This window comes from Felis catus, chromosome B3 (assembly GCF_018350175.1).
Source record: "Felis catus isolate Fca126 chromosome B3, F.catus_Fca126_mat1.0, whole genome shotgun sequence".
In the NCBI taxonomy this organism is placed as follows: domain Eukaryota; kingdom Metazoa; phylum Chordata; class Mammalia; order Carnivora; family Felidae; genus Felis; species Felis catus.
In genome coordinates this window covers 144,931,110-145,075,288 of record NC_058373.1, presented here as the reverse complement: position 1 = coordinate 145,075,288, position 144,179 = coordinate 144,931,110, and the positions used below count along the sequence as shown (strand labels likewise).

Genomic DNA, 144,179 nt, shown 5'->3' with positions numbered 1-144,179 from the left:
TGAGCAGCAGGCCTCTGCCTAGACCCCACTAACCCTCTGACCCACAGCCCGGGTTCTGCACCTGACTCTTCCCGTTTCAAAGTATCTGGCTGGCCAACACGGAGAAAGAGGCCTGAGAGGGACAAGATGGCCTCAAGTCCTCAGACCTGGAAGCAATGGTTCTGGGAACTCTTTGTGACCTTGGAGCCCAGCTGCACAGCCCATGAGGCACATGCTGGAAATATAGGTGCATCGGGCCTGGGCTGTTCCTGACCAGGCTGTATGCTTCAGTCTCCACCCCAGGTGGCCCCAGCACGTGTGTGTGTGTGTGTGTGTGTGTGTGTGTGTGTGTGGGTAAGGGCCAGAGTGACCTCAGGCCCTGGGCTCAGTGACAGCAGTGCTGGCCAATGATGAGCTTGAGATAGAGACTCCCCACCTACAATGAGTACCTCAGAGCAGCCCTGGTCTCCCTCCAGGAAGGGGAAACTCTCGGCCCTGGGGCTGGGTGGTCGGGGACTGCTGGGCCAGCCACTCTCTGCCCTCCTGTCAGCACAGGGGTAGCGACTGGCAGTCAGCACCTAGGCCAGAGCCAAGTGGCACTCTGGCCCTGCCTCGCCAAGGCAGGCAGGACTCTCACTGAACACCAGCTCCTCTGGGGGAAATCCCTGGTCCAGTGCCATCAACTCTCATTTAGATAACAGCACCTGCCTCCTAACTGGTGCTCCTGCTTCTGCCCTCACTCCCTGCAGTCAGCCCCCCCAAAACATTGGTAAAATAGAAGCTGAGCAACCACGCCTGGCTTCAGGAAGGGCAGGATGGAGGCTGTCTGGATGCTGGGTCAGACTTTCATCTTCAAGTCAATTTTTCAGAATCAGGATTGAGGTAGCCCAAAGAACTCACCGGATTCACAGACCACAGAGCCAGGCCGAAGCTCCAGCATCATAGTGAGCAGAGCAATGTCAGTGGAGTAGAGGATCTGGGTGCGGTGTGGCAGGTTCAGTGTCCAGAGCTCAGGCGTGGGGTGGAGCACATACACCCAGCCACCTCGACCACAGGTCACCTTGGAGCCGAAGGGGCGGCCGATGAGGTCTACTGAGTGCCGCAGGACGCCATGCCGGGTCTGGGTCTGTGCCCCCCGCTGCACACGCACTGCCACCATTGCACCATGGCCCAGTGACAGGATGGCCGTGTCACCCTCTTTGATCAGCTCCTCATACGCCACGAAGCTCATGGTGTTGCTATCTGGCAGGTGCCTGAGACCTGGGAGAATGTGTGTGGGCATGAGCATGCAAAGGTGCCAAGAGGGTGCACCTGGGATCTGGGTGGAGGGCTGTGAGGCCCAAGTCCCAAGCGGTGAGGGTGGGGAGGCTGGCTCCGTCCCTGGCTCTGTCCAACAGGACGACCAACAGGCTGCACCCTGCACTGACGTGTTAAGCCCTTCTTGGTCTAGGTCATGAATTAGAAGTCATCAGCCCAAATCACAGATGGAGAAACTCAAGCGGGGCAATGGCAAAGGACGAGCCCACGATTTCCTACTAAGGATCAGACCCTCTCATCACCCTTCTCCGGGACACCGGCTCCCATTCTCCAGGTGTGAGAGGAGAGACCGGCCACCAGCGGGGCAGCAGTCAGTGGTCTGTGCTATCACCTGCAGGCCAGGCTTCATTCCACGGAACCCCCCTCACCCCAGTCTCCCCCAAAGCGGGCTTCCAGGCGGACGGGCGGCAAGGGGGGAGGAGAGGTAAGGGCCCCCCAGCAGAGGTTGGGGACGCGGCAGGCCGGGCCGGCACGGGGCGAGGGGGGGGCCGCACCGAGTCTCACCCGCCAGGCTCGGCGGGCTCCCGCTGCCGGACGCTCCGCACGTGGCCGCGCGACGCAGCCTCCGCACTTCCGGCTCCGGCGCGGCGCCCGCGGATGGCGTCACGGCGCCCCGCCCCTCGCGCGCGGGGTGCCGGGACCCGTGGGCAGCCCCTCCCGGCTGCGGAGCGCGCCTCCTGGGCGGCCTCTGCTCGCTACGACTTCGCTGTTTATACAAGCTCGTGCAAAGGACAAACGAGAAGTTCCAGCGTCCCCTAGGTCGGGCTGCTGTGGGCGGGGACCGGGGCAGGGCCTCGTAACGCACTCTTTTTGGCAGCCCTGAAGTCCCCGGAAAGGCTGGCCCTTTGCTAGCTGCCCACGCCCTACGAGGACACTTTGCCTTGGCCGTGTTGTCCCAGCAAACCACTCTGGGAACACCTCACACTGGGCCCCAGGATGAATTCCAGAAAATGGAATTGCAGATCAGAGGGTCGTCCCAGAAGGCTCTGGCCCGAAGGGTCTGCAGAAGTGGCCTTAGGCCAAGCCTTGCCTCCCCTGCAGGGGCACATTCTCCACTTCGGGGAGGCGGCGGGCGGTCCCCTCCCGGACCCGGGGCACAATGAGAGCTGCATGAACCGGGCTCACATTGGGGGTGCTGAGGACCAGGTGAGCAGCCTGAGCAGGCACACTGGGGGAAGGGCAGCGGGAACACAGGGGCAAAAAAAAAGGGAAGCGGCAGCCCTGTTCTGTCTCAGCAGGGCTGATTCAGAGCCAGTTCCTCTGTAGAGAGGGCGTGGGGCGGAGGGGTGGACAGCAGGCGATATGGAATGCCTTCCTCTAGCACTCAGCTCCCAGCACCCTGGGCTCGTTCTGATAAAGCCCCTCAAGCCCACCTTGGGCTTAGTCTGGGCCCTACTAAATCGAGTGACTGTAGGCCCTACTACAGCAGTGACTGTAGGCCACACCCCAGCCTGACAAAATGGGAGTGGCCAGGCCCCTGCAGGGCCAGCCTGTCCGTGGGGCACTCTGAATTCTCCTTTTTCTGGGGCCAGGACTGCCAGGGTGCCTGTGGCCCTTGCCATGGGCCCCTCAGAGAGTCCAGGGTAGAAACCAGGTGCCTAACCTCAGCTCCCCCCACCATGCCTCTGCCCTGGCTGGGTCTGGGTCTGGGAACCTCTCAGGGGTAAGAAGGTAAGGGGACTTAGGTGGCCACCTAAGTGGGTTATTGTTCCTTTTCGGCCAGCACTCTGGCCACCAGCTGCCCACGTGGCTCATTATGGCCTTGCTGCTTCTTCCCCTTAACATGGAGACAAGCCAGCCCCATCTACAGCTTGACAACCTCTGTTCCAGGTCACTCTGCTTCACTCTCTTGGTGATGCACCTGCCTGAATCACCCCCTAATTGCTCCACTGGGAGATTTCAACTTTCCACTTCTGGGGGTTCCTCTTCCCCAGCCTCTCAGCTGTGATATGGAGCTGAGGTTGGGTACCTACTAAGAGCCTAAATTGGGACTTAGTGACTCGGCAGTGGTTTCCTGTGGTCCCAACTTCCCACTTGCCTCTCTGTCTGTGACTGGTTGGCTAGCTTCTCCAGTGCCCCCTCCTCTAGGTAGCCTACCCAGAGTTGCCCATCTGCTCCATCTGAGGCTGCCCCAGCCCTGAGCGGCATCCTTAGCACTGCTCCCCCAAGCCCCAGCTGATTACTCAGGTCAGGTGGACACTTTGCCCAGGGCAGAGTTTGTATATTGGGACTCCCCTACCAAGAACTGGTTCTAAAGAATCCCAGGTAAGTATCATTATATTAAACCTTCTCCACAATCCTGTCAGGGTGGGGACCACTTTATGGAAACTCAGGCTAGGTAATTGCCTGAGGTCACAGCCACTGGGGGATTGGGATTTAAAGCCAGTAAACCTAACTTGAGAGAACCAATGGCAGATTTGAAGAAAGGTGGGAACGGGCAGGAAAAAGACCCTGGAGACAAGGGTCACAGGCACCCTGTCAGGAAGAGAGAAGCTGAAGATGTCCACCGGGGGGGAGGGGGAGAGGGGGAAGGCTGCACCTGGACCAGGTGCCCTGACATACCCCTTTCTCTTTAAATTCTTTTTTTTTTTTTCAACGTTTATTTATTTTTGGGACAGAGAGAGACAGAGCATGAACGGGGGAGGGGCAGAGAGAGAGGGGGACACAGAATCGGAAACAGGCTCCAGGCTCTGAGCCATCAGCCCAGAGCCCGACGCGGGGCTCGAACTCCCGGACCGCGAGATCGTGACCTGGCTGAAGTCGGACGCTTAACCGACTGCGCCACCCAGGCGCCCCCCCCCCCTTTCTCTGAGTAGCCCAGGCTCTTACCCCATGGTGCTCAGTGACCCCAAAGCAGCCCCTACCCTTCTCCTGACTGCAACCAACTTCCCCTTTGGGTTCTTCAGGGCTCAGGGACGGGGCACCAGGAGCAAGCAATGCCCATCCTGTCTTTTAAGCACAGGCTCTGAGAATGACCTCTGGCTCCTTGCCTGTCTCTCCCACTTGGCCTACCCCCCCTGCATGCCCGGCGCTGCACTCCACTGGGCAGGCTGAGTTTGTGGATGAAAAGCTGGGGACTCCATTGAAGCTCCCCTCCCCCTCTAGGGCTGGCTGGTTAATGTGCAACCAGGTGTGATTTCTGAGGAACCTGGACCATAAACTCGTTGGGTGATGTCACCCAGCTTCTTGCCCAGACGCTGCCAAACCGGCTCCTTGGGCCCTGGGGAAAATGGAGGGTCCACAGACAAGAGCCAGGTCACTGGGGCAATGTTATTCTTGGTGAGGTGGAGGCTGGCACCGTCCAGGCCTCCCCACCCCTTGCTCCTCTGCTCTGGGACCACACAGGCTCCCAAGCAGCCCCTGGTAGGGAGCCATCCCCTGACATTTGGGTCTAAAGGCCTTGAAGGCCCCCTGCCCTTCCCCCATCGCAGCTGTTGACCACCCATGCTGTCAATCTAGTGCAGCCTGGGCTTGGCCAGCCCTGGGCAGGCGGGGGGGGGGGTGGTCCCCAAGATGGGTCCCAGGATAAGTTAGCTCAGGGCCAGGCACTCCAGGACCAGAGAGGGGTTGCTGGACCTCTGACCTGTCTCTTCTGTCACCCATCTTCCGATCTGCCTTTGCTTATCTGCGAAAGGTTAAAACACCCCTCTCAGAGGCTGAGGATTTCTGGAGCCTCAAGCAGCAGTATCACAGGGCCTGACCTTGAGCAAGGCAACCCCAAACCTCTGGACCTCACCTCTCAGGCTTGGACCTTGCTTTTGGGGGGAGAGGGGATAGGACCCTTCCCTCCTCCCACCCAGCAGGTCAGGCCCTTGGTGGCCTGAGGGTGGCGTGGGGGACGGGTTGAGAAGCTGCAGAGGCTGAAGACAAAGAGGAAGCCCTGAGTGCCCCTCACCCCATGTCTGAAAGCCAAGTCTGCCTTCAGGTTTCCAGAAACAGAAACTTGAGCCCATCAGGCTTTTGGGGGTGGGGAGGTGGAAAAGGCAACTGCAGATTATTTCTAAAATGGGAGGAAGGGGCTTCAAGGGGCACAGGGGGCAGGGATTCCAGGCTTAAGGGACACCTGCTGTCTGGGCAGTCCTGCCCATTTGCCTCTTTACCTTGGTTTGTTTTATGTGTCTAAGAAAATGTTGACTGGGAACAGGTCAGAGCACGCCAAGGTGAGCTAGGGAAGAGACAGAAGTCCCGTGCGTGGTAACCGCAGGGGCAGCCTAGCGACACTCCACACCCTCTGGTGCGCACACAGGCGGAGGTGAAGGGGCTTGCTCGTCCTGGGCCTCTTTGCTCCGGTGCCGGTTCCTCAGAGGTACCAGATCCCCTGGAGCTCCTTGCTCCGCCTCTGCCCTGCCCCCAGCCCCCGCAGCCCCCGTCTCCTCCCGGATGGCGACGTGATTTCATTCGCGTGGCTGGTCACTCATGGCCAGCCTTCCAGCAGCAGCGTGATGTTCACCTTGCCGTCCCCCAGAGCTCACTGTGTGGTCCTGGAGGCGTTTTGTTACATACACACAGAGAAGGGTGTCCCCTCCTTTCTTGCCTTATTCACAAGACGATGCATGGCGTGCATTAACACACAAGCTCCGACTGACTCTTCTTTTTCTCTTTTCATTTTATTGCGTGAAGGAATTGCACGACTACAAGTTAAAAACAGACCCCAAATGGTTACATTATACAAGCTGTGGGGTTTTTAAACTTGTGGCAAGGGACAGAAGGGAAATTCTACTCGTTGCAAGGAAATCCTCACTTAAGCTTAATCAAAAGCACTTAAAACCCATGAAACTGGGGCGCCTGGCTGGCTCAGTCAGTGGAGCACGCGGCTCTTGATCTCAGGATCGTGAGTTCAAGCCTCAAGTTGGGGGAAGAGATTACTTAAAAAAAAAAAAAAAGGAGATGATAATAATAAAAAGAAAACCAAGTGGGTAACTTCAACTAGGGCTCCTTCGCCACTCCAGTCTCCACGAGGAATTGGCGTATGTTCTTGCACTGGTCACCCTGCAGCTGAATTACTTCTCCATATTCTGGGTGCTCAATTACATCACCATTGCAGGGGGATTTCTTAAACACCTTATTAGTTCCTTTTTGTTGCAATCATCAATGACCCCTTGGATAGTAGTAAGGGTCTCCCAGCCATTTCTCTCTTGGCTTCATATGTGGACAAGACCTTCAGTGTCCGCAGGATGATCGTCACTCTTACTCACGTCGGCAAAGGGTTTGGAAGAGGGGATGTTCTAGATAGTGGACGTGGGATAGGATCTCTTTTCCGCTGTGAAGGTGGCCTGCAGAAGGCTCTCACGGGACAAGGCAGATGGATCTTCAAGAGGTGAGGGGGCCGAGGGGGAGGCTGCTGAGTCCTTGCTGGTGGCTCAGTGACTAAGGGTCTACCTCACTTTTATTTATTTATTTTTTTAAAAGTTTTTTAAGTTTATTTATTTTTAACAGGGACAGAGAGCGAGCATGAGCTGGGGAGGGGCAGAGAGAGAGAGGGAGACACAGACTCCGAAGCAGGCTCCAGGCTCCAAGCTATCTGCACAGAGCCCGATGCGGGGCCCGAACTCACAACCGTGAGTGAGATCATGACCTGGGCCGAAGTCGGATGCCCAACCAACTGAGCCACCCAGGCGCCCCCTAACTCACTTTTAAAAATAGCTGTGTTAATACTCTACACTGGGGATGTGCCTTCCTACCCCTGGCCAGTCCCCAAGTGATGGGCATCAAGTTCATTTGTGTGTTTTCCCCACTGCACATCTCTACCTGCAGGGATGAGACCGTCCTTTCTAAAGGCTGGATTCCTAGAAGTGGGATTGCTGGGTCATGGAGTACAAACGTTTTTAATTTTAATAGATACTGCCAAATTACTTTTCAGAAAGGATGTAGCAGTTCACAGTTGCAGGCCGCGTGTGACCGTCTGTCTCTCCACATTCCAACCCATGGCCGACACTGGCTGGTGTGTCTTTCACATTTTTGCCATCTGGGTGTTTTGAGGGCAGTGGAAGTCCTTGTTTTAATTCGCACGATCCTCATTTCTAGCGACTCGTTGTTGTTTTTTAAATCTCACATATGCTTATTGTTTGTGTTTCCTCCCATCTTTGCTGAGAGTCTCTGGGGGACTACCTTTGGGGGTGGGGTGGGGAGATGAACTTGTCCCCTGTGGAAAGGGCCCAGGGCTGGGGTCTGGAGGCTCTGAGACCGCGCACTCCCCAGCGGCCTCCCAGGGCCACATTGTTCTCTCACCTACCAGGAAAGGCTGGCCCCGGGGGTCTCTGGCTTGGGTCCCCTGGCGCCGGGGGACTTGCCCAAGGTCAAGGCACCACGGGTGCCACCCCACTGGGCCGCAGCCAGATTGCACCTCCCTCGAGCTTAGCTCTGCACCAAGATCGCCCGGGAGATGCCTGCGGGCACCTTGAGGAAGGTCGGCAGCTCCGGGCCAGCTCGGATGGGGCGGGGGTGGGGTGGGTGGGTGGAAGGGTTAGTACCTGCTGCGGGAGCCTGGGCCGGTCACACCTGGACCCTCGTCGAGATCCAGGGACTGGCGGGGCTAGGGAGGGCAGGAGCAGGGCTGCAGATGAGCCCGAGCGTCTTCAAGTGCCCAGTGACTCTTCTGCCTCAGTTTCCCGCCCGGAGGCAGCGCGGGGAGAACTACAGAATATCCAAGGGCCTGAGGCTTCAGCCGCGGGGTCTTGGGCAGGCGCCGGGTCGGATAGGCGGGCTGCGCGGGGTCCCAGCAAAGGGATAACAGGGGTGGGCGGCCGGGTGGGGGGGTTGTCGGGGGCTGCGGGTGGCGGACAAAGCGACGGCACCACCCCGCAGCGCGGACCAATGGAATGAATGGGCTATAAATAGCGGCCAATGGGCGGCCCGCGTCGCGCCCCTTAAGAGCCGCGGGAGCGCGGAGCCACCGCTGTTCGCCTGCGCCGCGCCCAGAGCTGCCGACCGACCGAGCGCCCCTGCCCCGCCCGGCTGCCCGGTGAGTGGGCCCGAGGGCTGGGGGGAGGGGGGGGCGGCCGCCTGGGCGCCGGGGTGGGGGCGCTGCGCACGGAAGGAGCTCGTGGGCAGCAAAGTCGTGCACGCCGGGGTCCGCCGCCCGGAGCGCGCGCGCCGGCTGGGCCTGGGGTCCTGGCGGTGCGGGAGTCTCCCCCGCGCGCGCGCTGCGGACCCCTCTGACCTTGGCCGCGCGCCCCAGGGTGACCAGGAGCAGGGGCAACGAGGCCCTGAATGGTCCGCAGGTCCCTGGGGGGCCGGTGCGCCGGGTCCCCGCTGACCCTCGAGTCTCCCCGCAGCCTTCCGCTCGCCGCCGCCATGCCCTTCTCCAATAGCCACAACGCGCTGAAGCTGCGCTTCCCGGCCGAGGACGAGTTCCCCGACCTCAGCGGCCACAACAACCACATGGCCAAGGTGCTGACCCCCGAGCTGTACGCGGAGCTGCGCGCCAAGTGCACGCCGAGCGGCTTCACACTGGACGACGTCATCCAGACCGGCGTGGATAACCCGGGTACGCGCACCTCGGTCCCGGGGTCAGGGTACCGGGTCGCCTTATCTGCAAGACACTCCCCTGGGGCTCGGGCCCAGCGCCTCCCCTAGAACCCCTCCCAGGCTAGGGTTCCCGCGGCGCCCCCTTCCCGCGAATAACCTCAGGGTCCTGAGGGGCTCGGTCAGGCCTGGCAGTGACGCCACTGTCCCCATTCCGCGCTCCCCCCAGGTCACCCCTATATCATGACCGTGGGCTGCGTGGCAGGCGATGAGGAATCCTATGACGTGTTCAAGGAGCTCTTTGACCCCATCATCGAGGACCGGCACGGAGGCTACAAACCCAGCGACGAGCACAAGACCGACCTCAATCCCGACAACCTGCAGGTACGAGGTGGCCCCGGGTGGCGGGGCGGGCTGGGGAGCGGTCCCCCAGCGCTCACCGCCGCTCTGCCCCCAGGGCGGCGACGACCTGGATCCTAACTACGTGCTGAGCTCGCGGGTGCGCACGGGTCGCAGCATCCGCGGCTTCTGCCTCCCCCCGCACTGCAGCCGCGGGGAGCGCCGAGCCATCGAGAAGCTCGCTGTGGAAGGTAGGGGTCGCACCTCTGTCCCCGTGCGGCTTGTTAACCAGTCACCCCAGTCACCTGAGCCGCCGCTGCCGCGCTCTTATCTGCGCGCCGGGTCCGGTTTCCCGGGGGGACGGCGGCCTGGGGCCCTGCGAGGGCCGGCCCGGCCGGGGCTCCCACAAAGCTGGGCGGGCGTGAGCACAGGGGCTCCCGTGTGTCCTTCTGAGCGCGCCCCTCCGCAGCTCTGGCGAGCCTGGACGGCGACCTGGCCGGCAGGTACTACGCGCTCAAGACCATGACCGAGGCAGAGCAGCAGCAGCTCATCGACGACCACTTCCTCTTCGACAAGCCCGTGTCGCCCCTGCTGCTGGCCTCCGGCATGGCCCGCGACTGGCCCGATGCCCGTGGCATCTGGTGCGTGCCCAACTCCTCTCGCGGGTCCCCCCCCCCCTTCCCCTCCTCCCCTTGGCCCTCCCCATACCAAGGCCAGGCTGAGGAGGAAGGAAGAGGGAGGAGCCGTGCTCCTAGGACAGGTTTGGTGCTTCCCAGGCCTCCTCGCAGGTGACCTTGACCACACACACAGGTGCATCAAGGGACGCCAGCTGGTAGAGGCTGAGGCCTCCTGGGATCTTGGAGGTGGGCATTGGGTCGCTTTGACCGCTCTCCTCCACCCTCCCCTCGGGAGCCGGAGCTTCTGGTTTTCTCACCCCTTTCCCCGCAGGGACTCTGCCAGGTGCTGGGTGACGCAGACACTTCCTAGTGGGAGTGGGAGTGGGGGTGGGGGTGGGGGTGAGGGTGGGGAAGGCTTACAGCTCCTGCCTCCACTGTGTGCGTAGGGAGGCTTCTGCGCCCAGATACAGCGGTCCTCTTGCCCCTTACCTCCTAGGTGGGGCCCTCGTCCCTCCCCCACACCCAGGCCACGCGGCACATGACTGGCTAGAGGCTAGGGCACAGCTCCGGGCTTTCTGGACTCTCTCTGAGGTGTCCTGGCTTCCCTGCCTACCTTCAGAGTGTGGTCCTGGCAGAAGCCCAAGCTTCTGGGTACAGCCGGATGGAACACCTCAGGGACTTGGAAAGTTTCTGGGGTCTGGGGACCCCCTAGGGCTTTTTTTTGGATGTGCTCTGAGACCTCCAAGGAGGAGGCTTGACCGTGCCCCTCCCCCAGGCACAATGACAATAAGACCTTCCTGGTGTGGATCAACGAGGAAGACCACCTTCGGGTCATCTCCATGCAGAAGGGGGGCAACATGAAGGAGGTGTTCACTCGCTTCTGCAATGGCCTCACCCAGGTCAGGCCTGACCACCCCCAAACTGGGCTGGCACGAGTGGGGTCTGGGGCCAGGGAGGGCGCAGGGCCAAGCCCCAGAGCTCAGGCCAGGATGTGGGCGTCCCATCAGTCCCCCTGGGAGCCCTGGTCTCCGTTACCTCAGGGTCCTGCCAGGGGACTCCTGGGTCTGAGGACGTCCCCCACCTGGTGCCTTGGAGAGGTGCCCCTCAGCCAGGCCAACCCTGTCTCACCTTCTCCACCTCCAGATTGAAACGCTCTTCAAGTCTAAGAACTACGAATTCATGTGGAACCCTCACCTGGGCTACATCCTGACCTGCCCGTCCAATCTGGGCACAGGGCTGCGGGCAGGTGTGCACATCAAGCTGCCCCACCTGGGCAAGCACGAGAAGTTCCCGGAGGTGCTCAAGCGGCTGCGGCTTCAGAAACGAGGCACAGGTGAATGGGGCGGGTGGTCTTCTCCCCCTGGGGCAGCCCCCCGCCGCAGTCCTGCTGACCTGGCTGTCTCCCCAGGTGGTGTGGACACAGCTGCCGTGGGTGGGGTCTTCGACGTCTCCAACGCAGACCGCCTGGGCTTCTCGGAGGTGGAGCTGGTACAGATGGTGGTGGACGGCGTGAAGCTGCTCATCGAGATGGAGCAGCGGCTGGAGCAGGGCCAGGCCATCGATGACCTCGTGCCTGCCCAGAAGTGAAACCCTGGCCTGCACCTGCCGCCACCACCACCAGCCCCGCTGCTTCCTAACTTATTGCCCGGGCAGTGCCCACCACGCACCCTGATGTCCGCCGCCTGGCGGCTGAGCCCTTAGCCTCGCTGTAGAGACTTCCGTCGCCCTTGGTAGAGTTTATTTTTGTGATGGCTAAGATGTTGCTGATGCTGGAATAAACTAGGGTTTCGGCCTGCCACGAGTCTCCGAGTAGTGGCTCCCCTTTCCCGAGGCTGTTCTGGGACCCAGGAGCCAGGATCTGAGGGCCTCAATCCTGGATCTACCCTTTCTGCTTCACTTTGCTTAAGAAGGGACAAAGTCAGGAGGCAGTCACTGTGCCATCCTGTCTACTTGGCTCCCCTGCAGCCCTGGGATGGGCTGGCGGGGGGAGGGGCCAGGAGGGGGAGGAGCTCTAGGGTGACAGAGCCCCAGCCGGAGCATCTAAGGGCATTTGGGCCCTGGGAGGTGGAGCCTGGCACTTTTGCTCAACCCCATCCCGCAGTGTGGGAGGAGGTGTGGATGCCGTGAGGGGAGGGTGGGTCTTCCCCCCCTAATCTAGTTCCTTTTCCAGTCAGGGTCTCTGCCACCTCTCCTCCCCACCTACAAGAGCCCCTAAATAATCCCTCTCCTCAGCTTCCCTTCCTCACAGCCTCAGGCAGGGCAGACAGTACCCCCTTCTTGCTGCCCCCAGGCCCAGCCCTTCAGTCCCTTTCAGAAAGCCCCGGGGCTCCTTTGGAGCCCCCTCCTCCTTGCAGCCCCCTCTCCAGGACCCTCAGGTGCTCCACCCCTTAGCCTCCCATGGCGGGTCCTCAACATAAGGTCCCTGGGCGGGAGGGTGGGTTGGGGTCTCGCTTTCCCAGCCACTCTACAGCTGCCACAGTTCCCGATTGATCTCACACCATGGTGGGCTGGGGCCGTAGAGGTGGAACCTGTGAGCCAGCCAAGGGCAGGGCTTGTCCCCCAGCTCCACAGCTCTGTGGACAGCCTCTGCTGCCACCTGCCGGCCAGGGCCACCTCTGTCCTGGTCTCCCACCCCCACCCCCATCAGAATCTGGGGTACCCCAACTCCTCACGCTTTGGGTCAGCAGGCCCTAATCCCCACCAAGGTTACCCTGCAACTAGGAAGAGAACAGGGCACGGCCTTTGTGCCCATTGTGTCCTGGGCTGGGCAGTCTTTCCTGCCCCAGGGGCAGGGGCAGCTGGCCAACCCAGACCCTGGGGCCCAGGACAAGCAGGCTGGGTGGACAGCAGTGGAGAAGCAGCAGCTCCATCTGCCTTAGTGGCCAGGCTTGAGCTGAGGGGCCCACCCAGGCCATGTGCTGGCAGGGGAGGGTTTCCAGGAGCCTGTGCTGGGGGAAGAGGCACAGGCACGGAAGCCAGGTGAGTGAAAGCTGGGGTGGGATGGGCAGAGTAGGGGGCAGGCCTCCTGGGGCACAAGGTTGGCAGGGAGAGGATCTCTGAACCCACCCTTTATTTAGGTCAGGGGCTGGCACTTGGTCCCCTCCTCGGCTGACCGGTGTGGGGCACACATCAGGTAGGGCTCACCTGTTTTCACCTTCAGTGTCCTCCTCTGGTCAGTGGGCACTGGGCTGGGGCAGACAGTACACTGTAGACTGTGGAGTCTGGTAATCTGGGAGAAAGGGCTGTGAGGAGCACAGGAAGAACGTCCTCTGGAAAGGCCTCAGGCTGCGTGTGCCCATGCTGGGGGGCCCTTGTCCAGAAGGCCCTCCTGCTTGCACAGGCTCAGGGATGGGCCACTGTCCCCACTCCACCCTGAGGTGCGTACAGGCACCTGGGGGCCTAGTCAGGCAGGCACATGGCTTCCTGATCGTCTCCACACTGTCTGGACCGTTAAGAGTGGGGCAGTCCCTTAACTATCAGTGGTTCCATAAGACAAGCTGCAACCTCCAATCACCTCTCAACAGGACACCCAGGGAGGCCCCAGACTTCTTCCAGGCAGTAAAAGCTGCTCCGGGAGCCCCAAGGGCCCCTACCGTTCTCCTCAGTGCTGCGGCACACAGTGCTGGGCCCTCTCAGGGGGCTGGGCAAGCAGGCGAGCCGCTCCCCACGGCCCCCTGGGAGGAGCCTCGCCACGGGCCCAGAGCTACACGTGCTTCTATGGGCCACTTGTTTTTCTACCTGTAATATTCTCGTTGCTCACTTTTATTCTCATTTATTTTATCCTGCTCTATTGAACACACTTTTTAGCTGAGTCCATTCTTTTTGGGACAAGGCAGGGCTTACTATGCTCTCCCCTCAGTGGGGGTACCTCTGCTTCCCAGTCCATGGGCCAGACTCCCTACAACCTCCTCCCTTTCCTCTGCATTCATAAGACTCTTACACAGGGTGAATTTAACTTTCCTCGAAGTCACAGTCAACATGGGGAGTCTAAGAAACACCCTACCACACAACACAGATGAACGCACTTTTATTCATTCACTGTCTTGGATGGACCACACCCATCAGCAGCACTAGAAGCATCCGTTCCTGCACCTTGGCCATGGCCCAGCTAGGACATGACCCCATGGCAGGGTTTCTCAATGGCACCCACTCACGTCAGGCAGGATGACTCCGGGCAGGGGCTTCCCCTGAGCACTGCAGCTCAGCCTCCAACCTCTAGATGCCAGCAGTTGTTATCCACCCACCCTGTAACAACAGAAATTATCGGCAGACGTGGCCAAAAGTCCCCTGAGGGCCAAAATCCATGCCTGTCTCTTTGAATAGGGTTTACACTTTTTTTTCCCCCTTTTTTTAAAGTAAGCTCGGGGCTTCTGGGTGGCTCAGTCGGTCAAGCGTCCGACTTCAGCTCAGGTCACGATCTCATGGTCCGTGGGTTCGAGCCCCACGTCGGGCTCTGGGCTGATGGCTCAGAGCCTGGAGCCTGCTTCGGATTCTGTGTCTCCCTCTCTCTGTCCCTCCCCCATTCATGCTCTGTCTCTGTCTCAAAAATAAATAAACGTTAAAAAAAAATTAAAATGGGGCGCCTGGGTGGCTCAGTTGGTTAAGCGTCCGACTTCGGCTCAGGTCATGATCTCATGGTCCATGAGTTAGAGCCCCGCGTCGGGCTCTGTGCTGACAGCTCGGAGCCTGGAGCCTGCTTCGGATTCTGTGTCTCCCTCTCTCTCTGACCCTCCCCCGTTCATGCTCTGTCTCTCTCTGTCTCAAAAATAAACATTAAAAAATAAAAATAAAAAAAGATAAAGTAAGCTCTATGCCCAACGTGAGGCTCAAACTCACAACCCCAAGAACAAGAGTCACATGCTCTACAGACTGAGCCAGCCAGGTGCCCCATGTTCCAACTGCCTCTCTGAGAACCACTGCCCTACAGAAATAATGAAAAAGTACAATCACTCCAGAACAGGGAGGAACTGATGGGTCAGGACTGCCAACAAGAAAGGCTGGTTAAAAATCCAGGCCACCTCCCTCAATGAGGCACCATGCAGGCATCCCAACAGCATGAAGAACTCAGTGAGATGGCAGCATGCTTAAAAAAATGGAAGTAAAAGCAAGTTATAAAACAGCTTGTACTGTGAATCCCGGAGCATGTATGGAAAAATCCCAAAGAACAGTAGTTAACTGTGGGTGGTGGGGTAACAGGTGATTTCCTTCTTTATACTTTGTTTTCCAAATTTTCTACAGTGAACATGTATTACTTATATAAGCTGAAACAAATTCTTTTTTTAAGTGGTGTTTAAAAAGATGCTCTAATGTGTCACAGTTCGTGGGAGCCCACTGAGGCAGGACTTCATTGTCACCACCCCTCATTTAGTCTGTGTGAACGGATCACTGCCCCTCCGCCCGCAGCGTGGGGCAGGGAGGGAACTGGATGCTAGGAGAGGAGGGAAGACTGGCTCAGGGTCACCAGTTTGAGACCACCCGGTTTGAAGTGCTGGGCTCTTTTCACTGCTCTTTAACTTTTCAGAACATCCAGACCTCCAGCATGCAGCCCCTGCTGCTCTTAGCAGTCGCTGCATAGGCGGCTGTTGCCTGGAAGGTGCCTCATCCTGCATTTCTATTTGGAGCTGCCTGATGCCTACAGTAAGGCCTCCCGAAGCACCCTTGGGGCTGCACCCTGCACGCACACAGAGTCTGAACTAATTTCCTTTTCTATAGGTGACAAAAGGAAGCAATTTTTGATTGGCAAGAGTTGTCTTTCTGGCTGAGAGGTTTCCATGGAGCAGGGGTGGGGCGGGGGGAGCAATTCAGTTTGGAGCTGTGAATTTTACATGTGGACTGGATGACAAAAACCTTGGTTCCCAAGTCTGGCTAGAGCCTTTTTTTTTTTTTTTTTTTTTAATATTTATTTTTGAGAGAGAGAGACAGAGTGAGAGCAGGGAAGGGGCAGACAGAGAGGGAGACAGAATCAGAAGCAGGCTCCAGGCTCTGAGCTGTCAGCCCAGAGCCCGACGTGGGGCTCGAACTCACAAACCGCGAGATCGTGACCTGAGCCGAAGTCTGACGCTTAACCAACTGAGGGCGCCCCAAGGCTAGAGACTTTCTGTAGGGATCCGTGCACAGTGTTTGGACTCTTCCCCGCTCTCCCCCCCCCCCCCCCCCCATCAAACCTGTCTTTGTGGAGCTCGTTCTGCTTTACTGAAGACACAGAGAAGCAAAGACCATGTTCCCGGTTTTAGAAGTCCTGACTTTCATATCCTTCTCCGAGTTGGGGCTTGTAAAATCTAATGCTCAACTTAATTAAACAACGACCCTTAAGACCCAGAAGAGCTAGAAGTATTTGTAGCTCTTCCCACTGCTGACGAATCTGTGTGGAATTTGCCGCTTGTCTCCTAGCAGCCATTTTTCCCTTCCGCTTTGGTAACAAAACCCTGGTTTTGAGGCTGGCATGCGGCCGTCGGGCTAGAGAAGCACATTCTCAAGATGCCCCGGAGGCAGCTGTAACCAAGGGCATGAAATGCTCCAGCAGCCATCCTGGGATGGGAGACAAGCGCCACCTGAGCCCAGCAAACGGAACGCCCGCATGCGCGTGACCCGGTGTACACACGTGAGGCGGCCAGCACCGCTCCTCAGGGGGCAGTGGGGGCTGGGGCTGGGACGCTGCTCTGCCGCTCACGAACCCTACTGCGAGGTGGGGCCTGGCTTGGTGCTTGCTGCCGCGGCAGGGCTTACGGGTCAATTTGTCCAAAACTGTCATTGGAACTAGATCCAGTGAGTCCAGAAACACAGGCTGGCTTTGCCCGCATCCACCCCCCACCTGATGTGCATGCAGACTGCAGATGGCACATGTGAGACCAGGGACACACAGCAGAGGTGCCAACCCCTCCAGACCTGGTCTAGCCTGGAGCCCCCTGCTGCACGCCTGTTTCCTGGTTTTGGTCCCACCTCCCCGCCTGCCCTAGCCCTCCTTTCCAGAACGACCTCAGTCCCCTCTATCATTCTCCTCGGCTTCACCCTTTAGGCATGCCCCCTGGCCCCGTCACATACTTGCTTCACTGAGAGTGTCCTCTCTGAGAACACGGACTGTGGGGTCAGGCTTTGGGTCTCCCCCCACCCACCCCACCCCCACCCCCACCCCAAACGGACTGCTCCCATTACTGGTGAAGGTGGTCTGTGTTAACATGCTTGGGCTACTCTGGAAAAATGCAACCTAGCAACAAAAGACAACTTCCGTTAAATTTTCACTGAAGTGAAAAGTCTAGTTTTGTCTATACTTTTGACCCATCAACTGACCAACATGTCACTACTTGCAAGAACTGATAAAGATGACGCGTCATCACCCGCACTTGACACTGGCGGCTCTGCTCGACGGGACCCACGTGTGCTGGCGCCCGCTGCAGCCGAAGCCACAGCAGTGGTGCCAGGCTGGGAAAGGAGAGGCTCTGGGCACAGGGAGGCCACAGGCCAGGCCTCCTCCTCCTCCCCAGAGACCAGAAAGGAGGGTCAAGGTGTTTATTGCTTTCCTCTGTTCCAGGACTTTCCTCTTCTGGCCTGGCTCCGGTGTTTTGGTCCAACTTATTAATGATATGATACTAGGAAATGGAGCCCAACAAAACGTGCCCTATGTGTTTATGACGTCAGGACAAAGAGGCATACGGCACTGCCTTTCTGGGTGACAGGACTCCCATTACACATGGGCTGAGCTGGTACCTGATGAGACAACAGGATTCTCCAGAGTTCAGAGAATGCGGGGAGAGGGCCCCAGGGCACCGGGGCTGAGAGGGCGGGAACTGCAAAGATTGGAGGCAGCAGGTAGCCGGGTGCTGCAGGGCAAGTAGAAGCTGGTCACAGGACACAAACAGAGGAGGGACCGGCCTGAGCAGTGCCCCAGGGTGCACAGAGCAGCTCCTGGTGTCAGATCAGGAAGCAGCTCTCAGGGGCCCGTCTACCAGTCTACCAAAGGATTTCGGGTTCCTTATTAATGAACACGACTGCATAGGCTCCTACTTCCCAGCTTATTTCCATGCAAAACATGTCTGATTTGAGAATGTATTCACACCTACCCACGCCTGCTGGCAGCTCCCTTTCGAGAGTGAGGGAGAGGCAAGTCCATGCAGACCTCACTCCGGAAGGAGCTGGCATACCAGGTGCCCCATACTGGCCGGGATGCTTCCTCTCTGGTCCCTAGAACCTGGCTTCCTAGTGCCGTGAGGTCTATTTTTGGTGACAGAACTCTACCCAAAGCCTGCCACACCACTTCCTAAGAAAGTACTGGACTGAAGTCCTCTAAACAGAACAGAGGTGCATTGTTGGAGACATATTTTATCGGGATGGTGACAAGACAGAGCCTGTCCAGCAGCTCACCGGCCCTGTCACTGCCCCCACACACGCCCCAAGTCTGAAGCAGGAGGAGACTTTCCATGCCTTCCTTTGCAAACACCACAGCTTCCTCTTCCGCTGAGCAGAACAGGGGTGCTTCGGGCTGCACCTGTAACCTCTGCTGCCTCCCACTCAGACTGGGCTTCCTGCCTGGGTTTCCACCATGCAGCCCTGGCCATCCCAGACTTCCAGACTGTGTCTGTGCCCCTCTCCCTGGAGACTTTAGAGGACTTCGGTTTTACCCTGGTTATTTTTGGATCCACAGAGCTCAGCACAGGGCCCTCTAGAGTAGCTGCCTCACTCTAAACCCTCCAAAAAATGCATGTCGATGAACCAACATAGGAACAAACGACCACGAAAAACCTTCACTCTTCTTGTCCCGAAACACCCGAAAAGAACTGGGGCAGTTTAACTGAGAGAAGCAAAATTTGAGAAGGAAACACAACTTCTATCTTCAAATACTTGAACCCTGACCAGTTAAAGTTCCCAAGAGTAGGAAGCCACCAGGTGGTGCAAGAAGCTGATGAGTACCAGGAAAATGCAGAACCAGACAGAACTCTTCCCCCCAGTTCCCTGGAGAGAGAGAGAGAGAGAGAGAGAGAGAGAGAGAGAGAGAGAGAGAGAGAGGAAGGGAGAGGGAGGGAGAGAGAGGAAGGGAGAGGGAGGGAGAGAGAGGAAGGGAGAGGGAGGGAGAGAGAGGAAGGGAGAGGGAGAGAGAGAGAGGGAGGGAGAGGGAGGGAGAGAGAGGGAGGGAGAGGGAGGGAGAGAGAGGGAGGGACGGAGGGGGAGGGAGAGGGAGAGGGAGAGGGAGAGGGTGCGTGTGTGCGTGCACGCATGCGCGTGCCCTGGCACTGAAGGTGCCCCAGCAGAAGCTGGAGAGGGAGAGGGAGAGGGAGAGAGAGTGTGTGTGTGTGTGTGTGTGTGCGCACGCGCATGCACGCGCGTGCCCTGGCACTGAAGGTCCCCCAGCAGAAGCTGGAGAAGTTCCTGATGAGCAATTGCAGATCTCCCTCCTGCTTGAGGGAGGAGTTCTAGAATTCTGGCTTAAAATAACACTTAGAGGTGGGTTAAGTGGGTGGGAGGTAGAGAGCAGGAAATTGCAAAAGGAACAGGCTGGGGGAAGGGCTGCAAGATGAGCAGTTGTCCCCTTTCTCAGTGACGCCCCCCAGGAAGGCACCTTATTTGTCAACCCACATGGTAAGAAGATACTTCACCACAGCTGCAAACCATAGGCGTGAATATCTAGGGAACTGGAAAAAGATGTGAGACCCTCAGAATCTGTAACCAATCAGCCCCACCACAGAAACAAGACAAACCAAGCAATCAAACCAAAGCCAAAAGCAGCAAAAGTGCTTCCTGTGGCCCCAGGCTCTCCAGGCTTCCCTGAGAGATCTGGGTCATCTGAGCAAGCTGCGCTCTAGCCTCGCCCCAAGGTGACCCCCAAGGACCAGCCTCCCTGTCTTGGGCACGAGGTGTGCAAGCTCTGCGAGCCAGGACTTGTGCTCAGCAGGTCTCACCTTCGGCCTGGTGCCTGCAAGCAAGCACTCAGGGTGGAGAGCTGCTGTCAATACCCCAAAGCCTCCGTGACCTCCAGCTCACACACTGCGGCCAAGTCTCAGGTGGCTGTTCTCTTGAGGGACTGAAATCCAAGCACTACACTGCATGACTCTGGTGGGGGACACAGATTAAGGCTCGAAACCAAGCGTTTTAACCCCCGGTTTCATATCTGAAGGCAAATGTCATGTGATTCAGGACTTCCCCTGGACACCCACAGCAATCGCATGCTCTTGTCCCAGACTGGACTGAATGACACAACAGGGCATCAGCTATACAGGCAGCTCAGTGAGAAGTACATTTCCAGCCCACCTCTGAGCCTTGTCTGTAAAACAGGAAGGGCTCAGCTCAGAGCGCTGCTGGAGACCGAGGAAAATGGACCACAAATCCAAACAGCTTCCTATGGCTGTGCCTGCCTCATCCTTGGGCCTTGGGCTACAGGGGAACCTCAGTAAGAGTTTTGACTGAAGCCATTAAAGCAGCCTGTGCCTTCCAGATAGTTCTTGCCCATACTACTACTACTTACTCCTCCATCATCATCATCATCATTTTTTAAAAAATTTCTTAACGTTTATTTTATTATTGACAGAGAGACAGAGAGAGAGAGAGAGAGACAGAGAGAGAGAGAGAGAGAGACAGAGCATGAGCAGAGGAGGGACAGAGAGAGGGGAAGACACAGAATCCAAAGCAGGCTCTGGGCCCCGAGCTGTGAACACAGAGCCCAACATGGGGCTCAAACCCACAAAACAGGAGATCATGACCTGAGCTGAAGTCAGATGCTTCACCGACTGAGCCATCCAGGCGCCCCATCGTCATCATCATTTTAAATGAATACTTACTTTGTAAGTAAGTACCCGGCACTATTCTAGGTACCTAAGATAGAGAAGAAAAAGCCCTTCCCCGTGCGGCTTTCGTTCTAAGTATGGGTGGGGAGGGTAGATACAGAGACAAATACATTTGTCCATGATGCTGACTCTTAGCATGACAGGAAGCAGCAGAGAGTGGGAGGGCAGAGCTGGGCAAGCAGTCCAGGAGAGAGGGTGTCATTTTATTTTTTATTTGTTTAAAAAAAGAAGGCTCCATGCCCAACGTGAGGCTTGAACTCATGACCCGGGGATTAAGAGTCCCATGCTCTGACGACTCTGGGCCCCTAAGCCAATGAGATCTTAAATGTAATGGCAACGGTAGGCCTGTTGGAAGAGAGGTGACCAGCAATCCGAGGAGGGGAGGGTACCATCGGCCACCCCCGCCTTCCACCAGACTCTCCCACTTCCTGTCCCCTGGGAACACAGGCCAAAACTTGGGGCGAAGAAGGTGGCAGTGCAGGCTGGTCAGCTTCCCAGACACCGCAAGCTCAGAGATCAGCACTCTACACTTTAGAAACTGGGCGAATTTTCTTATCAAGTCTCTGCTGGGAGGGCAGAGAGCATGCTGTTCATGGACTTCGGTGTCTTGGCTAAGCTGGGCGGAAGGGCACCCAAGAAAACCCGCGTCTCCCTCGCCTGTGCCAGGCACCCTGCACTTGTCACCTGGTAGACTCTGCCAAGAATGCAGAGTGAGGCACTATCACCACCGTGCTGCCTTTACAGAGGAGGCGACCTGAGGTCACGAGCCTGGAAACCAGGCTGTGGTGATCAGGACGCATCCCTCCCCCACTAAACCACACTGCCTCCAGCGGTCTTCACCATCTAGGCCCTGCTGCAGAAACCAGTGTGTGGACCTCAGCATCCCACACAGCCAGCGGCTCCCCTCCTGGTGGAGTGCTGTTCCTGTGATTCACACGGTCTTCCCTCCAATGTCCACCCTGCTGCCTTAGTGGGCTGGGTTCCTCCTTGAGTCTCAGACCCCCCACCCCCGCCTCAATCTCCACGCGCCCGAACGTCTCCTTCCCCGGGGGAGGGGCCGGGCCCAGACGTCCCGCTTTGACGCTGATCGCGCCCAGTGGCCACCCTCGGGTGCCACACCGATGGCGAGCACTACCTCTGAGGGAGTGTCACCCCTGCCTAGGTTCTGTCTCTCAAAGTGGTAAACCAAAGACCCATTTGCAAAGCTGTTAAACTCTGTCCTCCCTGCTGACCGGAGAAGATGCCCAGGTTCTACTCTCGGGGACGGTCACATTTAGACTCCTGCGTGCAGTGTCGGGACACCTGCGAGGCACACCACCCTTCGCTCACCATCGCTCCCTTCGAGAGCCACCACGCTCCCCGATGCAAAGTGCTTGCTGAGCTCTCTGAAGGGTCTCGTGGCAAATTGGCAAAAACAACCCCAAACCCCAAGCCCCCCAAAGAACAAAAAACTCCCACAAAAGGCAAAGTTTTGAGCAGACACACCTCCCTGCCCCAGGGCCTCGCCTGCTCCGTGGACACGGAGGTCACCGTGCGCCACTCACAGAGCAGGAACTGCCAGGAAAGGGTATTCTAGGGACGGTCTCCACAGCGACAGTGACGTGTTCACAATGCACACACAGGGAGATCTTTCTTTTAAATATCATCCTTCTCTGGGCTTTTGGAGAAACACATGCTGTGAAAACGATCACGGTTGTGCTTCTCAAAGTTAGTCATGTTTCCTGCCAGCTTTCTTCACTCTCAGAGATGGACGGATGGCCCAAGAGCCAGGCATGTCATTAAGGAATGCTGTCCTGGTCCCTCGGATTCGCCTGATCTGGACGAGAGCTGGCGATACTGGAGTACTAGGGGAGGACAGCACTCTGGTCGTCAGGTAAATAGGAACAGCACCGCCCCCACAAGTTACCTTACCTCACCTCTGAAGGACTCCAGAGGAGCGGATGAGGAAAAAATATGGCCTTGTCATTGCGTCTGAAGTGATTATGAAGTACTCTAGAATATTCCTTTTCAAAATTCACTGTATGCAGAATAAAAACATCGTATTATAAAAAAAGTACTCTCTAAAGGAAGGGCATGGGCCCCTTAATAATCGACTTGAATTCATGTTCCAACTGCAGTAAAGGTAACACTACCTATGTTGCCATTAAAATCAAACCGATGTCAATCAGTGATAGTGGCTTTTCAATATGAACAGCTCAGGTGAATTCTGCGGGTGAACACCCGTCTCTCCTCGGACCAGTAACGTACTAATGCAGACACCACTTACGACAAATCAACAACTGAAAACAATATGAGCATCTACCTGTGTCTGCATATAGAGTGGCCATTTCATCAGACGTGGGGGAAGCTACCTGCTCTCAAAGGAGCCCAATTTCCAGTATTCAATTTGTCCTTGAGAACAAAACTATGGAAAACTATTAGAACGTGTCCTAGGCGTAAAGGTCAGAAGGAACCACGCCGCAGCCACACCTTGGCTTGGCAGGGCTCTGCTTCATCTCTGCCAGCTTCCACAGGGTGGCTGCGCAGAGGAGACCTCGCACCCTGATGCAGAAGAGAGCTGGTTCCAGAGAAGGAACAAAAATGCCTCAGGTGATAAGAGGAGGGAGAGGGGACTTGCTGGGTTGAATAAGGGAGGCTCGAAAGTTCTAGTAAGGTAAGTGTGAGCTCCACGGTCAGGTCAACCGCCACCCTGGCTGCCGGGTCCCTCGCAACTCACTGCTTCCCTGCCGGCTCCGCCTCTTCTCCCAGGCCTCGCCCTTGTCTGGGAGCTTCTCTGCCAGCTCTGCCAGCTCAGAATAGGATCCACCCACCCACAGGCTGAGGGCTCCCAGGGCCTCTCCCGGGGTCTGTCCCGGGTGCCCATACGGTGTCTTGAAGGCACCTCAAACTCCGGGCATTCAAAACTGCTCTCCTGTTCTCCCTCCCGGCCACAGCAGTGGTGATTAACCACAGAATGGTTAATTCCAATGGACAGCAAACCCATCCTTCCTGTTCAGGCCAGAACTCATCCACGTCCAATCAAGAGCAGATGGGCTGCCTCTGTTTTCAGGACATAATCCAGAACTGACCACCGTCTCCCTAGGCCAGTTACCTCTTGCCTAATCATTGCCGACAGCCTCTGAACAGCTTTCCTGGCTTCTTCTTGCTCCCAGAGAGGCCAAGCCACACCCCCCAACCATCACCCCATGTAACGTGGCACCAACCAAACCTCAGGTCCCTAGCAATGCCTCAACCCGCCCTGCATTTTTTTTCCTGGCATTGACCACTTTGTTCCTACTTTACTTGCTAATGCTCGTTGACTGCCGTCCTATTAGGACATATGCTTCAAGAGGCTCTAGGGATCTTTGTTTTCTTCCCCGATGTGTCACAAACACCTAAAACAGTGCTCTGCCTGTGGTAGTAAATATCTGTGACCGAGTGACTGTCTAGACTTTCATACTTTGACCAACAAGAAGAAAACCCAGAACCCAAAACAGCACACCAATCGATGTGGCAGTTTCCCCAGGAGATTCAAATGTCACACTAACTGATGAATTCATTACTCCCTCTGTATAACCATGCAGGGTGCTGGGAAAAAGCTGTAGGATTGATTCATGTACCGAATCAAAAAACAAGAGAGGAGAATTACATACGTCGTGGAGAACCAACCCAGAACCGTCAAGACCTGGCGTCTCTCCACATGGGCTCGCGAGGCTCCTGATTCCCTTCCTCCTCAGGTCACCAGGAGGGCCGACTTCTCCCTTTATTTCCTTTGGAGAAAAAAGATGCTAGTAATCACAAAATGCTGGGATCCACGCTAAGGACAAAGTGGCCCCAGGCCTTCATACACTTTCCATTTGCTTTTGTTCAAGTTGGTGGCGGAGGCAAAAACATTTAGTCACTGCCTTAATTTGAGTCTTAAATACAGCATTAGGAGACAATGGAAGACTTTACTGAGAAAAAGTGAATTTTTAATTATCTTGTGAATCTACTTAGAAAAACACAAGCAATGTTCACAACTATAAATTTAAACCTTTTGCACTAAAAAAAAAAACACAAAACAACAAACACAAAACCACAGGCATGAACTGTAAACCTGTATTAATTATCAACTAGTCTTAAGGTTAAGGTTAATTCTTAGTAGTAATTCAGTATTTTCCTCCTTGGCAATTTTAATGTTTTAGCACCAAATGATCTCCCACAGAGGTACTCGTAACAACTCTGGCTGCCAGTGTAAGGAGATGCTTCCGTATGCACTACTTCACACGCACAGTCCACGCTCACACCACACAGACAGGAGGCCCGTGGCGATGATGTCACACGCTGACTTTCAGGGCAATGGAAATAAGACAGAGGGCACGCGTGTCACACATCTTTAATGTAGTGCATTCGTAGAAAAAAGGCCAGCTTCCGCTCCCAGGCGTGCTCTCGTCCTTATATTTTAATATCATGATTTAGAAGATGCAGACGTTATTACCTAAATATTACTCTATACATTTCCATCAGTGTTCAGGAAAACACTTTAAATTGCTACTTAATTTACACCGTAATTACTGGGTTACAGCTTTAGCTCGTTGGCAATTTTGGAAGCAATATTTTTGAAAGCTATGGATGTCCCTGATATCCGCTTAAACCGGACCCCGTTCAGAGACAGTCTTGGCAGCTTGCACACCTCCATCTCCCACTGCACGAGGTTCTCCGCGTGCCCATCACCGTGGACACAGAAGAGTAGGAAGCGTTCTCTCTGCTCATAGTCGCAGTTATTGGCATCCAGCACTTTGCGGATCTCCCGCATCATGTCACTGGGGTCCATGGAACTAGTGGTTTTCATGCTCCAGGTAAAGCGCAGGGAGCGAGGTTTTGCTTCTTTGTTTTCCTCCTTTTGCTCAGCAGATACGTTGCGACTGAAATGCACAGTAGCAGGTTTATTTTTAATTGCACAGAAAAACCAACCTTTTCTGTTACAGCTAGCTCATAATCAACATCTTCGATGTAGCACGACTGACCTCCACATTTTTCTTGCACAGGCTCACATCTGATTATCTGTTCCTTTACGGAGAAGTATTCATCTACCACCCACCCCCGGACTCCCTTCCAAATCATAACCCATACAGGCAAAATTCTACCTGGCTGGAAAATCTTCATCAGCCGTCTATATTTAATAAAATTAAGAAGATAATTTGTGAAACAGAATCCTTGGAGATCAGCAAATTACACGGCGGAGCGCCTCTCCAAAAGCCCAGCTCTCCCCTCTAGGCTGACTGCGGGCGGCAAGGAGCCGAAAGGGCCCCCCAGAGGCCCAGCTCAGGGAGTACGGGTTGGCAGGCCAGTAGTACCACTTTTCTTTTAATTCAGCTCATCACGACCTTTCGCTGGAGATGGTACTCAGGATAGCCAGTGACTCCACATGGTTCAAAATCACTTTCCTTGCAAATGGCCCCCCCATGCTGAGTACACAGCTGGGTGTGGGGTGGGCTGTTCTCAGTTCCCTCCGCCCACCTGAATATTTTTCCATTTTGTTAAAATTCTGATGTCACAGTTAAAAATAATTCTTAGATGACATTATCTTACTACTGAAACAGGAAAATGAAACGTTAAAGCTTATCTGCTGCTGAGCACTGAAACCACCGGTGTGAATGCAAGCTGTATCGATGCACAGAGTGTAAGCTGTGGTCCCAACATCTAAGAGGTGATGTCATAGCAGGGTCCCAGGCACAATTCTCTTGGGAACCCCAAGACCAGGTGTCTACTATCCTGCCATTCCCCAGCATTTAATCATTGCCACAAACCCGTTATTTACACTCTCACGTGTACATCTGAATGTTTCAATCAGGAAGGTGAACACCTAACACTCTTGTGTATTAAAAACACCCTGCACGTGCATGATAAATACACTTAATCCAATGGCAAAATCGGCAAATTCATCAAAGCTGAGGGTTTGGGGCTATAGGTTTTACTTTAGATAGAGCTGCCAGGCTGCTGGTAAAATATTCAATTTGGTTCACACCCACTAAAGTTCATCAGGAGCTTCCTGTGTATAAAATGCTGTTTTAGGTACTAAATAGGTTACAAAAATGAGCAAAAGCTCTCAAGCTGCGTTGGGGTTGAGGGAGGGAAGACTGCAACTTAAGAAAATAGCACTAGCACAGGAAAGGTATGAGCACACCATGAGGGGGCGGGGGCAGAAAAGACAGGTAGGGCCCTCTAAAGGGAGGAGGGCGGGGAAATGAGGAAATGGGTTCCAGGAGGGAGGGGCATCTGGGAAGAGCTACCAAGAGCCCATAGAATTCCAATACAACGGGGGTGGGGAAGGAGAGATCGTGTGCTGAGCAGAGGGAGTATCATAAGCAAAGGCAAGGAGGTGTGGAAAGCACAGAATGTGTTTAGGGTATAATCAAGTGTGCAGATGGACTGGAACTGGGGGCACAGCATCACCCCCACAACAGCCGCTGAGTACTTGCGGGAAGCAAATAGGACAGCTGGAGCCTGCTTGAGGCTGGGATGGGCAGGCCTGGGGTGGGAGTGCTGCCAGGCCGTCATCCGGGCACTCTGCCTCAACCTCGGTGGGGAGGGTGGGGGACGCCAGGGCTGCTGAGGCCACCCAGGGTGGGTCAGGTAATGGGGCCCCTGCAACTTTTCATTCAGAAAAGTCACATGATCAGAGCTGGGCTTCAGAAAGAGCAGAAAGAGAGCAAATGGGTTAACGGGGACCCAAAACAGCATGGTGGCGACTGGGATGGAATGAGCCCGAGTAGAAAAGACCCAGAACCATGGCAGCCTACCTGGGCCTATCTGGCGAACTCCCCCACCCCCGGATTGTGTAATGAAATACAAAATGATCTACAAAATGTAAAAGCAAAACACCTGACTACATAATTGTTCTTCAAAAAAACCATCTAATTTAAAATATGAAAATTCAACTCCATATTCTGCTTTCATTCCTTGAGAGCAGGATGGTGCAGGAGTCATGGACACAGCAAGAGTGCTCCTACTGACTCCCAGAGCTCACTTCAGGCCATCAGCCCCCAGGCAGGAGGGCGGCATATTTTAGCACCCAAATGCCCAGTGGAAGCCCAGTGGAAAGGCTGGACCTGGAAGGCTTTCACCAGTGGGCAGCCATGGCGCTCTGGCGCCCTCCAGTGGCCACTAAGAGGTGGCAGCAGCGACAGGCTCCTGCTTCACAAACCACACAACGGGACTCTGCCAAGCAATCCCTACATTGAGAGCAGGGATCTGATGTGGGATAGTCAGAAAAGAGCATGGTCTCTGCCACAGACACGAGGTAAATACCTATAAAATAGTTTAAGTAAAAATCATTCCCCTCACCTTGAGCCCTCATATCTCCCGTTCCTCTCATATTCAGTTGGAAGCCTCAACGGACAGAATGCAGAAGCACAGAGAAATGGGAAAGAGAAAAGAAATCTTACAGACCGATACACGACCACCCACATACAAACACAGACGTCATAATATGAACAAATCCAAAGCACTTGGGGTCACCAGCCAACTCTTGTTCAGCTCGTAGTCTCCCAGGGGTGACCGGCCCAGGCCGCTGTTCTCTGTGCGAGCTGGCAGGCAGGCTGGGAGGCCGACCGCGCACCGGGCATCTCTGCCTGGCTCTGGAATTGGAGGTCTGCTGACTTTTTAATACCTCCCCCAAAGTGTAATCGTTTTTAACTAAAAGGAAATGAATTCTATCAGTTAAATCCTACATTCAACTATAAAATTTTCTGCCCGAGGAAAAATTTGCTGGGAAGATTAAAATCATGGAGTGGAATTTCCCATAGGAGGAAAGCACTCTTCCCAGTTTTTGATAAAGAGCTCACGTTCACACAGCCTTTCAGTGACCCACTGATTTCATCAACATAGAAAAAATTCCATAGCCTGGCTTTCTGGACACATGGAGGCCAAATGGCAGATTTTCTACCTCATTATGTGTGTGTTGTTAGTCTCCTGATTCGTTATCATCAAAACATATTCACCTGGTAGGAATATGATTTCTTACAGTGCTTAAGTAAAAGTAATGAGACACACTTTCTTCAGTGGTTGGTGGAAAGTGGCTTTTAGAATACTACTCTTCAACTCTCTGAAAATATTAAAGCATTTCTGCTCTACAGCTGCCCACATCTTAGTTTCTAAAAACCTCAAACTAAATGAGGCTGTAGGTCTGAATTTTATGCTTGTTTCCCCCATAAAAATATTAGCTAATTTCCCGGTCATTTTAAAGCCTTCTGCAGATTCAATCCTTCATGAAATAAAAAATGGCAACAGTTACCACTTACCTTCTGCATGCCTGAGGCCAACCATTAATTGTACATTAATATTACTGAACATTGCATTCTTCAAACAGAAGCATGCTAAGTGTTATTAGTATGAAGACAGAATTATTTGGATGCTAAATAATTCTACCAAAGAAAGACAATGCACAGAGCATGCACAGGCCTGTTGTTATGTGGGCGCCTGACAGAGTCAATCTACTTCTTTCCGAGGCTCCTTACAAAGAAGTAAGTATGTAGTTCTCAGCAGAAAGTTTAGTTTTTAAGAAACAAAACAAAACAAAACAAAACAAAACAAAACAAAAACAAGGCTAGAAAGCCAAACCTGATGTTAATTGCAGGAGCCATTTTGGGGTAAGGATTGAAAAATAATGTGTATATATAAATCCTACCTTTTGATAAACCTGAATGACATGTTTCTAAAAGAAATTAAGCCAAAAACAAAATTAACAAAAATGACTTGCACAAATGAAATAGAAAATCTAGTCAATTATAGAAAGAAAAACAACAAAACAGGGCTCCTCTTCTGTCCAATGAACGATGAAACAGTGACATTTGTTGAAAAAGTAAAATTACAGGTAATCGAGTACATGATCTTTTAATTTTCTAGAAATATAAAAAAATCTGTCCTTGTAAGAAAAAATTTAGCAGTAAATATTGACATTGGCTGTAATTAAATTTAAAGGTTCTTCAGATGGATAGACTTTAAGCTAATAAAATCCAACATTCCATGTTAAAGAAATGACTTAAGTCATGTGCAATATACTATAGTAATAAAGTAACATTTCTTGATTCTCTTCAGAATATTCTATGAACAAAAATCTCACCTTCTATACAACATTAAAAAGTTCATTTTAAAATGTTCAACCATTAAGAGAACCATTACTTATTTCAGGAAGACGATTTAAACATTAACAGAATGTCTGTTACAGTGGTATCACATAAATCACTTCTTAATAAAACAGTAAGTTACTGCGGTTTAAAATGAAGTGGACTTTTCAGAGTTTTAGACAGCAAAATGAATGGAAACAAAATGGTAACAACGGGGGTTTCATGTTTATGTTCTGTGTAATAAAATGGAATAACTGTATTTAGAAGTAACTTTGCTCATTAAAACTTAAGGAGATACTGAGGTTGTACTGAACAGAATCTGACAAAAGAAATTCCAAACTACCCATCAGGCTTGTACGATCATGTGGTCAGCATTCCTGGGCGAGCGCAGGCTGGCCTTGTCAAACCATTTCTGAAACTTCCCAGTTCTGTGACCGAACACAGAATTCAGTCTGAGTGAATGAAGTAACGAATTCCGTGGGTCGGTTTTTCTAATACTGGTAACTTTGACATTGCTTCAGATGCTGCCCAATTAAAAAACAGCTAACGACTGTAGGTAACAGCCAACCACTTCATAATCAGATCAGAAGTGGTCCACAGAGGGGTTATATGCAGCAGAGAAGATCATGCATGTGACAGGATTTTGTAAATAATTAAGCACTACATAATAAGGCAGGATTATTCAAAAGATTATTTTAGTTGAAAATTGATTAAAAGGCCTTTCGGTACTTTCACTTCCCAATTTTCTGCCTGAGAAAGGTCAGGGTTATTGGTCAAGCACCCAACTGCTTTTCCCCGCTTTTTCAGCCATGAATCCCTGAGGTATAAAGAGGAGGAGCTGCGGGACTGAGGCTCTCTACTCCTGCCAGGCCCCGCGGACCAGCGCAAGGCACACAGAGGCACCTACATCACGCCCGGGCTGTTCTGCCTATAGGGTAGGAGTGACCCTGAGAACCCTAAGCAGGCCAGGCCTGGCCCCAGGAGAGGGAAGCCTTGCTCCTTCTGACTACAAATGGCTTCCGAGGTTGGAGAGCACACAGCTCTCCAAAGCCACACGTACCCAGGGCAGGGTCAGAGCCAAGAGCAGAACACAGGCTTCCTGGCGGCGGATCTCCCCCCACCAGATCTGAGCAGGCCTCTGACGCAGCACCTGAGTGAGAACACCTGAGCCTCTTTTGGGCACCAGGACTCTGATCTTAGCATTTATTGTCAGGCAGGATAAGCAGCCAACGCTGACAGCAGCAGCAAGAAGAAACGGACCACCGCTAAAGTGCAGTAACCAGGGAAGACTACAGACCTCAGTTTGCAAACTTTAACAAACAGAAGACTACCTTTCTGTAAATCTTTAGGGGTGGAAATTGCCTGAAAATGTAAAGTAAGATGACCCCTGAGACTTTTTTTTTTAATTAAACCAAGAAATCTGTCTCCAATTTTAATTGAAATGCATGAAATACACTAAATTAGAGAATGAGGGACAAGGATTCCAGCCTACACTATCCTTGACCGTTCTGCTCTGCAGGGCAGCACACGCAGTGTGCCCTGGAGGGCCTCTTCTGGAGGCACCTTTCTGGCTCAGCATTTTTTGGCTGTAGAATCTTCAACATGTGCCTCAAACTCTCTGAATCTCATTTCCAGCTTGTTCTACACAACAGTAAGAGTATCTACTACACAAGGTGGACGGTGGAGATTATGTGAGTATGTGAGAATGTGTTTGTACGTATGTGACACGTGCATGTTTATCAATGAGAAACAAGTATAGCTCTGTACATCTAAGGACGCTTATCTACCTTAACTTAGCACACAGGAAAAATACAGCACAGAGGCAACAATCAGGGGTGCCCAGCTGGCTCAGTAGGAAGAGCATGTGACTGCTGATCTTGGGATTGTTGAGTTTGAGCCCACATTGGCGGTAGAGATTACTTAAAAATAAAATCTTTTTTTTTTTAATGTTTATTTTTGAAGGAGAGAGAGAGAGAGAGAGAGAGAGAGAGAGATAGAGAGAGAGAGAGAGAGAGAGACAGACAGACAGACAGACAGACAGTGTCAGCAGGGAGGGGCAGAGAGAGAGAGGGAGACACAAAATCTGAAGCAGGCTCCAGGCTCCGAGCTGTCAGTACAGAGACTGATGTGGGGCTTGAACCCAAGAACTGTGAGATCATGACCTGAGCCAAAGTCAGACACTTAACTGACTGAGCCACTCAGGTGCCCCAAGATATTTTTTTTAAGTTTATTTATGTATTTATTTTGAGAGAGAGAGAGAGAGCGAGCGAGCGAGCATGAGAGGGGAGGGGCCGAGAGAGAGGGGGACAGAGAATACCAAGCAGGCTCCATGCTGTCAGCACAGAGCCTGATGCGGGGCTCGAACTCACAAACCATGAGATCGTGACCTGAGGTGAGATCAAGAGTTGGATGCTTAACTGACTGAGCCACCCAGGTGCCCCACCATCCCCCAGATTTTATTTCTAAGTAATTCCTTCACCTAACATGGGGCTTGAACTCACATCCCCAAGATCAAGAGTCTCGTGCTCTACTGGAGTGCCTGGGTGGCTCAGTCGGTTAAGTGTCCGACTTCAACTCAGGTCACGATCTCACAGTCTGTGAATTCGAGCCCTGCGTCGGGCTCTGGGCTGACGGCTCAGAGCCTGGAGCCTGCTTCAGATTCTGTGTCTCCCTCTCTCTCTACTCCTCCCCTGTTCATGCTCTGTCTCTGTCTCAAAAATAAATAAACGTTAAAAAAAAATTAGAGTCTCGTGCTCTACTGACTGAGCCAGCCAGGAGCCCCTGACATATGACGTTTTACCTAAAGAGCCCATCGTAGACCAAAGTGTAAAGACACAGAACTAGCTGACCTGTAACTAGATCTCAGACAGACCTGACTGATGCATATCCCCTCTACACTCAGGGCTCTTACAGGGCAAAATACCCGTCGACATGAAGCTCAGTTGGGAAGGCAAACAGCCAGGTGAATGATACCAGGCTCTGTCTCCTACCACCCAAGTTTTGGAAACAGATTCCATTTCAGCCTAGTCCATAATGAAGCAACTAGGGGACAGGGAGGCCTGGGACAGGCCATGGGATGATCCTAAAAACAAGGAATGAATTATTCTGGGGTCAGCAGACTCTTCCTGGATTGAGCTCCCTGATTCTTTTACTGGTCACGAGTGGGTGCCCCAAACTTGGCAAAGTCCTTTAGACCACTCTGCCCAGTTTGGAAAAGGGGGTCTCAGCAAAGGAGCCGAGAAGAGAACAAGAGGCCGCTGTAACTTCTGGCACCTATCTGGCCTCCAGCCGATGATAAGAGACAGCAGAAGTCCTCCTAACTTGGTAGCCATGTCCTGACAATAAGCAGAGTACCCGGAGAAAGACTAAAAATACTAAAAGAACATAAAAATACTGGACGAATTAAGGAGACTGAAAATGCAGTATTTGGCTTACAGGTTAAATTCCAAAAATGGAAGGAACCACAGCAGGCAGCTGGTGAGCCACAGGGGGCGCCAGCTAGTTCAGGCTTGGAGAAGACCCCACTGTTGTTCTGAGTAAAATACAGATGAAAAGAGGGTCTGCAGCGGGCAAAGCGGCAGGATGCCTTGGACGTACTAATCCTCGGTGAAGCTCAGTGTCTAAGAAATCTCTCCTGGGAGTCCTGAAAGTGCAGGGGCCCTCAGTCTCCTGAGTGTGGGCCCAGCTGGCGGTGCCTCGGCCTATGTGTTTATGGTGCAAAGGGGCACTTCCTCCTCTCATAGCCATCAGTGATTCTAGGCCTTTGCAGCCTCCAGATGAGGTTATGGAAATAAAGTTCAAAATACCTCAAGGGAAAAAGTATCACATGAAGGATTTTATACACAAGCAGATTTACTATATCTTGGTGAGAATAAATCAGGAATTTTATCCGCCAAACTGTACCGTTTAAGCAAGTTACTTTGTTCTTACTATAGCTTACTGAGACCAAGAGAGAACAGTTTTTAAGATTTAGACCCTAAGAAACTTAGTGCTCCTCAGAGATGCTGGCACGACATGAGAGAAGAGAGGTCTCTCTCCTCTGCGTCCAGGCTGGCCGCACCGCACGCTGTCTTCCTCGGGGACGGCTTCCGAAGTGCCAGCTTGCACTAAGCTGCAGTAACCATGCATGTGGGCAGATGTGTGATCAAAAGAACAGTAATTAAAGAGAACGACAACCTCCCAAGTGCTAGAGGGGCTTCTGATGTCGGGAAGACTCTGAGCTCTGTAATTCCTATTCTAAAAGGTTTTAAAGTATAAAGTTCTATATATAAACCAGAAAAACACGAGCTAAAGACCAAGTGGAAAGTATCTGGGCAGCCGCGTCACACGACAGAGAAGACGTTTCTCCTTTTGCTCTTACATTGGCTGCAAACAACCAGCACCACCTGGCACTTACCTCCTTGTGAGTTTTGAAGTTAATTTACTAAAAAGATTAGTGGAGCCTCGGCTTCGAGTCTGCGACAGTGGTGTGGCTTCGTGGGACAGGCTGGGCGAGGCAGGTGGGCCGTTATACGTGGCGGTCCGCCGCTCCCGGGGCTGCCCGTGGAAAGTGCTGCGGCTGGCGGTGCCCCGCGGGAAGCGGAGCCGGTCTGGGGTGGCCGCGCTGCTGACACTGTGCGTTGAAGCAACGGGAGTCCTCGGATCAGGAATAGTGCTAGTAGGGCAGAACAGAACAGACTCACTCTCACTGTCACGTGGTTGGCAAAAGCCCAGCTGTGTGGCAAACATGGCGCACGACAATCCACGATCCCAAAAGACACCTTTTATCCTCAGTGGACAAAGTCAGTTCTAATAGATCTAGACCCAAGGCAGTATTTTATAGAACTCAGGACCAAAAGGCAAGTTAAATAGGAAAGGGTATCAAATAGATGGTATACAATGAGACAGAGCCTCGTGGGGTTTAAGGGAATAGGTCGTACATATTTTCAAGGACAAGATTAATGCAGGGAAATTCTAGGACACAGAATGGCTAACTCAAGCTTTTTCCCTTTGCTTCCCTCCTCAAAGTGCTTATGTGCGAGAACCCTGCCCCTGTGAAAGAAAGAAACGTGAAATGAACAGGCAACTAAAAAGTTTTAGAGACATACAAATGGCATGTTTCCTGTGAAATTCCACATGCTAAGAGCACTGTGAAGAGGAGGGGGATTTCTTACGCCTTCTGTAGTATGCAAAGGCACAGACGACCAAGGACACCGTGAGACAGGATGTGCTTAACTAAAACCACACACAGGAAGAACACCTGTGGACCACAGATAGTAACACATCGCGGACTATAAAATCCACAGCACAGAATGAAGCAGCGGTGGGTACACATTAGTTTCACAAGGAATGTGCACTTTTCTTACACAGCCTCACATTTCCCTCCTTCACTGTCTATTGGAGGTACCATCATCGGAGGGGTGCCCATAGGTTGGCATGGACATCGACCTGATGTCTCACCCACTGAGGCAGGGCTAGCTGCAGAAGCGAACACTTCTGTCAGGCTGGGAGGGGGGTTGGGATCAGGCAGAGGCAGAAACAACAATATGATGGCACAGTGACAGAAAAAGTTATCTGCTATTTAAAGCACACACCTTCCTCTTAACCTTGTTTTGGGGATTCTGTAGCAATTACTGACCTGTAGCTGCCTTTCCCCACCCCACCCCACCTCCCCGCAAATAAAGTAAAAGATTTCTTAGCCTTTTAAAAAAGTGTTTATTTATTTTTGAGAGAGAGAGAGAGAGAGAGAGAGGCAGAGAGAAGGAGACACAGAATCCGAAGCAGGCTCCAGGCTCTGAGCTATCAGCACACAGCCCGATGTGGGGCTCAAACTCACAAATTGTGAGATCATGACCTGAGCTGAAGTCTGACACTTAACTGACTGAGCCACACATGCGCCCCAAGCTATATTAGCTTTAAGGTGGGGGGGGGGGAATGACATCTTACTTGTTTGAATATTTAGGTGAGGGGGCAACGTTTTCTGAGCTGTGTACAAAATAAAGCCTTTCCTAAAAGAGATGTCTCCATTCAAACTGAACTGGTTGAGTGAATCTATAATATGAGCACACCTTGCTTTCGGTCTGTTCTCCAAACACACAGACATATTTTAAATGGACTAGTAAAATGACACATATAATAATTAGTTGCTATTTATCAAAGTGTCCTATGCTGTTTTAAGATAGATGAGAATCTTCCTACGCAAAGGACATTCACTTCTTTATAAACAACAGTCAAAATTCTTAAGGGGTCAACAGAACCCCTTTTTTCAAGGCAGGAAAACTATTAAGAGTAAATTAACTGTTTGCAGACAGAGAAAAAGAATGATGGACATGGCTGGATGCCTGCAGCTTCCCCCGGCACAGAGAGAGACGAGCCGCGCCCTGGCCACTCTGCTTTAATTCCAACTCAAGTCATCTTGCCCTTGGAGCTCCGAAGAGGCAGTTTCTCTCCTTGGAGGAGAGCCGGGGACTCAGGACTCAGACCCCGTGTGTCAGTCTGCATATACGCCCCCACCTCTACCCCAGGGTCTCTGCACCTCTCCCCTTCTCTCCCACACGGACCTATACCTCAGTGCCTGTCTTGGCTACACACTTCCCAACCTGTCCAACATATAGCCATGAACGTCCCAAGATGCAAACCTGACCTTGTCACTCATCAACTTACAGCCTTTCAAAAGCATGCTGCATCTTCAGGACAGACTTCAAATTCCTCACCCTGGCATCCCGGTCACACCCTCAGGTACCCACAGCCCAGCGGTGCCAAGCTGTATCTCCAGGTTCTACCTTCTACTGTCACCTCTGGGACTTGACTTTCTGGAGCTCCTAATGATGTGCAATCCCTTGGTCATGCATCAGGTCAAATAACTTTCACAGGAACTATTCTCTGTGCCTGGAGTGCAGGCACCTATTTTCATCAAAATTCAACCCAGAGGTCACCCTCTCCATGAAGTCATCTCCATGAAGTCATCCTCTCCCATCAGGAGTTTATCATTCCCATTTTGTACTGAGTATGTGCCCCTGCCACCCTGTGCTACCCCAGTGACCTTTCCCTGATAGAGTGTCCTGGAAGCATGGTGCTCAATGAATGCTCTCCCGAGAAGTTAATGAACTGGAGTTCTTACAGTCCTGACATTGGGGGGAGGATGGGCACTTTATAATAAATTGCTCAAGATTTGTGTGTCCCTGCATTTCTGTTTGAGAATTCTGTCTTCTGACTTGGGAGAATGGCTCTAATATAGTCCAAGAACTGAAAATGAGTACCTTATAAAGATAAAAAGAGATTCAGTTTTGTGTTTTTGCCACTCAGCACCTACTCTTTATCCTGTGGCAACGACACTTGAATTCTGCTATTAGGGAAGCAAGTTCCTAGGCTCTGGATGTCAATGACTCCACCCCAGGGTTTCCCAGCCACCCTGGTCAGTGACAGACTTAGAGACAGGCACATGGCCAAAGCCAGACCAACACAGACCCAGAGACAGCTGCAGGGCTTCTGTCTGAGCAGAGCTGAGTGTGGGAAGATGCCAAGTCTGATGCTGTGAGCCCAACAGGGGAACCACCACAGAGGAAGCAGAAGTAGGAGATGGACCCTGACTCTATTCCTAGACATTTTTAGTTCTAGGAAATCAAATATGCCCTTTTGAATTTAAGCTTGTTTGGACTGGGTTCCTGTGATGCAGCACAGAGTCCTAAATGATTCAACTTTTTTTTTTTTTTTTAAATATTTATTTTTTGGAGAGTACAAGTGGGGGAGGGGGCAGAAAGGAGACAGAAGAATATGAAGCGGGCTCTGCACTGATGGGCTGACAGCAACGAGCCCCATGTGGGGCTTGAACTCACAAACTGCGAGACCATGATCTGAGCTGAAGTCGGACGCTCAACCGACTGAGCCACCCAGCTGTCCCTTCAACTCTGTTTAAAAACTAGTCAAGTGCAGTAGTGAGAAGTAAGGAGAAAGAGTAGAACAAGGAATGATTCAACTATCTGAAGAAAGGCTTGCTAGTTTCTTATACATAGACATACATACATATATGCAAATACATACTTTATTTTTTAAGAAGTTACATTACAGCTAATACGACTGTCTTTTGTGCTCTATTACCTGCTTAGGGCAGGTCAAGGGTCAATATGCTTGATGCCTCTGACCAGCTGCTGACATTCTCTTGCCCACATTAGAAGCTGGGATCAACGGGTGCATTAAAAGCAAGGGAAGAAGGGAAGACAGGGTTATCTGTTTCCTTCCCTGGAGAATACAAAAGATCCCAAAGACTCAGAAGAAGGCAAGGGCTTTTCGTCAGCATATAGAGCAGAAGACGCTTGATCTACTCCTCCTGAGACACGCTGCTTGTAGGCTGCCCAGCACAGGCAAGATCCACAGGGCACAGAAGCATAGCAAGACCGGACACACACTTCACAGCAAAGAAACTGACCCTTCTCAGAGACCTTCCTAAAAAGGAAGTGTAAATTGATATTTTCATTATAAATTATTAAGTTTTTTGACACAATAATCCTAAATGCAATTAAATGAATTATTTTAGAAACTTCATCCTAACTGCTTTGTACTTATGTCTATCTTTTTTCTAAAATTCTAATCCACTTACAGTGACTAAAGGACAGGTATTTTCTACTTTTTCAAATGTTTATTTATTTTGAGAGAGAGGGAAAACACACACATACAAGCAGGGGAAAGACAAGAGAGAGAGAATCCCAAGCAGGCTCTGTGCTGTCAGCGTGGAGCCCAACATGGGGCTCGACCCCACGAATTTTGAGATCATGACTTGAGCCGAGACCAAGAGCTGGATGCTTAACCAACTGAGCCACCCAGGCTCCCCAAGGACAGGTATTTTCAATTTGACAGGACATCTCTCCCACAGCAGAACATTCTGACATGAAATGTTCTGGGGTGCTGATTCAAACTATACTCAGTGACTGGGAAAAAGCAAAATTAAAAGTAAAGATACATGTGTGAACTGTGATCACACTTTCTCTGCTCAATCCCTGTGCCTTGATGCATGACAAATGGATAAAATAATAGAGCCATTTTACACTTATAAAATCTTATCTAGAATATCAAATGCCTAAAATTTATTTGAAAAGATTCTGTTGGGGCGCCTGGGTAGCTCAGTGAATTGAGTGTCTGATTTCAGCCCAGGTCATGATCTCATGGTTTATGAGTTTGAGCCGCAACGTCGGGTTCTGTGCTGTGCTGGTAGGGTGGAGTCTGCTTGGGATTCTCTCTTTCTCTCTGCCCCTCCCCAACTTGCATGCTCTCTAAAAATAAATAAACTTAAAAAAAGATTCTGTTCTGTTGTGCTTTATTATAACCATATCACACTCCTTCTTCGGGGGTATTCAAATGAATACATTTGCAACAGTCTTTTTTTTAAACAGTCTTCTGTAACTATCTAGAAGCATATGAAAAAGCAGGGCAGAGTCCATGTTATTTGTGTCGGTTAGCAAAATTATTAAGTCAAAAAGTGAGTGTAAACTCAGAAAATTTTTACATTCCCATCAGAATGGTTTATTACCAGTACTTCGATAACCTAGTTTTTTGTTAAGCATTATGTGTCAGTGCCTGTGCTCAGTGGTTTAAGACTCATTATAAAAACCTACGTGATTCTGACAGAATCTTACAACTGAAGATGTAATTACACTTTCTCATGCCTACTTTGTACTGACTGTTAGTCAATTTGAAATTGGGCCATCTTCAGAGTCTGCCATCAAAAGAAGGTAGAATAATTATACCAGAACATGTAGCAGAAAATAAGCTGGACTTCAGCATGCGTGGTGTCAAAACAACAGTCTTCCTTAGAAAACTACTCACATGTGCTCAAGCCAAAGCAACAGTTTGCCAAACTTGTAACTTCTGTCCCTTAAACAACACTGATTAGCATTATTTTTCATACAGTGAGGCTGATAAACAGCACTAGTAAGAATCAACGCATAAAATTAATTTTAAAATGAAAAAAATGATCACATGGCTGGTGGCGAGGCTTGAAAACCTCATCTCGTGCTCACTGCTCACAGCAGGATTCTGAAGACAGCTGAAAACCAGCTTGTTTGGGGCACGTACAGCCTTTGGTTGTAAACATGCATAGTTTTCACTAGCATGATCATGCTCATACTGGAATTCTGTATAAACATACACACACACATACACACACATACATGAAAAAAAATCCCATATATTTATGGTTAAACATGAAACGAATGTCCTTTCAGAAGTTAACATGGACCCCGGCATCTGCCGCTCACCAGTATTTAAAGAGTAAGAGATCCATATGAGAGAGAAGAAAGCAGTAACTTCCCTAAGAAGTCATCTGTGCACAGAGAAGGTCCAGTGCATCGAATTTATCTTTCAGCATCTATTTCACAGGTGAAAAAGTCACATTTCGTGCTCTGAGAGTAAAAAATATGACTACTTTGGCATTCACGCCCTCCAATAATTTTCCACAGTTTTTCCATTAACTTGTATGATAGAAAAAGAAAATCTAGAGATTATAAAAATTAAGGGCCCAATCTTGTGTGGTTTGGCACCGAGGCTCTGTTTGGCTAAAGATAGAAACAACTTTTTCAAAAGCAAAGCGTTTAAGTGACTGAAGCTAATGAAAGCAGTGAGGCCTAGGTTGGGATAAGGAGGAGTCAGCTCAATAGGGCAGGGAGGACACAAGGGTAATGACTCCAAAAAAATCAGAGAATTCTTCAAACTCTTTCCAAAGAGTGAATTGGATAACTGCAGGAAGGAAGGGTTAGAAGAGCATGTGCACACACACAAACACAAGCCGGGTAGCAGAGAGTAGATCTTCATCCTTAACGGCCTTTTTAAAAAGTTTGACCCTGAGGGGCACCTGGGGGCTCAGTCAGTTAAGCGACAGACTTCAGCTCAGGTCATGATCTCACGGTTTGTGGGTTCGAGCCCCATGTCAGGCTCTGTGCTGCCAGCTCAGAGACTGCAGCCTGCTCCAGATTCTGTGTCTCCCTCTCTCTCTGTCCCTTCCTTGTTTGCACTCTGTCTCTCTTTCTCTCTCTCAAAAATAAACATTAAAAAAAAAAAAAAAGTCTGACCCTGAACTTCAGAGAATTGTACTTTCAAAAAAAAATTTTTTTTAACCTTTATTCATTTTTGAGAGACAGAGAGAGAGGAAGTGTGAGCAGGAGAGGGGCAGAGACAGAGGGAGACACAGAATCCGGAGCAGGCTCCAGGCTCTGAGCTGTCAGCACAGAGCCCAATGCAGGGCTCGAACCCATGAGCTGTGAGATCATGACCTGAGCCAAAGTCAGACCCTAAACCAACTGAGCCACCCAGGCGCCCTGAGAATTGTACTTTCAAAGTTCAAAAGGCATCTGACAGAAGAGCTGAACAACTTAGAAGAATTTCCAAAAGAAAGAAGAATCATGAAGCAACATTTATATTAGAAACTCCTAATTAAGTCTCCTACTGATATCCTCTTGAACTAGATGAAATTTGGTAGACTTGAGAATGTAACTAATAAAAGAAACTTTACTAGAGAATAAACTATACTATTAGAAAATAAATATACCAATCATATTTGTAAGCTATCTAGCACAGCTACTATAATATACTCAAGTTATTAATAGATTTTAATCATAAAGAAAAGGTGTTAAAACAAGCACACAAATAGGAATCAGACAAGAGAGCACTAGAATGTAAATATTTCTAAAAATGCTCTGAAAAATCAACATAATCTTCCACAATAAGCTTTTACCTTCATGTCAAATTCAGAGTTCAGTGGTGTATGGAAGAGAGAAGTTATAAACAGTCTGGTTTTAAGGATGAAAAAGGAAAGAAGAATTTTTGTTCAGTCTGTCACAGAAGTTAGTGATCAAACATTTGACTAGTGAGATCTAAACGGAACAGAAACCATACAATGCAGTATCAGAGAGTAAATGTCAGAAAAAAAGAAACCATTTTGATGCCACACATGGGACAAGTGACGAGACCAGACAATGTTCAAGTTAGGGGGCCAAGGGACAATTAAAGATGGCAGGAATTACTTTATGGATTTCTACCACAGAACTTTAACTGGTTGCTGTAGCTTTATCTCACCCTTTGAATTTAATTTATACACTATTCTTACCAAAAGGAAGAAGGAAAATCCATGCCTGCCTGAGAAATTTGTCCATACAGAATACATTTACTCCACCAATCTCAACTTCTCTTTTTTCTCTCCGCACAAACTATGGTCTTCGGACCTACTTAATCCCACTCAGCTTTTTTCTTTTTAAAACTTTTATTATTTTTTTAGCAAACATTTTTTTTTTTACACATATATATTTATTTTGAGAGAGAGAGTAAGAGAGAGAGTGCACGCCTGCATGCGGGAGAGGGGCAGAAAGGGAGGGAGAGAGAATTCCAAGCAGGCTCCACATTGTCAGCGTAGAGCTCATAAACAGTCAGATCATGACCTGAGCCAGAATCAAGAGCCAGACGCTTAACTGACTGAGTCACCCAGGTGCCCCAAGACTTTTTTATTATTTTTAGGTAATCTCTATGCCCAACATGGGGCTTGAATTTACAACCTTGAGATCAAGAGTCACATGCTCCACTAAATGGCCAGCCAGGTGCCCCTACCCCCCCACCTTATTTCTTATTTGGTAACCCTAACAAAGTTGTTTGCATGATATAATTCTCTCCTTATTGACATATTACTTTATTTGTATTTTAAACTGTACTTACCCTATGTGTGCCTGCTTCCCTGCCAGATTAAAATGAAAATCATCCAGAAGACTACTCTCTGTATCTTCCTGGGGTTCTCAAGTGTGTCCAAGGTGGAGACTGTGTTACTGCTTGTCCCCTTGGCTCCTCTGGCAGACTGCTGGCCTGTTACTGAGGCTCACTCACCCTACCTCCCACTGTCCTCTAGAGGCACGGCCCCATGCACCTCAGGTCCTTATCCCTCCCCGCTCTACCCTTTGTTCAAGTTATTACTGTACACAGCATAATACACATTTCCCTATTTGCTATTCTGGAATGACACCACCGCTTCAGATCTGTGTCCTGTGGGAAAGCTCTCTGGTTTAACCCAACCCTTTCAACCATCACACGCAGCCTGCCAGGAGGACAGGCTCTGGACAGTAAGAGGAATTTGGAAGTCTAGTGTCTCACTTAAAAATCTGCACTTAAATTTAACTTACCATGAAGAACACTTCACGATTATCATCTGAATTTTGATTCTAAAAACTAAGAAGTAACTTCCATTTCTTTTGCGAAAAACAAATTTTCTTGCAAACAGGTAAAATTTCGTACCTTTCTTTCCCATTCTGAATTACTGAATGTCTGTCGGCTGTAGTTCTTTCACTGCAGACGTAAGTATTGCGCCGTGTCATTCCACCAGCTGCTGTATTACTCTATAAAAAAGGGGGGCCCATTTTTGTCTTAAACCATTTAGAAATAAGTATAGTACAATGAGAAAAAAATTCTTACCTAAATACACACAATTTAATCCTTATTTTTAAATTTATTTGTAATGCTTATTTATTTTTGAGAAAGAGCACATGTGTGCACATGAATGGGGGAGGGGCAGGGAGAGAGGGAAACAGAATCCGGAGCAGGCTCCAGGCTCCGAGCTGTCAGCACAGAGCCCGACATGGGGCTTGAACCCAGGGACCATGAGATCATGACCTGAGCCGAAGTTTGGACACTTAACTGACAGAGCCACCTAGGTGCCACTGGAGACTGAATTTAAATTGTAGGGCTATGACATGACAAACCAATTTTATGGAATTAGAAAGCCAATAAAAAACCTTTTACAGGATGCCTGGGCAGCTCAGTTAAGGAACCGACTCTGGATTTCGGCTCAGGTCATGATCTCACAGTTCGTGAGTTCTGGCCCCACAGTGGGTTCCGCACTGACAGTGACTGTGGAGTCTGTTTGAGATTCTCTTTCTCCCTCTCTCTGCTCCTCCCCTGCTCACAGGCTCGCGCGTGCTCTCTTGCTCTCTCTCAAAATAAACATTATTAAAAAACAAACAAAAACAAAAACAAAAAACCCTTTCACACAGGGTTTACTCTGATAGAACGCAAGGTCAGAGGATGGAGCAGACAAAACCCTTTGACCTCTGTCATGAGCTCCTATCCCCAGAACAGCACATACAAAAGCCTCCTAAAAGCAGCAGCAGAGCTTCCATGTGGGTCCCTCACTCTGGGGTTGTTTTTTTTTTTTGAGGTAGAGGGAGGGCTGTGTCATTGTTAACTTTGCAGGAAAAAAAAATGTGGTCACAGAATATCCCTCAGACTGTATATTCTCTGCAAATTCTTTCTAGAATTACTTCAGGAGTGCTAAGAATAAGAATTACTATATTAGGTCAGATAGAACACATTTCAATTCACAGAAAAGTTCCTGAAACCGAACAGACTTTAACAAATACTACCTATTTAAAGGGGATTTTGTTAAGGATACGGATTAAGAGATGGACTCAGATCAACAATATAATTTTAGGCAAAGACTAATTTTTCTTCATTTTTTTCCACCTTAAAATTTAGCTAGTACATGCAAAAGCATTTGGCACAGTCCTTGGCACAAGGTAAGGACTTGGTCAAATGTTCTTTATTGTCAGAGCCCTTTGAAGATGCACACCACATCCTTGGCCCCCACATCCCTGGCCCTCAGGCAATCAGATCTCCCAGAGTCCTGCACAGAACCCGTTAGGCATCTTCTGTCTGCGGTTTCTTGTCTGCACTGTCATCATTTGGTTTTATTTCCTCAGACTATGAGGCATTTCTATTTCTCAGGACCTGATACAACCTAAAGCTCAGATGTTTGTGGAATAACCAGAAACAGCCCTTGACACAAAAGATCGGGTCACTAATCTAGTGGGATGGGGTGCAGCAAGAAACCCCTTCAACACAGGTATTGAAAGTGATCTCTACAGGGGGGAGACTGAGCATGGTGGCCCGGTGGGGACAGCACTGCAGGTAGTTGAGAACACAGGAGTAAAATGTCTAGACCACCCTAACCCTACAATCTTAGGAACGCTCTACAGTTTAACAATACTTACACTAGGGACAGTAGAGCTTTTCTTGCGTTCAGGAATGTCAGCCTTATTGGGATTACTTGCATTCCCAAGCATGGGGCTGGCTGGAGCAGTTCCCTTTCCTCCGACAGCACTGCCGCTTGTTTTCCGGGAAGGAATTCCGTCTTCTTTGAGGTCACTATCTGCAGTGCTGGTCTGACTCCTTTTTGGATACGCCACAACTGAAGGAATAGCTGGTCCAGCTAAAATAAAACAGTTTACTTTTTAAAAGCCAGAATATAGTTTTATATTTTAGTCTGTGAAAACCAATGTATCTAATAAGATGACCCAAGACTGCTATCATCTAAGAAAATACAAGACAGTAAAATCCTGTAAGAGATTTCCCACCATGTATATATAATGTCCTTCCTTATACAATGAATTCAATTTTGAAATTTCACTTTTGTCCCTTTCTATTGAAAAATTAAAAAAAAAATTATTAGTAAGTTCGTATAGTATTTGTGCTTCAGAAATACCTTCAGGGAGAGTTGTCCACTGAAACAATCTCTAGAGTGTTACTGTACAAATAACAAACAAACTAAGCAGGTGCATGTGTATCATGGCAGCGTGAACTACTTCACCTGGTACATCTGAGGGAACCTTAGTTATCCTTTTTTGTACACGAGATGCGTTCACCTTTTGGAACAGAACAGTACAGACTTATGGGTCATTACTTCTGAAGTGTTATCCTGGATCTTTTGTAAAGCATTCGGAATCTTCTAGATAAACAGGAATTTGAGTAGACAGGGAAAGGTGACACAGGCAGAGGAAAGCATGTTCCTCATGCAAGCGACAGGGAGGAAAGGCGGCAGAGGTTCCCAATCACACCCCACCCCAGGAGGAGTGTGCCTAGGTACATCCTGGATGGGCAATTAACCGATATCCTACAAAATAGCATCAGGAGAGTCTGATGGCAGCACAGGAAATTTGGAGTTCAAAGCATTTTGGAAATGAACAAACTCATATATAACTCATATATTCATTATGTATACTGTCCAGTGGTCATCTTCAAGAATGGCACCAAATGCTCATCATTTATAGTAGAAGAGACTTTATATGTTAGGTGTACTAAAAAGGGGTTGGGGTGGGGTAGAAGAAAACTACTTTTTGGACAAAATCTAAATGGTAAATCTATTTGGAACTGAATTAAAAGTAAACAAAAGTTTGTTTTTATTTATGGGAGGAAAAAAACTAAGCTTCCAGTTTGGGAAATTTACCACATCAGACAAAGAATTAACCAAGCAAGCGTGATACTACCCTTAACACTTATCTTTCTTTGCAAAATCATGAGGCAGCTAAGGACATCCTGCACTTTCAGGGTTACTGCTGATCTGCTCTGAAACTTGGCTCAGACCGCGTGGTCTCACCAGAGCCACTTGCGTCCGGGGCAAGCTGAGCTCCAACGCACATTTACCACCTGGTTGGTAAATCCGGGCCAACACCAGTCACGCCAGAGCAGTCCTGTCCCGAGGACTGTGTGGACTGCCTTTGCCAGCACAGCCACCTCCTCCACCGTGGCCTCCAGCTCCCTAAACCCTGGTAATCACTGGTCTGGTCTCCATCCCTCATTCTCTCCTTTCCAGAATGTTACATGAATGGAATCAATTTCATAATACCTTTTGAGATTTTTTTCCATTCCGTGTAGTTCCTTTGAGATCTATGCAAATGGTTGCACCTATCAATACTTTGTTCCTTTTTATTGCTGAGTAGTGTTCCGTGATGTGGCTGTCTCACAGAGAAATGTGATTTTTATGTAGTCAAACTTGGTAAACATGTCTTTTCTTTCATAACTATTAGTGTTGGGGTTTCGGTCAGAATGACCGTCACTAGTCCAAGTTACAACGCGAAAAGCAAATTATCTCGTGTTTTCTTTCACTATTTCCATGTTTTTCACATTTCCATCTTCATTCCAAGTGGAACCCACCCTTGTGTAAGATGTGAGAAATGGATACAGATTTATTTTTTTCTGATCACTACCAAACTGCTCCAGTGCCCCAGAGTAATAAGCCAGTGATTCTTTACTTTTTTTCCCCCTAAGACAAAGAACGCTTTGAAAATCAAACGAATATCACCTTTCCTAGAAAAATATGTGCACACATCCCAGGCGTTCACACCTGGGACCCAAATTAAGAACCACAGATAAAAGTTAAGTTATACTTTCATAGAACCAGGCCTATATAAACAGCTGGCATCTGGAAGGAGGAAACAAGGGGAGAAGGAAGAGGAAGGACAAGCTGAAAGCGGGGTTAGCTGTAGGCTTGTCTGCCTTTACTCAGTACCAAGTGAGTGTGCTTTACTAGATGTTGCATTTGGAATTTACCTCATTCTTAGCCCTTAAAACTACACAGCCAGAGGTATAACAAAATCTTTCCTTTGCTGACCACCATCTTCATCCCCATAAAGAACAAAAAACAACAACACAGAATTGGGTGACTTTCTATATATACTTGGATTTCTGGAAATATTCTTTTTATGAAAATTTTTTGGTACTATTTTTTTTTTTTTTTTTTTAAGTAGGCTCCGTGCCCAACATGGGGCTCGAACTCACAATTCTGAGATCAAGAGCTGCGGGCTCCACTAATGGAGCCAACGAGGTGGCTTTCATGAACTTTTTGCTATTAGAGGCTCCAAGAAGGAAGGATCGTTATCATCACACAAAGAGCACTCCCTGAGGCAATCAGTGGGTCAGTGGGCAGAGCCACGGGACCTGGCCCCTGAAGTCCGGGCATGCTGCCACAGGTACTCCCACATCCTTGTAACCCTGGGAGATGTGGTGGGCCCTCTTGATAAAATTGGAGGTTTGGTGAGTGTCTGACACCATGTCTAATGCTCTTCTTAGCTCTAAAATTTTCTGAACTGGGCGAGAAAGGCATTACCAATCCAAACGGAATATATATGCTTACAGAAGAATGAACTCATTAAGATCGTCACTAGAGACAGGAGAAAACTCTATTACCAGGTTTTTCCCCTCCAAGACTTTAGGAATAATTCCCTTTAAACTGGATGGTCCAGAGCAATCTGGATGCATTTTGCTAAATGCCTTGTTGTCTAGAGGTGCTGAAAATCCCTCCTTAACAACTAATCTGAACATGGACAGAAACAGAGACCCAGATCAACACTTGGTTTACAAATGCGATGTGCACAATACCTAGTGTCAGAATGGGTCCTCGGCTCTCAGTTACGTCCTAGAATAGCAGACACGCTCACAGTTTACCGGCAGCTTCAGTACATGGTGCTGCACCAGCCCAGATCACACAGACAGGCGGCACATCAACAGGAAGAGAAACGGACACTGAGCAAAGTGTCATCGCTCCTGGTACAAAGCCAAAGCTATCCACATGGGAATGTTCTGTGCCACCGTCAAGCGCCAAAACTCAAGGTGAAAGAATGAAAGCGGACAAAGTCCAGAGAAGGGAAATGAACTGAACAAAAAATAAATGGGTGTTCCGTGAGAGGATGTATTTTTATAATTTTTTTTAATAATTTTTTTTTAACATTTATTTATTATTGAGAGACAGAGAGACACAGAGCGTGAGCAGGGGAGGGGTAGAGAGAGGGGGAGACACAGAATCCGAAACAGGCTCCGGGTTCTGAGCTGTCAGCACAAAGCCCAATGTGGGGCTCGAACTCACAAACTGTGAGATTATGACCTGAGGCGAAGTCAGTCACTTAACCAACTGAGCCACTCAGGCGTCCCGAGAGGATGTATTTTTATTTTTTTTTAATTTTATTTAAAAAAAAAAAAAATTTAACGTTTATTTATTTTTGACACAGGGAGAGACACAGCATGAACAGGGGAGGGTCAGAGAGAGGGAGACACAGAATCTGAAGCAGGCTCCAGGCTCTGAGCTGTCAGCACAGAGCCCGACGCGGGGCTAGAACTCACGGACCGTGAGATCATGACTTGAGCCGAAGTCGGCCGCTTAACCGACTGAGCCACCCAGGCGCCCCAAGGATGTATTTTTAAAAGTTAGGATCAGGCCAACTGGTCTAGGTTCCTGGATCTTAAAATGCTGGAATTAAAGAAATACCTGCAACATTAACATTCACAGGTTACAGGCGAATAAACACACATCCATGCTAGAGTGTCTGGATTCCAACACAGGGTTGCCTTGAAGGTAGAATAACTGTTAAATTTGGTATCCAACATCTCTTAGGGTCCCGAGTCTCACGAAAAATTCACTTCCATGGTGAATATGTTAAGAGTGAGGGTGTTCAGACACACCAATGGCCATAGTGCACCTGACAATGACCCAGGTCAAAAATTTAAACCAAGTAAGGCAAAATTGGGGTACTATGCATTCTCTATGGCTGGCCACGTGTAGCTACATAAATTTAACTTAAACAAAACTGAAAACCATTTCCCTGGTTCAAGTGCCCAACAGCCAAGTGTAGCTACTGGCTACTCTGTTGGACACCATCGATCCAGAACATTTTCATCACGGCAGAAAGTGCTGGACAATAATGCTCGGGAAAGTAAGTCTGATGCAGAGATGGGGAGGGGAGTGAACAGAGAACCAGAGACTGAAGCGAGAGTCCCAGAGGACTGAATGTACCAAGGAGATCAGAGCCTGGAGATGATCAGGCCAACACTGGCAGGACTGGTAGGAAATAAAAGTCCTGAAGGGAAATCAAGTCACTTTCCCACCCTGACAGGCCTTAAGCAAAAGGATGCTTCCCAATGTTAGGAGGCCTCTTGTGTAAGGGGAGACTCAAGGAAAACACAGTGGAACAGTCTCAAACTTACCATGGTCACTGTATCGCCTCTGCTTCTGGCTGGAAGAAACACTTCTCTGCACCTTGTGGTGAGGAGACTGGCCAGTGCTGTTGTTGAGGTCACTGCTTGGCCTAACCTTAGCAAGTGAGAGATTGCTGCTAGAACTGGAGTCACTAGCATCCAGCTGAGAGAAAATGAGAAGAACAGAGCAAACCACAACACGGACCCAAATGGTACGTTAGGAAACTAAACTTCTCGTAACACATAAACCTCTCACAAACAGTTCATTCACAGATGAAGAAGCACCATGTACAAAAACGACAACCTTACATTTGGGCAGACGTGTTTTTCTGACTGCTGAAAAGCTCATGAAAGGACGGGTATTTATGACCTTTTTAGGCTTTTTCAAATAACGTAAAACACTCTCTATTTACTTCACCTGATACTTTATATCACTTCCAAACCATTAATGGCCACAGGCTAACTTATGATGTTCATGTCTGTGACAACATCCAATGTTACAGTTACCATCTCAAAGTTGAAACAGGCGCTCCTAAAGGTGATAGCAGTTAGGTTCATCCTTTGCAGGCCAATTTCAAAATTACATACCCAATGTTATACATGTTAACAAAATAAACACTAAGAAAAGAGCTTTTGAAACTGATCATTTACATAAAAGTTGTATTAGCTTTTTCCAATTACTCTTACCTCTGAAGATTTTCTTCCCAACAACAAATATGTAGCTGTGATTTCATCATATTTCATTTTACTAAGAGATTCTTGAATTTCTTCTTGTGAATATCCCATTCCCACCATAATATCTAAAAGAAGGGCATAATACAGTTGATGTGTTTTGTCTGGATACGAAATCACTGTGTTAGATATTAAAATAATTTCCTTTACTCGACTCTAAACATCATAGATTTTCTAATTTAAATGGGCGGTTGGTTTACTTCTGAGTAACTAAGGGATAACACAGGAAACTACAGGTGAGTTCCTAATGTGACAAAACAGATAAGCTGACTCATATAACTTATGTTTCGCTTCCCACCGTTCACATCTGAGGTGTATCCATATGAGTCAAAACAGAAGTATGTCACTTGCACACACACAAGCATGGAGGCACAGAGTAATTACCTATTCTCTTCTGGTCTGAGATGTCCAGTTCTGGTTCAACAAATGGTTTAAGTTCATCTTCTTCGTGCCCTGCGTTGATCCACCTGTCCTTCATGATTTGCTGAAAGGTGAACTGTTCATTAGCAGCATAAAATAAAACATGCTAATAACCACAATATTTAGAAAAAATTATTTTCAACATTTCATGGATTACAGCTCAAAAGGTAACTTTAAAAAAATGTTTCTGGGTGCCTGAGTGGCTCAGCCAGTGAACGTCCGACTCTTGTTTTCAGCTCAGTTCATGATATCACAGTCTTGTGAGATCAAGGCTCACAACGGGCTCTGTGCTGACAGCATGGAGCCTGCTTGGGATTCTCTGCCCACCCCCCCCCCCCCGCCCCCGCCAATCCCCTGCATGCTCACGTGTGTGTGGTCCCTCTCTCACTCTCAAAATAAATAAATAAACATTAAAAAAATGTTTTGGGGAACCTGGGTGACTCAGTCCAGTTGGGCGTCCAACTTCAGCTCAGATCTGATTCCACTGTTTGTGAGTTCGAGCCCCATGTTGGGGCTCTGTGCTGACAGCTCAGAGCCTGGAGCCTGCTTCCGATTCTGTGTCTCCCTCTCTCTCTGCCCCTCTCCCACTCTGTCTCTTTCTCTCAAAAATAAATAAACGTTAAAAAAAGCTAAAAAAAAAAAAAAAAAAAAAAAGTTTTAATGCCTCAATTCCTGCTTTAAAAGCCCCAGGGCAGTATTCTCATACAAACCAAGCAAAGTTCTACAAATACCTTAAAGACCCTCCAAAGTTGTTACTTACTTTGCACTTATGCAATTACCTCTAGAGTGCCTCGTTTTATTGGATTTAGCACCAGGAAACGTTTGAGAAGGTTTTCACAGTCTGTGGACATGTAGAAAGGGATTCTGTATTTCCCTCTTAATACTCTTTCTCTCAGTTCCTTTGGGGATGGAGGGAGGAAAGAAAACTAGTGAGTCAACTTTTAGGTTAAAAAAGAACCAGTGAGACCCCATGATACTGACAGATTCTTATAATATCAACCCTCATCATTTTATAAAATCTTTTGCATTCTGAAGAACGTGGATGCAACTGGTTCTAATACCTTTAGGTTCTGTCCGTCAAAGGGGAGCGACCCGCTGACAAGAGTGTAGAGGATGACGCCCAGGCTCCACACGTCCACTTCTGGCCCGTCGTATTTCTTGCCCTGGAAGAGCTCTGGGGCTGCATATGGAGGACTGCCACAAAACGTATCCAGTTTACTGCCAACAGTAAATTCATTGCTAAAACCAAAGTCAGCTATTTTAATGTTCATATCAGCATCTAACAATAGATTTTCGGCCTAGAGGGAAAACATCAAGACAAAAATGAAATTTAACCAAAATATAATTAGAACTGTGATAGAATTAGGCATTTCATAAAAGCTTTCTGTAATGATATCAAGTTAATATATCCTAATGAATAAAATGAGAAAACATTCTTTCTAGAGGAAAAAAAAAAAAACAGCCCTGAAGACAATTAGAATTTCTAATTCTTTTTTTTTTTTTTTAAGTAATTGCCACGCCCAATGTGGGCTCAAACTCACAACCCTGGGACCAAGAGTCAGATGCTCTACTGATTAAGCCAGCCAGGCGCCCAGAATTTCTAGTTTTTTTGAACATTAACAACCAGTAACAGATATGAGGTATAGATTAATTGGCAATAATTTAAACAACCAATGCCCATGATAAAAAACAAAAAAAACAAACAACAACAACCCTTGAAATAGCTTTTCAATTAATAATGATAAACAGCTTTTAAAAAATGAAAACTTGTTTTAAGTGGACAACCATGTTTCATAAAAACTGCCAAAGAGCTGTGCAATGGCTATTACTGGCGAGGGAGAACCTAGGCCTCATAGAAGATACAGAGCCAGCCACTTTCATTTATTTCAACAAACATTTACCACGTGCCAATCACATACCAGGAACAGACATGGTGTCTGGACGTACAATGATGAATAAGATAGATGGGGTCTTGCCCTCAAAGAGCTCATAGGTTGGGGGGGGAAAGGCAGAAAGTCAAGTAGCCACACTCTGACCTGAGTGCCAAGACAGGAGGTGTGGGGAGTTGTGGGCCTAGCACTGAAGGAGCAGAAAGGTCTCCTAGAGGGGCGAAATCAAAGCCACTGCCTGGAGGCTTGGTCAATAGTAGTGGGTGTGTTGGCCCGCAGAATACAGTCTGAAAACCCAGGAGGAAAGATAGGCCATGTTTTACTCAAGAAACTGAAAGACAGTATATGGAAAAGAGGTGCAGGGGATATGGCGATGGCTGAATCACAAAGGGCCAGTTGAGTGACTGGTAGGAAGTTTGAGTTTTCAACCTAATGGCAATGGAAAGCCATTAAAGAGTCACTCAAACAGGAAAGCGACAATGTTATTTGTGTTCTTAAAAGACCACTGTGGTTGTAATGTGTAAAACAGACAGGACAGGGAGAAGCAAGATTGGAAGCAGGGAAGACCAAGCAAGAAGCTAGTGTACAAGATGCTGGTGGTCTAGATGAGAACAGTAGTAACAGGGACAGAGAAGAGTGTGCTCAAGACAGGTTTAGCAAAAGGGCCTGGGGGCTGAGAGGGCAGCAGAGCAAAGGAGACTGAGGCACCGGGGGACACAAGCACCAGAACGAGAGGTGAACATTCTGGGGCACAGATGAAGAAGGCAGGCTGTGGACCTGAGCAGGGGCACAGGTGGTGTGGTCAGACAGCTGGGCACCAGACTGCAGAAGACAGCTCTGGCTGCGGGCATGGATCCAGGACTCGCCAGCATGCAGGTGGCCACTGCAGCTACCAGCGCAGGTGCGAAAGCAGCACGGGTGGGTATGGGAAACAGGGAGGAATGTGGACAATGTTTGGGGAGATATGTGGCAAAGGCAGAGAGAGAAAACGGAGGGTATCTGGAAGGGGACGTGGGGTGAAGAGGTGTTTTGGTGGAAGGTAGTACAGACTTGAGCATGTTTTTGTAAAGGCTGCTGGTGAGGAGCCAGCAGGTAGAGAGGGTGGATGAAGAAACAGGAGTCAGGACCCAGGACCCAGAGGCAGGGCCTGCACGGCCAACCTACTGACCGTAACAACAGGAAGGGGGCATGTGGTACAGCTTACTCTGGGAAACCAAAGGAGTTCCTGCCTGGTGGAAACTAGAAAACCTTATCCTATGCCAAGAGCGAGGGCAGAGGCGAAGGAAGGATGGTGCAGCAGGTCTCCAACGGCACTGCTGTTAACAGAAGACAATGCTGACCAGAGAAACAGAGGGGGCCAGGTGGCGCGGAGGGCATTGTGCACGTGACAGCACACGTCTCGGAGGCCCCCAGCTGTTTGGCAGCATGGTGGTTTTTCTCCAGAGACCAGCTATGAGCTACGTTAACTGAAATGTAAAATATTTTTAATAAACTTCCCACTTCTTTCTTTTTAATACCAAAACCTGATTAAAAGGATCAATTATTATAGGATCTATTTTTTTCTGATTTAATAACACAGTCTAATCTGTGACCACTAGGAAAACCAAGTGCACGCAGATAGAGCACACGCTCACAGCCTAAGGGCCCCGCAACTCACCTTGAGGTCTCTGTGAACAATCCGCTTTTGGTGGCAGTACTGGACTGCAGACACTATCTGCACAGGAGAGACACAAGGTTATTAATCATCATTAAGAAGAAAAGACTCCGTTGATGTTCACACATGCCGAGTACTTAGCGATCACCTGAATGTGTGGATCTCTGAAAATAATTTTCTTGTGCTTTGAGCTTTCCAATTCGGAGAAATTCAGGGGTGAGGGTGAGAAGAGAAGGGTGAGGATGTTTTCGCTGCTCTCTAGTTTTAACTGTAAAGTCTCCTTTGGGACCTACCCCTTGACATTCCAGTTCTTTGGGAATGGTGCCAGGGTCCAACAAATCACCAGGATCTTGAGGACCCTCTTTGTCCCCAGACCCAGGATCGGACGGCTCGGGTGCAAGCTTCCCACACTCATGTAATTAACTCAAAACCAAACTGGCAGTTACAGACTATCAATGGTCAGGCGTCCATCCAGGTCGGGTCTCCTCTGTTAATCATTTCTCTTCCCAGTCAGACTGCTCCTTATAACACTCTCTTCCTTTTAGCTGATGCGGGTGCAAAGACAGCAAAACTTACTTCACCTCTCTGAGGATCAGTTTCCTCTTCCTCAAAGTGGAAGAGTAAATGTTGTAACATATGAACTACAAACTATGGAATGGTTGTGTGCTCCATCGGTCAGGGTCCCTTCCACACTCAGCAAATGGTATGCTTTTATTTAGTCCACTTTGGATTATTCCTGTGATTAGTACTGCTGATTAAACAACTATTTTGCTGAAATTTCACACTTCCGCCTAACTTTTTAAGAAGTCTCCTTTTCTAAATATGAAAGTTTTAGATGCTCATTATAGGAATTTTAGGAAATACAGAAAGGTATATATAAGTACATGACTCATAACATCTCTTGTTGTTTTACTGTATCTGCTTCTAGTCTTTTCGTTGGTATTATGCCTGTGTAACTATGTATGACCACATATACACAAAACTGGGGTTCTAAAGCTTTCTCCAGATCATCATCAGCTTTTAGTTGTAAGCCCCACACACCCACCTACACTGGACATAAACATTCAGAGAGGCTGTTTTTTTTTTTTTTTTTTAAATTTTTTTTCAATGTTTATTTATTTTTGGGACAGAGAGAGACAGAACATGAACGGGGGGGGGGGCAGAGAGAGAAGGAGACACAGAATCGGAAACAGGCTCCAGGCTCCGAGCCATCAGCCCAGAGCCTGACGCGGGGCTCGAGCCCACAGACCGCGAGATCGTGACCTGGCTGAAGTCGGACGCTTAACCGACTGCGCCACCCAGGCGCCCCAGAGAGGCTGTTTTTTAAGGAGGCTCCGCACCCAGTGTGTGGTATGAGCTCACTGAAGAGTCGCATGCTCTACTGATTGAGCCGGCCGGGCACCCCAGGCTGTTTTATCAATTTGCATTTTGGTTCAAAACAAGCATCAAGGAGAAGCTGGACTGGGGTTAGGGTGAGGTGATGCCAAAATCAGGGCTTCACTAAGCAGCTTCATACTTCATAAAGTGAATAGTCACAAGATCAGATCAGATCCACTTATAACCAACAAAGAATAGAAAATTTCTAATGGTAAAATACGGTTTAGAACACTTGTTACCTTGGATTAGCATTTACACTTGTTCTAGTCTGTCTGCATGAAAACTGAGAAAATGACATTGCTTTGTTTTCCCAAGACAAACACGTTTATTGCCTGAAACACAGGTAGAGTTTACTTTCCTTCTGCCTGATCGGATTTTCCCTCTCCCGCCATACTGAGATTCCCCTACAGGTTATTTCCAAACTCTGTTTTTGAACCAGATTTGACCAGATCTCCCATCCTTCCTCAAAGAGATCACAGAACTTCTCCTACCTTAGAACAAGTGAACCTAAAGCCACAACCGCCTGAAAATGGTCAACTTTAAATCACTGCGGTATTTTTTACATTCTTTTAAGCTAGAAACAATTCTTTCTTTAAAAAAAACAAAAACAAAAACTGAGGATCTGTGTGTTTTCCAGATTGAAATATGAACACAAGCCTAATTTGCCTCTAGCCAGACAGGAGACAACAGAGGCAGCAACGTTACCAACCCCCTAAGAAGAAGGTGAGGAAGGAAGATGGAGCCGGGAATCTAGTCTTTCTCTCTGAAAACAACAGAGCTCTTGTTCAAAAGCTTAAAACCACTCAAGCAGTCACTAGGAGGAGAATGGCGAAGGAGACATCACCTGCTAACGGATGTGAAAAGAAAGGCCTATTTCTGACACAAAACATGATCCTACCGAGTGTACTTTTTGTACGGCATACCTTCTTCTTTGCCACAAACAGGAAAACGTATTCAAGTAAGGATGGCTTATAACCTTTTGGAAAGCATGGCTATTCGAATCAGAGCAAAGAGGAAACACCAGTATCTCACTTGATCCTTCCAGGCTTAAGTGAGGGGTCTTAAGGAAATACTAAGGCAAGAAGAAAGAATTACATTAAATTGTAAGCAGTGTAAATCAAGTCATTCGTAGGAAAGGCACATACACTATCTTTCCTGGACAAACTAATAGGTTCCTCAAATAAAGAACTCAGAATTTCTGCAGAAAATTTAAAATAACTGAGCAAGTGCCTCAAGCTTTGGGGTAGTCGATGTCCAAGCCCCTCTGACAAGTGAGACCCCGCCAGGGGGCTGGGTAGAGACGGAAGAAGTGAGGGGCAGTTACAGGGTTAAGCACCGAGCTGCTTCCTTGGAGAAGGTCAGGCTCAAACCTGTTGTTGCTGGCTGGCGCTAAGCAGCCCGCTCCTCACAGTCAACAGACCACATTCACATAAATGTGTGCAAGTTAGACAGATTCATCTGAGTGGGAAGGAACTGAAGTTTTAGGAGGAAAGAAAAAAAAAAATCTTGGCTTTTAAGGGGCCAATTTACAAAAATTAAGAGTACAGTTATGGGAAGGGCCAAACAGGCTTGTCTTGTAATAAAGAGAACCTTGAGCTTCCCTCCACAGACCACAGAATAAAATGATAGGAGAACTGGAAAGTACTTCAAAGTTTATCATCAAGTACAAATTCCAATTTTTGAGCTAGAAAAACTGAGGATATGAGAAGTTAAATAATAGCCAAAAGTTAGTTTCAAATTTTGATATTTAATAGGTTTTAATTCAAAGTATCATTAGTATTTAAGCTTTTAAATTAAATTTAAGGAACAGAAGTTAATCTGAGTAGCAAGTTCTTAACTGTAAATACCAGACTAAGCAAAAGAGGCAACTGTTAAAAGAAATCTGGAAAATCAACTAAAATTGTCTTTCCAAATATTATGAAATCTTTAAAGACTACTGTCTATACCTCTACTGTGGCAACCTTGTGGATAAATAAAACAAAAAAATTAAAGGTTCTGAAACGAGGTTATACTGGCGTCTAAATACAGAACTGATTGATGTCTAGCGAAGTACAGAGTTAATTTAATGTTTTTATTTGTTTTGACAGAGAGAGTGCACGTACATGTGAGTGGGGGAGGGGCAGAGAGAGCAGGAGGGAGGGAGAGAGGGTGAGAGAGAGGGAGAGAGAGGGAGACAGAGAGAGACAGAGAGAGAGAACCCCAAGCAGGATAGAGCCTCATGCGCTCGATCCTAGGAACAGTCAGATCATGACCTGAGCCAAAATCAAGAGTCAGACGCTTAATCGCCTGAGCTCCCCAGGTGCCCCAGTACAGAGTTAGTTTAAAAGCAGTAAAGGGGGTGCCTGGGTGGCGCAGTCAGTTAAACGTCCAACTTCAGCTCAGGTCATGATCTCACAGTTTGTGGATTCAAGCCCCACGTCGAGCTCTGTGCTAACAGCTCAGAACCTGGAGCCTGCTTCTGTTTCTGTGTCTCCCTCTCTCAAAAATAAGAAACATTTAATTAAATGAAGGAAGGAAGGAAGGAAGGAAGGAAGGAAGGAAGGAAGGAAGGAAGGAAGGAAGGAAGGAAGGAAGGAAGGAAGGAAAAAATGCGGTAAAGTATCCTGCTCCTTTTCTGTGTCTATATCAAGGATGGGCAAATCATGGCCTTCAGGCTAAATCTGATCCATCACTTGTAAATAAAGTTTTGCCGGAACACATTCGTTGGAGCATATTCTTTTACAAACTGTCTACATCTGTTTTTGTGCTACAACAGTCAAGTTAAATGGCTGTGACACAGGCTGTGTGGCCCACAAAGCCTGAAATATTTACTCTCTGGCGCTTTACAGAAAGAGTTGCCTGATTTGTAATCTAAAAAAATAGGAGAATATAACGATTAAGAATTTGAGTTTTTGAGTCAGAGGACCTGGGTCTGAATCACTGGCAGGTCTGCTACTTGCCAGATGTCATATTTTGGGCAAATTATTTAATCTTCCTGTGCCCCAGTTTCCTTATCTTTAGCAAATGAGCACAAGACCCCTTAATTCACAAAGGATGCAGCAAGATTCACATTAATGTATATAAAGCACTTATCCCAATATCCAGTAGGTAATGATCCATCAGTAAGTAGTAATTATGATTAATAAAAACAGGGAAGTTAGGTCACCTTTATATTTAAAACCTGCTTATTAAAATGAGCGTGTCTTTGGGGCACCTGGGTGGCTCAGTCAGTTAAGCATCCGACTTCGGCTCAGGTCATGATCTCACGGTCCGTGGGTTCGAGCCCCGCGTCGGGCTCTGTGCTGCCAACACAGATCCTAGGGCCTAGAGCCTGCTTCGGCTCCTCTGTCCCTCTCTCTCTTTGCCCCTTCCCAGCTCGTTCTCTCCCTCTCCCTCTCCCTCTCTCAAAATAAATAAATAAACTTTTAAAATAAAATGAATGTGTCTTTGAAGAGCAGGGTGAAGACAAAACTAATAATGAACTGTGGGACTGTGATACTCCTCTTGCTAAAAACCGGGAGATGGTTTTAATTAATGCAATCATAAGTGTTTTGAAAGACTAGATTTTTGAGGCTCAACTGTCAAAAGTAAGGTTAAGCATGAGACTAAAATTCTGATAAAGGTAGAAATAGAACCCACAGTCATTTCTAGCACAGTGCCTTAGGCATGAAAGGCACTTAATGAATTTTTGTTGACCCGAATGGCCAACCCCCTGCTCCATCCAATGGGACTTATAAGCATTTATTGAGGCAAACACTCTTTGCTTCAGGGTTTAAGCAAGATAACTTTATTAAATTAATAAACTGGAGGTGCATCAATTCATACCTGTCTAAATTTAGCTCTTGCTTCTTTTTCCTTCATTCTTCCATGTGCAACCAAATAGTCAAACACTTCACCTAAAATTGAGAAAAATGAAAGTAAGCAGAAGTCCTACTTTGGAGCACTAATTTTCCTATAAATTGATATTTCACTTTTAGGAATGCTCTAATTTTTATTTTTAAATCCAGGTTTGAAGATAAACAGAAACGTGGATTTTGAACTAAGTTAGCCTTAAGTTTAACTATAGGCAAAAGGTTCATTGATAAAATCTTTAAGCTAGAGAAAACTCTTACAATTAAAATCTCTTACGTTTATACAACTTTTATTTTAAGCATTATGCTTTCAATGTGCTTTAACAAAAACTGAAAACTAACACGGGAAAGTGATTTGTGTTAAAAGAGGATGACACCTTCATTGTGGGATTATGATAAAAGCAGTTCCTTTCTTCCTTCTTTCCAGAAGTATTTATTGAGCGCCTACTAGTTGCCAGGCACTGCTCTAGGCTCTGGGGAAAGACGGCAGTGAGAGACAATCAGTAAACAGGCGAAGAGCATCTTGGCTGACGAGGACGGTGGAGCAGACGCGGGGAAGTACGCAGAAAGTGTGTGTGCATGTGCAAGTGCTTTGCTGACTACCGTCAGGGGGTGGACAACGTCCCTGTCTGGGAGAAAGAGTCCGGGCAAAGAACAAGGAAGCCATGTGGCCGAAGAACCATGAACAAGGGAAGGGCACAGAGATGGGAAGAAGGGGTGAGGTCGTAAGAGTCCCGCAGGCTTTGCTCTGAGTAAGAGGAGAAGCAAAGGAGAGTGTGAAATGACTGACCCCTTAAAAGGGTCACTGTGGCTGGGGGGAGGGTTGGGGAAGGTTGGGGAGAGAACGGAAGGACAAGTGGGCGTAGCGCAGTAATCAGGAAAAGAATGAGGGAGGCTGGGCCTCAGTGGGAAGTGGTGGTAGTCAGGATGCGGCGGGAAGTTCGAGCCAACAGAACGTGCTGGTGGATGTCTGGCTGGTAGTTTACACAGTATTGGTTCCTCAGCAAAAAGGTGACACTACAGAAAATGTATCAGAATTGCCAATTGCTTATCAATTTGGAATAAAGAAACAATACCTCAAATCAACAGAAAAGGGTATTAATTTAGCAAATTAGACATAAAATGTGTTTGGGAAAGCATCCCATCTACTTCATACAAATAAAGAATATTTCCATCAGCTTAGTGACAACTTTCAACTAAAAGATTTTTATACTTAAAAAATGCTTAGTTTCAGAACATAACAAATACTTCTGGGGAAAAAGTTGCTCTGAATTGCACATTAATATCTCCAACTTCTAAGCTTCTAGCTCTGACTGAAACATTTTTAAATAATGGATGGGCATAAATACTGTATTTTCAAGTTCTCATTTGACTGCATAATGATCTTTTCAAAGGCATTACATAATGTTAATTTACACTACACGATTCGTGTTAACTATGATGAATTATGAAGTTAAATGTCAGCTAAGTAAAATGTCAGCATTTTCTAAGCGAATGACCTTTCTATTTGCAGAACAGTATACAATGTCAAAACAAGTGGTTAAAAAGTGAAAACCACTAAAGATATGTGCATATTCTATGAAAAACGGTTTTGACTTAAAAAAATTAATGGATTAATTAAACCCACTAGTTGTTGTAGAGTAACATGGAGAAAGGTCTGTCAATATAATTTTAAAATAGTATTTTTATAAATTCAAAATTTATAAATTATAAACCTCTTAAGAGATTTGGAACCATGAAGTCACACTCACAATTACTAAGTTACAAATCAGGAATTCAACTTATAAATCAGGAATTCAACCCATATCTCTTTATTTTCCTCATTAAAAGCGTATTAGCACTCAGATTAAGTAGTGCTCAAAAGGCAATTTATTAGGAAAAAGAGAGCAAATAGTGGCTCTCCCCACCCAGGTCAGGGACCATGCAGTTTGACAGGAAGCCCTTCGTCCTAGCTCAGGTCCTGCCACTACCTAGCAGTGGCGCTGCTGGCATAGAACAACCTATCAGAGCTTTACTTTAAAAATTACTTAAAATTTTTTTTGTGGGAGCGCCTGGGTGGCTCAGTCAGTTAAGCGTCCAACTTCGGCTCAGGTCATGATCTCACAGTTCGTGAGTTTGAGCCCCTCGTCAGGTTCTGTGCTGACGGCTCGGAGCCTGGAGCCTGCTTTGGATTCTGCGTCTCTCTCTGCTCCTCCCCCCGCCCCATGCTCTGTCTCTGTCTCTCAAAAACGAACAAACATTAAAAAACAAAAAATGTGGGGCTCAAACCCACAGATTGTGAGATCACGACCTGAGCTGAAGTCGGACACTTAACTGACTGAGCCACCCAGGCGCCCCCCCCAAATTGCTTTAAATTAAGTAAATTAATTTACTTTAAAAATTAAGCAGTTACCTTGGATGACTTGTAAGATTCCTTCCAATTCTAAAATTCTATGATTCTACCAAACTGAAAAATACCAGGCTAGGGAGGAGTAGGTAGTCAATTTATGCAACTCTGGGTTGTTCCAAATGGCAAATGTATCAACAATAAAACAGATGTCCTGGAGACAGTGCTTTGTTGAGCTGATTAAAACAGCCCAAGCCAGAAAACCACATCACCAACGAACAGTGCCCGTTACAGCGCTGAGCCTCGCACTGGGCCCTCAAAGGAGGGCTGTGTTAGCATGTCCACTAAGAGGCTCAGAGACATGTTAATTTATCAGGTCACACTGTCAATGAGAGGCACTGGCTGGACTGACCCCACGTCTGTGTTCTTAAAAGCCCACCTTCTTTCTACTAAAAGTGGATGTTTCTAAGATGTTTTTGCCTTGCCCCTACAGAAGAGCAATCTCTATGACCCCTAAAATACATGGGAACAGAAAGCCACGACCAACTGACCACTCAGGAGAGGCTATCGACTGTCAGAAGGCTCGGGCTCCAGGCCTGACAGCGTGACCACAATGACTTCCCAGCCTCCATTTCTTCAAGGGTAAAAAGCCCATCCTTCACTGCCTGGCCACATCAAGGAGTCATTGTGAAGGTCAAAGGAGATCAGGTAAGAGAAAGCACTTGTGCGCTGCAGAAGCTACACCAATGAAAAGGTTATGAACATAATTCTGTAACACAAGTAGAAAGCATTAGAATTCCATATAGATTTTTGGTTCTGCAATTAAGTTTCAGTTCTTCCTACTACTCCTTAATTGTGGAAAATCCCAAATAATTCTCAAATCAAACATTTAAACTCTAAATCAGACAACTAATACTAAATTAGGGGTACGAAAAAGTAGTGTCAAAGGTTTGCCTATTGTAAACTCATTCTTGCCCACAACAGGTTGACAATCTTTTCATTGCAAAGAGGCTGTGACTCAATTTTCTGACTGATCAAAGTGCTAACAATAAAATAAAACTCTACTGTAATCAGAACAGTCAAAGCTATACTGCAGAGTTAAGCAGAATATGTCCCCAGTAATTTGTAATTTCATAAATGCAGCTCAGTTCTTATTTGCTGAGTATCTGCTATGTGCCGGGCACCATGTAGAGGTAGGAGCATGCAAGGACCAGTAAGAAAGCTTCCGCCGTCAAAAGACAAGGAGACTCACATGTGGTCCAAAAACTACAAGCCTAACCCAACCTCAACCCCAAAATGACAATCTTTGTAAAAGACAATAGTTATATACATGCATTTCAGAAAAATGGCTATATGTATACAACCCTGTAGGCAAAAAATGACTAATCCTTAATCTTTAAGGAAAATCTAAATGTATGCACTGCAACCACCATTTCTGGCCTTGGGAAAGAGGAACACCAATGACATTATTATCTGATAAAGAAAACCATCCAATATACAGTACACATTTATTTCAAACAGGCTAAGGTACTGATATATTTAAAAATTCAAGTTCTTAAAATAAACAAAATGTGGTGTATGTATATACATAATGGAACATTATTCAACCTTAAAAAGGAAGGAAATTCTGACACATGCTACAACATGGATAAACCTTGAGGACATTATGCTGAGTGGAACAGACGAATCACAGAAGTATTTTATGATTCCACTCCTATGAGGTCCCTAAGAGGAGTCAAATTCATAGAGACAGAGAGAAGAATGGGGGGTGCCAGGGGCTGGGGAGGAGGAGAGGGAGGTTAGTGTTTAATGGGGACAGAGTTTCAGTTTGGGAAAATGAAAAGTTCTGGGGATGGATGGTGGTCACGGTTGCACAACAATGTCAATGTACTGAATGCCACAGAAATGTACACTTAAAATGCTGAATTTTATGTTATGTACATCTTGCAACAATAAAAAAATCCAAGTTTTGGATATCATCACTTATTAATGCTAATAGTGAAGTACTTAATAGCAACCCACAGAAGAGCCAAGACAGCTTTCCTTCCTGATCCCCTGCTGCTGTATTACAACTCTGGACGGTAAACGAAACCCGAACAATCATCCATATGGGCAGTGTGGTTGCGCATTCTTCTAAAAGGGAGAAAGGAAGAAAAACCTTTTAAAATTCTTACCTCCGCTTGCATACTCCATGATTAGGTACAGTGTTTTGTCAGTTTCAATGACTTCGAACAACTTCACTGGGGGAGGGGAAAGAATACAGGAAAAAAAGAAACAAATGTCTTTATGCATATACAATGTACATATAAACTGTAACTATGAACGGTAACTTTTTCCCGGTTAAAGATTTTTATAACTGGCCTTCTTCAGAGAATATTCTTTGGGAATTTTATCACACACAACAACTGACTTTTAAAAGCATGGAATTCCCTAAGAACAATTTCTGGGTGCTCAAGTGATGTGACTCTGGCATGCACTCAGCAGCCTAGGTAGTGCACCTGTGCATATCTCCTCCATCCTCGTCCTGTGCTGTGTCTACACTGGCTAGCTGCCTTCCCAGCAGCTCCGCCTTTCCCCTCAGGAAGAGTTCTTATTTCACATCTAACCTGCAGGAGCTGCTTAGATCTACTCTACTCCTCCAAGTTTAAGTCTGTTCACTTGTCATTATGGCTTGAAGGGTATACAGAACAATTCCACGTGAGATTTCTGTTCACTTGTTCTCAGAGAAGAAGGTTCTTTTGTTACTATTCTGAAGCCAGAGATGGAAAATATTAGAAGGGATTATGTTATCATTAATTGAAAAGAACTTTTTAAAGAATTATTTACAATGGGTCAATGTGACTGCGCTATAGCAGTCTCTTGTTACAGATAAAAATAATACTTCTATTACTAATTTACCAAACCAAATCAAATCAATCAGAAATATACACATTTAAAAATCAAACTGAAGTACATGTCTAAAACTACTGAATCACTTTTTCCATATCTACTTTATTTTGGTAATGCATACTTGAAAGTTCAACTTACCAAAAAAAGGGGGAGGGTGTGCTAGTCTCTTTTACTGCAGACTATTTTCTGATACTTTAATATAGAGCATCAGACCAAATAAAGTGTCTAACATAGTATGCAATGTTTGTTGAGCTGATGAATAAAACTATTGTATCATTTCTTTTTTTTTTTTTTTTTTTTTTATTTTCAAGTTAGTTAACATATAGTGTAGTCTTGGCTTTAGGAGTTGTATCATTTCTAAAATGTTATATTCAGGTTGTCAGGAAAAAGAATTTAAAGAAATTTAAGGCATATATGCTGGTAAACCATCAACATTATCAATGCAAATACTGGCTCTTCTGCAAAAGCTCTCTGAACCCAATACAAATTTAAAATTTTAGAAATTCATACCTATTATCAAAGATATGTTATTTAGGAGTAAGTAGAGATAAGTCTAATCAGGGCACAATTTAACTAAATAAAACACAAAATATGTTTAAGTTAGCAAGTTCTAGGCTGCTATGATTGGTTATTTGGTGCAAAGCTGGAATCTGAAATCGAGAGTTAGCTAACCACAAAGGGCTGAAATGAAAAGTAAGGAAATGTTTTCTTCCCACTATTATATTCCTTGTTCTACTTCTCCTAACATATATTTATTGATTCTAAGATTTTCACATTTTAACTAATATCACTAATAATAAGATGATGGCTTGGTAGCATTTTTTTTTCCTTAGCAGTATGTGAAACTAATAATGCCTTTTAAATAATGTGGCTTAGACCTGATGAAACAGGGTGTAAGCTTTTCCCTCCTGTGGCTCCATTTTATTTTCTATTCTTATGCCTTAAGAATTCTTGATAGGGTCGCAACAACATGGGCAGAACTAGAGGGTATTATACTAAGTGAAATTAAAGACAAATATCACTCCCACTCATATGTGGGATTTAAGATACAAAACAGATGAACAGAAGGGAAGGGAAGCAAAAGTAATGTGAAAACAGGGAAGGGGACGATACATAAGAGACTCTTAAATATAAAGAACAAACTGAGGGTTGCTGGAGGGGTCCTGGGTGGGGGGACAGGCTAGATGGGCAAGGGGCATTAAAGGAGGACATTTGTTGCGATGAGCACTGGGTGTTATACGTAAGGGATGAATCGCTATATTCTACTTCTAAAATCATTATTGCACTATATGCTAACTAACTTGGATGTAAATAAAAAAAAAAAAAAGAATTCTTGAAAGGGTATCCTTAGCATCAAATATCATCCCTTCTACTTCCTAGAACTGATTTTGATATTAAGTTGGCTGTCAAGTGGCTGTCTTAACAGCTATTTCACTCTTGAAATAATATTTTTAGATTGTGGGAGATAGCATTGTGCAAAAAAAAGTATTATTTTAAAAGAGCTCTATTATGTCATATGTGGGATCAAGCTTTCATTGAGATGTATATATAAAATACTAAGTAATTTGCATACGTTTGCCTTGTTCCAACAATTATGATGAGAGCAGGACCACAGCCCTTCCTCATCCTTACTCACTCACTTATTTTTAAGTAAGCTCTACACCCAACATGGGGCCTGAACCCATGACTCCAAGATCAAGAGCTGTGTGCTCTACTGACTGAACCAGCCAGGCACCCCTCTACCTTTTTCACTCCCACCTCATCCCACCTAGCACAAAGCTATGCACACAAAGGGCACATAACACAAATATGTACTGAACAGAACAATTCCTATCAAAATTCCATTAAATAGCAGGTATCCTGTATTTTTAAAAATACAACTCAATATACAAATAATTTCTTAAGAACAATGCCATGGCAAGAACTGTTATACCTTTGAAACCTTAACTCTGACTTATAATTCCCTTCTCTATGAAATAAAATTATGTTATGTTCTAATATGCATTAAAAATTAGAAAATTATAATCTGATTACAGATGTTTCTACTGCATTAAGTTTTAAATTCAAGTGTTTAATACCTAAGCTTTTGACTGTCTTCAGCAATTTCAAAAACTTAATACAAATGATCAAAAATTTGTATAAACACAGATTTTACGAAAAGTGTACCTGGGCTGGGAGGAAGGAAGGAATCTCCCACCACTGCTGGGATGTATGTTTAGACACAAAATGGAATGCATTTAGACCCAAAAGTATTTAAGAAAGCAGAAAGTACCTATGTTTGGATGATTTAAAATCTTCATTATTCTTACTTCTCTGAAGAGCTAAAAAACAAACACATAATCCCCCAACACAGGTTATTAAACATTCTATTCCACTGTTGTAATACAAATTTAAATCTCTTAGATAACTGATCCATTGCTAACGTTCAACAGTCCACATCTAACACTAGTATGAGAGTCCAGGGTAGCTATAAATGCTTCAGTTTTATCTCCTGAAAAAGCAGAAGTCCCAGAGGAGGATGATATAACAATCTGCATTATATTTTGCTATCCTGAACATATGAGACCATTTAGGCAAGAACAGTCTGTGATGAAACTTAGTCTGATTCAGTATCTACCCAGGGGCAGATATTGCAAATCCATACATGTGCAGTCCTAAAGAACTACATCACAAGTGTATTCGACTGATAATCCCAAGTAATTCTACAAGAAGACTTTGAACAAAAGCACTTTGGGAAATCCTTGTTGGAGAAGGCAGGTAATTTAGCATGGAAGTTGTGGCAGACTGTGACACTAATGATCCTACTGAGCCCTGTCTCGCATGTTCACGCTTTTGTATGGGCTGTGTGACCTGCTCTGGCTCTGGCCTGTGGGACAGTGCCAAATTTGAAGAAAAGGCTGGATAAGCGGTTGAGTATCAATCAGGGCTTGCTCTCTTGGAATGATGTTGGCATGAAATGAAGAGGCCAGTCCAGCCTCTTTAAGGATGAAAGGCTGTACGTAGGAAAAGAGCCACTGTTCCAACAGAGGACAGCCCCATCAACTTGTCAACCGAATGCTGCCATACAAGTGAACCCAGCAGATGCCATAACAAAAACCACCCAGGCAAGCCGAGAGCTGTCCAGCCATCACAAAGAATAAGGAGAAATATTAACCTGTCGTATACACATGTGCTGTAAATTCAGAAGAGGGGCCCAGTGCACGGCCTCGGCTAGTGTCAGAAGATCTCAGAAAGTAACAATTCTAGAGACCGTCTTATTCCACCCTCTTGCAAACAGGTGGAAACCAGGAAAGGGGAGGAAAAGATCTCCGAAGGTCCTGCTCTCTTTCTGTAGGGAACTGGGCTACTAGAACCAGATCTCCCAACAGCCAGTATCCATAACCTATGAGAGGCATGGGCTGAGCAGAACTTGGGAAGGAGGAGCAGCTGACTATGTGGAAAGGAATCTGGGGAGAAATCACAGGGGTCTTACCGCACTTGCCCTGCCCACCACATCTAATCTAGAATTGAATCGGCACCTAACAGCTAAGAGCATGGAGATGGGCATGGACGTATCTGACCTATAAACCGAGCTCAGAGCCTAAAAACATGGGGTCAGAAGAGTAAGATTCCTTTCCTGAAGGCTGGGTCATCTCTAAAGGCACTTTTCTCTCCAACACAAATCTCTCCTGTTGCTGCTGTGGTCATTCTCACATTTTATGTTCTGAGATGAGAAGTAACTACCCTGACTACCACTCAGGCTTGAGTTTGTAGTTTCCTTCTGTCAAGCCAACATAGAAATCCTGTTTTCCAATCCATTATAGTTGAATTTGTAGCATATAATCTGAAACTCCCACTTATTTCCACAACTGCTAAATTAGAAGAGCTCCAAGTTAGATACAAAGCCAAAACAAGTTAGGACACTGCATTTCGAATGAAACCCAGGCTTGCTCCTCCCACCTCAGCTTCAGCCACCCCAACTCCTGTGACTCCTCTCAGGTAGGAGAGCATACAAAGCTCCTTCCTTCCTTAGAGTCTCTTCTTTCTGTCCTTGAAGTCTCAGGCAGATCCTCTGTAAACCTCACCTGAGAAGATCTTTGTTTTACATCATAGCGGTCTGTTTGCTTCCTCATTACAATGTCTTTCAAGTGTAAGGACACACTTTTGGTGGACCTGTGGGGAGGGGGCACATCAGTGTCCTTTCACTACTGTACTTGAGACCAAGCCTGGCACACAGCACTCCTCTGGCACACGTACTGACCACCAAGCAGTGTGGTTTCATAGTTCTGCTGGCAGGAGGGCAGGTCAAATGAAGGTGATCAGTTTTAAATCCCTACTGGCAGTGCAGCACTGAAACAAAGTACTCAGGGCCAAGGAGCAGGAAAAGATGATGCAGTATTCCAGGAGCCCAAGGGAGGCAAGAGCTCACTTTAGTAACCAGACTTGGGCAGGACTTAACAAGAGGTCTACAGCAGAAAATGAGCTCAGTGTGCTTTGGACACATGAGGAAAGATATGGCGTGACCAATTAAGACTATTTAAGGGGGTGCCTGGGTGGCTTAGTGGGTTGAGCGTCTGACTTCAGCTCGGGTCACGATCTGATGGTCTGTGAGTTTGAGCCCCGTTATCGGGCTCTGTGCTGACAGCTCGGAGCCTGGAGCCTGCTTTGGATTCTGTGTCTCCCTCTCTCTCTGCCTCTCCCCAACTCATGCTCTCTCTCAAAAATAAATAAAACTTGAAAAAAAAATTAAAAAAAAAAAAAAAAGACTATTTAAGGAAGACCAAGGGATCCATCTGGCAGAACAGTGCATTTCCGAGCATGGTTTTCAGGTCACCTGCATCAGAATCATAAGGATATGCAAACTGCAGGTCCCTGGGCCCTACCTCTCGCTAGATCAGAAATGGGACTGAGAATCGTACTTAAACAAACAAACATTTTTTTTTACGTTATTTTTGAGACAGAGAAAGTGTGAGTGAGCAGGGGAGGGACAGACAGAGAGAGAGGAAGAGAGTGAATCCCAACCAAGCAGGCTCAGAGCCTCAAACTCACTGGGATCATGATCTGAGCCAAAACCAAGAGTTGGACACTCAACCCTGAGCCACCCAGGTGCCCCCCACCCTTTTTGAGAGAGAGAGAGAGAGAGAGAGAGAGAGAGAGAGAGAGAGAGAGAGAGAGAGAGAATATGAATGAATCTTGAGTGGGCATGGAGTCTGATGTGGGGCTCGATCCCAGGATCCTGGGATCATGGCCTGAGCTGAAACCAAGAGTTGGATGCTCAACCGACTGAGCTACCCAGGCACCCCGAGAATCTTTCTTTCAATAAGCATCCCAGGCATGGTGGTTTTAAAATTCTTTTTTTAAAGATTTATTTTTTAATTCTAAAATTTGTGGTGTCCACAAATTCTTTGATAATCCTCCCTGCAAAAGATAAAACATAATATCCTTGCCTTTGAGTGAGGGGTATACTTAGTGACCTGCTTTGAGTGAACTGAGTAAGGCAGAAGTGATGGTGGGGGGCATTCAGAGATTGACCAGGTCCTGAAAGGCACATGGCACCCTCCAGGTCTCACAGATCACTTGCTTGTGTGTCACGAGGACGTTAAACCCTCTGATGGACAGACCCAGATGGCAAGGTGCTGAGGCCTCATGCCCATGGCCTGTGAGGAAATGCAGCCCCTAGACAAAGCCAGGTGAGAGGGCTCCCCTGGAAGCAGAGCTGCGAGCCCCAGTCAAGTCTGCAGATGCCTGTAGCTGTGGCTCCTACCAAAACTCCCCGGGAGCCCCTGGGACAGAACTACCCCCTTAAGTCACTCCCTAACACAAGACTCGCAGAAACTGTGAGATAACAAATGGCTTCATTTAAGTTGCTAAGTGTTGGAGTGATTTGTTAGAGAGCAGTAGGCGACTAATCTACTACAGACAACCCATGACTTACAGCAGAGGGTATGCCGAGGGAAGCGCTGTGAAACCCACAGGAAAGGTGAATGGGGCCCGATGGAGGGATGGGTAGTACAGCATTCTTTTAAAAGTTTTGTTATTATACTGAAATCTTGCCATTTGCAACTATGTGGATGGAACTAGAGGGCATTATGCTAAGCGAAATTAGTCAGAAAAAAGACAAATATCATATGACTTCACTCATATGAGGACTTTAAGATACAAAACAGATGAACATAAGGGAAGGGAAGCAAAAATAATATAAAAACAAGGGGGGGGGGTGCCTGGGTGGCTCAGTTTGTTAAGCCTCCAACTTCAGCTCAGGTCACGATCTCGCGATCTCGCAATCTCGCGGTCCGTGAGTTCGAGCCCCGCGTCGGGCTCTGGGCTGACGGCTCAGAGCCTGGAGCCTGCTTCCGATTCTGTGCCTCCCTCTCTCTCTGCTCCTCCCCCGTTCATGCTCTCTCTCTCTGTCTCAAAAATAAACAAACGTTAAAAAAAAAAATTAAACAAAAACAAAAACAAAAACAAAAACAAGGAGGGGGACAAAACAGAAGAGACTCCTAAACACAGAGTTTAACAAACAGAGGGTTGCTGGAAGGGTGGGGGGATGGGCTAAATGGGTAAAGGGCATTGAGGAAGACATTCGTTGGGATGAGCACTAGGAGTTATACGTAGGGGATGAATCACTGAAATCTACTCCTGAAATCATTATTGCACCATGTGCTAACTAACTTGGATGCAAATTATAAAAAATAAATAGATTATAGAAAGAAAAAAAAGTTTTATTATAAAAGGACACTTGAAGAGAAATCACCTATTTCTACCATATTAATTTACCGTATTTCTCTATATTCCTTTTCAATCTTATGCAGAGGCTAGTTGTAAAAAAAACATAATGAAAAAACCACTGAAATGGATAAAGTGACCAATCTGCATCCTCCTAACATCTCCATGTCCTCTAGGAACTGGTCACCCAGGAGGAGAACAAACATGTTCGAAGGCAAAGATTCAGGATCCTGGTGATCAGAATACCAAGGACACCAAATATACAGTACCAGAGAGTAAAGAAATGTCCCAACAGCCAGGACTTGGGACGTCCGGAAATGATCTTTGGAAAAAGACAATTTACCAAGTAATGTAAAATGAAGTGAGAACATAAAAAAAGAGCATGAAGGGTGGGGAGGAAGCGGTCATATAAAACTGGGGTCAAGGCTCGCCTCTCCAGATGCACAGGTACAAGACAGGAGGAACAGGCTGTAATGTGGACGGCCTGTGCTTTTCATGGCAGCTGAGTGACAGGCTGAACGACAACTTAGGTGGTAGAAATCATGAAGCAAACATAATGACCACCTTCTTCTTTAACAGAAAACAGCCGTATTGTAAATCTAAGATTCACGAGTAATTATTAGCAGTCTTGGATAAAGAGAAGGAGACACAGTCAAGAAACATCCAGAGGGTAAAGGAGTCAGAGGCCAAGGGGACGCTGACACCTCGGGTGCCACTCTGAGACAGAGAAGATGTGATGGTCTGAGCCACAGCACAGCAGGGCAGACTGAGCTGGTTTCGGACAAGCAGTGCGAGGGGTGCTGGAGGCCAGTGCAAACACAGCATAGTATGTGTGTCCGGACCTCAAGAAAAAATTCTGGGCTAGAGATAAACTCTGTAGAATTACCAGCATAGAGATGACATCCTTGGAATGATGCAACACTGCCTGATTGTGCAGAATGAAAAGACAGAGACACCGAAAAGCAAACATTTCAAAGAGGAAAGAGCTGGGATCCACAACAGAGACTCAGACAAGGCAGCCAGAGACCATGAGATCCGGACAACGGGGTCTAATGCCTACCACAGACCTACACGCGGGGCCGGGAATCTATTGACCAACAGCATACCAGGTCCTGGGGCATCTCGAGGGTGCTTTAGGAAGGGAAGACGGAAAGGTGATATACCTGCTCTTCCTCTTCACTGTGCAGGAATCTCTGTTCGTCTGTTTTACTATGCTGCTCCCTGCAGCTTTGCTCAACGAAAGGATAAATCAAAACCTCTCTCAGATAAAACCCAGGGAGAGAGGCTGGCAAAAACCCACAGAGTTTAATGAAGAAGAAATTGTGAAGAAAATGCATTGGTGTGAAAAAGGAAAAATACAGGTCTTCGCTTTTCTGTACACGGAATATCTCTGGAAGGACAAACAGAAACTGATGCTACTGGTTGTCCCAGGAGCAGGAGCAGGGTGACTGGAAGTCAAGGGCTGAATGAAGACCATTCCTCCTATACTTTTTTCTGTCTTTTGAACTTTGAATCACATAACTGTATTTAATCTCCCTTCCCCCAATTAATCTGATTTTTAAGAAAAAAGGTTGAGAATGAACAAAGCTTTTTGTTTTTTGTTTTGGCTAAAAGGGGAATTCTTAAAAAAGACAAGGTAGCTGGAAATTGCTGTGTTTTGATCTCTGGTAACAAGAAGAGCAAATCCTATTCCTTCTCACCATGTGGGTGGGAGGCTGCTGGTGGGTGAAAGGCAAGTGAGTCTTCTAGGGAGAGTCTCTGAAGTCAAGTAAATGTGACAGCCGGTGCCATAAGGCAAAATTTAAGACAGGCAGAGATTCCAGTTGCTCTGAGAACCACCCTGACATTAAATGTCTTGAAATAAAGAACAGAATAGGAAAGTTAACAGATGATAGGGAAATAAGGTAATTAGCAGCATTATTAAAGACCATCTGGGGCGCCTGGGTGGCGCAGTCGGTTGGGCGTCCGACTTCAGCCAGGTCACGATCTCGCGGTCCGGGAGTTCGAGCCCCACGTCGGGCTCTGGGCTGATGGCTCGGAGCCTGGAGCCTGTTTCCGATTCTGTGTCTCCCTCTCTCTCTGCCCCTCCCTCGTTCATGCTCTGTCTCTCTCTGTCCCAAAAATAAATAAACGTTGAAAAAAAAAATTTTTTTTTAAAAATAAAATAAAATAAAATAAAGACCATCTAACAACACTAGCCAAAAGCAATGACCTCTCCTACCCAGGAAGAGATGTCTAGAGATGTGGGGATATGACACGTCTGGGTGTATTACAATGCATTTAGCTAGGATTTTACTGACGTCACGTAGGTTACTAATAAATTTATGCTATTATAACATTAAACTGAACATCCTTGTGCAGTAGTGCCCCGCCCCTCGACCTTATCTGCAGTTTCAGTTCCCTATGATCAACCTCAGTCCAAAAGCAGATGATGCTCCTTCTGATGTATAGTTAAAAGGTCGGGAGTAGCTGAACGCTGTCATATGCCTACATCACTCACCTCACTTCACCTCATCACTAGGCATTTTATTATCTCACATCATCACGAGAGAAGAAGGGGAAGTACAGTACAGTAAGATGTTTTGAGAGAGACCACATTCATAGAACTTTACTACAGTACATTGTTATTATTCTACTTTATTATTAGTCATTATTGCTACTCTTACTATGCCTAATTTGTAAATTCAACTTCATCATAGGTGTGTGTGTGTATAGGAAAAACGTAGTATATGCAAGTTTGGTACTATCCATAGTTTCAGATAGAGAGTCTTGGAACATGGCCCTCTTGGATAGGAGGGGACTATTGTATATACATTCTTGTACACTTATGCAAATGTACTGGCAAGGTAGAGTCTTAGAAAGCGAATGGGGGCCAAAGGGCATACACACTTTTTTTTTTTTTTAAGATTTTATTTTTTAAAGTAATCTCTACAACCCAGTGTGGGGCTCAAACTCAAAACCTCAAGATCAAGAGTCACATGTTCTACCAGCCAGACACCCCCAAAGGGCATGCATGCCTTTAAAGCTTTGTTAGTGCTATATTACTAGATTGAAATATATTACACTATTGGCAACAATATGCGGTTTCCTATTTCTCTACACTCTTGTCAACACTATGCATCACTAGTTTTTTTTGCAGATCTGAGTGATGAGAAAATGGTATCTACAGGATGTTGAACATTTTTACTTGAATACTGACCATCTGTCCTATTAATTACTTAAGTATGTCTTTCGATTATTTTCCACAGATTATATACTCCTGTTCACTGATTTGCATGACCTTTTATGGAGTTAAGGAAGTAAGACCTGTGTCTGCCAAGGCAGGCACTGTTGGTGACTTATCCAAACTCATCCCTGCCCTCTTCTGTTTGCCTCTCTTCTCTGTGAAGTTCCCAGAAGCAATCCTTTCAACTTTTTTAGCTATTTCACCTACTGTTTACCTACTTATTTCTAAAAAGCCAGAATGTAATGCTTCCTTAATTTTCCATTTTAGACGTTTTCTTGTAGCTACCTACTATAGCGAGCATTTTCAACTCTGACCGTTTGCTGCCTTACTTCTAAATAGCCTGCTTGCACTGCTGTTCACGGATTTGTTTAGCCCCTCCCCAACCCCATTATCTACTGAATTTAAGTAGGCTACATACCCAGTGTGGAACTCAATGTGGGGCCTGAACTCATGACCTTGAGATCAAGACCTGATCTGAGGTCAAGAGTTAGATGCTCAACTGTTTGAGCCAGCTAGGTGCCCCTTTACTGACTTCTTAATATGGGCAGTGAAGACTTCACTCTCTTATGTCCTTCCCCCACGGTATGTCCCTTCCCTCCTTCTTCCTAATTAGTTATGATAGCATTTGGCTAAATCATTCAGTTTACGTTATATAAATATTTACATGGATGGAATGCATTTCCATCTTTTTTATTTATTTTTGGTTTTCTTGGAGCCAATAACTTCCTTGGTAATTTTGTTCACCTAAGTTTTTTTGTTTAAGTTTATTAAATAAATAATTTTGAGAGAAAGAGAGGGAGAGAGAGAATCCCAAGCAGGCTCCATGCCATCAGCATGAAGTCCAATGCAGAACTCAATCCCATGAACCATGAGATCATGACCTGAGCCGAATCAGGTCAGATGCTGAACCAACCGAGCCATCCAGGTGTCCCTGTTCACTTAAGTTTTCTATGTATCCCTCACTTTACTAATTCACCCTTAAACTCTGTGACAGAGGTGTAAATCTTTCAAAATACTTTCACAGTTAAGTAATTTTTTTTCCTTATAGATATTCATATTTTGAAGGCCTCTGCCCTGTTCTCAAGGCCCACTCTGTTGGATTTCCTGTTCTGGATCCTACACTTGTCTCTTTCTTGGTATTCTCTCTTGTTGTGGTTCCCAAGTGAGGGTAAGTATATCCCACCAATAGTTCCCAAGTGAGGGTAAGTAAATGGTTAATTTTAAGACCTTGCATGCCCCAGAATATTTGATTCTGTCTTCACATGTGATTGACAGTTTGGCTGGGTAAAGAATTATATATTAGATTTTTCTTGGGGCTCCTGGGTGGCTCAGTCCATTAAGCATCCAACTTCAGCTCAGGTCATGATCTCCTAGTTCATGAGTTCGAGCCCCGTGTCAGGCTCTGTGCTGACAGTTTGGAGCTCAGAGCCTGGAGCCTGGTTGGGAGTCTGCGTCTCCCTCTCTCTCTGCCCCTCCCCTGCTCACACTGTCTCTCTCTCTCCCTCTCAAAAAAAACATTAAAAAAACCCAATAGATTAGATTTTTCTCTCAGAAAAATTTCCCCTCAACTTTAAAAGGTGTTTTTTGAAAAGATGTTTATTTATTTTGAGAGACAGAGACAGAGCTTGGGCAGGGGAGGGGCAGAGAGAGAGGGAGAGAGAGAATCCCAAGCAGATTCCATGCTCAGTGTGGAGCCTGACTTGGGGATTGATTTCACGAATTGGGAGATCATGACCTGAGCAGAGATCAAGAATCGGACCCTTAACAGACTGAGCCACTAGATGCCCCCTCAGCTTCAATGACATATAATTAACATGTGACACAGTGAAAGTTTAAGGTATAAAATGTAATGATCTGAAACACCTATATTTTGTGAAATCTTTACCAAAATGAAGTCAGTTAACACACCCTTCGCCTCACATAATTACCATTTCATTGTTGTCATGGTGGTGCTACGTCCACAGCAGCGTCAAACATACAACACGGTATTGTTAACGCCAAACACCGTGCTGTACGTGAGATCCCTGGACACTAACCATCTTTAGAACCAGGGAAGTTTTTTTTTTTTTTTTTTTAGTTTATTTATTTATTTTGAGAGAGACAGAGACAGCACAAGTGGGGGTGGGGGAGAGACAGAGAGAGAGAGAGAGAGAGAGAGAGAGAGAGAGAGAGAGAGAGAGAGAGAGAGAGAATCCCAAGCAGGCTCCACACCGTCCATCCGTCCATGCAGAGTCCAACTCGGGGCTTGAACTCACGAAACGGAGAGATCACCACCTGAGCTGAAACCGAGAGTCGGATGCTTCACTGACTGAGCCATCCGGGCGCCCCATAACGGGAAGTTGTATCCTTTGTATCCACCTCTCCCCATTTCCCCCACCCCCCACTGCCTACCCTCTGCTTCTAGGAGTTCGGTTTTTTAAGATTCTACATAGAAGTGAGAACATACAATATTTGTCTTTTTCCATCTCGCTTGTTTAACTTAACATAATGCCCTTGAGATGCATCCACGCTGCCTCAAACAGCAAGATTTCCTTTTTCGTGGCTGAATGATATTCCTGCGTGAGTGTGTGTGTGTGTGATCTCACATCTTCTTTATCCATCTGTTTTGTATGTTAATGTCTTGGCTAGTGAAGGTCAGATATCTTTGAGACGGTGACTTCATTTCCTATGGATGTGCACCCAGAAGGGAGACTGCCGGATCATAAGGCGGCTGTCCTGTTAACTGTTTGAAGACTCTTCATACTGGTTTCCACAGCAACTGCAACAGTTTGCATTCCCACCAATGAAGAGTGCCCGAGGGTCGTCGCTTCTCCACAACCCAGCCAGCATTTATCCCTTTCTGGCAACAGCCATTCTAACAGATATAAGGTGAGAAAGATCTCATTGTGGTTTTGATTTGCATTTTCCTGATGATGAGTGAGGTTGAGCACCTTTTCATGGACTTAATGGCTATTCCAATGTCTTCACTGAAAAAAGGTAGGTTTTTGCCCATTTTAATCAGATCATTCGGGTTTTTTGTTTTTACTATTGAATTGCAGAAGTTCCTTATCTATTTTAGATATTAATTCTTTACCAGATATATGGCTTGCAAATATTTTCTCCTATTCTGTGGGTTCCCTTTTCATTTTGTTGACTGTTTCTTTTCCTGAACTTCTCCACTAGTTGATTTTTGCTTTTGTTGCTTGTGCTTTTGGTGTCATGCCCAAAAAATCATTGCCAAAGCTAACGTCCAAGAGCTTTTCTCTATGTTTTCTTCTAGGAGCTTTATGGTTCAGGTCTTCCGTTTAAGTTCTTCATCCATTTTGAATTAATTTTTGTCAGTGGTATAAGATAGGGGTCCAATTTCAATCTTTGCCTGTGAATATCCAGTTCGCTCAGAATTTTAAAGGCCTCACTCCATTATCTTCCAGCTCACAACAATGCAGAATAGTGTGATGCCATTTGGTACAATTCTGTTTGTGACCTAATTTTTCCTCTTCATTCTCCTTAACCTTGATGTATTGAAATCTTTTTTTTTTTTTTTAATTTTTTTTTTTTTTTCCCTCAACGTTTATTTATTTTTGGGACAGAGAGAGACAGAGCATGAACGGGGGAGGGGCAGAGAGAGAGGGAGACACAGAATCGGAAACAGGCTCCAGGCTCTGAGCCATCAACCCAGAGCCCGATGCGGGGCTCGAACTCACAGACCGCGAGATCGTGACCTGGCTGAAGTCGGACGCTTAGCCAACTGCGCCACCCAGGCGCCCCTGAAATCTTAATGGTACCAGAGATTTAATATCTGTGCTGCATTAGCATTCATTAGATATACTGTGGGCCTTTAGTCATTTTGCACTGGGCACCAAGCCTCTCAATCTGGAAGTTCAGATTACACGGTTCTGGGAAACTACCTTTTGCCATTCCTTGATAACTTCCTCTCCTATCGTCAGTTCTTTTTATCACTCCTCTTTATCACAAAATACACCTCCTGGATAGATACTTCAATTTAAAAAAAATTTTTTTTAATGTTTATTTTTTTTGAGAGAGACAAAGACAGCATGCAAGTGGGTTGGGGCAGAGAAAGAGGGAGACACAGAAGCAGAAGCAGGCTCCAGGCTCTGAGCTGTCAGCATAGAGCCCGACACGGGGCTTGAACCTACGAGCTGTGAGATCGTGACCTGAGCCGAAGTTGGACACTCAACCGACTGAGCCCCCCAGGCACCCCAGATACTTCAATTTTATACCATATCTTCCTTCATTCTTAAAGTCTTTGAATTTTTATGTTACTTTTTGAGAAAATTCTTTGACTTTATTTTCCAACCCTTTTATTGACTTCCTTCCCAATACCATGAATTACCCTTCCTCAGTGGTCCTTTTTCAATGCATCATGTTCTTTCACAAATATAATGATTGTTATTGTACTCTCTTTCTCTTTTAAATCTTTGAAAACACAAATTATAGTTTTTCATTTCTTTTAAGTAGTCTAGTTTACTCTTCCAGTTTTTCTTTTTCATTCCTGTTTGTTTTAGTCTCTGGTTATTCTCAAGTATCTGGAGATTTCTGGTTGTCCTTCTATATTTCCATATTTAAGAGAGGCACCTCTCAAAAATTCTCTCAAAGATAAATAAATAAACATTAAAAAGAGGGGCGAGTGCCTGGGTGGCTCAGTCGGTTAAGCATCCGACATAGGCTCAGGTTGTGATCTCACAGTTCGTGAGTTTGAGTGCTGTGCTGACAGCTTGGAGCCTGGTTTGGATTCTGTCACCCTCTCTGCCCCTTCTCCGTGCTCTCTCTCTCTCTCAAAAATAAATAAACATTAAAAAAGAGAGAGAGAGAGAGAGAGAGAGCGAGCCCCAAAACTCTGGAATAAGTATTACGTATATGAGGGCTGGACCACAAGATGACTGGGCAGAGATTAAAGAGCTTCAGTAGAAAATACTCAAATGTCTGTATCTGTATTTTCTTTTCTTTTTCTTTTTTTTAAGGGGGGGGTAGGGGCAGAGAGACAATCCTAAGCAGGCTTGGCACTATCAGCACAGAGCCCAATGTAGGGCTCTAAACCACCAGCCTTGAGAACATGACCTGAGCCAAAATCAAGAATCAGATGCTTAACAGAATGAGCCGTCCAGGTGCCCCGTATCTATATTTTCTTGAAGTCAATTTTTCCAGAAAAGAAATCTCCTATTTCCTTTTCAGGCAATATACAAGGAGCTAACAAAGTTCTGGGAAGTGAGCAAAGAGGGTGGGCCCCTGCTTGAGGTATGGGGTCCCCAGTCTAGAAGCTCTTAGATTCACCCTCTTCAGAAAACTGCCCAATATCTACAAGGGCAGAGAAGGGGAAGATGCCTAACTGGGCAGGCTGCAGAAGGTGGCATAGGGCCCTGGCACAAATTTTCGGCCAGTCTTTCCGTTTCCAGTTCTACTTGTAACTCCACCCCCAAAAGGAGTTAGAACTTATTTCTCAGCGTTCTGAATCCTGTGGCATGACTCAGCATGATTCTTTTTCCTACCAGTCTCTATCTACCTCCACCCTTAACTCCTGCTTGTAGGGGCTTGGTTTCAGCTCAGTCTGGGTTGCTGAATCTATTAAACATCACACACACACAACACACACATGGGCGCATGCCATCTGGCAAAACTAGGTTCAATTCTTTGTCAGCTAGTCTTCTATTCTGTCACTTCTTTTTTTAATTCCTTCACCAGTATTTAGTAAATGGGGGGAGGGAGCAAAGATAAATATACTAATGTTTAATTCTAAGTCCTATATGCTAATACTTTTAATTTCTGGTTTTTGAATAGATGTGATATTGAACTGTAGTTTTCTTCCCTTTTTCCAATGCATTTTGATAGTGTTTCTAAATTTGAGAAAAGAATTAGTAATTTCCAGGGCCCCTGGGTGGCACAGTCAGTTAAGCATCTGATTTCGGTTCAGGTCATGATCTCACAGTTTGTGAGTTTGAGCCCTGCATTGGGTGAGCTTGAGCCCCACTTCAGGCTCCACACTCTCTCTGCCCCTGGCGGGATCTCTCTCTCCTTCTTTCTCTCTCCCTTCCCCTGTCTCTGCCCCTCATGGGATTCTCTCTTTCTCCCTCTTTGCCCCATGATCACTTGTGCTCTCTCTCAAAAGTTAAAAAAAAAAAAAAGTTAGGAAGTTCCCCTTCTTTCTTAAGTTCTGAAATAGCTGGAGAGAAATGGTACTATCTATTCACTGAAGGTCTGAAAGAAGTCAAACATGAAATCCTGGGTTTGGCAATTTGAGGCGTGCATCTGGCCTTTTTACCACTTTCTCAATTACTTCTATAGTTACTGGTGCAGATAGATTCTTTCCCAGAGTTAATTTTGGTAACTTATGTTTTCCTAGGACGCTATCCATTTCTTAGGTTGGTTCTAATTTATTTGCACAAAAGGTTCCCTTGTAATAATTTTAATTCTTCTCTATCTAGTCTTTTCCATGCCCTTCATTCCATACTTGGTATTTTCTCTCCCTTTCCCCCACTAAGTTCCCTAAGGTAACGAGGTGGTTTATCTTTTTTATTGCCTCCCTTTTCATCCCCCCTCAAAAATAACAACAAAAACCAAAGCTTTAGATTTCTCTTTTCTTCTGTTTCTCAAATTCGTGAATTCCTGCCTTTATTAGTTCCTTACATTATTATTTTTTTTTCAACGTTTATTCATTTTTGGGACAGAGAGAGACAGAGCATGAACGGGCGAGGGGCAGAGAGAGAGGGAGACACAGAATCGGAAACAGGCTCCAGGCTCTGAGCCATCAGCCCAGAGCCCGACGCGGGGCTCGAACTCACAGACCACGAGATCGTGACCTGGCCGAAGTCGGACGCTTAACCGACTGCGCCACCCAGGCGCCCCAGTTCCTTACATTATTATTAATACTTCCCAAGATTTTGTTCCCTCTTCTTAGTTTAATATTTAATGTATTCATAGTCATTCTTTCTTGTTTAATAAAGTGTTTAAAGCTACAAATTTTCAGGGCGCCTGGGTGGCTCAGTCGGTTAAGCGTCCGACTTCGGCTCAGGTCATGATCTCGCGATCCGTGGGTTCGAGCCCCGCGTCGGGCTCTGTGCTAACAGCTCAGAGCCTGGAGCCTGTTTCAGATTCTGTGTCTCCCTCTTTCTCCGACCCTCCCCTGTTCATGCTCTCTGTCTCAAAAATAAATAAATGTTAAAAAAAAAATTTTTTTTAATAAAAAAATAAAGCTACAAATTTTCTTGAGCATCAAAAACAGTATTCTTTAGGTTCTGATATGTAGTTTATTAGTGTTAATACGTCTAGATATAGTCCAATTTTGGTTTGCATTTTAATAAATGACCTATGAATTCTGTGTTTTAAGTTCCACATGTTTGTACTTTTGTTTATTTCTATTTTTATTGGTTTCTATTTTTACTGCTCTTCATTCAGAAAATGTAGTCTGCAGGGTCGCCTGGCTGGCTCAGTTGGTAGAACACGTGACTCCTGATCTCTGGGTCATGAGTTCAAGCCCCACGTTGGGCATGGAGCCTATTTAAAATTCAAAAAAAAAAGAGAGAGAGAGAGAGAGAAAATGTAGGCTGGAAAGATCTATTAGGCTTATTAATCATATTAACAGAAGCACTGCTTACAGTTGTGCAAGTTATGTATCGCGCAACTCTGAAGAAATCACTTACCTTGTAGTCATCATAGATTTTGACAGCTATTACAATAATTTCCTGGCACATAGTTATAACATATCCTAAGAAATGGGTGCGTTAAAAAAAAACTCCACAAAGTTATAATATAGGCTAATATACTGAGATCTGTATCTTTTTTCTCATACTTAATGTGTTATGCATGGCCTGAGAGACATAAGTCTCCTTTGTCACTCATGTGTTCCTGTTAATTTATAGCTCGGATTTTACCTCTCAGCTACTTTGGGGTTCTATTTATTATGTGCCACTAAACTAATAATATTAAAAATATGAAAATAAATTTAAAACAACTGCCTTTACAACAACAATTGCTAAGTGACTCAGAGTAACCACTTCAGAAGAACAAAGAGTGTGTGTACCAGGTGTGTGCAGGCATGGAAACTGCACTGCAGATCAGTAGGGAGAGGAGGCACTAGGGGGTAAGTTGAAGCACATACCAGAAAACATGAAATTGGATCCCTACGCCACAATACACACAACTTCCAGATGGATTAGAGATTATAAAAACTTTAAGACAATAGAGAAATACCTTTATGGCCATAGGTATGGAAGAATTTCTTTAATTTATTTTTGAGAGAGAGAGAGAGAGAATGAATGTGCACGTGAGGGGGGGTGGGCAGAGAGGGAGACAGAATCCCAAGCAGGCTCCACGCTGTCAGCACACAGATCATGACCTGAGCCAAAAGCAGGAGTTGGATGCTCAACCAACTGAGCCACCCAGGAGCCCCTGAAAGAATTTCTTAAAAAAGACACAAAACCCACAAGCTTTTTAAGAGTGATCAGTTCAGGTGCATTAAAATTAAGAACCTCTGCTTTTCATCAAAAGACAACATCAAGACAATAGAAAGATAACTGGAGGAAGACATCTGCCATGTATGTTAGTATCCAGAATAATCTCCTAAAATGATTAAGAAAAAATTCCACTTGAAACTGAATGAAAGATGCAAAGAGGCACTTCACAGAAGCAACAAAAACTAGTAACAATGTGAAAAGATATAAGACTTCCTCAGAAATGTTATTTTTATATCCACCAGATTGGCAAGAATTTAAAAATCAGACAAATTCAGATTTTGATGAGGATGTGATGTTACTTGTACTGTCTCCTATATGTTACTGGTGGGAATGCCAATTAAACAACTGCCCTGGAAACCATTTGGCCAGCTCCAATAAACAGACCCTGTGAACCAATAATTCTACCACTGGAGATATATTTATCATTAAGAAACTGTCGCACAAGTATACCAGGACAACTCATAGCAACAGTATTTGTTATTACAAATAGCTAAGAGCAACTCAAATGTCCCTGAACCAGAGAATGGATATATAATTCATGGTGTATGCATGTAAAATAATTCTATATAATCATGAAAATAAGCACAGTAGAGAAAGTGATTGTGAGTTAAATATTTCAACATGGAACACAATTTGGACAAAAGAAAGCAAATAGAAAGATACATAAAATGTGATTACATTTATATAGTATTTAAAAACTTTACAACACTTTGGAAAAGATAAAAAAATAAAACCTTTACAACTATTTTGATGAGGGAATCCACATATGGCAAAATTATAAAGACAACCGAGAAAACAACACAAAAATTCTTGTCAGTGGTTACCTGGTAGGTGGGAAAAGATAAAGAGGAGTGAGTTTGAGAGGGCCACAGTGGGAATGATTTATAGGTACTGACGATGATCTGTTTCTTGAGGTAAAAGGGTGTTCATTTCCTATAATGTTTACACTGTAAACATCTAACATTATTTTCTTCTTTAAAAAAAATTTAACGTTCATTAATTTTTGAGAGAGAGACAGACAGACAGAGCATGAGGCGGGGAGAGGCAGGGAGAGAAGGAGACACAGGCTCCCAAGCAGGGTTCAGGCTCTGAGCTGTCAGCACTGAGCCTGACACAGGGCTCAAACTCACCAAGCCGAAGTTGGATGCTTAAGGATGCTTAACTGACTAAGCCACCCAGGCGCCCTTTTTCTTCTTTTTTTAATGTTTATTTATTTTTGAGAGAGAGAGGCAGAGAGAGGAGGAGACAGAGGATCCAAATCAACCTCCGTGTTGACAGCAGAGAGCTTCAAAAGTGGGGCTCAAACTCACAAACCATGAGATCATGACCTGGGCTCAAGTTGGCAGTTAACCAACTGAGCCACCCAGGTGCCCGACATCTAACATTTCCTTGTGTAAAGCACTGAATGAAAATTAACTGAATTTTAAATAATTGCTTAGATTTAGCTGGTTAATAAAATTAAGCAGTTTTTAAAAATTTAAAATAAGAGCAGCAGCAATGTGGATTTTTAGGATTATATATTTCTAAGACAAAGTCTCCTACTCCCAAAACCCCAGGTTCTGGTGGTCAAGATTCCTGGAATCAGGGTACTATGAGAAAATATTAACTCAGTTTAAAATAAATTTGGTAATTAATAAAGAACAGATTTCACTGGGCATCTACCGTATGCAAGCTGAACTTCAGTATGCTCCTTTGCTGTCCTTCCCATATGGAAGGTGCTGGGCCTGATTCCTTCCAAAGGGACATGGTGGAAAAAGACTATCTGAAGTTACAGCTTCAGGTTCTAACACCAGTGCAGTTGCTTCCTCATTGGATGACTGAATAAGCTACAGAATGTTAGAAAACTTCAGCCTGCTCATCTGCAAAATATAGATAAAAATAGCTATGTCACAGGTCTGACGTGAGAAACAGGCAATGTGTGATGTAGGTGGTGTGCACAGTCATTAAAAATCTGATCTCTGGAGCATGATACCTGGCCCTAGCCTGGCTCTAGCAATGACCAGGTCTAGGTGACGTGACCTTCCTGGGACTCTGGTACCCACCCAGTTAAAGGAGCTGGATATGTGGGAGGCTTGGAATAGTACCTGGCACATGACAAACAGTATGGGGTTGTGACTCTGGCTGCTACTGTTACTGTTATGATTCTTTCCCAAAGGCCTAATTTGTGCCCAATTTTCAATTTTCTATAAATGGGTCCATGTTATGCTCCAAGTTTAACCTATTTAAAATATTTTGCTCTTGAGTGACTTTTCTAAAATAACATAATGAATCATGGGTACATTTGTATAATTATAATTGGTATAATTTATAAAAATAAATCATATATTCTTAATTCACAATCTACTTTAAATATCAAGCTGCATTATTTCCTGCCAAAGCATAAATAAGGCTGGCAATAAATTAAAAAGTTCCTCCTTTGCAACTTCATGGATGGAACTAGAGGGTATTATGCTAAGTGAAATTCATCAGAGAAAGACAAATATGAGTTCACTCATATATATGAGAACTTTAAGATACAAAACAGATGAACATAAGAAAGGGGAGCAAAAATAACATAAAAACAGAGAGGGGAACAAAAACATAAGAGACTCTTAAATATGGAGAGCAAACAGAGGGTTACTGGAGGGGTTGTGGGAGGGGGGATGGGCTAAATGGGTAAGGGGCACTAAGGAATCTACTCCTGAAATCATTGTTGCACTATATGCTAACTCGGTAAATTAAAAAAAAAAAAAAAAAAAAGTTCCCCCTAAAGGAGTGACAACATGGAAGCTGTATTTTCCTACATTTTTTTTTAAAGTTTATCTCTTTTGCAAGCAAGAGAGAGAGAGAGAGAGAGAGAGAGAGAGAGAGAGAGAGAGAGAGAACGCACGAGCAAGCGGGAGAGGGGCAGGGAGATACAATCCCAAGCAGGCTCCAAGGAGAGCCCAATGTGGGGCTCAAACTCATAAACTGTGAGATCATGACCTGAGCCAAAAACGAAGAGCGGGATGCTTAACTGACTGAGCCACCCAGGCGCCCCTTTTCTTCCATTTCTACTACAGCTTTTGAAATGAAAACACATACATAAAATTTTTTTTTTTTCATTTTATGTTTAGAGAGAGAGCATGTGCACATGTGCAGGGGAGGGAAGGAGGGGGGAGGGAAGGAGCTGGGAGAGAGGAAGTGGGGGCTCTGGGAGGGAGGGAGGGAGGGAGGGAGGGAGAGAGAGAGAGAGAGAGAGAGAGAGAGAGAGAGAGGGAAGGAGGGAGGAATCTCAAGCAGGCTCCATGCCCAACACGGAGCCCAATGTGTGACTTGATCCCAGGACCTTGGGATCATGACCTGAGCCGAAATCAAGAGTCCAACACCTAATCGACTGAGCCACCCAGGCACCCCATACATACATTTTTATTCTCATATTTTGAATATGTATAATCAAGAAGGGTTGTAGATTTCATTTACCATACTCTGGTTTGCTTTAGTTTAACCAGACTCATTATACTGATCTGGATGCAGACACCGTACTGTAAGTAACAGGACTTTTGTAACTACTTTTGTTAATGGCTCGAACTGCGAGTTTGCTACAAGTCAATCTGGAAAGAAGCGGCATTAAGAAAGGAAAGGATAACAGAGCTGTTCAATGAAAAAGATTCCCCAAAAGACTTGTGTTTCACCTGATGGAAAAGGGGAAGGAAGGAAGTCCAGAGATTGGATATGGAAGCATTCCCAGGAAAAGAGGTGGAGAGAAGGAGGAAATACTGGCACTGGCAGTACAGCAGTGTCTAAGACTTAGAACACTGAGGGAGAGGTCATCTTTAAAACAGGTGACCTTGTGGAAGATAGGAGAAATTAAGAACTTAGAAGGGAACCAAATGACGTCCAGAGGCCATTCTCACCTGGGCTGTGCACTCTGGGATCCTCCTCTTTGTCCCAGGCCTATCAAATCAGAATTGGTGGGGGGAGGGCTGTTCTGAAGGAAACATGGGCTTTTTTCTTTTTTAACTCCACAGATGATTCTAGTGCACAGCAAGCGGTGGAAATTACTGGTTTAAGGAGGCTGAAGCAAAAGTGACCCAAACAACCCAGTGGTGGTAACAGTAAAAGTAATTGCACCGTACCCCACATGAAAAGCATGAACTGGTTCTCTCTCCGCCTTCAAAGTATACAGTTCTCTCATTTGTCCCACAACTAACATTCTCTGGGATGCCAAAAAGGCCACTACTGTCACAGAGCTCTGAGCATTAGCAGTGACTCCAAAACAAACAGCAGCTTTAAAAAGAAAACAGGCTGAGGAGCCTGGGTGGCTCAGTCGGTTAAGTGTCCGGCTTCAGCTCAGGTTCTGATCTCATGGTTTGTGAGTTCAAGCCCCATGTCAGCCTCTGTGCTGACAGTGTGGAGCTTGGAACCTGCTTCGGATTCTGTGTCTCCCCCTCTCTCTGTCTCGCTCTCTCTCTCTCGCTCGCTCTCTCAAAAATAAATAAATGTTAAAAAAGAAAAGAAAATAGGCTGAGTGGGTGTTAAGTAGGATTTCCCCACAAACACCCTCATAAAAGGAATCTATAGCCAATAATATTTTAATAAACCTTAGGCAACCTACTGTATATTTTGCATATACTTGAACTTAATGCCTTTTTTTCCTTCATTATTTTTTACCAAATTTTTTTTTTTTTTTTTTTTAAAGCACAGGGATTTCCCTTTCTCTCCTACCAAAAGTCTGGATTGAAGAATGGTACTTGAATCTTACTCAAAAAATGCTTTGTTCCTGAGTCAGCAGGATCAACTAAGGGATGGATGCCCCACTGAAGGCCTGTCATATATTTTACCTGGATGAAGACATCCTTACCCAGTTTATGCAGCACCAAACTAGAAGTGACAGCTAATACAGAGGACTCACTATTCAAAAATACCTCAACAGACTGGAATTGTGGCAGAAAACCAATAAAATGAACTTTAGCAGGAATCAAATTCAGGTAAGGAAAAAAAAAATCAGGGGTGCTTGGGTGGCGCAATGGGTTAAGCTCTGCTCTAATGGTGTGGAGCCTGCTTGGGATTCTGTCTCTCCTCTGTGCCCCTCCTTCACCTGTGTATAAGTGCTCTTTCTCAAAATGAATAAATAAACATTAAAAAAAAAATCAGTTGTAGGAATCAGATAAACTAGGCCTATGTTGAGGGCAATTACTGCAGCTGGCCCAAGAGGCTGAGTATTGACTTTGGTGAAGGGACCAAGAAGACTCACTCAAAACAGCTGGCTATGTTTGCAGTGGTAGAATGACCCTCCACAGCTCCATATGGCAAAAGAGAGAACAGTGTTGTAGATGTTTCTAGAAGACAGATGCTAGTGCCAACTAAGGGGAAAAATTAACTAGAGCCATCCAGCATGAACAAGACAGTATAAGGAAGTGTGCCTCTGTCCCTAGATGTGTTAAAACTGGCTAACTAACCAGATACCATAAATACATATTTTAAACAATTATTTCATTGCATGTTATAAATCTCTTACTTTTAATTAAGTGGTTCCAGTTTAAGAAAAAGGAATTACTGCTTCAATCGATTATGGCAGAGTATGGTGACAACTAAGTTTCTGCCACCGAGAAGAATATTTCTAACATAACAAAATATTAGAAGAACCCAAGGGAAGGATGGAGAGTCACTGAAAATTTTTTTTTTAATTTTTTTTTTTAACGTTTATTTATTTTTGAGATAGAGAGAGACAGAGCATGAATGGGGGAGGGTCAGAAAGAGGGAGACACAGAATCCGAAACAGGCTCCAGGCTCTGAGCTGTCAGCACAGAACCCGACGCGGGGCTCGAACTCACGGACCGCGAGATCATGACCTGAGCCGCAGTCGGCCGCCCAACCGACTGAGCCACCCAGGCGCCCCGAGAGTCACTGAAAAGTTTACTGCACACAGATGACTGTTCCTTACAAGAGCCAGGCACCAAGGGCTCCGGTGGGGCCCAATGTGAGCTCCGGTGCATCTTCCTGCACTCAGCTCAGGGCCCTGCACCACCCTGCACACACACAGCTCTCTGCAGCCTGATAGTGCGCCGCGTCCTGGGCTGTGCATGCAGTTTTGCCAACAATGAGTGAGGGTCCCCAGAACACGATGGGACTGCGAAGGTCTTTCCATCTTTTTTACTTGGCAAAAAAATACTTAGATCCTTCGAACCTAGGTAAAATTTTACTGCAAATCACACGGGTTCACCCAGAGTCCACTGCATTTATCTGACCCATCAGAGATATCACAGAGCTTGGTTCAGGAGGTCATGATGTATCTTTCTTTCTTCCTTCCTTTCCTCCCTTTCTCTCTCTCTCTTTCTTTCTTTCTTTTTTAATGTTTATTAATTTTTGAGAGAGTGAGCACATGCAGGAGAGGGGCAGAAAGAGAGGGAAAAAGGATCTGAAGCGGGCTCTGTGCTGACAGCAAAGAGCCCAATGCGGGGCTCAAACCCAAGAACTGCGAGATCATGACCTTAACTGAAGTCACATGCTTAACGACTGAGCCACACAGGGGCCCTGGATACGATGTTTCTTAAGTGAATTAGTAAAAGGCCACCCCTATTTTTCATTTGAAATCTACAGGTTCTTGAAATACTATCTCCTCAGCCTGTGTTTTAAAATGTCGGTTACTCAGATATGGTGAGCCAAGACATCAGGACAAGCACTGAAAGGAGGCCATGCAGGGCCACATGGGGAAGCACCAGGGTCAGTCAGGATGTAGAAGGAGCAAGAGGGAATCATGGGAAAGAGTCTTCATCTTGGTTTCCACAGGAAAGGAATGCCCAGGCAGGGTAACAGACTGGGGACTGGCTTGTCTGAACCATTTCAGGAGGCTCTCGGGTACAAATACAGTTTCTAATTATCTGGCACCTAGCCCTAGGATGATTAGGGCAGAGGAACTCCTGGAGTTTAGGAGCCAGATAAAGGTGATGGTTCTGAGTACGAGCTCTGGATTAATTCGTTTGCATATAAACAGTACACTCACAGGGGAGCAGTCTATTTCTAGGAATCAGCTGCCCTGGGAGGGACAGTCTATGACAGGTCAACATAGCCCCAAGTGCAGGAGCATCAAGAAAACAGAAAATAAGCATCTGGGGGGCTCAGTGGGTTAAGCATCCAACTCATGATTACGGCTCAGGTCAAGATCTCATGGTTCCTGGGCTCCGGCCTGCATCGGTCTCTGCACTGACAGAGCCAAGTCTGTTTGGGATTCTCTCTCTCTCTCCCTTTCTCTCTGCCCCTTCCCCATTCTATCAATAAACAAACAAAGAAACAACTTTAAAAAGGGGGGGGGGGGAAGAAAATAGAAAATATAGTTAATCCATCTCACTTTATTTTCTTCAAAACACTGACATGACGTTATATATTTATTTGCTGCTGCTCCCCTACTAGGATGTCAACTCCACTGAAGCAGAAACTTCACTTGGTTCACTGTTGTATCCACACTGCTTACAACAGTGTTTGCCATACAGTAGGTATTTAATAATGTTTGTTGAATGAATGAGTGAATAAATGAACAAACCTGCATAAAAACCTGGCTTATGCAATGTTTGGAAGGAGAAGTGGAGTAAAGGCCTACTTTTTTTTTTTTTTTTTTAACATTTATTTATTCTTGGGAGAGAGAGAGAGAGAGAGAGAGAGAGAGAGAGAGAGAGAGGCAGGCAGAGTGCAAGTGGGGGAGGGGCAAAGAAAGAGGAAGACAGAATCTGAAGCAAGCTCCAGGCTCCGAGCTGTCAACACAGAGCCTGACATGGGGCTTGAACTCACGAACCATGAGATCATGACCTGAGCTTACGGCTTAACCGACTGAGCCACCCAGGTGTCCCTTGGCCTACTTCTTTTAAGTACTTGAAATATTCCTCCAAACTTTAAACTATTAACTTCTCTATTGCTACTACAAAGGAAAGTCACAGGTTAGTTCCAGTCCAAATTTTCACAAATCCTGAATTAGGGAAATTTACTAATTACAGTAAGAGGGCACAATGGAGCAGAAAGAGCCTCTATTTGGAAGCCAGACCAGGATTTCCATCTTTACCCACCACTTACTAGCTGGAGAACTGAACTATCTCCACTTCTTAGAGTCAGTATCCCTCACTGGAAAATCAACAGAGTATGAAAATGAAAACATACCTATCAGACTAGCTAATGTGAAAAAGTTCAACACTTCTATGTATAAGAACACGGGAGGCACAGACTCTAGTGCCTAATGACAATGAATCCCCACAAAACTAACACTCAAAGGTGACCATAGGACACTGCTTACCAAAATGTTCTATTATCTTAACAGTGGCAAACACATTTTCATTCAGTGTTCACTAATGTGTGACTTAAAGCTAACCACACCTGCCATGGAAGGACTGCCCAAGTACCCATCAATTATTACTTAAGGGACTTTGGGCAGGTTTCTTAATCATTCTGGCCTCTCTTTCCAGAATAACAGAACTTACCTTATGAAGTTGCAAAGAGTGAAATGAATGCTACGGACTGAACTGTGTTCCCCAAGATTTGTATGTTGAAGCCCTAACCCACAATGTGATGGTATTTAGAGCTGGGCATTTAGGAATTAAGTAGGTTTAAATGAGGTCTTAGGGTAGGTCCTCATGATGGATTAGTGCCCTTCTAAGTAGACATGTCTCTTTCTCTGCAATGTGAAAACACAGTGAGACAGCAGCCCTCTGCAAGCCAGAAAGACAGCTCTCACCAGAACCCAACCAAGCTAGAGCCCTGGTCTTGGGCTTCCCAGCCTCTCAAATTGTGTGAAATAAAGGTCTGTTGTTTATGCCACCCCACCTATGGCATTTTGTTGTAGCAGCTTGAGCAAACTAATACAATGAGTTCATACAGGTAATACACTCAGAAAAATGCTCAGCATTCACCAAATGCTCAAACATTAGCCATTACCAGAAATAGTCCACTGCAATTAAGTTCTATAAAAGAGACTGAGCCAGGGGCACCTGGGTGGCGCAGTCAGCTAAGCTTCCGACTCTTGGTTTCGGCTCAGGTCATGATCTCACAGTTGGTGAGTTTGAGCCCCGCATCAGGCTCTACACTGACAGTGCAGAACCTGCTTGGGATTCCCTCTCTCCCTCTCTCTCTGCCCCTCACCCCCCCCCCCACTCTCTATCTCTCTCTTTCAATAAATAAATAAATAAACAAACTTAAAAAAAAAAAAAAAGACCGGGGTGCCTGGGTGGCTCAGTGGGTTGAGCGGCCGACTTTGGCTCAGGTCATGATCTCACAGTCTGTGGGCTCGAGCCCCACATCAGGCTCTGTGCTGACAGCTCGGGGTCAGGAGCCTGCTTTGGATTCTGTGTCTCCCTCTCTCTCTGCCCCTCCCCCGCTCATGCTCTGTCTCTCCCTGTGTCAAAAATAAATCAACATTAAAAATAAAATAAAAAATGAAAAATAAAAAAGAGGGAGAGAGAGAGAGAGAGAGAGAGAGAGAGAGAGAGAGAGAGAGAGAGAGAGAGAGACTGAGCTAGAACCCAACACTGAATTCTTAAGCTTTGCTTATTTCCTGTGAGGGGAAAATTTTACTCAAACAAAAAACACCCTTCACCCCTCAAAACCAAGCAAACAAAAACTACTATTCAGCAGAACACACAAAAACAGCAAGAATTCATTCAGTCCTTATCGTGTGTCAGGTACTATTTTCTGCCCTTCTAAGGGCTTTTTTTTTTTAATATTTTTTTTTAAATTTATTTTTGAGACAGTGAGAGACACAGCATGAGCAGAGGAGGGATAGAGACAGAGGGAGACACAGAATCCTAAGCAGGCTCCAGGTTCTGAGCTGTCAGCACAGAGCCCGACGTGGGGCTCAAACTCACGAGCTGCTGTGAGATCATGACCTGAGCCGAAGTTGGATGCTTAACTGACTGAGCCACCCAGGTGCCCCTTTAAAAAAAATTTTTTTTTTAATTTATAAGGGCTTTTAAATGTTAACTTGTTTATGCAATAACTTCTTTCTAGATAGGTCTCCTGAGGCAAAAGAAACAAAAACAAAAATAAAATATTGGGACTACACCAAAATAAAAAACTTATGCACAACAAAGGAAACAATCAACAAAACTAAAAGGCAACCTACTGAACGGGAGAAGATATTTACAAATGACATATTCAATAAAGTGCTAGTATCCAAACTATATAAAGAACTTATAAAACTCAACACCTAAAAACGAAATAATCCTATTTAAAAATGGGCAGAAGACGTGAACAGTCATTTTTCCAAAGAACACACCCAGATGGCCGACACAGAAAAGAAATTCATCATCACTTATCATTAGGGAAATACAAATCAAAACTACAATGAGGTATTACCTCATGCCTATCAGAAGGCTAAAACCAACAACACAGGAAACAATAGGTGTTAGCTAGGATGTGGGAAAAGGGGAACCCTCTTGCACTCTTGGTGGGAATGCAAACTATGTAGCCATTCTGGAAAACAGTAAAACAGTATGGAGGATCCTTGGTTAAAAACAGAATTACCCTACAACCCAGCAATCACATTACTGGGTATTTACCCAAAGGATACAAAAACACTAATTCAAAGGATACAGGCATCCCTATGTTTACAACAGCATTATCTACAGTAGCCAAATTATGGTAACAGCCCAAGTGTCCATCGATTGATAAATGAATAAAAATGTAGTATGTATGTGTATATACACATGTACACACATACATACATACAATGGAATATTACTCAGCTATAAAAAAGAATGAACTCTTGCCATTCGCAAAGATGTGGATCGAACTAGAGAATAGAATGCTGAGCAAAATAAGTCAGAGAAAGACAAAGACCATCTGATTTCACTCCTGTGTAATTTTTTTTTTCATACATGAAATTTAAAACCAAACAAAGGGGCAAAAAAGAGAGAGAGGCAAACCAAGAAACAGACTCTTACCTTTAGAGAGAACACTCTGACGGTCACCAGAGGGAGGTGGAGGGGACAAGGATGAAACAGGTGATAGGGATTAAGGAGTGCACCTACTGTGACGAGCACCGGGTGTTGTGTGGAAATGTTGGATCACTATGTTGAACACCTCAAACTAATATTACACTTTATGTTAACTGGAACACAAAGAGAAACTTAAAAAGGGGTGCCTGGGTGGGTCAGTCGGCTAAAGCGTCCAACTCTTGATTTCCACTGAGGTCATGATCCCAGGGTCATTGGGACTGGGCCCTGTGCTGGGCTCTGCACTGAGCATGGAGCCTGCTTAAGATTCTCTCTCCCCACCCCACCCCCACTCACCCTGCTTGCACTCTTCCAAAACAAATTGTTTTAATAAAATATTAACATATTTAATTCTTACTACAGCCCTATTACCTACTGCTACTGTTCCCATTTTAAAAGTGAGGAAACTAAGACCTGGGGAGGTTAAGTGACTTGTCACACAGCTAAGCTGGGTTAAGCCTGGATCTGAATCCATGTAGCCTGGCTTCATAATGTTCCCAACCATCACTCTATACTCTCTCTGTATGTTAACAGTCTACTCCAACACTGACAAAGAACAGTAGTAACTAGATGGATTATACTGAGTATACCTGAATGTCTTTAATAGGTAAATACCTTTTTAAAACTGAGCCATAACTTGCTTCTTAATGACAGACTAAAATAAGACCCAGCAAGATTACTTGCATATAATCAAATCAAATTAAAAAATGTGTAAAACCAGGGGCGCCTGGGTGGGCTCAGTCGGTTAAGCATCCTACTTCGGCTTACGTCATGATCCCACAACTTGTAGGTTTGAGCCCTGCATCGGGCTCTGTGCTGACAGCTCAGAGCCTGGAACTTGCCTCAGATTCTGTGTCTCCCTCTCTCTCTCTGCCCCTTCCCCTGCTCACGCTTTGTCTCTCTCTCTCCAAAAATAAACATTAAATATTTAAAAAAATAAATAAAAATAAAAATGTGTAAAACCAAAAAGACTAACATAGTTCTTATACCTGCTGCTTTCAAAACCATTATAGGTACACAACAATAAAAAGACTGACCTTAAAAAACAACAACAACAAAAAAAGGATGACCAAAAACATTTACAAAGAGAAAACATCTTAGGAATAGTAGTTCAAAGTTGAAAAGTACAAAAACAATGGAGAAAAATATCTCTTAACAGAATCTAACATTTACTAATGCAATGGCTGGAAAAATAAAAAGAAAAATGAAGAGATCTGTCTATGAAAATAACATCAGTTTACAAATGTGCAATCAATTCAGGTTTACTTATATGAATTTATTAAATGTGCATGATTCAATGTGCAAGCCTGAATAATGTGAATATTTTGAAACGGACACTACTGTAACACGCATGTTAAAAACACTCTTGAATGAGCCAGTCCACATTTTTTGATAAGTGGCAGTACAAAAAGATTACATTTTGTTGATGGCACAATGTTCCTTGAAGTGAATGTTAGCTTCTAAGGCAGTGCCCTAAGTTTCAAGGATTAAAATCACATTATATAAAGAGAGCTGTTCCTGATACAGATGTGATACAATTGTGCACAGTGCTGAGGAAGAAAAAAGGCTGTGTGAAGCACTATCCCAAAGGCAAAGATGCCATGTACACTCTACCCTACAGCAACTTTTCCATGGGAAAGCAATTCAGTGAAAAATAATTATAAAGAAATAGAGAATGCTTTTAATTTATAAGAAAAGAATATGAACCAATACACATGATTTAAAACAGTGCCCTATACTTCAATAAATGGTGCTGGGAAAACTAGACAGCTACATGCAAAAGATGAAACCGTCTGGAAAACAGGATGAAAGTCCCTCAAAAAAAAAAAAAAAAAAAAAAAAAAAAGATGAAAATAGACCACTTTCTCACACCACACACAAAAATAAAGTCAAAAGGGATTAAAGGCCTAAATGTCAGACCTGAAACCATAAAACTCCCAGAAGAAACCACAGACAGTAATTTCTTTGACATTGGCCATAGAAACATTCTTCTAGATGTCTCCTCAGACAATTGAAACAAACGTGAAATTACACTATTGAGACTACACCAAAATAAAAAGCTTTTATGCAGCAAAGGAAACCATCCACAAAACAATAAAGCAACCTACTAAATGAAAGAGGATATTTACAAACCATATACCCAATAAGGGGTCAATATCCAAAATACAGGATATTAAACTAGAATCCTCAATAAACTTCTCATATACTAATTTTAGTTCTGAATACCAAATTTATTAACCCTTAACTTACTTATTAAAACCAAGTCCTTAGATATATGAAGAAATTAACGTTTAAAGTAATAGATACAATTTTATCTTCAGAACAAAGAACTGCAACTTTTGGATCCATTCCAAAAGCCACCTTGAGTGCCATTAAGACTCACTTTGGCCTGCAGAACCAACTTGTTTACCATTTTTAGTGCAAGATAAACTCTCTCCCTCCTACTTCTCTCTCTCTCTCTCTCTCTCTCTCTCTCTCTCTCTCTCTCTCTCTCTCACACACACACACACACACACACACACACACACACACACACACACAGGACTTCAAAATTACAATGATATAAATGGAAAACAATTATTAGGAAAACATTAGGAATTTATATAGGGCAATATGCTTACAGTATCTTACATGAGAAATGCTTTGCAGTTTATACTCTTTTAAGTGCATTATTTTATTAATTCATCCATCATGAGCAGATGAAATTATCTCTATTTAAAAAAATTTTTTTTTAACATTTATTTATTTTTGAGAGACAGAGAGAGGCAGAGTATGAGTAAGGGAGGGGCAGAGAGAGAGGGAGACACAGAATTCGAAGCAGGCTGCAGGCTCCGAGCCGGCAGCACAGAGCCTGATGCCAGGCCCGAACTCACAAACCGCGAGATCATGACCTGAGCTGAAGTCAGACGCTCCACCGACTGAACCACCCAGGCGCCCCGAAATTATCTCTATTTTAAAGATGAGAAAGCCAAGGTTAAGAAAGTTAGCTTGAGACAGTTAGCTCGAGGTCAAGTTAGACATTTCACTAAGTGGCAAAGCCAGGGCTTAAATTAGGACTACCTGTTCCTAGTTCAGGGTCTCTAAAACCCCAACTAGGATTGGCCAATTTAGAAATCAAACAAAGTATGTAAAAAGGCTATGCAAGACTAAAAAGAACAAGAAGGATTTTATTATGAAGATCATTAATTATTTGCTAATGCACCAGTGAAATACCTATGCCAAGCCCCTAATCTGAGCAATTAAATCTCTCTAGGCCAGTCATCAAGACTTTCAAAAGAGGTCCACAGAATTCTAACATGCACCAGGGTTGAAAATTTCAGATCTCCATTAGATGATACAAATGGCAACAGTGCATTACAAACACGTTTTTCAATTATTTTTATTTTTACATTTTCCTATGAATTAATCATCAGTTCTTAATTAGACATAGTGACAGAATTTAATAAAACCCAAAGTGCTGACCTTAAAGACCTCAGTATTAGCTATAAGAAAGGTGTATAACTCTACATTAAGAGTAATCACACAAAAATGTTTTTAAAAAAATCTGTTCTAGTTGATACTTAAGAGTATTCAGTTAAAATGTACAGCCTTCAATTTGTGCTATTAAGAACACTTAAAAATCATTATATTCATCTGAAGGAAAAAAAAATCCAACAACTTTTTGTACAACACTACATCTAAGTTGCATTCATGTTGGAATCAGAATCTTTACTGTACTAAACATAATAATTAAAAATAACAGGTATACTGAAGGGACAAATTTGATGGCAATTTGTACCGAAAATCATTTTAAAAACACTGGATACTGAACCAATCTTACCTTTTGTAGACTTGTTGGATTCAACTGAGTTTTGTCAATTATTTTTATGGCAACCTAGAAAAAAATAAATAAATATTACAGGTTTTAAGAATTTGGTAATTATAAACTAACTGGTAATAGTTTTATAAATGCCCAAACATGTGGGCATTTACCTAAAAAACTAAAACTCAACTAGTTATAATAATATTTTATACTTTATAAGTATTTTTTAATTGAAAAGAGGGGCTTCATGCAAATACGAGTATTGTTAGAACATTTATATTTAAGTTACTTATAGACATGGGGAGAAACATCTCCCACAAGGTAGAGACAGAGAAAGAAAGAGAGATTATACAATGAAAACACTTCTAAAAATAGAGGACAATGAAGCAACTCTCCCATTCCCTATTTACCAATACTTAATTTTTTTTTTAATTCCCCGGGGTGGGGGTGGGGGTGGGGGTGGTTGCACCGTTCCTGGAGGTACTGCAATACCAGGGGGATGTGTGGAGTGGATGGAGCAAGCTCCTATTTCACCTCCTAGTTCCAAAACCCATTTAATATATTGTCCTCCGATAGAGGACATATCAGATATTAAACTGATAAGAAACAGATACTACACTTGATCTTAGCCAAAAGGCTGAGAAGCAACCCAGTATTTTAATTTCATCTGACTCTGACAAAATTGATCTGATCCAAGGGCAGGAAGTACAGCTTTTACAGATTTATACAGCCCAGAATGCCTTGCTCAGAGTGTCTTACACACAGTAAGAGCTTGATAATTGAGTAAATATACGAACCAACAGGTTGGATTCAATCTGAAAACTTTAAAAACATTAAAAGAAAAAAAAGAAAGAAAGAAAAGCCCTTTAGGTAGTTAAAGAAGGAAAAGGGACTAGTTCCAGAACAATCTGTAGGCTAACCAAGTGAAACATGTACAGCAGCAAAAAATGGGTCACCCAGGAGCCTTTGTTCAGAAAGGGGTGAGTAAACCCCAAGCAGTCTAAAAATAAGCCACTAAAATACAGGAAGAAAGAACTATAGCTTCTAGTTATATGTGTTTATCAATTAAAAAAAATCAGTTTTACTAATATTTACTAAATGGACCTACAGCAGCATCCTTATCTGGTAGGCTGTCATTACCAGAATAAAAGGATTTCTAGGAACTACACATATCCAGAATGAGGGGAGAGGGTGACAGTAGGGGATGGAAGGGAATATAAGTGAAGAGAGAAACTTTGCCATGAACTGAGGAACATAATTCACTCAGCTCTGCATCTGAGGTCCAGAAAAACAATGACCTCACCCCACACTGATGATGCTGTTCCTACTGTGCATCCTTCAGGACACAGATCCAGTAAGAAGCACCAATGAAGAAAGGGACTATAGTCAAAGTCTGGGGAAAGCGCTTGAAGATTCTCTATGTCAATGGTGCTCCAACTTTTTGTCGCCCTTTACACCCTTAAAGATTATTAATGATCCCAAATGTGGATTATATCTATCAATATTTACCTTATTACAAATGAAAACTGAGATGTGTAAAAATAAGTATTGAACATAATAACATTCATTTCAACTAATAAGATTCAACAAATGGTGCTGGGAAAGCTGGATATCCAAGAAGTTGGACTCTTACCTAACATCATCTACAAAAATTATTGCAAAGTGGATCAAATATCTAAATGTAAGATTTAAAACTATCAAACTCTTGGGACACCCAGTCAGCTCAGTCAGTAGTAGAGCATGCAACTCTTGACCTCAGGGTTGTGAGTTCGAGTTCCACATTGGGTGTGGAGCATACTTAAAAAAAAAAAAAACTGTAAAGAAAACAGCAAAAAACTATCAAACTCTTAGAAGAAAACATACAACAAAAGCTTCACAACACCTGACTGAGCAATGGTTTCTTGGATGACACAAAAGGCACAGGTAACAAAAGAAAAAACCCAGTCAAATCAGACTATAAAATTTTTAAATTCTGTGCATCAAAAGACAGTGTCAACAGAGTATAAAAAGGCAACACAGAGAATGCTAGAAAATATGTGCAAATCAAAGATGTGATATGGGATTAATATCCAAAACATACAGAGAACTCCTAAGGCTCAACAACAAAAACCCAATTTAAAAATGGGTGAAAGACTTAAAGAGACATTTATTCAAAGAAGATATACAGTGGATATCTCAAACAATGCAAGGTTTCAGGGTACCACACCTCTCCAGCACAAATATCGATGATAGCTTTTGACTGCCCCAAAACTTAAGTACTAAAAGCCTACTGTTGAGCTGAAACCTTACCAATAACAGTCGATTAATACATATTTTGTACGTTATATGTATTCTTAAACTAAGCTAGAGAAAAGAAAATCTCATTAAGAAAATGATACGGAAGATAAAATATATTCATAGTACTGTACTACTGCATTTATTGAGAAAAATCTATGTATAAGTAGACCTGCACAGTTCAAGCTGTGTGGTTCAAGGGTCTGTACAAATGGCCAGTAAGCACATAAAAAAGATACTTAACATCACTGATCATTAGGGAAATGCAAATCACAACTACGAGATGCTACTTCACACCCATCAAGATGGCTACTATAAAAACAAACAAACAAACAAACAAACAAACCTGTAAGAAAACAACAAGTTGTAAGGATGTTGGGAAATTGGAATCCTGTGCACTGTTGGTAGGAATGTAAAATGGTACAGCTGTGGAAAACAGTATAGAGTGCCTCAAAAACATTAAAAATAGAATTACCATATAATAGAGCAATTCCATTTCTGGGTATGTACCCAGAAAGCAGGGACTTAGATTCTTGTACAGCCGTGTTCATAGCAGCATTATTCACAATAGCTAAGACATGGAAACACTCTAGCATCCACTAAGTGATGAATGGGTAAGTCTAATGTGGTGTCTCATACAGTAGAGTATTATTCAGTCTTAAAAAGGGAAGAAATTTTGAAACATGCTACAGCATGAATGAACCTTGAGGACACTATGCTAAATGAAGTAAGCCAGACACAAAAGGACAAATACTATATGATTCCACTTTATGAGGTTCCTAGAAAGTTCACATTCATAGACACATAAAATAGAATGGGGGATGCCAGGAGATGAGGAAAGGAAAGAATGGGGAGTTAGTGTTTAATGGGTATAAAGTTTCAGCTTTACAAGATGAAAAAAGGTCTGGAGATACATGAAGGTGATGGCGGCACATTATAAATGTATTCAAAACTACTGAAACATACACTTAAAACCAGTTAAAATGGTAAATATTATGTTATATGTATTTTATCACAATAAAAAAAACTGGGAAAAAAAGCCCATTATATGTTAACATAAATAACATCAGTTTGAAGTTTTCATATATCCTTCTGCATTCAATCTGTTGTGATACCACACATCATAGACCTCTGAAAAATTTTACTTTACATTCATGAGAAAGAGTGGAAAAAGTAATGTCTTAATAGTATTACAAAAATAGCTTAGACTTTGCAGACCCCCTAAAATGTTCTTGGAGAAATCTCCAGAAATCTCTTCATATTAACACTTTAAAAAAAAAACCAAAAAAAAAAAAACCCAAAAAAACCAAACTACCCTGCTTCACTTGGTCTAAAGTCTCCATCGCCTAAGTTATTTGATCACTACCTATGAACCCATTAATCTCCAGAGGGGCTAGAGAAACACTGCTAACAAGGCATGTCTGACCCTGGAGTGGAAGGACCCCACCACCTCATCCCATCCTCACCTGGGGAGGTTAAAAAAAAAAAAAATCAGAATTGGAGAAGCAGAGAGTTAGCATGTTATGTGCTTGAAAAAAGCAAAGACAGAATTCTAATTCTGTATTCGGAAAATCGAGGTCTTGATGGAAACTACAGTAAATAAAACGAAAGGAAATACTGGTGGCTGGAATATACAAACAATGACCACCCTGTTCATATCTCACTTGGTGACTGCCTTACTATTATAACCCTAGCACACTACCAGGGACATAAATAGCATTTAATAAATGCCTCCTACATTGATGTGAGGCCCTGAACCTCCATAATCAGTGAGCACACACATTAGAGATAGAGACAGAGGAGTGAAGAAATAGGATTTCTGGTGTTTTAACAGGTATCAGTGTGATTTTTAAAATTACATTATTTTTTTTTTTGGTTAATATTTATTTTTGAGAGAGAAAGAAGAGTGAGGCAGTGCGCAGGAGGGAGAGGGGCAGAGAGAGAGGGAGACACAGAATCTGAAGCAGGCTCCAGGCTCCCAGCTGTCAGCACAGAGCCTGACGCAGGGCTTGAACACACAAACCATGAGATCAAGACCTGAGCCGAAGTCAGACACAACTGACTGGGCCACCCAGGCGCCCCATAAAAACTACGTTATTTTAAAGTTTAATGAATTAATTTTATTCAAATTTTACTTTCATAAGTAATTTTGTGTGGCATCTATAGATCTCCCAATTTCCAAAGAAATCATACTATTCTTTTCTGGCCACCATTCTGTTTTCCTCCCCCTTCTCATGGCCAGATCTAGTACATACGCTGCCTTTCTGGTTCTTCTTCCCTCTGATCTTCTGAGACCTGGTTTCTATTCTCACGACCAGACTCTTGATCACTGGCCACTTTTGGCTCTGTTCAGTATCTGTCTTTTACTCTAAAGATTCTATTAAGCATTATCTTTTTCAAATACTGCTATTCAAATAGTATTTAAAGCAAAAACAGGAGCAAAAATATGTCTCATTCAGCTAAATCAAACTGTAGAAGAGAGTCATTTTATTAAAAGTAAGTGTCCTAGAGTGAAACACTGTCATTTAACATGATGGTGTATGTGTGGCAATGAAGCCTGAGGGGGAAGTTCCTAATCCCCTCTTCCTTTCCAGCTCCTTGCTGGGATGACTCAACTACCAAAATAACCTTGGCCCAGAGCTGGAGCCTGCAGGAGAGTTCTGACCTTGAGGTCAATAAAAAAAGCAATTGTGGGGGCATCACCAGGTGCCTGAGAAAGATAGAGACTGTAGAGAAGACCACACACACACACACACACACACACACACACACACATACACCCAAGGTCATGGAGTTTTCTGGAGGTTTTTTTGGGGGGGGGTTGGGGTGGGGGAGGGCATGCATAGCAAAAGCCAAGGGAGTTCACTAGGCGAGGAAAGAGGAGTGTCCCTGCCACTTGTTGTGTAAAGTTCTGGGAAATTCCATTTTTCACCCTGATGCCAGAAACAAAGTGGAAAATTACAAAATAGGGATAAAGACAGCTCATACATGAGAAGGACTTCCCCAAGCATATGTCACCCTAGCTGGCCCCACAAACCTATAGCAAACACCGACCAGAGAAATAAATATCCTTATCTTCCACTTCCTGTCAATTTTCTACTGGTCAAAAGGCCCCAATATCCTGCTCCCGACATGCATTAAAGCATCCACAAACACTAAAAGAGCAGGCAAAAAAAGAATCCCAAGTCCTTTAAGAGAATGCAGTAGCCCAGAAGGATGAATTATTAGTCAGCTCAGGCTGCCGTAGCAAAAATGGCATAGGCTGAATGGCTTAAACAACAGAAATTTCTTTTCTCACAGATTAGGAGGCTGAAGTCTAAGATCAGAGTCTGACCAACACAGTCAGTTCCTGGTGAGGTTTCTCCTCTGGGCTTGCAGATGGCTCCCTTCTCACAGTGTCCTTACCTGGTAGAGAGGACCCAAGCTCTCTGGTGTCTCTTCCTATAAGGACACTTAACCTACTGGATCAGGACCCTACCCCTGTGACCTAATTTAACCTAACTACTTCCACAAAAGCCCTAATATATGATATTGAAAGACACAATTCAGTCCATAGCAATGAACACCAAGCCAAACAACTACAGTACTTGACTACAAAATAAAACTCCAAATTAAAACATAAGGCACAACACATGGAAGAATGTCACAAACATAAAGTGCAGTGAAAGAGGCAAACACAAAATATATACCATGATTCCATTAATACAATGTTAAGAAAAAAAAAAAATATCTACAGTGCTAGAAGTCAGGATAGTGGTCACCTTGGGAAAGAAGGGCAGACAGGTGATTAGACGATAGAAGGGAAGCTTCCGGAGTTCAAGTCATAGTATAGTTTTGCCCTGGGTCGTGGTTATGCAAATGTGTTTACTTTGGGCTAATTCATCAAGGTGTACACTTACAATGTGGGCACTTTTTCTGGATGTGTGTTGTATTTCAATAAAGAGTTTATTTATTTATTTTTTTTTAATTTTTTTTTTTTCCAGCGTTTTTATTTATTTTTGGGACAGAGAGAGACAGAGCATGAACGGGGGAGGGGCAGAGAGAGAGGGAGACACAGAATCGGAAACAGGCTCCAGGCTCTGAGCCATCAGCCCAGAGCCTGACGCGGGGCTCGAACTCACGGACCGCGAGATCGTGACCTGGCTGAAGTCGGACGCTTAACCGACTGCACCACCCAGGCGCCCCAAGAGTTTATTTTTTAAAAAGTCAATCATGACTCTAAATAACCATAATGAAAAAAACAGTAGGTAACGTTTAAAACTGAAAAATAAGTAAGAGCATGCTATGTGTCAACTATACTTCAATAAAAACAATTTTTAAAGAATAAAAGCATGTTGGGGCGCCTGGGTGGCGCAGTCGGTTAAGCGTCTGACTTCAGCCAGGTCACGATCTCGCGGTCCGTGAGTTCGAGCCCCGCGTCAGGCTCTGGGCTGATGGCTCAGAGCCTGGAGCCTGTTTCCGATTCTGTGTCTCCCTCTCTCTCTGCCCCTCCCCCATTCATGCTCTGTCTCTCTCTGTCCCCAAAATAAATAAACGTTGAAAAAAAAAAGAATAAAAGCATGTTAAAGATATAGTAGTAAAACCTAAAGAATCAGTTTATATTGTACACCTAAAACTACTATAACACTGAATGTTAACTAACTGGAATTAAAAATAAAACTTGGGGCGCCTGGGTGGTGCAGTCGGTTAAGCGTCCGACTTCAGCCAGGTCACGATCTTGCGGTCCAGGAGTTCGAGCCCCGTGTCAGGCTCTGGGCTGATGGCTCAGAGCCTGGAGCCTGTTTCCGATTCTGTGTCTCCCTCTCTCTCTGCCCCTCCCCCGTTCATGCTCTGTCTCTCTCTGTCCCAAAAATAAATAAACGTTGAAAAAAAAAATTTTTTTTTTAAAAATAAAACTTAAAAAAAAAAAAGGAATCCGTTTAGAAGACTGAAAAGTGACTATCTTGGAAGAGTAGGGAATGGAGGTGGGGGATCAAGGGGCACTTTTTTTTAAACAAGCCTGTACTCTTTAAACTGTGTAATATATAACTTGAATAAGTAAGCAGATGTGGGGCACCTGGGTGGCTCAGTCAGTTAAGCATCTGACTCTTGATTTTTCCTCAGGTCATGATCTCATGGTGCATGAGTTCAAGTCCTGCAGTGGGCTCCGTGCTGACAGCACGGAGCCTGCTTGGGATTCTCTCTCTTTCTCCCTCCCCCGCCCCCGCCCCTGCCCCCCTCAAAATAAATAACTAAATGATTTTTCATAACCATAATGAGACATTTGGTTAAAGATAGCATCATATACATTTCTCTCTTCTCCCACCTGATGGCCCAGCTAAAAAAAAAAAAAAGAATGACAAATAATGGCAAAGAGAATGAAAAGGTACCATCAGTATACAAGCGACTTTAAACAATTTCTGGAAAATAAAAATCTGAAGCACATGTGGCAGGGTGCATACAAGCCTAGGGTGTACTCAAAGAAGGCTACAATCCATGAAAAACTTAACTGAGGAAGTCACTTTGTGCTGTGTATGTGGAAGGTCCCAAGCTATACAAGAGCAACTTTCCTACTGGCTACCTGGAAGCTAAGCTGGGCACTTGACCAGCAGCTTCCATAAACCCCATCCTATGTAGAGGGCTCTCAGTTTGCTTCCTAGTGCTCCCCTCTTGAAAACATTAACAGTGAATCAAAAGCCATCACAGATACAAGGAAAGCCTATGACTTTCCCTAATACCCTTCTCCATGTATCTGTTCAGGGAAAACACCAGATAATTGAGTCTTCTCTTTCAAAAACAGAGACAGTTGATTATTGTCGGGTATGGTAATTATGTTCTATAAAGCCACTGTGGACACTGAATCAGCAAATACTGGGAGCACTGTTCCTAGAAGAAATACAGGGTTAGGCTCCTTTGGGCCCCGGATCATAAAAATTTTCACCAACCGATCAATATAACCTTGTTTTATGTGTGTTTCTCTTTAAGGACACCTTATTTACTACCTATCACTGATTCGTTAACATAGAATTCTCAGCCAACAGCAGAATTTAATTCACATCTGAATGAGGCTTATCTAACATATGTGTTTTCTTTATCAGGCACAACACAGCCTTGCACTTAGAAACACTGGCCAGGGGGCACCTGGGTAGCTCAGTCGGTTAAGCATCAAACTTCAGCTGGGGACATGATCTCACAGTTCCTGGGTTCGAGCCCTGTGTCGGGCTCTATGCTGACAGCTTGGAGCCTGGAGCCTGCTTCGGATTCTGTCTCCCTCTCTCTCTGCCCCTCCCCCACTCATGCTCTGTCTCTCAAAAAATAAAATAAAATAAAAAACCCACAAAACACTGGCTAGTACTTCAGGCCAACTCTTGGGGGCCATTTTAAACAGCAAAGTTGACAACAAAAAGCACAAAAATGCAAAAAACACGGACTACACAGACCACAAAAAGAGCATTTGTTTATAGTACGAAAGCTGAAACAAGGCAGAGAACATCATCACCTTGTTGGAGCTCAACTGGGGATGCACACATTGGGCAATTCAAACTTTTTGATGCTTTGTGCATGTCCACAAATACTGCAAAAGCACCACAAGTATTGATTCTGGAATTACAAACAAATTGTAGTGAGTAGGTGAATTTACAAATAAGATCAACCATATCTGTCCTAGAGATGGGTGGTGGTGACGGTTGCACAACAATGCAATTGTACTTAATGCCACTGAACTGTACACTTAAAATGGTTAAGACTGTAGTTTTGTTATATACATTTTATAATAAAAGAGTGTAACAACTGTGTGATCAAGTGATTCTTAATTTGTACTAACTGGGTTAAGTGAGGCTTTTCTCTTTTTCTGCACACTAACTGTAAATACTCCACCTTCAGATTATACTAAAAGCCGGATGATCATCTTTATACTTTTCAGTTATACCTGTTACTGGAATACGAGGCTCTTTTGCCCTCTGCTTGCTTGCTCGCTTCTAGATCTATTATTATTCATTTCCAACTGAAGCAAATTGTTCTGGGTATTAACACTTTTTGGCAGTCACTATAGTTGTTTTGAATAAATGTTCAATTAATCATGCCCCCTCCTGCCACCAAATTCCTACCTGTTGAGTTTTAGCATAGTATCAGAGAACAATATTCGCAATCATCCCAAAGAAGAATTAAGATACTCCTCTCTTCTAGCTACCGTTTCTGTATGAGGTTAGATTTTCTTCATAAACTTCAACTGAAACAGTATACGGACGCAATTTGAATGCAGAAGAATGTATGAAAAATCCAGCTACCTTATATTAAGCCAGATACTAAAGAGATTTGCAAAAATTAAAACAATGTCACTCTTCTCAATAACTAGCTTTGAACAATAGAGTCTCTTTTCATAAAAATGTTATTTATATTAAATGTAACAGGTCTGTCATTACTTTAAGTGAATTAATAAATACTTGAACTTTTTTAGTGTTGACTTCTAGTACAGTAAATATCAATATACATAACCCACGTAAACAGACACTTGTGGGGAGTCCTCACGTTGAGAGGTCTAAAGGCAACCTGAGGCACAAGGAGCAGGACTGTTCTCCCCAGCGCAGCTGTGCACAGCCACGAAGCCGACTCGGGGGACCGTGTGGAGGCCTGGAAAACTGCTTTGGAGGAAATTCTGAGGGACAAGACCCAGGATACAAAATTATGACCAAAAATATATTGAAAAAACATGCATATAAATATGGAGAATATACAAAAATAAAAATGGTATTCAGAATATGGTCACCGTGGTATTTTTTTCCTCTTCCAACTCTCCGAAGGCCATCTTCACCCACACAAAAAGTTGTGACTAAAATATATGACCATTAATCTAAAGTCGCAAGAAGTGGAACACGTCCCAGGATGAAGTACTATGGTTTTATCATTCTTACAATCAATGACAAATGAGAAACGAGGCTCCAGATCCAATTTTCCCCTTCTGGCTCCTTCAGTGCAGGAGGCAGGACACAGATGTGAGGAGGTTAACGACAGTCAAGGCACAAAGGCACAAGTGCACAGTAACAGGTTGAGAAGACAATAGTGGAAAAGATAGTTCAATAATTTTCTGAAAGAGAACAGAGAAAACTGTAACCAGAAACAACATGATTTGCCCAAAGGGCTCCAGATGGGCTTCAAACTTAGGAGGTTCTGAGAAACCACAAGCAACATTGGAGCTACTAGTAGGGCTAATTACAAGGTCAAAAGTCTGTAGACACAATGTCTACTGCTCCCCAACCCAGCCAATAACCACTGGTTCCTTTTACTTTTTTTTTTTTAACCACTGGTTCTTTAGAGGCTGCAAATTTATTATTCTGTGGAGAAGATGATGAGGTTCTGGACTCAAGGTGAATGGGCCCAGCAGAGGACAGGAATGAGGCATGGACATGAAACGGAAAATGAAGGGTCAGACTGCCACAGAGGGGTTGGACCACCAGCTCCTCCCAGGCAGAAGAGAGGATTCTCATTTAAAGAAACGAAATGGCCCCACGAGAAGAGATCTAAAGACTGGGGTCCTCCAGACAACTTCCAAAAGGAAAGCTCTGTGGTCAAACATATCCTATGCATGCAAACTCAGCTTCTGATCAGCTTCTGAAGGCTCCAACTTAAATACAAACAGATAACCAAAGATTACCAGATTCCAAAGAAAGTCTCTGTATGAAAGACAGTTACCAAGAAAGAATCCCAGAGAAAAGAGATACAGTGCAGGGAGCAAATTCTATTTAAAAAAAAAAAAAAAAAAAAAAGAGGAAAGTCTTTACTATCCTCACAGGGAGTTAACAGAAGAAATAGCATTCATGACCCCAGAAATGGATGCTATACAGACAAATAATCAGTGCACAAGAAAGCTGGGAGGAGGAAGAGGGCATACATAGGGACACACATACACACAAATTTAACAGAAAGCTGGGAAAATGAAATTAAAGACATCCCCCAGAAAATAAAATAGAAACAGAGAATTTTTTTTCCCCAGAAAAAAAATCAAGGTTCTTTTCCAAGAGATCTTACTAATCTCTGATTAATAAGAATTACAGAATAAAGACTTTTAAATAATAAATAAAATGAGACAATTCTCCAGAACTGAAAGACAAGAATCTCCAAATTGAAAGGGTCCAATAAGCAGCCAAGAACAATGAATGAAGACCAACTCCTTGGTACCTCACTGTGAAATTTCTGAACAGCAAGGATAAATGTGAAGAGTCTAAAAAGCTTCTAGAGACGGGAAGAAAAAGGCACATACTTAAGCCACTTACATTGTTATACTCTAACCTCTGCAACTACCAAGATATGAAAGCTCTTTATGACCTTAACTTTGAGTTTCCCACTTTCTAATCACCTCCTCTATGGTTCCCACCCACTCAATCTAGAACTCCAATCAATAACTGAGACCCCTGGGTGGCTCTGTGGGTTAAGTGTCCGACTCCTGGTTTCAGCTCAGGTCATGATCTCACGGCTTCATGGGTTCACACCCCACATCTGACTTTGCACTAGTAGTGCAGAGCCTGCTTGGGATTAGCTCTCTCTCTGCCCCTCCCCCATTTGCAGTGTCTCTGTCTCTCTCAAAATAAATAAATAAACTTAAAAAAAATTAGAACTCCAGTAACTATTTGAACTCACCAGGATCCATAATCCACTGGTCCCACCATCTTCTTATGGATTGTCTTCCCATCAAGTTATTTCCTATTCAAATCTGTAGTCCTTCATTGTAATCATTCCCTTGGATATTCCAAATCAATGCCCTTGCTCTGTTCCCATTTCACTACACTTAGTGTGACAAAAACCCCAACCATCTACAAATGCCAGGCTTGTGTCTGGGGTACCTGGATGTTGCTGGAGAGTAATTTCCAGCCACGGCGCCTATTCCCACTTTGAATCCATGATCGCTAACTTCAGGGAAGCCTTAAGGCTGCCTGGCAATTCTCCTAGTCCGTTCACTCTCCTGCTTGCCTGGTAATTACTATAACCTCTCACATGTCTAACACCTCCTGTCTCCTTGATAATCACACTCTTAGCTGATGATTTTGCTTTCCATTTTACTGAAAAAATAGCTGTGATGAGAAGAAAACTTCCACAGGCTCCCATACCACCATACAGAGCCCCTCACCTGTACCTATACGAGTATCCTCTATCTTTCTCCTGTTTCTATGGAACAACTGTCCACATCAAGGCCAACGCCTCCACCATCTCCTCTCATTCACTCAAATATCTCTCTGATAGCACCATCTTCCCTTTCTGTCAGATTATCCCCATTAATTGATAAACATGTTGGTATTTTGCCCATCCTTTAAAAAACAGTTTGGCCTGACAGCTCCCTGTAGCTACCCTTCTGTATCTTCATTACATGGTGGCAACATAAATCTATACAACTGTTACAATTCAGAAGACTGTACATCAAAGGAAAAAGATGTATAATTTTAAAAATAGCAAAAACTTGCTTAATTTTGATGTCCAAAATGAGAGTTCAAAAGGTGCCCAGATACAAGATGTTATACAAATGTTACAGCATTTCCTTAACAACTAAGGAAAAAATTCCATTCACAACAGCAAAAAAAATTTTAAATACCCTGGAATGAACTTAAGAATTATGTAAAACTATTCACCTACTCAATAAAATTTATTTCTAACCCCCTTGAAAAAGAATTATGCAAAAACTTAGATGAAAAAAATTACAAACTCTGAAAACAAAATTGGGACACATTTCATATTCCTGTATAGAAAGGTTTAGTATCATAAAATAGCAAATTTACCCCAGATCAGCTTACAAATTCAGTTAATTCCTATCAAAATTGATCTTACCGAATTTCCACTAAGACTATTTTTGGAACATGGCATCTTGATTCTAAAGTTCATTTAACACAGCAAATGGCAAGAAGAGATATGAAGTTTTTAAAAAATAATAATCCGTGGGAATGCAAGATGGTGCAGCCACTATGGAAAACAGTGTGTAGGTTCCTCATAAAACTAAAAATAGAACTACCCTACGACCCAGCAATGGCACTACTAGGCATTTATCCACGGGATACGGGTGTGCTGTTTCGAAGGGACACAGGCACCCCCATGTTTACAGCAGCACTATCAATAACAGCCAAAGTATGGAAAGGGCCTAAATGTCCACCAATGGATGAATGGATAAAGAAGATGTGGTATATATATACAATGGAGTATTACTTGACAATCAAAAAGAATGAAATCTTGCCATTTGCAACTAGGTGGATGGAACCGGAGGGTATTATGCTAAGTGAAATTAGTCAAAGAAAGACAAAAATCATATGACTTCACTCATATGAGGACTTCAAGAGACAAAACAGATGAACATAAGGGAAGGGAAACAAAAATAATAAAAAAAACAGGGAGGGGAACAAAACAGAAGAGACTCAAATATGGAGAACAAACTGAGGGTTATGGAAGGGGTTGTGAGAGGGGGGATGGGCTAAATGGGTCAGGGGCACTAAGGAATCTAATCTTGAAATCACTGTTGTACTATATGCTACCTAACTTGGATATAAATTTAAAAAAAATAAAAAATTAAAAAAAAAAGAATAATCCTCAGAGCACTTAACCTACTCTAAAACATCAAAATGTACAATTCAAAGCTGCCATAATAAAATTACCGTAGTATGGGTACAAGACTAAATAAATAGATCAGACATTAACCAAAAGACATATACGGGAATTTGGTAAGTGATAAAGCAGGTATCTTCAACTGGGGGAAAGAACAGATGATCCCAGGACAAGTGATAAACCACATGGGGGAAGAAAAATTAAAGCCCTACACTTCATACCAATCCCCCCAAAATATATACCAAATGAATTAAACATTCAAATGGGATCCACAGGACTATTTGAAGAAGATACAGAGCCATTTTTTACATCTTGGGGCAAAGTAACTAAACCTTTCTTACCAAGTCATGAAACTCAGATTAGACATGAAACCCAGACAGATCAGACTGATGTGTATGAAACACATAACAGGTTTAAATCATTAAGATTTAAACGGGAAAAGAAAAATGGATAAAGGACACAAATAGGAAACTTATTTTAAAAAGAAAATATGAATGACAAAAATACATGAAAATATCAATCTGTTACCAAAAAGAAGCTTGCAAAAAAAATACATTTTTTTTTGTCCATCAGATAAAAATGATCTATGCAGTATTAGTAAGGGTGCAGAAAAATGGATACTTTCATTCACTTTGATAGGATAATAAAATGCTGTAAAATTTTCTCAAAAGCAATTCACCAGTACCTATTACAATATCAAATATTCATCCTTTTTGACCTGGATATGCACTTGTAGGAATTTATCCCACAGAAACACTTAAGCAGAGTAGAGAGTTAAGACACTTTCACTGCAGACGCTTACAGTAGCAAAAAATCAGAAACCACTCAACGCCCACTGACAGGGATAAACCACAGCAACAGCACACACGTGTAAGATAGAATGTGTCAGATCTATGAGCACTAAGATCCAGACACAATCAGATACGTTGCTAAGAAAGTTACCATTATAAAAAAAAAAAAAAAAAAAAAGTTACCATTATATCCATGAGTCTCTTTTTGTTAAAATAAACAAAAAGTTAGTATCTATATAAAATACTGTGAGAATCTACACCAAACAAGTGATCCTCTTTGAGAAGAGAAATTTCAAGGAACTTGTACTTCCTACATAATGAATTTCCAGACTATAGAAATATAAATATTACATTTTCTAGGATTCTGGGTGATATCTACAGTAAGGGGGTGGGGATCGAGTAAAATAGTTTATTTTATTTATTTTACTTTTTTTTTTAACGTTTATTTCCGAGACACAGAGAGATAGAGCATGAGAGGGGGAGGGGCAGAGAGAGAGGGAGACACAGAATCCAAAGCGGGCTCCGGGCTCTGAGCTGTCAGCACAGAGCCTGATGCGGGGCTTGAACTCACAAACCGTGAGATCATGACCTGAGCCGAAGTCGGTTGCTCAACCTACTGAGCCACCCAGGCGCCCCTAAAATAGTTTAATTCAAAGTTAAAAAAAAAAAAAAAAAAAGAAGAAGAAGAAGAAAAACTTTAAATTAAGTCACTCTGCTAGTCAGATTAAAGCTTTTTTGGCAAGAGAACCTACCAGATGTAAATACAGTAGGCCAAACTACAGCTAAGGAAAAAGTGAGAGGGTCTGTCTGGCCCATTCCTCTTCCAACCCACCATCTGCCCATGTGAGGAAACTGGCCAAGCAACCACCTAGAATTGTGGGGACTAAACTCAAGAAGTCTTGAGTTTCAGAAAGCTCTGCTCAGGGACAGCAAGGCAAGACCCTCCTCCGCTCATGCTGTTCATGGACTCGAAAAGCAGCCCAGGGATCTTCATAACAAGGAGTACTGACCATGGATTTGTCACCAAGTTGAGATGGAACGTGAACAGGCAAACTTTTGGTTCAAGTCTGTACTTAATATTCCAGTTAGTGTGGACCTGGGCTTCCAGCCTTCTTCAGCTCCCAGCACTCATGGAAAACGGGAATATCTGGAAGGCACACTGCAGCAGAGGCTGCTTCCAGACAAATGACTGGCCCCTGGCCCTGCTCCAGCAGCCCCGGGCATGGTGGGCTGCGGGCATCAATGCCATGACACGTCGGTAATGCTGTCATGGCATATCTATCAGGAGGCTCTGGTACAGGGAAAGCATTTCTTTAAAAAGCTTCCTTCAAAAGTATCATTACAGGAGCACCTGGGTGGCTCAGTCGGTTAAGCGTCCAACTTCAGCTCCGGTCATTATCTCATGGTTCACGAGTTCCAGCCCCATGTCGGGCTCTCTGCTGACAGCTCAGAGACTGAAGCCCGCTTCTTCGGATTCTGTGTCTCCCTCTCTCTCTGCCCCTCCCCCGCTCACATTCTGTCTCTCTCTCTCTCAAAAATAAACATTAAAAAAAAAAAAATAAAATAATGAAGTATCATTACAATCATTCAACATATATTTACTAAGCACCTACTATGTGCCAAACGCTGTTAAGTACGGCTATCTGCCCTACAGACCAGAGAGGGAAGATGGGTAAATAAGCAGTTCCCATAAATGTAAACTGTGCTATCTGAGGGGAAGTGTCAGGAATTTTAACCTGAGTCCCATACCTGGGAAAAGGGAGTTCATCAACAACTCCTTCCCAGGAGAAGTGGTTGCTACACAAAAGTGTAAAGTGCATTTCAGGAAGAGGAAATAGCAGGGATAGAGACCTAAATGCAAGAAGTCAAAGAAGCAAAACAGGTTCTGTATTGCACATGTGGAACATGTGGAGGGAGTCAATTCAGGAGTTTTAACAGGTGTATTTTTGATAAATACAGAATGCAGTTGAGCAGAAAGCCAATCATCACGAAAGTTAGGAAAGCATATGCCTTCCTGTACAACAGCCAATCAAACCTAGGCTATGAGAAAAGTTTCTTTGGTGAAATGAAGAAACTTCTTGGGCATAAAGTCTATAAAAACAGACAACTCTCATGATTTCCAAGTACTGTGAGCTTATACATTAAGTTCCAAACAATTTTTATTCTGGTGGCAGAAAGAATATTAATCTGGTGGCAGTTCTTAGAACAAAACACTACCCACTTTGGCAAAAGCCAATTCGAACACTCAATGTAATACTACATTTAAAGACATGAGAAAGAGGGGCGCCTGGGTGGCGCAGTTAGTTAAGCGTCCGACTTCAGCCAGGTCACGATCTCTCGGTCCGTGAGTTCGAGCCCCGTGTCAGGCTCTGGGCTGATGGCTCAGAGCCTGGAGCCTGCTTCCGATTCTGTGTCTCCCTCTCTCTCTGCTCCTCCCCCGATCATGCTCTGTCTCTCTCTGTCCCCCCCCCCACAAAAAAAAAAAAAAAGTTGAAAAAAAAAAAAGACATGAGAAAGCAAAGGAACTCCCAGAAAATTAGTATGTAAGTTTCTTGTTCTTAAAAACAATATTTAATTAGCTCAGAAATTAGCTCAAGTAATATATACATTCTCTTCCTCTCTCACATGGAACTGAACAAAGCAAATATCATAACAGAAATTAAACTTAATATTTACCTCTCTTCCTGTAAGGATGTGTCTTGCCAATTTCACTTTTGCAAAATTCCCCTTGCCGATTGTTTTCAACAGTCTGTAGTTTCCGATGTGAGGTTGTTCATCTGCACAGGAAGCTATAGAGTTTCTACACCGAGCTCCAGAGCGCCCAGTGCGAGAGGTAACTTCTTGCCGCCCATCTCCATGTGACGTGTGCTACAATATAACATACATAAAAATAAGGAAATGAGAGAACACATGGTACCTGCCAAGTTTTAAGAGCCCCTAGTTGAAGAAACAAAACACCACTGCTTTAATTTTAATCCTAACGTATCTAGCACTTTAAAGGAATTTGCCCACGATATAGAGGAAAACAAGCAAATGCCAAGAAGAAAAATATCATCAAGGGTTGAAGTGGGTGTTCAGAAGGAAATGAGATATTTTTTGTATGTGGTTGTAACATAAAATAGGAGTAACAAGGCTGCCTTATAATCATAAAGAATGTAACTTTTCCATAGCTATTAAATGCACCAGCACATATGATCCCTCACCAGATGAGGATACTTTTGTGATTTATTCACTGCCACATCACTACTTAGTGAGAAATCCAAAGAGAATATAATTTAGGAACTGGAACACGGCAGTATATAAAACAAAGTCCTGTCCCGCCGAGCGAGGTATGTATCAAGTGGTTTTACTATTTACACAACAAAAATACAGTCACTAAAATTGTACTAGCCACAATATGGTTTAAAAAAGCTTGTGTAATGTAAATGTATTTTCTAATTTACATGTTTTGTAAATTCAGCTTTTCATACATTAAGTTTTCTAGCGTGAGACACAGTTAAATGGAGAAAACATTAACTTACATCCAAGTCAACTGTCTTCTATTACACATAAAATAGGAATATTAAAAGAATCTTAAGATTCATAGGCATCCAAAGTGTGTACCTTTGCTTATGTTACTCTTACTCCTCAATCTACTTATAATTAAAGAGTAATTTCTTAGCATCAACCGGATGTAACCTTCAGGAGGACAAGGATTTTTGTCTGTTTTGTTCATTATCAGATATTCCTAGAACTTGGGAGCAGTGACTGACACAGAGTAGCTGTGCAATACATTGTTGCTGAATGAATGCTAAATGAATTCAAGGCCTGTGTGATCTAATCCATTCCTCCTTTCTGGCTATATCATCCACTCTTCTCTAGGATGGTCCTAGTCCCTCAATTTGAATGCCCTTTCTTCTCTTCAAACCTAAGATCCCTACTCATCCCCTTATGTTTGGATCATTTGTCACCATCTTTATGAAGCCTCCTGTGACTTTTCTTGCATCTAATCAGTTTTTTTTTCTTCTCCTTTGGGTTCCAGGGGTACTTTGTATCTATCTATATTATGCTACTTTGTTGTGGACAATACTATTAGCCACCATATTAGCTCTTTTGCTTCTGAGTTTGTGGAGGATCCCACTGATTTCACAGAGGAACTCAGACCCTCTTCCCTCATTTGAGTTGGCCCAGCCATGTCCCTAAGTTTAGCCAATGACATACAAATGAAAATGACATGTCATTCCCATGCAAAAGCATTATTTGTCAGTGTTTGACTTCAGCCATCTTTTGCTCTCCTGAATCCTAAGCATTGCCCAAAGACAGAAGCCCTCAGGGCCAAATCTCCCCTGGACAGGGAGATCAATCTTCATAGAGCCAACAAGCCCTCAGGCAAACTGTTTAAACAAGGGTTTTTACTGTGTTAAACCACTAAGATTTTGATTGTGTATGTTACTACAGCATAACGCAACCTAAACTAATACACTTATGCAAATAAACAATCATAATACAAAGCCAAAAGAAACCTGCATTTCCCTGTTAGATTATAAACTCATACAACAGATTTAAATATCTGTTAAATTTGTAATATCTGTTAAATTATAATGTTAAATTACAATAGGGTTAAACTTAGTATATTTAGTAAAGTATACTAAACTTCAGTATATTTAAATTGTAGTATCTGTAAACTTGAAATATCTGTTAAACTGTAATTTGTTAAACTACAATAGGGTTAAACTAAGTATATTTAGTTTGGTGTTTCCTTACATAAAGTCCTTAAATTAAAAAATCTGGGGGGGGGGGGTGCCCAGCTAGCTCAGTGGGAAGAGCACACTACTCTTGATCTCAGGGTTGTGAGTTTGAGCCCCAAATTGTGTAGAGATTACTTAAAAATAAAATCTTTAAAAAATAAATCTGGGGTGCCTGGGTGGCTCAGTCGGTTAAGCCTCCGACTTCGGCTCAGGTCATGACCTCACAGTTTGTGAGTTTGAGCCCTCCATCGGGCTCTATGCTGACAGCTCAGAGCCTGGAGCCTGCTTCAGATTCTGTCTCCTTCTCTCTCTGCCCCTCCCATGCACGTGCTCTGTCTCTCTCTCTCTCAAAAATAAATAAACGTTAAAAAAATTAAAATAAATAAATCAATCTAACTCGGCCATCAAAAAGAATGAAATCCTGAGGCACCTGGGTGGCTCAGTCGGTTGAGCCTCCAACTTCCGCTCAGGTCATGAACTCACGAGCCCCACATCGGGCTCACGTGATTTCACTCATGTGGGATTTAGGAAACAAAACAGATGAATATATAGGAAGGGGGGAAAAAAGGGAGAAAAGCAAGCCATAAGAGACTTTTAACAATAGAGCAAACAAACTGAGGGTTGATGGAGGAAGGTGGGTAGTGGATGGGCTAAATGCGTGATGGGTATTAAGGAGGGCACTTGTGATGAGCGCTGGGTGTTATATGTAAATGATGAATCACTAAATTCTACTCCTGAAACCAGCATTATACTATACGTTAACTAGCTAGAATTTAAATAAAAATTTTGGGGGGGAAATCTAATGTATTTAACTTAAAAAAAATTCTCTCAAAACAGACACAAATTATTTATCAGGGATATACTGGCATATAGTTTTCTAGTAGTGTCTTTTTCTAGTTAAACCTGATTTCTTAAGTAGGCATCTCAAATTTCAGGTTTGTGCTTTACCAGAAAGATAGAAAAGCAAACCCGGAACCATATTTAACTATGTTAAAAAAATTAAAGATTATTTTCTGGGGGTGTATGTGTGTCTAAGGTATATTCTAATTTGTGTCTTGGTCATATAATAAATTATATGGTTCTTACATATGGACACATTTTCAAGAGCTAGTATGTATAACATAAAATGGAATGCATTCCCCATTTATTTTTCTTACTGCTTCTTATGTTAGTGTTGATACAGCCCTGTAACAGTTACTAGAGCTTCTACTTGGCTTTCATTTTATTCATCCCATGCTTCTATCAATGGCCCTAAAGAAAAATTGTTTCTAGGGGAGCCTGGGTGGCTCAGTCAGTTAAGCATCCGACTCTTGGTTTCAGCTCAGGTCATGAGCTCAGTTAATGAGTTCAGGCCCTGCGTCAGGCTTTGTGCCGACACCATGGAGCCTGCTTGGGATTCTCTCTCTCTCCTTCTCTCTCTGTCCCTCTCCTACTCTCTCTCTCTCTCTCTCTCTCTCTCATTTAGTTTAGTAAATAAACTAAAAAAAAAAATTAAGAAAAAAAGAAAAAAGTTTCTAATCTTATACCACTCAATGTGCTAAACAATTAACCAAATAATTCTGAATTCTTTACTATTAGCCAATTATTTCATGCATAAGGGTTTTTTTTTTTTTTTCTCCCTATGGAGCCAGTAAACAACCCAAGGGTAAAAAAGGAAAAATGTTATAGAATTCTTCAGTATTCACATTACATTTTGTGGCAGCACTAAGCATGTTAACAGGTACTCTAAGCTGTTAAATTCAAGTCTTAAAGATTAAAGGAGCCCTGAACCTTCTCTCTCCCATGGAGTTGAGCTGATACCACTTCATCCACCAGAAAATTAGAATATGTACATTGCTACTGAAAATAACCAGAAGCAAACCAAAGACAGGAGATTATTAACAAATTTATAAAGCATCCATTTGCAAACTAAAACCTTTACTGCAGAAAACTTAAATTTCCAGGTAATATATTAGAGAATGGAGCAAACATTATAGTTATATACTCAATATCCATTTCTCCCTTCTTCATTACCAAGAGAAGCTGGCTGGGTATTTGATGAGGCAACAAGACCAACTAAATAATTGTTTTCTCAAACGTGTCTGTAGCTAGGGGCACCTGGGTGGCTCATTCGGTTGAGCATCTCGGTTCTGGCCGGTGCTCATTAATGAAAACATACCGGTGGGGGGCAGGACAGGGGCAGTTCTGGGAAAACTTTTTGTTTCTCACAAAGGGGCACAGATACACTAGTACAGTCCCTTCTTTCTCTTTCCTTCAATGCAACCATAACTGCAGATGTATAAGTTATCTTGCAGCCAAAAGGTCTCAAACACGAAAGAAAATTTTTTATTTTTATTTTAAGTAGGCTTCACACGCAGCACAGAGCCCAACGTGAGGCTTGAACTCACCATCCTGAGATCAAGAGTTGGAAGCTTAACCACCTGAGCCACCCAGGCACCCCAAGAAAATAGTATTTTTAAAAACCACCAGCTCTGGGGTGCTTAGGTGGCTCCAACTTTGGCTCAGGTCATGATCTAGAGGTTGGGAAGTTTGAGCGTTCCATCAGCTTGCTGCTGTCAGAGTATAGCCCGCTTGGGATCCTCTGTCCCCCTATCTGCCCCTCCCTGCTCTCTCAATCTCTCCCAAAAATAAATAAAATCTGGGGCGCCTGGGTGGCTCAGACTCTTGATTTCAGCTCAGGTCATGATCTTACGGTCTTTAGGATTACAAGCCCCGTGCTGGGCTTTGCACAGACAGTGCAGAGCCTGCTTGGGATTCTACCCCCCCCCCAATAAATAAATATTTAAAAAAAGTATTAAAATATATATATATATTTTTTAAAATAAATAAAAACCACCAACTTCAATATTATACTGCTGAACCAAAGCTAGAAACTATGTATGTTTCATTTGTGAGAAAAGCAAACCCCTATTTGGTTAAGCCATTATGTTAGAGTTTATTACTTTCAGTCAAAGCACTACTGTTACAGAGCTGTATCAACACTAATGTAAGAAGCAATAAGAAAAATGAATGGAGGAGTGACTGGATGGCTCAGTCAGTTAAGTCTCTGATTATTTCGACTTGGGTCAGGATCCCAGTTTCTTGGGACTGAGCCATATATCAGCTCAGCACTGAGCACAGAGCCTGCTTGGGATTCTCTCAGAAAAGGAAAAGGAAAGGGAAAAGGAAAGCGAAAAGGAAAAGCAAAAGCAAAAGGAAAAGGGAATAGGAAAAGGGAACAGGAACAGGAACAGGAACAGGAATAGGAATAGGAAAAGGAAGAAAAAGGAGAAAAAAAAAAAGAAAGAAAAAGAAAAATGAATGGAGAATGCATTCCATTTTGTTATGTTCTTTAAAAATGTATCCATATTTAAAAGCCATAGAATATAAATCATATAACCAGAAGATACAAATGAGAATATACCTTAGACACACATCAAAAAGGTTTTTTTTAATTATTTTTTTTAACATTTATTCATTTTTAAGAGACAGAGACAGAACATGAGTGGGGGAGAGGCGGGGAGAGGGGAGAGGGGAGAGGGAGGAGAAAGACAGAATCTGAAGCAGGCTCCAGGCTCTGAGCTGTCAGCACAGAACCTGACACAGGGCTCGAACTCACAGACCGTGAGATCATGACGTGAGTGGAAGTCAGATGCTTATCCAACTGAGCCACCCAGGCACCCCCACCAAAAAGTTTTTTAATTTTAATTTTTTTAGCATGATAAATATGGCTCTGGGCTTACCATTGTATCTATCTGGTAAAGCACTAATCTTAAATTTGAGAAGCCTACTTAAGAAATCAGGTGTAAGCAGGGGCGCCTGGGTGGCGCAGTCGGTTAAGCGTCCGACTTCAGCCAGGTCACGATCTCGCGGTCCGTGAGTTCGAGCCCCGCGTCAGGCTCTGGGCTGATGGCTCAGAGCCTGGAGCCTGTTTCCGATTCTGTGTCTCCCTCTCTCTCTGCCCCTCCCTCGTTCATGCTCTGTCTCTCTCTGTCCCAAAAATAAATAAACGTTGAAAAAAAAAATTAAAAAAAAAAAAAGAAATCAGGTGTAAGCAGAAAAGAACACCATTAGAAAACTATAGGCCAATATCCCTGATGAATATGGATGCAAAAATTCTCAATTCTCAATACTAGCAAACTGAATTCAGCAGCACGTTAAAAGGATCATTTACCAGGGCACCTGGGTGGCTCAATTGGTTAAGTGTCCAATTCCTAATTTTGGCTCAGGTCATGATATCACTGTAGTGGGATCAAGCACTGAGCATGGAGCCTGCTTAAGATTCCCCTCCCCCCCCAATCTCTTTGCCCCTCACCTGCTCATGTTTTCTGTCTCTCTTTCAAAAAGAAAAACAAATTTAATTAAAAAAATACACACACACACACACACACACACACACACGTAGGATCATTTACCATGATCAAGTGGGATCTATCTCTGGGATGTAAGGATAGTTCACCACATCAATCAATGTAACATATCACATTAACGGAATAAAAGAAAATAATCATGTAATCATCTTGATACACACAGAAAAAGCATCCAACTTCTGACAAAAGTCAACATCCATTCATGATGAAAACTGTTAACAAACTGGGCACTGAAAGAACATATCTTGACATAAAAAGTCCACATATGAGCAGCTCGCAGCTAACATCATACTCAATGGTGAAAGGATAAAAGCTTTTCCATTACGTTCAGGAAAAAGACATGGTTGCCCATTCTTACCACTTCTATTGAACATAACACTGGAAGTCCTAGTGGGAGCAATCAAGCAAGAAAAAAAAAAAATAAAGGTATCAAAACTGGAAAAGAAGTAAAATTGTCCCTGTTTGCAAAAGACATGATTTTACAGAGGTGCCTGGCTAGCTCAGTCAGTAGAATGTGTGACTCTTTTATTTTTATTAATTTTTCTTTTTTTTTTGAGAGCAACAGAGAGAGAGTACACACACACACATGATTGAAGTGTGAGGCACAGAGGGAGAGAGATAATCCCAAGCAGGTTCCACACTCAGCACAGAGCTAGACGCTGGGCTCAATCCCATATCCCTGGGATCATGATGTGAGCCAAAATCAAGAGTCAGAAGCTCAACCCACTGAGACACTCAGGTGCCCCAGAGCATGTGATTCTTGGTATCGGGAGTAAGTTTAAGTTCAAACCCCACGCTGGGAGGAGATATTACTTAAAAAATAAAATCATTAAAAAAAAAACAAGCATGATTTTATATATAGAAAACCCTAAAGACTCAACTGAAAAACTGTTAGATCTAACCAATGAATTCAATGAAGTTGCAAGATAAAAAAAATTAAATTAAAAGATCAGTAGTGCTGGGCACCTGGGTGGCTCAGTTGGTTAAGCATCTAACTCTTGGTTTTGGCTCATGTCATGATCTCATGTTTTCATGAATTTGATACCTACATAAGGCTCTGTGCTGACAGTGCAGAGCCTGCTTGGGATTCTCTCTCTCCCTCTCTCTCTCTCTGTCCCTCCCCCATTCATGCTGGCTCTGTCTCTCTCAAAATAAATAAATAAGCTTTAAAAACACATTTTAAAAAATCAGTAGTATTTCTATACACTAATGAGATTTCTGAAAAAGAAATTGATCCTATTTACAACAGCATTGAAAAGAATGAAATACTTAGGAATAAATTAAGGTGAAAGATCTCTATGCTGAAAATTATAAAGACACTGATGAAAGAAATTGAAGACAATACAAATAAATGGAAAGGTATCCTGTGTTCACGGGCTGGAATTAATATTGTTAAAATGTCAAAACTACTAATAGCCATCTACAGATTCAATGCAATCTCTATCAAGATTCCAATAGCCTTTTTTACAGAAGTAGGAAAAATGCTCCTAAAAAATTTACATGGAACCACAAAGACCTCAAACAAAGAAATATTGAGAAAGAGCAAATCAGGAGGTATCACACCTCCTGATTTCAAGCTATATTATAAAGCTATACTGTGATAATGAACAGTATGATAATGGCATAAAAACAAATAGACCAGAATATAATTGAGAGCCCAGAAATAAGCCCAAACATATAAGGTCAACTAATATTTGACAAGGGAGCCAAGAATACTGAATGGAGAAAAGACCATCTCTTCAATAAAAGGTACTAGTATAACTGGGTACTCATATGTAAAAGAATGAAACTGGATCCATATGTTATACCACTCACAAAAACTAATTTGAAATGGATTAAAAACTTAAATGTAAAGGGGCACTTGGGTGTCTCAGTCAGTTAAGTGTCTTTGTTGATTTCGGCTCGGGTCGTGATCTCACAGTCTTGGGATTGAGCCCTGTATTGGGCTCAGTGCTGGGCGTGGAGCCTGCGTGAGATTCTCTCTCCCTCTCCTCTCCCTCTGCCCCTCCCGTTTGCACACAAACAGGCATACACGTGGGCTCTCTCTCTCTCTCTCTAACATAAAAATTAAAGTCATTAAAAAGCACTTAAATGTAAGACCTGAAACCATGAAACTCCTAGAAGAAAACATAGGAACAGAGCTCCTTGATATGGGTCTCAGTAATGATTTTTTGGATGACACCTAAGGCACAAGCAACAAAATAAAAAATGAACAAGTGAGACTACATCAAAGCTTCTGCACAGCAAAACATAAAGTGAAAAATAACCTATGGGATGGTAAAATATTTGCAAACTATATATTTGATAAGGAGTTCATATCCAAAACATATGAAGAACTCATATAACTCAATAGCAAAAAACAAATAACCTAATTAAAAATGGGCAAAAGACTTGAATAGAGATTTCTCCAAAGAAGATATACAAAAAGCCAACAGGTACGTGAAAAAATGCTGAACATGACTACTCATTAGGGAAATGCAAATAAGAACCACAATGAGATATCAGTTCACTCCTGTCATAGTGGCCGTAGCCATAATCAAAAAGACAAATAATAGTATGGATGTAGAGAAAAGGAAACCCTTGTGTACTGTTGGTGGGACTGTAAATTGGTATAGCCACTGTGGAAAACAGTATGGACAACCCTCAAAAAATTAAAACCAGAACTACCATATGATGCTGCAATTCCACTTCTGAGTATATATCTAAAGATAACAAAAACACTATCTGCACTCCATGTTCACAGCAGCATTTATGTACAGTAGCCAAGACATGGAAACAACCTAAGTGTCCATCAATGGACGAATGGATAAAGAATTGTGGTATGTATACACAATAAAGTATCATTCAGCCATTTAAAAAAAAAAAAAAAAAAAACCCAACAAGGAAATCCTACCATTTGTAACAACATGGACAGATCTTGAAGGCATTATACTAAGTGAAATAAATCAGAGAAAGACAAATCCTGTACGATCTCACTTACATGTGGAATCCAAAAGCAAAACAAAAACAAGAAAACAAACCCAAACTCATAGAAAAAGAGATCAGAATTATGGTTACCAGAAGAAATGAGTAGGGAAGGGGGATCTGAGGGAAGATGGTCAAAAGGGACAACCTTGCAGTTATAAGGTAAGTAAGTACTAGGGATGTAACGTAAATCATGGTTACTACTGCTAACACTGCTATATAATATATAGGAAAGTCGTAAAAAAAAAAAAAAAAGTGTAAATCCTAAGAATTCTTACCACAATGAGAAATTTTTTTCCTTTATTAATTTCTTCTTTCTTTTCTTCTTATTGTTATCTATACGCGAAGATGGATGTTAGCTGAACATATTGTGGTACTCATTTCTCAATGGACACAAACCAATACCTTAAACTTATACAGTGATGTATGTCAATTACTTCTCAATACAGCTGGGGTGGGGCGGGGGGGGGGGGTGGGGGACGGGATCAGGTTTAAAAGTTAAAAAAAAAAAAAACTTTACATCGTGTTTCAACTCTTCCTAAATAAACCTTGGTCCCTTTTGTAAAACACAAGACGTGCCCGCCCACGCATCCTTTCTAATCCTTAAAATAACAAACCACCTCCTTAACACAAGGGCAGGTTTTTCAAATGTAAAAAAATCTACAAAGCTAAATTGTGACAATAAAGGGCTGTCCCCCACGTATTTTGTACTTTTAGAGATATTCATAAAATCAAATTTCACTTTTGAAAGCAGCAGGGCGATTATTCCATTCACTGCAAAAAAAATATTTCATAAGATTCAACAATTTGTGATTTAAAAAACTCTTAGCAAACAAGAAACAGAACTTCTTTACTTTGATAAAAATCATGGACCAAAACCTTCAGCAAATATTACACTAATGGAGAAACTTTAGAATCATTTCTTGAAAATCAGAAACAAGACAAAGTTGTCTATTATCACTACCATTATTTAACATAATAGTAAAGGTTATGGCCAATACTTGAAGGAAAGAAAAAAGTAAGATATGAGAATCAGAAGGAAAGAGAGAAAACTGTAACTGTTTGTAGATGATATGATCTAACTACAAACCAACAGAATCAGAAATACCACTGGAACTCATGAGAGTTTGGCAAGATACAAGATCAACCTATCACATTTCTCTACACTGGCAGTAACCTGCCACAAAATTTAACAAAAAAATAACCATATCAATAAAAACTATAAAGCAGGTAGAAACTAACTTAATCAAAAAGAATATGTAGAAGCTCTTTGGAGAAAGCTTTAAATTTTTAATGAAAGACCTAAAAGATACTCAAATAAATGGAAATTCCATGTTCATGGATAGATACTATAAATTCTACCCAAATTAACCTACAAGTTCAAGGCAATTTCAATTAAAATTTCCAGTCAGTAGTTCTTGAGCATTTTTTTTTAATGTTTATTTATTTTGAGAGAGAGAGAAAGAGAAAGAGGGTAAGCAGAGGAGGGGCAGAGAGAGAGGGAGACAGAGAATCCAAAGCAGGCTCTGCTGTCAGCACAAAGCTGGACTCGGGGCTCGAAACCACAAACCATGAGATCATGACCTAAGCCAAAGTCGGACAGTCGCTCAACCGACTGAGCCACCCAGGTGCCCCAAGTAAAAAAATTTTTTTAATTTTCTAGTAATTTTAATCTTACTCTGACGTTTACATGGATGAATAATTGCCAGGTCAGCCTCAAAAAAGCGTTAAAAAAAAAAAAGAAAAAGGCTCAGAAACAAAAAGTGATCTAAGTTAGTTAACACAAGCATAACAAAACATATCTACATAATGTACCCTCTTTTTTTTAAAATTTTTTTTTAATGTTTATTTATTTTTGAGACAGGGAGAGACAGAGCATGAACGGGGGAGGGTCAGAGAGAGAGGGAGACACAGAATCTGAAACAGGCTCCAGGCTCTGAGCTGTCAGCACAGAGCCCGACGCGGGGCTTGAACTCACGGACCGTGAGATCATGACCTTAGCTGAAGTCGGACGCTCAACCGACTGAGCCACCCAGGCGCCCCTCATGTACCCTTTTAATAGCATACACTAAGAGAGACACATCTTTTGTGTGGTATTCTTACCAAAATATATAACCTTAATTAATTGTGAAAAAACATCTGACAAACTTAAACGGAGATATATTCCACAAAATAACTGACCAGTACTCATCAAAACTGTCAAGGGCATAAAAAACAAAGACAGAGGAACCATTACAAATTGGAGAAGACTGAGACACAATAACTAAACGCAATGTGGGATCTTTGATTAGATCCTAGAAGAAAAAAAGAACCCTGGAGAAAAACTGGTGAAAATTCAAGTTCTGTCGTCGTCGTCATCGTCGTCGTCATCGTCATCATCATCATCAACAGTATCAGACCAATATCAATTTTCTGGCTTTCATAACTGAGCTATGGTTATAAAGGTGTTAACATTAGGGGAATCTGAGTGAAAGGCATACATGAACTCTGTACCACTTTGGCAATTTTTATTTAAGTCTTAAATTATTTCCAAATAAAAAGTTCAATAGATAAGATATACACATAGATACACAGATTAAGAAGATTGACATTGACTGTGAAGCCATAGTAATTAAAGAGAACAGAAAAACCTAAGGGGTATGGGCACAACGGAAAAACAGACCTGTGCACCAGAATATAAAACTAAATGACATGAGTACATGGGAACCTTAAGATACAATGAAAGGGGCCCTATAAACCAGAGGGGAAAGGATAGATTGCAGAGTAGACAGCAGTGGGAAAACCGGTTCACCTTATCAGCCGGGGGGGGGGGGGGGCCGGGGTGTGTGTACAAAACTAGATCCCTACCAGAGAAAGGCTATGTCTCCAGGGATTAAAAACCTACATGTGAAAGGTAAAATGATACAAGGTTAACAAATGAAATATAAGAGAATATCCTTGTGATCCAGGTATTTAAGTAAAACTTCAAAAGCACAAACACAAGGCAAAATTTACGTTGGCTACACCAAAACCAACAATTTGTTCAATGAAGGGCATTATAGAAAGATGACAGAAGATATGTGCAATGTCCACAACCTACATCAGATTAACATCTAGAAAACCAAGAATACCTAAGAATCAACAAGGAAAAGACAACACAAAAGAAAAATGGACAAAGGAAAAACAGCAATTACAGAACACCCCAAAAGCCAAAGTATATACAGACCTAATAAAAATCAAAGAGAAATACAAGTTTACAATGAGATATCACATTACACCCAACAGGCTGGTAAAAAATTAAAGCTAGATAATGCTAAATGTTGGCAGGAACCAGGGATACTATGCACGACTGGCAGGAGTATGGATTGATTTAGCCACCCAGAAGGACAAGTTCTGGCCCTATCTGTATTTCCTGTGACAGAGCAAGTCCACTCCTAGCTACCCCAAGAAAGTCTTACACGGCTCCATAAGGGACATGGATAAAGATACTCATGGTAGTATTTTGTGGCTGCAGGAAGTGGAATGTCTAACCCTGAGGAGCAGACAGGTTGAGTATGGTAGATAGATCACCATCCCACAGACTGCTAAGCAGTGGTCAGAAAACAGATTAGACTCATAGATGAGATACATACAGTATTTACACGAGGTGCCAAATGTATACTTTGTAAGAGCACATACATGTACACACATTACAGCATATTAAACAAACTATGGGGAATGAACTCTGGGGATTAACAAGAATAAATAAGACAAGGGCTTCACACTGACCTATCAAGATAACGTGGTGGCACCTGGGTGGCTCAGTTGGTTAAGCGTCTGACTTCGGCTCAGGTCATGATCTTGTGGTGCAGGAGTTCAAGCCCTGAGGCAGGCTCTGTGCTGACAGCTCAGAGCCTGAGACTGCTTGGAATTCTGTGTCTTCCTCTCTCTTTGCCCCTCCCCCGCTCACTTTCTGTCTCTCTTAAAAATAAACACTAAAAAAAAAAAAGATAATGTGACTTTTTGCAGCTGAGTTTACAAAAAAGGCTTCTAAGAATATGAACAACAGAAATGGGAAACTATTACTGTTCATATCCACAAATTCAGTGAAACTGGTTTCATTTTTAATAAAATATTATTGCTGTAACAGATAAACTAATCATAACAGACTGAAAAATCATTTACTCGTCTAATCCCCAAAAGGACTACAGGCACAAATACATTGTGGCTAAAGAAAAATTTCACTCAGTAGCTTTTGACCAGTTAACTATAAGCTAAGCAACTATTAAGTGCCAGGCACTACAGAGTGATGAAATAAAGTATGGTGCCAAACCTTCAAGGTACTCCTAACCTACCTGAAGAGCTAACATGCGGAATAATAACTAAAACAGAAGGCAATCCCTGCCCCACTGAGAAAATCAGAGAGTAGGTACTCTAAGTGCCATCCGTCTATGTTATTTTTCAATTTTCTAGTAGAAACACTAAAAAACGTATCAACAGGTTAAATTAATTTTAATATTTTATTTAACCCAATATATTCTCAAATATTTCAACACATAATATAAAAAGATTAAGACTGCATATTCTTTTTTTCACACTGTCTTTAAAATCTGTATATATTTCATCCTTACAGAGCCACATTTCAAGTGGTCAGCAGCCACACGTGGCTAATAGCTACTGTGTGGGATAATGTAGTACTAAGCACTCAGGAGGTGATCACATTTGAGTGAGATGAAAGAAAAAAGGTATCTTATGAAGGGATAATCTTTAAAGGATAAGTAGCAGAGTTCTAATGAAAGACAAAGGTTATTTCAAGCCAGGCACTAGTACAAGGAAACCTAGGAAAACGTGGGGGGTGGGGAAATGATCCCCTCCCCTGCCCCCGCCCCCCGCACCCCAACCTGCATGTCAAACCACTTTTATCTCTCACAACTCTCTCATTTCATGGGACACTAACACTGGTGGGGGGCGGGGGGGAATGCTTCATTTCCTTGACATCATGATGGCTGACAATTTATCCTTATGCTCCTGACTAGGCTGTCCTTTCTGCCTTGCTCTGCTCTCCATCCCCAACCCTTAGCTTAATTAATGCCTACACCAAAGTACTTGACTATGAGTTCCTTGTGGGCAAGAATAGTCTCATCTCTGTATTCTCAGAATACAGGACCTGGCAACTAGCAGGTGTGAAATCACTGGGTAAACAAATAGGTGGATCAAGAATAAACCTCCAAAAGTTTAAAAAAACATTTTTTTTTTTTTAATGTTTGTTTATTTTTGAGAGAGACAGAGACAGAATGCGATTGGGTTAGGGGCAGAGAGAGAGGGAGACACAGAATCTGAGCCATCAGCACAGAGCCCAACGCGGGGCTCGAACCCACAAACCCATCATAAAATTCTCATCACAAGAAAAAAAAAACGAAGTATGTATGGTAATGAATATTAATTATTATACTTACTGTGGTGATCTTTACACAATCAATACAAATAGTGAATCATGTAGCACATCTGAAACTAATAAACCAATATGGAGGTTATGCCAATTACATCTAAAACTTAAAAAAACAGTGAAATAAATTAAATTTTTAAAAGATGAGGCATAGATCAGTGAATTGGTCATGATTAAGTTACTTGTATTTGAAAGCTAGTTTTACATTTTTTTTTAACGTTTATTTTTGAGAGAGAGAGAGAGCGAGCAAGTGAGCAAGCGAGCAGGGGAGGGGCAGAGAGAGGGAGACACACAATCCAAAGCAACTCCAGGCTCTGAGCTGTCAGCACAGAGCCTAACATGGGGCTCGAACCCACAAACCGTGAGATCATGACCTGAGCTGAAGTTGGACGTTCAACTGACTGAGCCACCCAGGCGCCTCTGAAAGCGAGTTTTAATTACAAGTATGTAATTAACATAACTCCAAATCCCAACTTCTTGTATGTTTTGTTGTTGTTGTTCCTTCTTTTTTGCTCCGCATCTTGTCCACTCTACCTCAGACATGTCTTCAGATGCACTCCTTCAACTGGTCTTAGGCTCCCATCTTTCTCTCTCCCTTCCAAGCCCAGACACTATCCATCAGTTCTCCCTTTAAGAAAGCAGTCTGAGGTTTTAAAAAAAGGAGAAAGGAGATGATCTTGCTGGAATAACTACAGAGGGGAGAAGCTAAGGATACAGGGATAGAGATGAGAAGACCAGTAAAAAGACCATCAACATTAACGACAGCTAACATTTATCTGTTACTTACTGTAAGTAACAGGCACTGTTTTAAATGCTTTACCCATATTGTCTCATTTAACCACTAATTCAACCAATATTTTATTGAACCCCTATAACAGATGACAAGCATGTTCTAGGTATTTGTTGTATCAGTAAGCAAAACAAATTATTTCTGTTCTTGTGGAGCTTTCAGTATGCCAGAAGAAACTGACAAAACACAATAAACATAGGCAATATGTAAATATGATACGTGAGAAGGTAATAACTGCAATGGAGAAAAGAAAAACTAGACCAGGGTTAGGGAGACTGGGAGAGTCACAGGTGATTAAGCCACTGAGGTGATATCTGAAAAGAGGAGGTGAGAAAGTTAGCCATAAGAATATCTGGAAGAAAGGTGTTCAAAGAGAAATGCAACGTCAAGGCCCTGAGGTTGGAGTGTCGCTTGTGTGTTCACAGAACAGCAAGAAGACTCTTAGGTCTATGGGCAGAGTGGGTGAGGAGAGGCAGAAGGTGAGGACCAAGAAGAAAGGAAAGCCGGCACATGGAAGGCCTTATCGTTGTAACAGCCCTATGAGGTCGTCACTATTACCAATGCCATTTTACAGATGAGGTAACTGGGGCACAAAAAAGTTAACTAACTTGTCCAAGGTCACACAATAAAATGCTAGGCCAGATTATAAACCCAAAGAGTTACTATTAAGTTGTTTTGAAAACATGACGTTGACATTGTTGACACACTTCCCATTACAAAGTAAGGTCCGTGTCCCTTGTGTCGTGATAGATTTAACCAAGAGCAAATGACACAGTGTGACTTCTGAGGCTAGGTCATAAAAGGCAGGGAGCTTCTATCTCTTCTGAAACACGGAGCAACCTCAGAAGTCTGTTCGCACTGAGGCCTCCACACTGGAAAAGCCCTTTGTAGACCCTCTGGCCAAGAGTCCCAGCTGAGCCTAGCCCTCTAACCACATCTGCCAAGGTGCCAGATACATAAGTGAAGAAACTATCTAGGATGTGGATCTTCCAGCCCAGCTGCTCAAATCCCACTAGCCTTTCGAGATCCTCCAAACTGAAGTCCCAGATATAGAAGAACAGAGATAAGTCATCCCTGTCTGAATTCCTCAAACACAATCTGTGAGCATAATAAAATGGCTGCTGTTCTACATTACTAAGTTATGGAGTGATTTGTTCCACAGCAATAATATGAAGAACCACTATACAATAAGCAGGAAACAAATGTTAACAACCTGAACTAAGTAACAGAAATGAAAAGAAAAAAAAAAAAAAAAAAAAAAAGAACCCCAAAACAAAAACTGGAATACACTACCATGGTACATAGAAGGTTCTTTATCATTAAACATCTTTAACGTCTAGATGGCAACGTTCTTTTAAGAGAAGAAAACAAGCTCTTTTATTCCATTACACTAATAGAGCTAATACATGCCTATGGATACCAAGGAGGGCCTAGGAATAGGTAAAGGCTAGCAATTGAGAGAAGACAAGGAAAGAGGTGGAGACAGTATGTGAACAGAATGCCATCAAAAACACCTCAAATGCCTTCGACAACAAAAGGTGACTGCCCTGGTTTAAATTATTCTACTGGATAAAGAATGGCAATTCTCAGAGCAGAAAGCTGAGTTAGGGAATGGTTCTGGGTCGACTCCTCTCTAGGATTCCCTGCTAGAATCTGCTCTTGTAGTCAATGAAGTCATAAAGGTGCTTACTGCATAAAGAATGAAGTTATATATAAAATTCAGAAATAAAAACCTTTGGGCTCAGTTTATTCAAATTTTATATTAAATTCTACCCAAATACACATCTTCATGTAAAATGTCCATACTACAAACCCCCCAATATTGAACATCCACTCAAATGCAACTGCCTATTAGCAACAAACAAAACACCTCCTGCTGTTTAACACCAAGACCCCTTGGTAACCCACTTAAACAATGCCTTATCTAGTCTACATAAGATTATATAAGACTAGCCACAGATGAGCAGCTCAGGTGGCTAGTATGCAGTGCTAAAGAACTGTTCCTTGAAGAAAAAAATGCTTTCTTCCAGTGCCAACTTCCGCCCTCCCAATTACTGTGCAGGCAGGTGCATATGGGTCAGCATAAACTCCTTATTACTACTTGCAGACAAATTCCAAGCACATTCTTTAAATTCTTTTGTAAGACAACATTAAAGCTGGGAGATTTCCAGGGAAGACATCTGTTCTCTCCTTCAGATTTAATTTGAAAGTTTAAAATGGAGGTGAGATGGGGTACCTGGCTGGTTCAGTCGGTAGAGCATGTGACTCTTGATCCCAGCGTCATGAGTTCCAGTCCTATGCTGGGGATGAGTTTACTTTAAAAAAAAAAAAAAAGTACTAAAATACTTAAAAATATATAAAAATAAAATAAGATGGAGGTGAGACAAGGGTTTTCCGCTTTACTCCTCCTAGTGGTGATCAGAAAGGGCTGCATTCCCTGACTCTCACTTCCTGGTTGGGAAAAAAAATTCCAGGGACAAAATTTGTCTTAGATCTTGGATCTTAGAATCCAGAACAATCCTCCAAAACTAAAGGTAACAGATACCAAGGCGCCTGGGTAGCTCAGTCAATTAAGCGTCAAACTCTCAATTTCAGCTCAGGTCATGATCTCATGGTCTGTGGGATCAAGCCCTGCTTTGGGCTTAATGCTGACAGTGCAGTGCCTTCTTGGGATTCTCTCTCTCCCTCTCTCTCTACCCCTTCCTCTCTCTCTCTCTCTCTCAAAACTAAATAAACCAAAAAAAAAATTTTTTTTAAGACAACAGGTACCAGGGGCACCTGGGTGGCTCAGTCGGTTAAGCGGCCAACTTCAGCTCAGGTCATGATCTCATGGTCCGTGAGTTCAAGCCCCACGTCGGGCTCTGTGCTGACAGCTCAGAGCCTGGAGCCTGTTTCGGATTCTGTGTCTCCCTCTCTCTCTGCCCCTCCCCCGTTCATGCTCTCTCTCTGTCTCAAAAATAAATAAATGTTAAAAAAAAAAAAAAAGACAACAGGTACCACAAATTTACACTGAGTTGTGTATAAGTCTCTCACGGGTAATTACAATGTAAATAACCATGCACTACATAAAGTAACCTGTACTCATTGCAAAATTCCAAGTTCACCTAATTTACACATAGAAGAAACAAAAATGACCTTCAGATTGAAGTCTGTAAGATTTTTTTCTCAAAACACTTTGATACCATAAAAAAATATTAATTCTTCAGAGATTAACTTTTTTTTAAAGGCCCAAACAGGCTTTATTCAACAGATAGTTGTGCTTCAAAGTTAAAAGGCAGATTAAATAAAGGCACAGTATATACTTTAAAAGAAATGTCATTTAAAGTACAGTAAGTGATCAACAAATAGTAACTATTTTTATACTCCATAACCATACTTTCTTACAAAGAACCAACTTTAAAAACTCACGGAGCTTGAAAATTTTATTTAATCCATTGGAAATCTCTCTTCTATAGTCACAATACAACCTAAAGGGACATAGTTTAGTTGACAAGCTTTCAATGAATACTAATGCAGTAATTAAAGTGTGGTTTCTGGACCACAAGTTCTGGGAACTTGTTAGAAATGCAAACTAGAATCAAGGTCTGGGGAGGGGCCCAGCAATCAGAGCTCTAACAAGCCCTCCAGGTGATACTGGCGTTTACTCCAGTTTGAGAGTTTATTAGACTAGCTCACAGAGCTCAGGATGCTTTGTTCTGCAGGGACTGGGAAGTCCTAAAGAGCAGGTACAGGTACAACATGGTTCCTAGATATAACTTCTATGGAACCTAGCAGTGTCCTACACAAAGCAGGCACTTAAACGTGAACAGGTTAATGACAGTCTCCTATAACCTATACCTGGCTAGACAAGAACACCATCAGTTTATCTATTTCACAGAGATCAGAAATTCTGATGGCTTGTCTCCATTAACTAATAATAGGTAAATACAGGCTGCACACACACCAGGAGCTGTTAACTGACAGAGCCCTGGGGCCTCTGGTACTTTGACAAACGGCTCAGGCTTACAACGTGTCATATGCTTTAAAATTTAAGTGAAAAAATACATTTCTGATTTTACCAGTGTCCAAACAGGATTTGCCCATGGCTCCATATAAGTCATGACACTGCAGAACAAAAACCAAAACATACAATTTTTTTTGTTGCCGTCAAAATGCATCTTATTTCACGTATTAGCTCACTGTAATATATGGACCCTGGATGGAGTCCAATTTGAACAAAGTGTTAAAAAAGTAGACAACTGAGGAAAATTGAAGACTGACTGGATATCTGATGTTAAGAAATTATGATAAAGGGACTAGGATTACAATCTTTGTAAGACTAAAGCTTTATCTCTTCTAAAAGCTTTAGAGATGAAATGATATGAGGTACTGAATTTGCTTCTTGGGGAGACCCCAAATGAAATAAGACGGCCACTGAGTATGTGGGGGGCTAACCATATACAAGGGTTTCTCAACCCTGAGCCTATTGCCATTTTTTGCCAGATGTTTTGTTGTTGTTGGGGGGAGGAAGGGGTGCTTCCCTGTATATTGTAAAATGTTTAGCAGCATTCCTGGTCAGTAAACTCTCTTCTGTTGTGACAACCAAAAAATGTCTCCAGACATCATCAAATGTCCACAGGGCAGCAAAACTGTTCCTGGTTGAGAACCACTAATACAAACTAAATTCTCCCTACTTGTTTGTTTGAAATCTTCCGTAACAATACATTTAAGTCTTATTTTAATTATACTCTGTGTAATGGTACATCTATATCTCTCTGGTTGAGTAATTAGTACATAAGCTTTTGAGGAACAGCTTGGTACCCAAAAAAGCAGAGGGAACTGAACTGGAGATGTGGAGCCTAGTGGTGACTCTGCTACTAAATAGTGTTGTCACAGCAGCTCCTGTCACCTCTCTGAGCATCCTCATTAGGTCAGATTATTTGATTAGTCCTTATGAGTTTTAAAATTATTTGAAAACAGTATTATCTTTTATATACCCATCAGCTAAAGGTGGGTACTCACATTTATAAATCAAACAAACGAAAACAGAGTAGTGGACTAGGATGAAGACAATATTCTTGTTGCAAATAATCTGCCTTTTATTATTCCTCTATCTATAAGCAACATTCCCATCACAGCCATATACAATTATTTAAAATTGATTCCCAAGATAAGCAAAATGGAAAGTCTTTTCACAAAAAAGACAAAGTTGTTCTAGTCCTAGTAGCCAAAATGCCCATCAACGGTGAATGGCTTAGAAATTGTTGTACATTAATTGGGCGATGTATGGAAGTGTTGAATCCCTATACTACACACCTGAAACTAATATAACACTGTATGTTAACTATACTGGAATTAATATAATAACTTAAACAAAGAAACTTTTGTACATCCAAACAATGAATTACCCACCACTCAGCGATAAAAAGAAATGAACTAATGATACACACACAAACATTAATAAAGATTCCATTTATATGACATTCTAGGAAACATAAAACTATAGGGACAGATAACAGATCAGTGGCTGCCAAAGGCTGTAGAAAGAGAGAGGCGACTGACTGTAAAGGGCCACCATGTAAGCAAGCACCTTCCTGGGCAATGAAGATGTTCTGTATCTTGACTGTGGTGAGGGTTACATGACTATACATTTGTCACAACTCCTCAAACAAGACACTTAGGAAGAGTAAATGTTCTATCTCAATAAACCTGACTTTAACAAAACAGCTGCTCAAGAAACTGAGAGCTCTCATTCATTCTTGTACCCTCACCACTCAACTGGCAGTTCAGGAATGGCAGGCAAATAACATGACATATGCCAGACACGTAACACTCGACACAAGGGCACCACACTGTCAAAGACACACAACTACTTCCAGAAGATTCTAACACAAGTTAAAAAATGGAACAGGGCACGGTGAATGCATGCCATGATATGCTACAAACCTCTGATTTCAACACTGTCAAAAATTCAAATTTAAACACATTCTACAAGAACAAAGGCACGCTCCGCACCTTACACTGTTTTCAAAGAATAAAGTTAGTAGTTTCTAACAACACACAGAAAGATGAGAACACGATTCAACAAATTCACCAGAGAACAAAGTAAAGACTCACTTAGGGTAAGTCCTTCATTACCACAAACCTGACTGTTTTTGGCTTCGGTTCATTTAGAAAGAATGGAGCTCCTGCTCTGGGTCAGTGTAAGATTCTGCCGCTTTGAGTGCAAGTCAAGGACCGGAGCTAGCCAACTCCCTGTTTTGCTTGCTCCGCTCTGCAGTGTGGTCACGGAACAGGAAACTGATCAAGTCAGGAACACGTTCTTCAAAAGAGCCCTAAGAAAATGAGTGCACGGACTCACCTGGTCTATGATTGCCTGCCACTGACCCTTCACGGAACTTTCCAACCCGTCTCAGGTGAAGGAACACGCGCCGCGGAACCACCCACTCAGCAGGGGAAAGAGCACTACACGCCGGGCGCTGATACACCACGCGAACGCTTCAGACCAAAGCCTGCGTGCGCAGATTAGCCACCTGGGCGCCACGCAGCAAGCAAGCGGCACTTGCAAGACTCAGACGAAGGCCCCGGTACCGCCAGGCCACAGTGTCTCAGGCCACGGCCGAAAGCAGGGACACGGGCAGAGCGAGAAGGCTGTTCCTCAGCGACGGCGTCTTCCTGCCAGGAATCACCCCGGAACACGTCTAATGGAAGGCCCGCGGACTTTCTTCGCCAGCTACCTGCTCCACGTCTTCCAGAAGGCACCTCCCGGACCCGAACTGCCCTGAACCGAGCGCGAGACAAGGGCTCAGAGAGCCCTCGGACGGACGGACCCAGCGTTTCTCCGAAGGCCTTTCCGCTGCACGTCGCCGCCCCCGGCCCTTTGAAAGGTTTCCACGGACACGACCAAACGGTCCGCGTACAGAATCCCAGGCCGGGAGCGCTGGAGCGGGGGCTCGGCGCCGTCGAAGCCCGCTGGCGGTCGGCAGGCGAGAAGCCAAGCCCGGAGCGGGCGTCCCCCGGCCGGGGCGGCGTTACCCGCCGCCACCTTCCTTTCAAAACCGCTTCACCGACCCTTCCAGACAGATGCGCCCGGAAGGGCAGCGACTCCTCAACGAAGCCGGTACGCTCTCCCAAAACTTCTCTGCTGACCCTGCCAAGGGGCCCTCGAACACTCCCCCGCGGCCACTCAGGTGTCGAGCCGGTCACTAAGCTTAGCTCCAGACAGTTTGACAAAACCAGGCAAAAAGGACAGCCCACTCGACCCGATCAACGGCTTCTCACCGGCACCACGAACACGTTTCCAGCCCGCCAGCCCCTCGAGAGCTAGCTTGCCCGCCCCATCTGCAAGGAGAGCCTGCCCCAAGTCAGCACCAAGCGCGGCCGAGGGCGGACAACACGCACCGGGCGCGGCGGCGGGGGTCCCCCGACCCCCCCCCCGCCCCCCAACACGCCGGCCGGCGAGCGGGACTCGGCGACAACACGGAGGCACGACCCGGGCCGCCGCCTCCAGGAAACGGTCGCGCCCCGCCGCCCCCCGCGGCCTCCGGCCGGCCCACCGCGTCCGGCGCGCTCCGGGCCGGGGACCCCCGACGGCACGGGCTGCCGTCGCGCTCCGGGAGGCAGCGGGGGACACCCGGCCCGGGCAAACCCCGAGGAGGCCCAGGGCACTTACGTTCTCAGTGTCTCTCTCATTCACCGTTGGCAACGGGGTCCTAGTGGACATTTTACTCCACTCCACTTCTGCACAACGCGAGGGTGAAACAAAACAGCACACGGCCTCGGGGGGCCGGCGACCTGGTCCTCGAGCGCCCTGCGGTTCCGGAACGGCGCCGCGGAGGGCGGCTCCCCTCCCCCACGGCCGTCTAGATCCCGGGCCGGGCCCGGGCCGTCCCTCGGCGGGTCCCGGGGCTCATGCTCCCCCGGCCCCGGCGGCCGCGCCGAGGAGCCCGGCGGGCGGCGGTGGCGGGGCCGGGCCGGCGGCGGGCTGCGGTCGGCCCGCCGGCGTCCCCGCGCCTCAGGGCGCCCCGCGGGCCCGGACCCCCTCGCCTCCTCCTCCGCCCTCGCCCGTCGCACCGCGGATCTCAACGCCGGGGCCTCCACACAGCGCCGCCGGCTGCCCCCGAAGAGGAGGAGGAGGAGGAGGAGGATGTGGACAAGGTGGACCGCAAGACAGGCCGCCGCGGGCTGCGGGCGCCGACCATGGAGGGGGCTGCGGAGGCGGCGCCTGCGCCCGGCTGCTCTGCTCCCTCCGGCTCGCTTGCCGCCTCAGCCTCCACCCGGTGGCCGCCGCCGCTCCCGGTACCTCAGAGCCTCACGGACCCAAGATGGCCGCCCCTCGGCTTCCTCTGCTGCCTCCGGATGCCGGAAGTGACGGAACCGCCGCCTCCCGGAACTCGGCCAATCAGCGCGGCCCGAGGAAGCTGGCCCGGCCGCTGTTGCTAGGGGCGACTCAGTCAGGTCTGGGGTGGAAGAGGCGGCGCTCTGGGACGGGAAGGGGTGGTGGGTCGCGGCGGGCGCAGCAGGCGCCCCCGAAAAGAGACGGCACATGGTCCTGGGCGGTGGCTTGAGCGGGACTGCTGGGTTGGCATTTACAGTGTTGATAGAGCGCCTACTGTGTGCCGAGGTTGAGGTCGCGCCCGCGGGACCGCGCTGCACAGAATCGAGCCGCGGCAGCAGTTACAGGGCCGGGGCTGCGGGGAGGAGCCGGGCTTCTGTATGATCAACCGCGACCCCGGGATCGAAGATGCAGCCACCTTTCCTGCCTCCAGCTCTGGGTAGCAGGGGGCTAGGCTCGGCACCCGGAGGAGCTCGCTGTCTGGAGGAGGATGGACTTGGACCCACCTAAATGCCATTCGGAAGACGAGAGTGCCTACGGGTGGGCTTGAAGCCCCCCCCCCTCCCCCGCCCCAGGGACCAGTTCCTATAAATGCCCGTAGGGGTTTTATAGCCGGGCTCTTCTACACCAGCATGTAAGTGCCGAAGGGCTGGAAGCATCTCTGGGTGCCAGCCTTGGGCCGAGCTCAGCATCGCTTGCAGGCTGGAACGTTGGAAATGCTACTGGGAGCCTTTCTTGCCCCCTTGCCTCTGCATGTGCCCCGTGGTCCCGCGCAGACCCTGGCACTGCGGTGGATGGCGTTTATTGGTTCAGGGACCTTGTGGATTTGTTGCCTCATTTAAGCCTCAGGGTAATATATATACGCATATATATACTATATTCATATATGCGTATATATATAATTTTTTTAAGTAAGCCCTATGCGCAATGTGAGGATTGAACTCATGACCCGGAGATCAAGAGTCTCATGCTCTACCGACTGAGCCAGCTAGGTGCCCCTCAGGGTAACCCTATAAAGACAGGCAGACGCATCTTGCCATCCAAAGCCTAAACAGATTACAGTGCCTTGACCAAAGTATCCAAATGGGTTAGCTGCAGAGCTGGGATTTGAACCCATGTCCTAAAACTTCCCTAACAGATAAGTTCTTGTAGTGGGTATGCCTTGTTTTTCTTACTTTCCTCCCTCTTATTTCCTTCCTCCCTTCTTTCCTGCCTGCCTGCCTGCCTGCCTGTCTTCCTTTCTTCCTTCCCCAGCATGTGAACCATCTTGCTATGTCTGGGGCATTTCCTGCTCTGTGAGAAATACATGTCTTTAAACACCAGCGTCATACCCAGAGAGGACAGATGCTCCCATCACAAAAACACATGAGGACTAAGATGCATTCGGGGCTTCAATCTTACCCTCTCAGGCAAGTGTTCACCGGGGCCAATGGCAGCCTTGTTTAAAATGTTATTCTGTCTCTCCCTGTTTGGACAAGCACACATGATTGAATTCCCATTAGTTAAACGTGTGCTTCATACACTGCAACTGAAATGTGGGTGAGCACAAGATTGTGGAGCCCCAGTAGGGCATTTAGCCCAATTTGGGGGGTTGGGTGAGGGAAGCTTCCTGGGAAAGAGATCATTTATTTACACTGAGTCTGAAACCATGAGTAGAGTCAGCCAGGTGAGGATGAGTAGAAAGGCATTCCAAGCAGAAGGGCTGCCTGCAGGGGCGCAGAGGTGGGAAAAGACATAGTGGGATTGGGTAAATGTCAAGAGAAGGGGAGGCGAGAGTTTAGGTTGGAAGGGGAGGCAGGAGTCAGGCCAAGCTTGGACGTAGCGTGACATTCAATTCAGCATCTTGAATGTCGACTAGATCAGCCATGAAAACAGAGGGCCCACAAAAGGGTTTCAGCCTCGGGTAGGAGCAGAGAGACGGGGTTTGGACAGTTCAGAACATTCTATATTGGCCAAAGAAGTAGCTGGGGGATGAGGTTTCCAATTAAATGTCTTTCTCACCTCACCACAGCACACATTAAATAATAAATTAGTGAATGCCGAAAGACAGGAAGCAAAGTTGACACTGTTTAACTTAAGATTCCTCTGGTTTTCATGAGAGCTGGAATTAAAGAAACACTTTGAGCTTTTCATTGCACTTATGTCAAATGATATCATGGTACGATGAAGACCTGGAAATGGGGAGATGGGAGGCAAGGTATGCATGTGAACATGACAAAAAAAAAAAAAAAAGAGGAAGAAGTGGAAAAGAAGAAAAGAAAAAGCAAAGCATTGTTATACATGGAATGGATCTATGATCTGGAAGGAACGGAAGAGGGAGATCTGAGATCTGAATCTGGAAGTCATTCTCAGAATGCCTTCTTCTGTCCTTGTTCCCTATCTCCATATTAAAGTAGGTTCTGTCTTGGTCTCCTTAGACTGAAAAGACATAAATCAACATACCAAGCTGTGTATGTGCAGAGGCGGTGCTTACTTTCATGTTAGCAAGGGAGCTCATCCTGAGATGTCAGAAGCTAAGAAGAATCTAGTTCTACCCTTGCTGCTGGAGGGTGGAAAAAGAACGGAGCCTCGAAGAGGTGAAGTGACTTGTCTGCAGCTGCACAGCTAGTTGGCAGGAGGACCAGAATGGGGCCCAGCTCTCTCAAGCCCCAGACTCCTGTTCTTACTCCCAGCGACAGCTCTCCTCAACTGCATAATGACAGAGGATACAGAGGGACCAGGAAGATGTTCCAGCCAGGAGAATGGAAGGAACACAGTCTCAGACATGAGAATTCCTAAGCTGCCTGCTGGCCCCTCCCTGAGGGCAATGATGAATGGCCTTGTGCAAGAAACATAAGCACCCATTTGTTTAAGCCATGACAGTGTGGCTTGTCTGTTACTTGCAGACTAGTGCATTCCTAACCAGTTCTGTCCTGTGCAGTGGTCAGATCTCCTGCCGCCCAAGCCTAGTGCTCTCTGCACCACGTCTAGTCTGGAGGGCCAGAAAGGCCTGCTTTGGCCTGGCCACCACACAGCACTCAGCCACCATCCTTCTGCCAGAATGTGGAGGGTGATGGGGGCCAGGAGCTGTTCTCAGTGTGTGTGCATGTGTGAGAGAGAGACGGGTAGAGAGCTGACAGAGCTGAGTGCTGAGAGTAAGCCACAGAGAGAGGAAGTGTGTAATAATCCTATGACACCTGAGAGGCAGGGTGGGGGGGTGCCGGGCCGAGTGTAGGCCAAGTAGGCCACAGATGCTTGGGGACACTGGGAAATACGAAGCCCATTTCAGATCCACCCTCCAGGCTGCTCTCCAACGTATTGGAGGTCAGAGCAGGCCCGCTGCTATCCTTTTAATTCACTACTCTGGTCCCCTTCTTCACCCCAGTGGGGCCATGATTGCCCTCAGGGAGGGGCCAGCAGGCAGCTTAGGAATTCTCATGTCTGAGACTGTGTTCCCGCTGTTCTCCTGCCTGGAACATCTTCCCGGTCCCCCTGGATCCTCCCTATCATTATACAACCCTATCATCTCACCTCTTCCATGGAGCCTTCCAAGATTGGCCTCCAGTGAGCTCTCCCCCACTCTCAGCATCCTTGATTTTTACTGCCTGAGGTCATAGTACATATATTGAGCTCCAGCTGTGTACCTGGCACCTACACTTAAGACTGCTAACTCTCCAACACCATGTGAGGGAGTCAACACGCATGTTGTTGGTGGCAAGGGGAGGGGACCAGCATTCAGAGAGAGGAACTGTAACTTGTCCTACATTGTCATCCCCAAGAGGAGAGCCAGGGTCAAACTCCAAACCATGTTTTTTCCCTCCAAGTGTCTAACAGTGATGGATCCCTTTCATTCCGGGTAAGTGGGAGGCCTTCTAGCCCCTTGTGCTTAGCTCAGCAATGTCCAGTTAGAAACTCAGCACAGATCTGATGGTGACCACCCTTCTCTCTTCCAAGTACTGTATCCTTTCAGGATAATTGTGGATGGACTGCTTCTAAGATGGGTCACGGACATACCAGCCTTCCTTCCTGAGCACACAAAAATTCAACTTTGATCAATGACTTATAGCTACCCTTTTATCAGTTCCCATAATGCACTGCAATATTGGGATGGCCTTGGGGAATATGGAGATAGAAAGGACCATCTGCCCCTGCACTTAATGGCCCCAAGCTATTGAACTGTTCTATTCTCGGGGCACCTGGGTAGCTCAGTTAAGCATCGGACTCTTGCTTTTGGCCCAGGTCATGATCTCATCGTTCATGGTGTCGAGCCCCATGTTGGGCTCCACACTGACAGTGTGGAGCCTGTTTGGGATTCTCTCTCTCCTTTTCTCTCTGCCCTGCCCTCGTGCACACACTGTCTCTTTCTCTCTCTCAAAATAAATAACCTTAAAAAAAAAATGTTCTATTCTCTGATGTGCTGGAGATTGTAGTTCTGGATCCAGATCCAGATGCATATGTATATGACATTCTGTTGGGTGACCTTCTAGATCCTGATGGTGTGGGTTTCTGTAGCAGGCCTTCTCTCTTGGTCACTCCGCTCTAAGCTAGGAAAGCCCACTGTTTGGAATGCATGCAAAGGTCTGTGGACGCAATAGTTGTGGAAGAGAAGTGCGGACTCCGGAGTTTGAGCCTTGACTTATGACCCTGAATGCTGGGTGACCTTGGGCAAATCACTTCATGTCTCTCAAGGCCAATTTCTTAATTAGTCGAATGGGAATAATAGTACCTGTCACTCACTGTTGCTGTGGGGACCCACAGAGGTCATGCGCAGGGAGCAGCCAGCACATGTGTGCAGAGTTCACCCTTCCCGGGCAGCTGCACTTCTCAGTTCTCCCCGGGATGAGCGCTGGAGGTCAGGGTCAAGTCTTCTTAGGCTACACATGGCTGAGAGGTCAACACTCACTCCTCCTGCCAGGCTTCCTCATCCAATCTTACCCACCTCACCAGGCACCTCATTATTGGAGGCAACGGACGCAAATGCCCTTGGTAAGAGGTCTGGCAACACAAGGGAAGCTGTTAGTGTCCATATCAATGCCTCTATTCGCATTCAGGAACATGGAGACTACTGAAGAGTGAGAGGCTTGCTCAAGCTCCCCACGCAGAAAGTAGTGCCCTAGATCCCAGGCTGGTGGTTCTGACATCATGCTGCTGCAAAGACAAGTGGGCGATAATAGACTAGGGGAGAGCCGGGAAGAGCGGGTGACGAAGATTCACGACCTCTCCCGAGACTGACACGTGCCGCCTCCCTTATGGCTGACCTACGGAAGTAAGCACATCTCCCGATACAAATAATAACTTTTTCAGAAACAATTCTAAGCTCTTTTTGAGGAAAAAATATTTCCTCTGTTACTTCAGTTCCTGTGCCATCCTTGGAACCAGCGGACCCCCATGAAAAGCCATATTTGCCTCTAATGGCAGCCCTCCCTCCCTGTCTCCTTTCTGCCCTTTGTTCTTCCCCTAACGAGTGTGTATCACGCACC

At 44.6% G+C, this 144,179-nt stretch overlaps 3 protein-coding genes, 1 non-coding gene and 1 pseudogene across 16 annotated transcripts in view; 1 reads left to right on the top strand and 4 right to left on the bottom strand.

The window, feature by feature from the left end:
• TRMT61A (tRNA methyltransferase 61A) overlaps window positions 1-1,949 on the bottom strand; it is a 6,937-nt gene extending 4,988 nt beyond the window's left edge. Inside the window, exons 1-2 of one of the 3 annotated variants that reach the window (XM_023256105.2) lie at window positions 1,801-1,949; window positions 880-1,239 (exon numbers count right to left, since the gene is read on the bottom strand). In XM_023256105.2, the coding sequence (XP_023111873.1) occupies window positions 880-1,210 (331 nt within the window). In that variant the 5' untranslated portion in view covers window positions 1,211-1,239; window positions 1,801-1,949. The other 2 variants (XM_023256104.2, XM_003988010.6) reach the window with 2 other exon arrangements.
• A 2,963-nt stretch (window positions 1,950-4,912) lies between these two features.
• On the bottom strand, window positions 4,913-8,591 carry LOC123386252 (annotated as a pseudogene).
• Window positions 8,097-11,512, top strand: CKB (creatine kinase B). The gene is made up of 8 exons (XM_023256102.2): window positions 8,097-8,257; window positions 8,571-8,782; window positions 8,990-9,144; window positions 9,218-9,350; window positions 9,569-9,740; window positions 10,492-10,615; window positions 10,860-11,049; window positions 11,125-11,512. Exons 2-8 carry the CDS (start codon window positions 8,590-8,592, stop codon window positions 11,301-11,303), a joined length of 1,146 nt encoding a protein of 381 aa, XP_023111870.1. The 5' UTR covers window positions 8,097-8,257; window positions 8,571-8,589; the 3' UTR covers window positions 11,304-11,512.
• Window positions 11,513-24,826: 13,314 nt separating this feature from the next.
• Window positions 24,827-138,308, bottom strand: MARK3 (microtubule affinity regulating kinase 3). Of its 11 annotated transcripts, none has more exons than XM_023256094.2 (18): window positions 138,058-138,308; window positions 114,849-115,040; window positions 97,570-97,623; window positions 66,710-66,758; window positions 63,723-63,788; window positions 59,197-59,267; window positions 54,019-54,075; window positions 51,534-51,770; window positions 51,252-51,371; window positions 50,437-50,536; window positions 50,008-50,120; window positions 49,330-49,483; window positions 44,568-44,785; window positions 42,817-42,917; window positions 33,971-34,228; window positions 29,136-29,162; window positions 27,794-27,838; window positions 24,827-25,371 (listed from the first exon to the last, which is right to left on the bottom strand). In XM_023256094.2, exons 1-18 carry the CDS (start codon window positions 138,106-138,108, stop codon window positions 25,026-25,028), a joined length of 2,259 nt encoding a protein of 752 aa, XP_023111862.1. In that variant the 5' UTR covers window positions 138,109-138,308; the 3' UTR covers window positions 24,827-25,025. The 11 variants fall into 11 exon arrangements, with proteins under 11 accessions (XP_023111862.1, XP_023111865.1, XP_019689227.1 ...); XM_023256097.2 differs by having other exon boundaries at window positions 49,330-49,435; XM_019833668.2 differs by lacking the exon at window positions 138,058-138,308 and adding an exon at window positions 68,502-68,589.
• LOC111561194 lies at window positions 98,010-98,200 on the bottom strand. The gene has a single exon (XR_002743552.2). It is a non-coding gene; the product is annotated as a U2 spliceosomal RNA (small nuclear RNA).
• Window positions 138,309-144,179: the final 5,871 nt, after the last annotated feature.

Excerpts from the sequence above, each read along its gene's own strand:
- MARK3 (XM_023256094.2), bottom strand. The coding sequence starts at position 138,108 with ATGTCCACTAGGACCCCGTTGCCAACGGTGAATGAGAGAGACACTGAG. Across the intron at positions 66,759-97,569 it reads ATCCAACAAGTCTACAAAAG|CTCTTCAGAGAAGTAAGAAT; the intron begins GTAAGATTGGTT and ends TTTGTTTTTTAG. Across the intron at positions 51,372-51,533 it reads TTGACGGACAGAACCTAAAG|GAACTGAGAGAAAGAGTATT; the intron begins GTATTAGAACCA and ends CCATCCCCAAAG.
- CKB (XM_023256102.2), top strand. The coding sequence starts at position 8,590 with ATGCCCTTCTCCAATAGCCACAACGCGCTGAAGCTGCGCTTCCCGGCC. Across the intron at positions 9,145-9,217 it reads TCAATCCCGACAACCTGCAG|GGCGGCGACGACCTGGATCC; the intron begins GTACGAGGTGGC and ends CTCTGCCCCCAG. Across the intron at positions 11,050-11,124 it reads GCTTCAGAAACGAGGCACAG|GTGGTGTGGACACAGCTGCC; the intron begins GTGAATGGGGCG and ends CTGTCTCCCCAG.